The sequence below is a fragment of the Trifolium pratense genome, linkage group LG7 (genome assembly GCF_020283565.1).
Source record: "Trifolium pratense cultivar HEN17-A07 linkage group LG7, ARS_RC_1.1, whole genome shotgun sequence".
Taxonomy (NCBI): domain Eukaryota; kingdom Viridiplantae; phylum Streptophyta; class Magnoliopsida; order Fabales; family Fabaceae; genus Trifolium; species Trifolium pratense.
Window position 1 is genome coordinate 56,221,305 of NC_060065.1, and position 121,896 is coordinate 56,343,200.

Below are 121,896 nucleotides of genomic sequence, written 5' to 3' on the forward strand. Positions count from 1 at the left end.
TGAAGGAAGCTTTAGATGAAAATTAAGTCACTAACTCCATGTTTGTTAGCAATTGCCTCCCTGTTAAAAACAAACACAGACCTATTAAGCTAAGCGATGCAAATCATTTAAGCTCCATAACATTTTGACCTAATTAACAAACAATGAAGAACATTTAGGATTCAATGCATTCAGGGTATCACCTGTGCTAAAAAGGTGTCATCAGTTGCCAAGTAGATCAAGTAAGTAGGTATTTCTTCAGTCGAGTAAAAACACAATACACAAAATCCCTAAAGATCTGAGTGTTTGTTTAAAAGAGAAACAGAGAGAGAATGACGGTCAAAAACCCTAATTGAAAGAAAACTCGAACAACAAAACGTACAATCTAAAACCCTAAATAAATAAATAAATAAATAAAGAAGAGCAATTAAATTAGCGGATTGAAAATATAGAGGTGAGAATGACCTGAGATTTGTTCTTTGGAGCTATTGAGTTGCTCGCCGTATTCGTAGAGCTTCGCGATGTAATTGTAGAATCTTCGGAAGTGACCAGATTCGTAGAGCTGTTGAAATTTGTTCTTTGGACATGGTGTGTTGCAAGAAGAAAGTAGAGAGCGTAAGGGTCTGTTTGGTTCAAAATAGGGGGAGGGGAGGTGAGGTATTTTTATAGAGGGGAGGGGAGGGAAGGGGAGGGGAGGGAAATTTTTTAATTACATATGTGTTTGGTTCAAAAGAGGGGAGAGGAGGGGAAGTGAGGTATTTTAATTAAATATATGTTTGGTTCACAAGGGGAGGGGAGGTATTTTAAAATCAATTTACTTTTTTACCCTTAAAATCTTATAACACTCATTTTTAAAACTAATATTTCTTTATTATTACATCAAAACAAATAACACATACTTTTCAAAGAAAAAAAATATCACATACACAAAACTCACTATCACACCAAGAAATTCACTACATAGACATTAAAACCAAAACTTTGATTCAATAAAACACGGAAGAAAATATTCAAACATATATAAACATATATATAATAAGATCAATATATATAATAAGATCAATATACAAACAAGTGAAAACGTAATCTGCACTGTAGGATCATATATCTGCACTGTAGGATCAATATCAATATACATATATGTTCATAACGTTGTTCAAAAACAAACAAGTGAAAACGTTTATAATAAGAATTTGCAACACACGTATAAACATATATATAATAAGATCAATATACAAACAAGTGAAAACGTTGTTCAAAAACAAACAAGTGAAAACGTGATGAGCAGAGCAAGCAGTATAAAAACAACACGTATAAAAATATGTTCAATAGTTAGAAAAAACATACACCGGGTACTAGCAAGCAGAGGTAATGAGGATGAGCAAGCAGCCGTAATGATGATCAAATTGTGACATACAAGGAGTATAGGTAATACAGACAACAAAGACCTAATAATAAAAATGGTAATAAGGATAATATTGGAATTTTAAAATATATTGAGGATAATTTTGTCAGTTTAATAAACTTTGAAAAAGCTTCCCTCCCCTCACCTCCAAATCCCTCCGATTTGGGGGGAAGCAAAAATTGAGTTTAGGAGGGATTTTGCTTACCTCCCCTCCCCTCCTATCCCCTCCTAAAAATTGAACCAAACACAAAAAAATTAAAATATTACCTCCCCTCCCCTCACTTCCCCTCCAAAACTCCCGAACCAAACAGACCCTAAGAGAAGAGATGACCAGATTGATTCGGAAGCAGAGCGGACGATGTGAAATGGAGGCGAGAAGAGTACCCTTCAGAAGAAAAATTATAGGGTATTTTGGGATTGGCTCAATTAAAAAAAAAAATTAAAAATTATAGTGTTCAAAAACAATAACCCCATTTTTTTAATTTGTATAATTTTTATTTTACATAATATAAAGACTGATTTTATTTTTTATAATAATAATAATAATAATAATAATGTGATTTTATTTTATAGATAGATATTTTAATTTTCTGTATAACTCTAACTATATATTTTTTTTGAAACATGTATAACTCTAACTATTACTAATATTATATTATTATTTTTCTTTCAAAAATAAAATTAAATATTATAATATTATATTGAGAAAAAATCACACCAAAACTCGTGTATTATCTTTATATATAGTATAGATATAGGTAGTAAAAAAAAAGTATAGATATAGATATACTATTTAATAACTTATTTTTTTATAATATTATTAAATTGATTATTATTTCCAATATTGAAGGGGTAAAAATAAATTACTAATTAAATTTTTTAACAACACTTTACAAGCGTAGCCTTTTGTTCAAAAAAGAGCAACTTTTGAAAATTGTCCCCAAATATAGCATAGGGGACATTTATACGCTATTGCCAGTGTATATATCAGGTTACAAGTGAAAATCGACCCCTATTATATTTTAGGGAACACTTTTGTGACGTTGCAAACAAATCCACGGCAACAATCATAAACCGTAGCCTATATCCAGTTTTAGGCAACAATTTTCACTTGTTTCTTAAACAAGTGTTGCCAGAGGCTATAAATGCTGTAGTGTTTTTTTTTGGTACGTGAATTTTGTTAGTATTTATTCTTAGTTACAATATTACAAATTAAGTGTCGGCCTATTATTGTGCTGATTAACCAGTCAAAGCTGATAAATTTTGGCAACAAAGTTAAGCAATGATTTTTATGTTAAAGTGAAAATTATTTGAGAACCTTTGAAAGCAGCTATATAATATCTCAAGACCTTTCAAGATATTGAGAAAAATTACATTTAACATATATATGGTTGATACTTGGGTGTATACATCAACTTAACCCATATAAATAAAATGTTTAGGCTCAATTAAGTGGTTAATAAACTCATTCGGTTTTTGTAATCAAATCTTACAAGTTTGGTTCGGTATTCTTCAGTGGTGGAGTGTAGAGGTTGATGTCTCCTCGGGGTGTTTTAAAGTTTTTGAGGCTTTCTTGAACATGTGCATGAGTAGAAAAGATAGATTGAAGTAGTTGTTAATTTGACAAACTATTGTGTGAAATATCTGGAAATCTCAAAATTACGTCTTTTTTCAGAAGGGATATTTTATGTCGAGTGTTGGATCGGTAGGATGAAACTTTTATCTTAGAAAACCGCGAGTTCCCCTGTTCCTTTTACGAGTGAACTATGTAGTTAAGACAAGATTCTTAATTAATAGCTGCACATGCAACATTTAATACTACTGGCCTCGTTTGCTTTATTTGTTGAGCCATCAAAGGACTATTATGATCAGAATCTTTTGTTTGTGTCCCAAATTATAGAGATATGAAAACAAGTACATGAAAGAATGCTATGTAATTCTTTGTCCTCTCATGATTCCAGTTTGGTTTTGGTATGTGTCATTTTCAGTCAAATGCTAGTTCTTTTGATTTCTCTGTTTCTTTTCCTTCATCTCTTGTTACCATCTTGAGAGAGTGGGGAATTCATCATACAAGGAAAAGAATCAAGATACATTGTACCTTGAGATACAATGAGAACCCAAATAAGGAAATAGCATCTTGCTCACCTAAACTTATCTTCAAATCTTTTGTGTGGTAAATAACGAGATGATTTGATTTTGGTTAATTCAAATGGAAAAATTATAATTCTCAAAGTTAAAATTGAAAGTCAACTTCCTAGAAATGATCAAGAGATAAGTCAATATAGAGATTTAAATAAGCAACTTGTATTCTTTGCAACATATGTTTGATCTGACTCATTTTTTTTTATTTACAGTGAGATGAGAATCGAACCCAGGACCTATTATATTCTACCCAAACCCCTCACCACTAGATTATCCGACTCATTAATTATCGATATTTGAAAGGTTAAAAAAAAATACTACACTTTAAGAAGTGTCACATCGGTTCGGCTGCGAGATGACATGAATATATATTTATACAGTAGAGGCAATCCTCACCTTCTAAATCAGTTTTGTAGGTTGAGTTAGACTCAACTTTCAATTCTAAGATGTATCAAAGCATCTTCACGATTCGCTAGACCGTTTGCTATCAGGTTTCTGATCGGGTAATCCACAATTTATATCCGCGCCTCAAGCCCAATAGCGCTGAACGCGAAGAGGTGTGCTAAGAAGTCTTATATTGATTGATGACCTGAATATATGCCTATAAAGTAGAGTCAATCATCATCTTTTAAGTCGGTTTGGTAAGGTTGAGTTAGACATATATAACTCTCAATTTTAAAAGATACTATATAATAAAAGGCGTACAAAGGATATTCAAACTCGATATACGAAGAGTAAATGGAGATATAAGAAAGACTTGGTGGTTGATGTGGATGAATTAGAGAATGAAGTGATAAGAAGATTAGAAGTCCTATTCTTACATTTAGTAAAAACTATACTAACAATACTAATAACTAACATTGACCGTTTCAAAATAATAAATTATACAAAGGGATAAAGAAAATGTGAATAATTAATCTTTGTATAGTTAAGCGTGCAAGAGAGATATTTGTTGTTAATCGTAGTTCTACTATATTCGAAGAACTAATATCTACGATTAAGTGCAAAAGATGTTTGATGTATAGCAAAATATTAAATAAATTACCTCTATAGATTTACATGGATCTCCCGTTGTAGTAGGAGCACACAATTTGCCGCATATCTCAGCCGTTGATTACATATCGAACAGTTCAAACTTAATATAATAAAATTAAGTATAAAGCAATTTCAAATGTTAATCATTTATCAAACGATCCCAATCTATTATAGCAGGACACTATGAGAAATCCAAACCCATCAAATTCGTATATAGCTATCAACCGATTTACACTATGAGAACTAAAAAATATTACATTGTTTATAAAGTAAAATCGACAAGACTTCAATTACCCTACAAAAAAAGGGATATCCAAGAAAATACTAATGGTCCTTGTATAAGGCCCCACTGCCCTTATCCTACTTGGTCTTCCTTCTATTCATGGCAATCCTCATGAAGGGAAGGTTTCACACATACTCCAAATTGAAGAATCTCACACTCACTTTTATTACTTTCTTTCACTCCCATCAAAATGACATTCAAATTTTAATTTTTTTAGAACTTTAGGTGGCATCCTGATTTCTTGCCATTGTTAGCGCATATGCTTACGTGGGAAGGGAAGCCCTATGAAACTGAATGGCACCGTAGGCCATATGCATGCAGGTAAAGAGAGAAAAGTCAAACTTTTGATGTAGTAGTAATTGAAGATACTCTCTAAAGCCTTATCAATATAATACTAAAACTATAATGTGTATATTCACCACACAAAAAAAAAAAAAAATTAACTATAATGTTTATAGTTTTGAAATTGGCTTGTTAAAAAAAAAAGTTTTGAAATTGACGTATGAACCATTTTTACGACATTACATATATAAATTAACCTACTTATGTGTATTGTTTTTTCAAGTAGCCTAGTAATTAGAAGTTCTACCTATAAAGTTGATAAGTGAGATGATCGGGGTTCGAACTTCACCTTCTACATATATAATGCAATGTCTCTACCAATTGAGATCAGTTCACGGGCAAACACAACATTTAATAATTCTTAACGAGTTTTATGAAGAACAAATATTTTAATAAATAACAATCGTCCTTTCTGCAAAAGCACGAGTGACTGGAACTGGACCATCACTACAACAAATTAAGGCCTTTAATAGCGCTTTTATTAGCTTTTAATAGCGCTTTAAAGCGCTATTACTGATACCGCTATTATAAGTTCGGTGCCTACAATAGCGTTTTATAAGCGCTATCAAATGTCCACTTTTAATAGCGCTTCTTGCAAAAACCGCTATCGTATGTAAGTTGGCGCCATCTGCTAGGACTTTGGAAGCGAGTTTTAATAGCGTTTTATTCTAAAAGCGATATTATATGTCAGTTATTTAATAGCGCCCGTGTGTAAAGCGCTATTATAGTCCTTCCAGCAAACAACTTTTAATAGCGCCCGTGTGTAAAAGGGCTATTATAAGTCCTTTTTCAAATTAAAAAAAAAAAAATCATTTTTTGTCTAAATTTTGTAATATACTGTACTTTGATAACCAAAAAAAAAAAAACTAAACAAATTTTATTAATCAACAACACATAAAAAATAAGGGACGTGCACTACAACATAACTAAGTATGGGATATAAAATAATCCAACAACAAAATACAACTCAAAATTTCAAACTTAATCAATCCTTTGCTTATAGCATGTATGAATGACACCACTCAGTTTCTAAATCGTTGATCTTTAGTACAAGAGAAAAGCCTTAGTTTAGCTCATGTGATGCCTGAGTACTAATGCTTAGAGGCATATGCAATTACACATAATCAACAGAGTCACCTAAAATGTCTACAGATGAGTGCAACGTGGACCATTTCTTCCCATTTAACAAAGTCACTTTGTCATTAGATCTTTTTCGACTATTTGATTTAATCTTTCCTCTGGATGTAGAGCTTCTTAACCTGAAAGTTATTCATAGTATACAAGATACAAGAACGAATTTAAATTCAATGACTCCCTAGGGGTTACAATTGAAGAAAAATCATTGGCTCATAATGTGCTAAAGCACGAAATGTAAACAAATTTGACATACCTCTAGAAAATTGTCATTGAACTACCCATACAGAATTACGTCAAATGTCATTTGACCTTCACCACATCAAGCTAATTCTTTGAAAGCTATAAGACAAGCTTGTAACTCTTTAAAAAATTTACTGCCAAAGAACCAGAAAATCCATCACTTAGTGTTCAAACTTGAATGAAACATAACAAATAACACTAACAAGAAAATAAGCTACTCACAAGTCATGTCTTTGGGAGTAATATTGAGAAGTTTCACAATTAAAAAGAAGCATGATAAACTTTAATACCGGGAGACACCAACCAAAAATATAAGTTCTCAATGACCTTGCCAAGTGAATGCTCTAATAGGCTGACAAGAAAATCAAGAAGCCAGCTCAAAACCAGAAATATAGGAGAAATTGTCAAACTAGATAAACTACAAGCTTTATTATGATATCATTGCAATGACTTATTGGTTCGAATGAAGCACCTTCGACGGTGGCTGGGCATATCAGAACTGTTGCTGAGTAGATATTGATGTCATTTTGAATCCACAACCCTCAAATGCAGGGCTTAATCATAACAAGACTTTCAAATGTCTTGAAACAAAGACTACAATGAACATGAATGAGAACATGAAGTTATTACTATTATCATGAAATTACTTATGTGATATGAATATAACAGGTCCTATCGAAGCATTTGACAATTAAAGAAAAACTTGTGAGCGTTTAGGATGTGCCAAATATATTCAAGACATAAGATACAGCCCTCGGTCTCTGCTATAAGACAATACGTGAAAACTTTGATTGCTTTTGTATCTCTTGTTTATTGTTTTTCTCACAATGAACATGGTTATGTTCTGAGACTTATCTTAATTTACTAAAAACAAAACATCCAGCATAAGTGAGTGATACTTTGTTTCCATGACTAAAGAAGTCCAACATTAGAGAGCATACCTTGACTAAAGAGTTCTTTGAATATAATAATAACCCTGAAGTAAAAGACTAGCTATGTGGATATTAAAAGAGAAATCATCATTTCTAACACAAATTGAATCACTGATGTACATTAAAAAAAGGCTCAAAATACACAGGGTTATCTAAAGCCCCTGCATACATTTGGTCGAAAAGAAAACTTGAAATATAGGTAACATTCAGTATATAGTAACTTAAATAGATGAGTGGAGTAAAGAAAACTTGAAAGAGCAGGCATTCCAAAAACAAATCAGCAGATACTCACAATAGGATGGGCAAGTAGCTCTCTAAAATTGTAGTTGTAGATGTTTTCTCCCAGCAGGGCAGAAAGAGACAAGTGATGAAATGCCAAATCCTAACAGTTCACAAAAAAAGGTGCATTCAATAATATCATATATGCAGATATATAGAAAATATATCATAGACTACTATGAACTATCCTGTAACCTCTAAAGAGGAAGACCATTTGTTGCCCTAATTGAGAAAGGAATTGCCTTAGCTACAATATTTTCCTTAATTATGGGGAGTAATTAGTAAAGACAAAATGATTGTAGGATCTACAACTAATTGCAAATATAACAAAAAGGCTATATGAATATATATCATGTCATGCAAATCTACTATATCCATTGTTACCTTGTTTAATACAAGATTGAGGCAGTTCTTTGCTGCATCAACACTTATATTATTTGACAGAGATGTTCAAAATACACTCAACACAAAAGCAACTAATTAAATTGTTGGAAAATCACTCTATCAATGAATTACCTTCAATTCTACAAAGAGCAAAAAAAGATGGTGAATTAGAGCAAAAGGAGGAAGAAGAATAATATCCAATTTCAAGGAACAAAAAAAATACAGCTAGCTAGCTGTATTTTTCATTTCTTTACTACAATTATATAACCAACACACTTATTTTCAGATTATTCTTTATTAATAAACCAAATATTAAGATTAGTTACACAACATACCTTTGGCAAAATGAGTTGCAACCCTTCTATCTTGTTGATTTGCTTTCACAAGAGACACACCACACAAATCTACAAAACATTGTTAAAGCAAATGAACTTAAAATTAGAAAAAATATAAACATTGCGAGCGAGACTGTGAGGAGAGCTAAATAGAGATGAGAGTGATATTGTGTGAGACTATGAATGAATGAAAATGTGAGCATAATGGTGACGCAATTGCGGGTAGACGCGAGGCAGAAGATGTCATAAACTAAATAAATACTCTAGAAATAAATTAAGTGGTCATTCCATGGCATATAAGTTTTCCTTTTCAGCCGTTGATAAGTTGTAAGTAACCATTTCTAACATAACTAGGCACAAGAAAACAGTATCATACTTTCATAACATTTATAATAATAAAATCTAAAAGATACATGTTAACTAATCAGGGAAGTAGAAACAGCAGAATATCGTAAGCTATATTGCTCATAATTGAAACAAAAACACTTGATTATCATTCACATGTTAACTTGAGCATTGGTTTTAAGAGTGAGATTATCATTCACGTCACACTTGATTCTTGCAGTTACCCTTCCATATCAATCAATGTTCTCCAAATTAACACCAAATGCAAAAAAAAACATCACCATAGTTATGAATTCAATGTAATATTATACAGTATAATTAATAAAAACAACTTACTAAAGACGGAATGTCAAATTATGTTACACAGATACCTAGAGACGGGTTCTAACGAGACGTGATTCAATTGCGGTGAATGATGGAAAACGATGAAGAGTTTCTGGGTTCAATGACCTCTGGAACGATGGACGGTGGTGATTCTATGTTCAACGACCTCTGGAACCATGGACGGTGGTTTATGATGGGGAAGATGTTTTAGGGTTTCAACGAGTTCTGGTTTCAACAAGTCTTAAGATTTTGGGGTTTAGGATTTCAACGAGTTCGTGAGTATGGTTGAGTGACGAGGAAAGAGAAGAGTGAGGTTTTTTGGGTTCAATCGATTCAGGAGAGCGATGGAGAATGAGTGAAAAACGATGGAGGATTTCTAGTTTCAATTGATTGAGTAGTGAGAAATTCTGGATTCAATCGGCTAGATGAGAAGAAGAGGGTTCCTGGTTGTGGAAGAAATTTTGATTGAGTGATGAAAAGGGTTCTGGGTGAGGTTGAAGAAACTGAGTGAAGAAGGAGAAAAAGGTTCGCGAAAAATAAAAGAAGGTTATGGTTTGCCTAATTATTTTATTTAAACTAGAAAGACGTATAATAGCGTTTTCAAACAAAGCGCTAACATAGGGGTACAATTATAATAGCGTTTTAAAAGAAAGTGCTATTATAGACTCCGAATATTTTGGTTGATAACATATAACAACGCTTTTATGGAAAGCGCTTTTGTAAGGGTCACCTATAATAGCGCCCGACGAGAAACCGCTATTGTATGTATCCCTGTGCAATTTTTAATACCGTTTTTTCAAAAAGCGCTATTAAATAGGCGCTATTATAAAGCAAAATTGTAGTAGTGCATATATATGTTACATGATAATATGAATTATTCCTTTTAATTAAATAAATATAAATATTACCACTATTAATTATTAAATTTGAACCACGTGATTTTTCTCATTAAATATATTTTTGTTGCTTAAGTGGCGATAAGAAATGTCTTTAATAAAGCTTACTCGTCTCAAATCTTGAATTGACGTTTTTTTGCATTCTTTGTGTGTTGATGGTACATAATAATAGACAATAGAATATGCATGGGTACAAAAGCATGCATGATTGAGGCAGAAAAAAACGTGGTTTTTATTTTGGTCCACAGCTATTCATGATCATATTCATAGATGATAGATAGATCTTGAGTGTATATTTGGCTCAATTTTTTTGGATGAGCCCAAAATTTATTTCTAAAAGTGTGGATATAATTTTAACATGTAGATGCTATATTTACAAAAAAAAAAAAATGAATTTTGCCTCTAAAGTTGATGATTCTAACTTGAAGTTAAAATTTGAAATTTTTACCTCTTTTTTTATAAGGATTTATTATTTGTTTTTAATATTAAATATGTTCAACACACTTTTTACATGTTTATTTAAAAAAACAAAAAACTCACTTTTAAATGTAATAGGGTTATTCATGGTTTAGTTTGGGAAGAAAATTAAACTGAACTGTTGTTACAAGTTAAGAAAAATTAAACTGAACCATTAATAATTTTTGCCAAACCGAACTGTTATAGAGGTTCGATGTACCTATTATGTGGTTTTGAACTAAAACTATCTTTAAAAAAATAAAATCAAAATATACAATTTTCGGAACTAAAATGCTTTTTTGGAACCAAATTGTTATTACTAACCGATAATTAGGACGATTGAAAAAAATTTAAAAATCAAACAAATCGAATATTAGGAATACTTTTTGAAGTTCAGTTCGGATTTTTTTTACCAAACACATTTCAAATAAAAATTATTTTATATCTCATTTTAGCCGTAATCAAATTTATTTTGTTACGTAATGGACTTTGAAAAATTCTTTTTAGACCACTCAATATGCTATATGGTCCCTCAACATATTTTGAAAATTTAAAGAGCCTTAGAACATATTTGGGAGGCCTAAAGAGAATTTCTCGTGGGCTTTTAGCCTTATTAAAAAGCCCAATACCAGTACATAAGTTTGAAAATTTCTCATCCCACCCCTTGTTTTTTCATTTTTGCCCTTAGTCAAAAAATTTGGAACGTGTTTTCCAAATTTTTTTTGCCTTTAAAAACAACTTCGGAATGTGTTTTCCGAATTTTTTTCCAAATTTGAACTAAAAAAATTTGGAAAACACGTTCCGAATTTTTTGACCAAGAGCAAAAATAGAATTTCCAAGAGGTGGGTGAGAAAGTGGGTAGGTGCGATGAGAAATTTTCCATAAGTTTCACTTCACCACCTAGTTAAACAAGGAGAAAGTGGTGTATGTGGGATATTCAACAATCTTTTCCCCAAAAAATTAAGCATACAACTTAAATTATGGCGTTATAGTCTAATTCAAAATGTATGAGCTACCATATTATCCACAAACAAAGATCCTTAGCATGGAGTGATTGTTAGGATTAATTCATGTCACACATTCATTATAGATAAGACTCTAAAATACTTCATATCACACACCAATTATAATTGAAAGCTATTAAATAAATTCACACATAAGTGAAGGAATTGGGGTTCGATCTCCAATTCATAGCGTCCAATCTAACAATTTTGACATTTTTACCAATTGTGTTGAGCTAGGACGTGTCAACATTTAGCATATGTTTTTACTTAATATATCGGATATAATAGAACAATAGAGTACCCAATATCTTCTTGTTCAAAATTTAAACATAGTTCAAACATAATGTCAAAATTAATCAAAAGCTACTATGTATATATTAGAGTAAAACACACTGTAAATTGATGTAGTGCAATAGTTTGCTATTTCATTTCTCACTTGTTGTCAACACAAAATTAAAACTCACATAAAAGACTATTTCATCTACAATATAAATTAGCCACTTTCCCAAATGCGTCGAATTTGTGACTGCAGAAAAACCAAGCCCGTTCATCTCGCTGTGTCAAGATGACAATGGACAACAAGTTGTTGAACTCATTGAAAGTAGACACATCAAACTGCAACTGTTAGACAAATTCTCTATCTCCTGCCATATCGCTTTTGATAATAGCTTGCCCTTAGTGGCGTTGTGCAACGATCCTTCCATGGATTAACCGAAGGATCAGAACCAGAACTGCTTATACTATTATATCCATTCAGAAAGGTTGAACTTGTGTTATGAGACATACAATCGTCCATTGCGAGTCTCTTTGAATTCTGCGAAGTAGACCTATAACCTTTGAATTTAGCCTTAGTTGATTCTGTTAAATTCATGTAGCTAGGTAGATGAACATCTTTTTCTTCACCTGTTTCCGCCATAACAGTATTGGTGAATGGCATAGATGGAGATTCAGATGTACTTGAAGTTGATCTAAGGCTATCATCATTCATGTATTCGGAGCTTATTGTCGAAGATGATGGAGTTTGCTGACAGATTTTAAGAGCTGAAATCCTAGTTGTTACACCATTCCTTCTTGATTGAAAATTAGAAACAAGTTCTTCACTCTTCCTGCTTGATATTGGACTCTCCCATGGACATGGTTTGGTCGACATCCAGCGTTCTAACAAGCTATTTCCTAAGCTCTTGTTATTGTCAAGGTTGTGATGATGCTTGAGAAGAGTCATTGATTTTGTTGCGACTTTTGAGTTTGGACTAGCACTGATTCTTGACTGCTATAAGCAAGCAAGCACAAATATTGAAAGTAAACTAAATGAATTTGCTAATAACTTTAATTAACCATTAAAATCTTACCAATTAAACAAATTAATGTGTGTGTGTGTGTGTGCACGCACATATTAGATATTGTCAACTTCATTACCTGTGCGGATAGAGAGTATGCCATTGCTCTATCTCTCTTGATAGCTCCTTCTTGCCTCATTCTTAGCTTTGCTTTAATTTCATCCGCAGTTCCAGGAATTTCGCACCATCCTTGCTGATAATAAACAAAACATGCCGAAATTTGGTAATATGTTAGCATATATATATATATATCTTTGTAACTCGATATAACAATGCATTTAGAGATTGTTATGTAATTATTATGTTGAAGAAAATTATAGAGAACTTGATTATTATGATAGTACCTCTACAAGTTTGACAGAATCAGCTTGGTTGCGATGGTCGTCGATTAGCTGCTGCACTGCTTTGCCTTCTGGAGAGTTCCTAACATTCCTAGCCCTTACGTGTGCCTGAACCCTAACAAGAGCTTGCATGCACTTTAGAGTAACAGCTGCTTGTTTTCTCACTTGCCTGCCTCTAAATATAGCTTGCAGCCTCACCACTGCCCTCAATGCCCTCAAAGCTCTTCTTGCCTGCAAATGTAATGCTTGTTAAATAGAATAGAAAGAAGTAAGATCAATATAAAAACAAGCACAAGCTATGAAGCACGGACACAGACACGACATGAACCTTGTCACGTCAACAGCGATAATAAATGACATAAGTGTCGGTGTCGTGTCGGTGTCCCACACCTACGTGTGTCTGACACCGGGACACGCCTAATCTGAGGAGTGTCTGTGCTTCATAGAGCACAAGAGAGTGATCTAATCCTCTTAAAACAATGAGAAAAAGTGTGTGTAGTTTTTATGCTGAATGATAGACTTAGTCATTCACCCCCTCCCCAATAAAAAGAAAAGGGGGAAAAAATTTACATGTGTTAATGTGGACTAAAAATTTGAAAATTCAATTTCAATTTGATTGCAGCAAGCTGATTTCAAAATTCAAATCATGAAAACCAATCAATTCCATTATTTGAATCCTCAACTATTCTTAAAGTGATTTATGTTTGGATAGATTAAGCTAACATGTGAGTTAAGCAATATATTCAAGGCTAAAAATCAATTATAGAAACAAACACTACAAACCAAATTCTAGCTTCATGTCAGAAATTCTTCTTCTTCAAAAAAAAAAAAGCTTCATGTCAGAAACAATTCTAGAGTCAAAATCATTTATAGTACTAAAGAATATCCAAACATATCATATAAAAATCAATTCTACTAATCTAGAATCAGTTACTCCACCAAAAGTGGAACTAAACACACACTAATTTGGACTTAAAAGTTAAAACTCATAACACAAATCATAAAAATCTAAATAAGAAGTTACCAAGAAAGCTCGAAACACGGCCTGAATACGAATAGCAGCCCATTCCTGTCTGATGATGATGAAATCTTTAGGCGGAGCTCGAACAACAACAGCCAAAGCAGCAGCAGTAGCAGTCACTGAAGAATCATACACAGCAGCACCACTCTTGCTCATACAGGAGGTTGAAGAAGAAGAAGACCCTTCTGAAGTTGTCTTCCATAGCTTCCATTTTTTCTTAGTACTACTAATCTTGTTATCACCATTAAACTTCTTCTCCTACAAAAACATTAACAAATTAAACACTAAACAATAACAAAAATTGAATTTTTATTTTTTTTTTAAAATTGTTTAGTTACTTACTTGATCAATTGTTGATGAGGTTGAGGTTTTTTTATGAGGAAGAAGTGATTTAAACCATTTTCCAGAAGCACCCATTGGAGAAAAGAACCCTTTTTGCAGATCAAAATCAAATGAAGGTTCTTCTGCAAGTAGTAATCGATGATGAAATGAGAGAGAAAAAAGAGTTTTTTTTTTTGTTGGTTTGTGATGTTTTTGAAAATTTGAAATTGGGGTTGAGATAAAAGAAGCAAGAAAAGAGAGAGAGAGAGAGAGAGACAGAGAAGAAAAATTTGAAATTTGAAAAACTGTACAACGTTGGATTTGATTTATGCAAGAAAAAGACATTATGGGTGGCTACTGTAACGGTAACCAAATTAAGTCAACATCAAAACTTGGCTTTCTCTTTCTTTCAAGCTAGCTTCACCCACTCCGAGTTGACTCACTAATTGCATGTTTGGTTTTGGGTGGAAAAAATTGATTTTGCAAAATTAAATTTAGCTAAAACTGGATTGAGTGTAAATATGTTTAGATACATTTATAAAAAAAATGAGATGAATAATAAATTTAAGTATCAAACTTACGATTATATTCAAAAACTACAAATTTTTACTTCAAATTAGAATAAAGGGTAAATAGGGTTTTACCCTCCTGCAAAATAAGCTAATTTTGCATTACCCCCTGCAAAAAAAAATTTGGGATTACCTGCAATATGAAGATTCTCTCTTTTTACCCCCTGCTTGACAACTTGGCATAGAATCTTTATTTTTTATGAGGTGACATTTATTTCATTTTTATTTTTTTAATTTGCACATGTCATTTTTATTATTAAATAAATTAGTGACAAATATTTAAAAAATTCCACTTAATTAGTTTTTAAAAAAATAAAAAATATTGTGTCAAAAAAAATTATTAAAAATAAAATATGTTAATTCAAAAAGATATGTTAATCCATTGTTTCTAACGCAAAAAAAAAAAAAAAAAAAAAAAAACTCACAATCTTTTCCTGTAACATAACACAAATCTTTCTCCTTCTCATTCTTCTTCTCAAAACCCAAAATTATTTTTTCTCTAACACAAACTCAGAATCCCAGAATCCTTTTTCTCTAAAATAAAACCTAGAAATCCGCCGAATCACTCCGCCGAATTCGTCGAAACAAATGATTGATGAAGAACAAAGGCAGGAACTAGGAACCGGATTTCCCATAAAGGCAGAAACTGGGTTTTTGAATTTATGGGTTAGGGATTGAATTGATGGGATGAAGAATTGGGAAGAAGAATTATGTTTTTGGGTTAGGAAGAAATTGGGTTGTTGCAAAGGGATGAAGAATAGAAGAACAAAAGAAATTTATGATTATGTTTCTGGGTTTACCGAGATTGATTTTTGGAAGAAAAAAAATTGGGTTCTTTTTGGATTATTGTTCTTGGTGGTGTTGATGATTTTGTTGATGTTGTTGTTGTTCTTGGTGGTGTTGATGTTGTTGTTCTTGTTGAATGATGAAAGTTATCGTAGTAGGGATGAAGGGGAAATTAGAAAAGAATTTATTATTATTTTTTTAATTTTTAGTTTATTTAATAATAAAAATGACATGTGCAAATTAAAAAAAAATTAAATGCCACATATGCATGCCACCTCATAAAAAATAAAGATTCTATGCCAAGTTGTCAAACAGGGGTAAAAAGAGAGAATCTTAATATTGCAGGGGGTAATCCCATTTTTTTTTTTGCAGGGGGTAATGCAAAATTGGCTTATTTTGCAAGGGGTTAAAACCCTATTTACCCTAGAATAAATTTTGGGGGTGGATTGAGTAGCTAGATCAATTGGTTTGAGCTAAGGATTAATAAAACGAGAGGTTCAATATTGCAGTTAATCATTGCACACATGTTAATGCATGATTTTGATTATTAATATCTTTAGTTATTAAATATTAAAAATTATAAAAAGTTTATGTATACAAACAATGAATTGGTGTATGTAGGGTCTTGATCCCTTAAGCATGTGGTCAAATGTTCGATTTTTGGCTCATGCGTATAGAGAAATCGTGTCTGCTCCATAGGTTAACTTCGTATCAATATCATGGTAAAAAAAAAAATTATGTATTTTTAAAATATTCATCGAGATAAATCGAATAACATCTTCTATACTAACATTTGTTTTTATATATGAGAAAGAAAAAAGTATGATCAAAGGAAGTGAAGTGAATACTACACAAAGTCAAATTGTGACACTTATTTTAAAAATGAAGGGAGTAAGAAGAAATTGTGACGTTTTAGTTTTACTTTTCGTAGTCCCCGACATACATGTGTGTCCCATGATATTCTAAATTTACCCTACTTAATTAGAGTGCGAAAAGTGTCTGCATCCTAGAAAACGAGATGGTTAGTTTGGTTATTTCAAGGGATGATCGAGGAATTTCAGTAGTGCGAAAAAAGTAAAACACTTTTAATAATTGTATCGATTTGGACCCAACAAATTATAAAGCTCTTTAGAGAAGAGCCACATAGTAAGTTTTTTTTTTTTAATGTTTATTATGTATAGATTTCTTTTAGTAACACCTCAAAAATATTTAGTTACACTCAAATCTATTTAAAAACTAAGATTTGGCTAAGCAAATAGGAGAGTAAGAGAGTGAAGTGAATAAATAATTTGTTTTTTCTTTTTCATATGTGACTTTAATTAACAACACAAGAATGTATTATTGACCATTCCCCCCAAAAAAAAACTATTGGACAAGCAACTATGCAATGTAGGGGAAGGAAAAAGAATGCCTCAAAAGAAGCTAACTAAATAGTAAATACAACACAAATAATGGCCAAGAAATACCCAAAACTGAAAAATAAATATTGGGTTAATTTGTTCCTTTATGACCTTTATCTTCCTATAGTATGTACTAATAATATTTAGTCCAAATTTTGCATATGCACATGAATGCCTCATATATATATATAGCTAGAACATTGAACTAGATAGTTCCATGTTTTCTAGCCTATGTGACAAATGATTAACTTCTGGACTTGCCCTTAAAGAGGGAATTGTTGATTTGTCTTCAATTGTTACATTGTTGACTTTTGATGATGGATTGAGCTTTTCAAGTGCTTGATGTTTAAGGTTTGGTGGATACTCTCTTACATAACCAATCCTAGGACCAACTCCAGTTGTCCATTTGCTTGACGATGCTGCCTTGTTATTTTCTATGTTTTCAAAGTGATGCTCCTCATCCACAGGTTTATTAGGAGATGGAACAACATCATCATCAACTGGATGTTTCTGCATGAGACAAGTTGATCATGCTTGTTTACATTAAATTTTGAGGGCCAATTTGGTTTTTATTATTGAAAGTCTCACGTCGAAAAGAAAAGAGATAAGGTTTAAAAAGAGTGACACTCTTAATTCCACGGACTGAATTTTTAAGGATGAGTTATGTCTGATATACAAACTTAATAAATCTAGAGGGAAAAATACAATATTATTTACCTTTACGTTTGTCATATCCACATGATGTTCCTCCAAGAAGTGAATAAATTCCTTATAATTCTTCTCCGTTGGACGATAATGACCACTATAGGGCCATATAACCTGAATATAATGTAAATGAGATTAGTTCATCTTGCAAATGAAATAAAATGTGTTACAATTTCTTTCCTTCATCTTTCAATCATGATTTTAAATTGGGGCCGGAAACCACAATTGCGACCAAAATATAAAGGATTTTGAGGTCTCTGCAACAACATTGCAACTGCAATTTTGACCGCACAATATAAAAGTTTGCAGTGTAACCACGACCACAATTTAAAACCATGCTACCTAATAAAAAAAAGTGTATGGAACATGTAGCATACATGAAGTACTCCATTGTGTGCAACAATTCTTCCAGATGCAATGGTAGCAGCACCAGCTACAAAACTTGAGTGTTGAAATTTTCCTTTCTCCTTTTGTCCAACATACATAGCTCTTGATGAGCTAAGAACAAAAATCCACTTTGATCCCTCAGTTGTGTGGACAAGGTTTTTGCTTTGTTTATAAACAAGCTTGCCTCCTTCCACAATCACTTCATATGCTTCCCTTTCTATCTTCAAATTGTAAGCATCAAAGTTGAAGTTGTTAATACAACATAAATTTTTGTGACTTATTTGCAATGAAGTGAATGAAACAACTTACAGGTCCAAGGTACTTTATGCATTGTCTCTGCAATTTCTTTCTTGAACATATGTCAGTAATATCTACTCTTTTGCCATCTCCAATATCCAGCCTTTCATGTCACAAAAATACATTAAGGAATTACCAAATAGGGATAAAAATTTAAAAGTTCTATGGAATCTATACTAGCTCTTGTTCAGTTAATATTTACCAATAGAAAAATGGCTGAGAACTTTGGCACTGAAACCAGACATCATAATAGAAATGCAGGTTGTGTCCATACCGATGACGAGGATCAATCTGCAGAATATAAGAAAATCTTAGCCTAAGTTAGTTTCTTTTCTTGGATTCCAAGAAACCATTTGATAAGTCAAGATGTAGATTTATGAGCTTACAGCTTCAAGCCAATGTTTTCGAGCCAATCTTTGCCCCTTATCATCTTTCGACAATCCTCTTCCCATCTACCAACCAAAGAAAAAAGAGCATATTGATTTGCACTCAACAAAATTCCAAAAAGAAATTTATCAAAATTTAAAGACTAATATTGCCCCCAAAGATTCTTAGAATTTGGAACGAGTCTATAACTCAATCCTACAAAATAGTCTTATAGAGTGTGGTTATGTACCCCGCTTATAAACTCTTTTTCTAGCCTTATCTCGTCTAATATGGACTCGTAACACACTCTCATGTCTAGGACAGGATATTTGGACTGTACCCCGATAGTAGATGAACAACAGATTTTGGATAGGCTCTTATATCATTGAATTTGGATAAGGAATTAAGGATTAGGCCTAACTCAATACAGTAAGAGATGTCTCCCAATTATAAAGTGATTTTCGGACTTTATATCATCCAAATTGGAACACTTAAAAACTTTTAAATGAATGTGATTCAAAGAAGACAAATATGAGCTTAAACATTGAACCAAAGCACAGAAAAATATACCCTTTAGTCAAATTCAAATAGAGTTTATAGTTTCTAGCTTATAACATTAAAGGGTATATACCTTAGCAGCCATTGTCCTTGCTGTAGCCCAGTTAGAAATAGCTATTTCAGATTTATCAGAGTCAAAATGTGATATCAAGCACCTTTGAAAAGGAGAAGAATCCGAATCTTTCCACCTGGAGGGAGCAGTGAAGAAACTTACTTAGGAATGCATTTTGGAAAGTACACTAAAGCAGCACTAATCACTGAATTCTTATTAATCACTTATAAACTTGAGAATATTGAAGACTAACCAAAGTTCCTCACAAACAACTGCTAAATCGGCTAGATATCTTCTAATCCTGTAACTCTTGTAAACTTTCTGAAGCTTTGTCGCAGCTAAATCACGGTCAGAGTCAGCAAGTGCAGATGAAAACATTACTACTTCTGGTTTTTTTTGGTAACAAAACTGTGTGATTTTGTTTATCAAATATTTGCATGACAATGCCACTTTCCTTCTCTTCAAGACTATACACTCTTCTTCAATAGTAGTAGTAGTAGTAGTAGTAACATGATCACTTAACTGATCAGGCTTATAGAAAGTATTGAAATTGATGTCTTTGTTGAACTTCACTTCCTTGCTTATTGTTAACATTTCCATTAATTTCTACACAAGAAGTATAATAAGGAACACTTCATTTATATTTTCCATATCTAGCTAATAGTAGAAACTTGCAAAGTAAACATATAGAAACTCACATGGAAGTAGAAACTCAGCTTCTTTATAATTTTCATCTATACACATAAGTTTACTCTTTGGAATACTGCACAATTTTGGAAGAGATATTAGCATGAGAGACATGTAGATTGAAGAAAATTGAGATCTTTTGGAATTTTGCTAGCAAGGAATGGTTTTGGTTGAATATCAAACTATAAGGAGAATTACTTGTGTGACTAGCAAAAAGTCCCATAAATTGGGAATCAGATTTCCCACAGTTATAGCACCCTGCTGTAACTGATCTAGCCGTCCGATTTTTAATTGGCGGTTGAAATCGTTTTGTTTTATAAAACTGTATTTTAAATATGAATCGTCTGATCTCAAATCAATAGTCATGATCAATTACAACGTGAAACTGCGTCATGTATCGACAACGGTGAATCCGGGTCCCATAAATTGAGTTCTTTAGAATAGAATTAGATTATTAACTCAATGACCAAAGTTTTGCTAGAAAGGTTAATAGAATCTTTCTTGTGATATATAATATAAACATAAAAATAATTGCCAATCAATCAAAGTACCACCCCCTTTTTTTTGTTAAAACACCAAATGATCAGTGTAAACAGAATTAAAATAAGGAGTTTATTATTCGTAAGCTGTAGGTCAACTGACAGATGTTAAAATTGTCATGCCGAATATTTGTAGTGTTATCATTTCGAATCATGAATCTCTCACTTATGTTTATGTGAATTTCATGCAAAACTGGCTCAAAGTTAAGTTAAGGCCATAAAGGCCGTCTTAGGCCTAAAAAAATATAATATTTTTTTATAATAAAAATGCCACATATTCTATAATTTTCTAAAATAAAATTAACAATAGCATATCTAAAATTAATATTACCTCAACAAAGATTAGACTGATTGATTAATTTTTTTATCAATTTGAAAACTGATATTAAGCAAAATAGATTAACTAATTTAATAAATGATTTTTTATTCTAAAAATCTAAGAAATTAATACTTAAACTAAAATTTATAAATATTGATAAATTACTATTATAGGATTTAAAAGGTCTCATACTATTATAATATTGATAAATTGCCAACATAGTTGGGATGTCCACTTATAACTTGATATCTAGACGCTCTTAATTTATCTAAAAAAAACCTATTATAAAAATAAAATATATGGTCTCATAATAAAAATTGCCTTAGACTTCCATATGCATTGAATCGGCCATTGTTTCATACTTTTATGAAGTATTTAACTATTTATACCATTTTGTTTACTGACAAAAAAATGGTTTATTTTCTACAAAAAAAGAATAAAGAGTTTCTTTTCACACATCCAATTTCACTTCAAAAGTATACTTCTAGATATAAACACGACCAAAAATACACTTCTAAATATATGTGTGGTTTTTATTAGAAAATGTAGAGAGGGGGTAAAGAAGTTGATGCTTTCTCTCTAGGCCTCCCATGTATCTTTTATACCCCCTAAATATTCCAATTTTGCCCTTGCTAAAAACTTCGGTTCGCAGAAACCGAAGTTTTTTCTAGTTCAAATTCAGGGAAAATTCGGTTAATAGAAACCGATTTTTTTTTTCAAGGCAAAAAAAATTCGGTTCATAGCAACCGAAGTTTTTATTGAAGGGCAAAAAAGTAAAATCTAGGAGGGGAAAAAGAACCATGGGGGGCTAAAGAGAAAACTATAACCTTGATTATTAGTCCATAATACTTTTGGGCTTCTAGAATGGATAAAAGCAACGTTGAAAGGCCCAAAATAATTCATTTTGGTTTCAAGGTCATCAAAAGAAGGGTGCTAGTTTTTTTTTTTGTTTAGATTTTCTTTTGTCACCCTACTAGTTTCCTCGCGCGCTCTATATCTGTCTTATTTTATCATTTCGCTATTAAGTAACGATTGTTATAAAAATGAATTTTTTTTATAAATATTCGTCCGCTACTTAAGTAACGTACGTTATAAACGTATGATGTTTTTTTGGGTATCCATGGTGCGTGGCAAAGAAAAAAAAGATTTTTAGTACTATGTACATTACAAAATGAGCGTAGGGTGGCAAAAAAATTCAGTATTTTGATTATAATTTAGAATAAATAAGCTCTTATAAAATAATTAAATAAATGGGTTATTGAATTTACCTTTATATTATATATCCCTCAAGCTTAGTGGAAGAAAAGATTATTGAGGCAATTTATCAAAACAAGGAATCTAGCAGTGGCAGTTAATCCAATTTTTGTTCCTTCAATTGTTTAGCTGACACAAATTCTTGTATGAATGCTTCTTCACTTCGCTATGGCTATAATGTTTTTTTTTTTTTTGTTTAATGATGAATATATATATATATGGTATTGATAATTAATAAGTAGTAGTACTAGTAAAGGTATGACAGCATAGGACACTGGTAACTGCTTGTATAAAATAAACAAATGTCACAAATTAAGCACTTTGTACCAAATCACTTCTCAGGTAGTATATATTTATAATACTACAAAATTTGTGTTTGGCATATGGCATTATCAACAAATTTTTTATTTATCATTGTCTTTATTTTTAATTAATTTGTTCCAAGTTTTTATTAACTAATAATTAAGCTTACATTCACTAGGAATTTGTACAAAAAAAAAGTGAGAAATAGAATAATAAGTTGACCAAATTGGCTCTTGCTATTTAGTACTGGCCACCTACAAGTAACATCAATTAGTGACCCCATGCATGCTGGAATATTTGTGATTGTGATTAAGATTAATTAACCACAATGGCTTTTGTTTGTCAGATATAGCCATAGGTGACATCAACAGGTCACCCCCTGCATTCTGTAATATTTTTGTGTTAAACTATCTTAACACGCATGCACAAATCATTGGTTAGCATTGCTAATTAGTAGTAATTGATGTCACAAATTAAAATTACTATCTCTAGTTATTTGTCTTTTTTTCCTTAACCATGTGAATTTTAGAAGATTAAACTCTCGTAATATAGAGTTCGGTGGAGAGATAAGATAATTTTCATAAAAAAATTGTTTTAGTCAGAATTTGAACTTTCGCTCTCTTTGTCCTAAAATAAAGTATATTTTTCACCTCAGCTTAATCATTTTGTTTGATGCAAAGTCTTCTTTTTTTTTTAACAAACAAAGTAATTTTTTTTAAAATAGTCAAAATTGGTGATGAGTTATAGAGGAATAATTGGAACTATTATATCAAGTTTTTTGCTAACATTTTCGATTAGAAATGTATTTTGCAGCATTTGACTCTGGATTAACTATTAAGATTAGTATTTTTTTTTTCTTTCACTAAGTCTGTTAATTCTTTTAACGTTTAGCTCAAATCAAAATAGACGATCCCAGTAATAGAGTTCGGTCACAAAGTAAATAAAGTCTAGCTAAAAATCGTTTTCCACTAGAATGACTGAAATTAATAAATTAATTAATAGAGGTGGCCTAATTATTTTAGCTCTAATTTTAGTAAAAATTAATATAACTGAACTGCTCCAATTATTTTGATAAGTATTGTAAACATATTAGTGTTGCTGTTTGTATGTGAGGTTGTGTATCCAAGGACACCAAAGTTATTTTGTAATCAAAAAGAGTATATTCTTCATCATATCAAAGTTGTTTATTGTTTTGTTTGCAAATGGCCAATTTCATCCGAGTAAATAAATACTAAATAATAATGAGAAATATGACTTCGATGTATAATAAAAAGTTAAGGGTCCTTTTCTCTTCTGTTTCATTCTAAATTTTGAGATGTATTATCAATATTTCACATGACTTTTTGTTTTCGAAATAGTATTGTATAGAAAACAATAAAAAAATTATATGTTCTATACACAACACTTTGAAAAACGAAATAAATTAAAGGTCCAATGAAAACAAAATATAAAATAATTGTTTGCTTAAGGAGAAGCAACTATATATAAACCTAAGTGTTTTTTGAATGACAAAATTCAATCTCATTTTAAATGAATAAAAGAAGTGGAAAAATAGGAGTTCCACTTTCAGAAGGGTTTCTAATTTTCTATCATTGAAATAAAATATCGGATATAATTTCACATCTTAAAGTGAATAAGTGAAAGTGTCGGAGTTCAAACTTTAAACCCTGTAATAATATACAATGTCTCTAACAATTGAATTGAAGGAAAATATCGGATAGAATTTCATCTTTTAAAGTGAATAAGTGAGAGTATCGAAATTCAAACCTTAAACACTGTAATAATATACAATGTCTTTACCAACTGGTTATGGTCCCAGAGACTTAACAACAAAATTCTTAACAATAATAATGTGACATTGTGGGTCCACTTCAAAATGGTTATCTACGTCCTATAAAAATAGTTAAGGAGGTTCCCAGTTCCCACTCAAAGGTGAATTATAATTTTGGCTCACATTTTCTTTTTGACACAGGCTCACAAAATTATTAGGAGTTGGATAACTTGGTCTTTGTGGAGCATGAGTCAGATTTGATGAGGCTAGAACTTTTTCACACATCATCAAATCGACCAAATTGATAAATCCGAGCCGTTAGAACTTTTTTGTATAATTATAAGATTCTCTACTGCGTGAAATTACATGAAACAGTTACTACAATATACTTATGTGATTCAAATCCCTAGATCAACATTTTTTGGGAGAGTTTGGTTTTTAATTTCGACATGCTAACTAGTGAGAAAAATGATTTTTTTTTTTTGGTATTAAGAAAAATGAATTTTAGTTCACGAATGACATCTCCTTACTTTCTATATCATTTATTCCTTCTTTTCTTTTTCATTAAATTCAATCAAAGTGATTTAGCATGAATAAAATATCTAACCCATACACACATGCCAAACGCGTCCCTATTTTGACAAAGAAAACTCGTTTCGGTGATTTGTGGCTTTCTTTTTTTATCTTTTCTTTCTCCTATTTAAAGTAAGTGAGACGTGTGTTAGATTATTTCAATTGATCCTATGTTTCTGATAACAAATGAACAACAAAATCAATAAATCAAATGCGGAAAATAGAAACTAAAATTACCCACAGCCATTTGTTACAGTGTTGTGAAGCACGGTTCTTTGAGTCTTCTAAGCTCTTACTCTCTACTATATAAATGATGATGATGTATATTTTCTGAATATCGGAATGAGATCAAACTTAGGGACCAAAGACTACTTTATATAGACTTGATTCTACTATCAAGAATCCATAAGTGATTACCACCGGAATAATGACCATTAAAAAAAATTGAGACCCTTCAAATCATAACTCCTAAAACCTATGGATCATACTTAATGTGAATCTTTTTTACTAATAATTAAAATAAAACCGTTATGTTCTTGCAATATGTGATAAAGATATGCCACTCGCAGTTCCTACGAACAAAAAATACAAGCTTATTGTGGCACGTAAAGCTCAAAAACACAAGCTTTACCATCAAATGAACCACTCTATGCCACCTTTGGGACCATCAAGTGCACCTTTTGGATTCCCATATTCGAATAGTTCTCCAGCCAGGCTTCCTGATGCAAGAAATTGTCCATCATAGCTAAAAGCTAAACAAGATTCATAACTATAAATATGTACATATATGATATCATCTATTTTCAATCTCAGTCTTTAAATATAAGTTTTTATTAAAAAAATTCATAACTATAAATATAATTTTTTTTACTAAACTATAAATATCTTTTAAAATTATTATTATTAGATTAGATATATAGGAGTAATTTTTTAAGCTTGTTATTGTTACATTTATTCGTAACATAGGTGCACTTGCTTGATGTTTTGCCTATATGCCTATATATATACCCCCTGCTTACTCTCTATTAATATGAGTGATGGATGACATATTCATACTATTTTGACTAACCTAGCTATAACATCTCCGAGGTTGTTATTATTAGTTGTTCATATCATTTTTATTAATGCTGTGAATACATTTCTTACACATCTGAATTAGCCTAGAGTTTTTATTCTAGTACAAAAATGCCCACTTTCTGATTCCTTAAAAATGTCTGCACAAAAAAGAGAGAACTTAAATGGTAACTTAACTTATAGTGAACCTTTTATTCTACTAGCTACTATGTTTACTAACTAACCTCATATTTTCAATTAATTATAACTATATTTTTTTTTTGACAAAATTAATTATAACTATATTAGATAATTAAAAGTCATGCAAGAGATCTTGAAACTTTAAAGTTATAGAAATGTTAAATCTTTTAAAAAAGAGCTTTGTCACCACCTATTAGAAACATGGACAAGTTAATTAGTATTTTTCATTGTCAATATTTTTGTCGGTGTAAAAACAATATATATTTCAAAAAATAAGAAATGTGTTTTTTTATTATAAAATAAATAGGTATACTTTTATATATGTTTAAGTACTCTAATAATATATATTTAGCTACCGTAAATATAAAAGTTATTAGATATATTACAGTAAAAATATTTATGACTCGATTGATTGATTTTATTTATCTTTTCAATCTCTACAACAAGTATAAAGAACTATATTAGCGATAAGAATTGTTAAAACAAAACTATAAGATGAAATAGATGATATATTTCATTCAAAGAGTTTAATTGTTGTGCACTTTCAGTGTAAAATTATTTTACATATACATCTAATAATATGTTGCCACATTATTTAATGAATGTGACATGTCATGTGTTTTATAACATTTTATGACGTGTCAATATATTTTTGGATATGTTTTGGACTGGGCCTAAAGCCCAATTGCTGGGGAAATTCTCTTCTGGACCATCGAGCATGGGCGCATTTGTGGAGCAGCCCACGAAGACCAAGCTCAGGTCAACGTCACAATATCTACTCATATTCTAATAGAAGAGGAGAAACACCGGATGCAGTCGACTCTCTGATCGGGTAAGATCAAGATACATATGTGTAAAATAACTTTATCGTAATAGTGTATATAAATTAAATTCTTCTGTTGTTCATATTGAAAAAGACGTGATTAGTCGGTTTAATATATTCAATTATCGATGAAATTTGACTCTTTAAAACATCAACAAACTCAATTTTTCTAACTAATATTATTAATTTTATATTAATTTCAAACTTTTATTTTATTTTTCGTGTATATTTAGTCCCCTCAAGAATATGTCGCTTCATCGGTGCCTATAACTTAAGTGTTCCACATCAGTTACGAAATAGTCTAAATATTTGATTATAAGTGAGGATAATCCTTATGTTACAAGTCAATTTTATAAGTTTAAATTAAGTCAAATATAATCCTTATATTTGATTCTAAGACTGATATTTGAATGGTGTACTATACCTCTATTTTCTCCCATATGCTTGTGACTTTCAAAAAAAAGTTGTGGAAAACACTCCAAATAATGGACCATAATAAATTACCTACCAATGTACTAACATTTTTTTGGAAAGGAAATACCGATGTAACTAATCAGAGTATCATGCAACAGATTATCAAATTAGGGAAACCCAAAATAAATGCCATATAAAATGAATGGCCAAAATCTGATATTGGTAAAGAAAAGTTATCTGTTCCCCAACAACCAACTCATAGAAAAATTTGACCCTAGTAGTAGTAGTAGACTAGTAGTACAAGTAACATTTAATAATCCACCAATAACAACCTCATTAAATACAATATCAGAATTCAGAAGGTGATGCAATTTATTTGCTTTCCAATTCATAAAACTGACACTACTGTAGCTGTGTGCCATAACCATTGATTTTGATTTTGATTTCTTTCTTCTGTACTCCTATGGTAATGACATGTAGCTACAAGACAAACAAAGACTCTGCAATCTAGGTGTCAAAATTACTAGTATTTTATTTTAACATATACTATCAGATAATATAATTATATGGAGACTGAAAATGGGTGCTGTTATTCTGAACAAATAGAGAACCATATATAACAGCACCCTTTTAGATTGATTTGAGAGAGAGAGAGAGAGAGGTTAGTTTGGCTTGGCTTGTATTGAAAGGTAAGCAAGCAATATCCAACAGAACAGAAACAGACTAGTCTTAGGAGTTGTCAAATGAATAGGTGAAAACTTGTTCAACTTGTTCTTTCATTGTGTAACAAGAAACTACTACTAGTACTACTACTAAAATCACTTGTGTGTTTGTGAAGCAAAATCTCTCAGAGTCTCATCTTTTTGGGAATATATACTAAGTTTGTGATTTTCTTGTGATCAGTTATAGTAGCTTTTTCCCTCTCTTCTTATATATATACTCTACAATTCAGCAATAATCATCACTCACACCTTAGTGAAAAGAAGATTTTACATCATCATCATTTGATTCATCATTTGTGTGTGCTTAAAATGAAGGGAAGATTGTTCTGTTTTATGCTAGTTTTGCAATTACTGATTTGTGTCTCTATAGCTACAAGGTCATTTCCTCCAACTGTTGCAATGTCACATCCAGGTTAGTTAACTAGCACACTTTTTTTGTAGATTAGATTACTACTACTAATAGAAAACTTATCTCATGCAATTAATTACTATGTTTCTATTCTTCTCTTTTGAGCTTAGATCTTAACAATTTATATATGCTTCATTTATATATCAGGCCCAAAAGAAGCACCAGCACCAAACCAAACCATAGAGTCACAAAAGGTATATGCCTTAATTCTAACATTATGTAAATTTGGATGTGTTGTGTATTATATCATATCATAATATCATAATCCTAATAAACATATATAAACTTGTTTTTTGTTGAAGGGTAATGATGTGGTAACAGAAAGTATTAAGTCAGAGAAAATGAAAGAAGTGGTGTATGATGAAGATATAGAGATAAGCAGCAGTGAAATAGGTTCAAGTCCACCAAGCTGTGAGCACAAGTGTTATGGATGCAATCCATGTGAAGCCGTTCAAGTTCCAAGTATTACAAGCAAAAAGAAAAGTCATTTTGGACTTCAGTATGCAAATTATGAGCCTGAAAGCTGGAAATGCAAATGTGGTCCTTCCTTCTACAGTCCATGATGAATGATGATCATTCTACTTTAATATTATTAATTAATATTATTAATATCTTAAATGGAGCATACCTGAACTCATATTATATAGTTCATCTCTTAGGCTCATAATATATGTATTATGTCCCATTGTACAAATCTCAAAAGTGAAAGGATTTAATTATTATTAATTAATTTAGCCATTGTGTGATTTATGATTGCAATGTCAATGACAATATTGCTAATTGTTGGATGGTTTATAAACCCAGTTTTGTTGCCAACATAAAAAATAAATTAAGGATGAAGTTATAGCTTTATTAATTAAGATGTAACTAAGGATTAGCCATGAAACCTAATTGAAGATATATGGATGACAGAGAGATAAGAGGTTAAAAAAAGAAGTTGTCGGACTATAATGTTAAGGACTAATTTGTTACAATCAATAAAGATAAAGAACCGTATGAACTCAGTTGATAGAGACATTGATATATGCAGCAGTTATAGACTTATGGTTTGATACATGAATACTCCACTTATTCCCTTAAGATGAAATTTCAGTCACTCCACTTATTCACGTTAAGAGTGCAATTTCTCTATCATTCAACAAAAAAGAAGAAGATCATTCTCTATATTTACACTGAACTAAAACATAACCAATGTCATACATTTGAACATAGTCCTAGACATACACCAATTCATCCAAATATCACGAAAAACAATCAAATTGATGTTATCATGATGAAAAGTGAAAGCTGCTTGTGTCACTGTATACTAACATAATAAGGCCAGAACACTTGGTATCTAAAAGGATGTCTATTTTTTCCCTTGATTTTAACCAGCCACAACAGCATCGTCATCATCTTCTTCAAACTCCTCTTCTTCCTCATCGTCGTCATCATTGGTCTGCTCCTCGTCCTCATCTTCGTCATCAGTAACAATGAAGCCTCCTAGCGTCTCATCATCGTCGTCGTCGTCATCATCAACAGTTTCATCGCCACTAGTTGCTTTCTTTCTTTTAGAATTGTTACTAGCTTTGACATTACTATTAGATCCTCTTTTGTCTTTAGACCTTGTGGAGTATCTAGGTTTCTTACCTTTCCCCATCTTTGCAACAAGGTCCTTATCATCTTCACTATCACCAGTCCACTCGTCATCCTCGTTTTCTTTAAATACTTTCCGCTTTCCCCTAATTTTCCTCGTCTCATCAGAATCATCCTCATCCTCGCTTTCTTTGCTGGGCTCCTCGAGGAACCACTCCCAATTCTCCGCATTCCGAATCATGCCCTTTGGATACTGGTCAAACTCGTGTTTCATCAGAAGAAAACCAAACTCTGCATTTTCAAACCGAAAGTATCTCAAAAGTATTCAAAAAGCTATAACGGAGAATTCAATAACAAATTCGTGCATAAATGTTCAGGAAAAATAACCATCAAGTAAACAACAGTTAAACAGAATTGAATTATACTACCCTTGGAATTGTATATATTTATCACACAATACCGAAAGTTATATATTTAAATCGTGTACATTACAAAATCTTGCTCTGTTAGAGAACCGGCTTTGACATGAATTCAGCAAAATTGAACACTCATCAACTTGAAAATCTATCTCTCTCTCAATCTCAAGGAAGAAAAAAAAACTAGCTTTTCTGTGAGGTACAAAAGAAACCCAACTAGTAACCATTCCATTTCCATTTCTAACACCAGAAAATTTCATTACGTTTTACCTGTGTTCAAGTTCCAAAGACAAAACAGAAATGCTTATGCAGAATAATCCCATTTAGGTAGTATAATTGAGTTAATATTCCTTAACCGTAAGTTCAAGAAACCAGGAATGAAGCACCAAGAAACAACAAAATCGAAAGACAGACAGAACTTGATTCCATACATAATAATATTGGAACTTGTATTGAATATTTGAATTATACAGTCCTTAAAAGGCTACCAAGCTATCATAACTAAATGGACACACAAAAAACCCTTAAATCATAAACTATGGTACTTGTGATTGAATTTGAATTAAGCCCAGTTTGGATAAACAACTTAATTAAGCACTCATAGCATAAGCACTTACCATATAAGTGCTTACATTAAAGTTATTTCAATAACAAATGCCAAAAACGTCAAACCATTCTCATATAAACTATAACTCTATAAGCTACTCCCTCATGTCACTATTATTATAAGCAAATTTGACTTTTTTGGTATATTAAAAAAGTAAGCTATCCTGAAGAGCTTATTGAAATAAGCTGATAACAACTTAATGGAAATGTCATACACCTTTTCCATAAATTCTCTCAAACAATCTCACAAGTGTTTATATCAGTAAATAAACTCGAATAAATCAATCCAAAAAAAACCCTTAGAATTATACTATCCTTACAAGGCTACACTACACAGATTTGACAGATACCTAAAATCTGCAACTCATTATATACAAACTCTCAAAATCTACATGTTGAATAATGTACTACATCTACATTGCAAATTTTGCTAACACATTTAATTTTTCAAATAAAAAAAGCTGTCTTTTCCAACTATTGATTTTCTCAGAACAAAAAAACATCATCATCATCATCATCATCATCATCATTATCATGCAAAGCAAAGAAACAAAAATTGGTTGAATGAAAAAGATAATACCTTTAACAGGATCAAATTGTGAAACATCAATTTGGTCAAAATCAATCTCACATTCAGAATCTTGATTCTTACTGAAATTGAACCAAATGGGTGTTTTACCACCAGACAAGCAAAAACGATCTCCGAGTTCTAAATGACCCATATCGAATTTCCTGAAGAGATTAAGAGTTCCATCGTTGTTCTTCAAAACCCAAATGGGGTTTCTTCCGATGACTTGAAATGAAACCCTAGGAGACTCTGATTCAGACTCGTTGAGTTGGAATGAAACGTGACGACGAGAAACAGTGTGGTCATCGGTGTTGAAACCAAAACCTCGTCCAAACAAAAGTTTGTCGCTAGTTTGGAGAGGGAATTTGGAACCATCTTCGCCTTGGAACTCCATGGATGATGATTCTTCACAACAACCATCTTTTGATTTCGGTTTGGCGGTTCTAAATATTTTTATTTTTGGCTCTAAATTTTTAGTTTATCTTTAATTTATAATAATAATAAGTTCATTTTGAAAAGAAAAAAAAACCTGTTTTGGTAAACCTTTTTTATATTATTTTTAACTTACCATTTTTTACTTTTACTAAAAAAAAATTACATTTTTTATTTTAATGTTACTTTGTCATTTTATTTGAAAAAAAAAATTAAATATGAATCAAAATATATTTTTTGCATCATTTGATATATATATATATATAGGGAGTACTTCAAGTGAGAGCATGTCTTATAATGAGAGATGAGAGGGATAAATCATAACCCTTAGATCAATTCTTATCATGATCTCCAGTTTTTATAACCAGAGGTAATACTTTCTTCACCCCTCATCCCCTCAAGGGTTGTTGATTCTCTCGCCCGTGTTATCGTTGCGAACTTGCGATTTCTATTTTTTTTCTTTGATTTTGAAATTATGCTATTGTTCATGTGACATCTTGAAACTAATGACACGATCAGATCTTGTATCGTGTTGAAACCACTTTCCCAACTGAAAATAAAGTGGTAAAAATTGATAGCAATGTTTTGGACAAAGTTTTCTGCAAGTTGAAACTATTTGAAGCCATTTTCTTCAACAGAACTTTGTTTTTCTTCCATTTATTAGTGTTAATCCAATTGTATGAGAATTTTGACTTGGTGTCATTTAGCTTTGTTACTTATTAGATGCAAAAGTGGAAATTGGAAAGCATTCAAAAGGGCTGGGTTAATTAGATGCAGGGAGACTGATTTCCTTTTCCTTTTTTTCTTTCTTTATTTCGATGAGATTGGGAGTAAATCCTTATTTAACGATTTCCAAAAAATAATGGAAGAGATGGAACAAGAGTGGGAGAGGAGAAGATGTTTTGCTGCAAAAGGAATAGAGGGGAGTAATTAAATCTTAGCCATGTATTATCATCCAATGGATATTAATTATCCCTCTCATCTCTCATTATAAGACATGCTCTCACTTGAAGTACTCCCATATATATATATATATATATATATATATATATATATAGAGTCAGGATCCGTTGACACCAACTAGTTTGACACCAAATGTTACACCTCTCAATAACGTTTTAACCGATATAAATTTTATAAAATCCACCGTTTGATTGAAAGTTTACATCATATAGATCATTTGTGTAAAATTTCAAATAAATCCAAAATCATTTGATATGTTATTGAGATACATCAAAATTAACGATTTTTGTATTTTTTTAAATGTCGTTAATCTTTATGTGTCTCAATAGCATATCAAATGATTTTGGATTTGTCTGAAATTTTACACAAATGATCTATATGATGTAAACTTTCAATCCAACGGTGGATTTTATAAAATTTATATCGGTTAAAACGTTATTGAGAGGTGTAACATTTGGTGTCAAACTAGTTGGTGTCAACGGATCCTGACTTATATATATATATATATATATATATATATATATATATCAACCAATACAAATTTAATAAGGTAGAACGATTAATTTACCAACCAATACAAATTTAATACTAATAAGCTAGTTTATCTAATATAAATTATAAATTCATCTGTTATAAGTTAATTTATAAATTGCTATTTTTTATTTACCAAAACATGTGTCTTTCTTTATATATTCTCACCTCACCTCTCCTAAAATTATTTGAATTAACTTATTTTTGAGCTTATACGAAACGTATTATGCAAATAATAAGCTTTTATTTTATATATTATTATAAATTTTTAAGGTAGTTTATGAAAAAAATAACTTATAAAAATATAAATTTTGTTGGTAAAAATTTATAAATTAATATAAAAGCTTATTTTTTGCACAGGCTTTTCATAAGAAAAAAATAAGCTAAATCCAAACTTGTTAGGACAAGAACGAATTACGAGTTCAAACTAAAAATCATGAGACGTTCAAACTAGAAATGTGACAACCATGAGACGTACTTAAAAAAGCATATAGATATATCTTCGTCAAAATTTAATTATTAAAGTGTGTGAAAATTTGTTATTTTTTTTCTTTGAGTCGAAGATCGATCATACTACCCAAACTCCTTATGGATTTCATTTCATGTAATTTAAATCACTACTTACTACTATATATCTTCACATATTCTTAAAGATGATTATGTTCAAGACACTTTCATTAGCACATTTGAAGAAATAACAATTCGCATGAATGTTCCATTTATAAGTTATCAGATGATTCTGTATTATTGTCACTGAACAAACATAACCAATTTCATACATTGAACATAGTCCTGACATGCAACAATTCATCCAAATGTCAACCAAAACAATCAAATTGATATTATCATGATGAAAAGTGAAAACTACTTTTGTTACTATATATAAAATTCACAAGGTCACAGCACTTGGTAATAGTAGCTAGAAGGCTGTCTATTTCCCCCCTTGACTTTAACCCGCCACAGCATCATCTTCGAAATCCTCTTCCTCCTCATCTTCATCAGTACCATTGAACAAGAAGACAACAACAACATTAATCTAATCGGGGTGCAATATAATTTAATGCAGGCATACCAGTCAAACTATTGGGCTCAATTTCCAAATGTACCAAAGAAAAAAAGAACTGAAAAGGGGAAAATTTATAACACGTCCAATACATCTTTAGAACATGGGCTCCGAAGATGCATAGGACGTGTTAGAAGATTTTCCCCTTTTCAGTTCTCGTTTTCTTTTGTACATTTGAAAATTGAACCCAATAATTTGACTGGTATGCCTGCATTAAATTATATTGCCTTCCAATTAGATTAATGTTGTTGTTGTTTGCTTGCTCAATGGTACTGATGAAAATGCTATATCACATATGGATGAATCAACTTGTAACGGCTGGACATCTGCTTTTGAATATGAAACAGCGAGACTCCTAACCATGCTCAAAGCTACAAAAAGAGCTATCTCATGATAAATATCAATCATTCGAGTACAATTTATATTCAGGAAAGAGTGGACCAACCAAACAAAAAGATCAAGAATCGCTACCTGAACTCGTGGTTGCACTTCACTGACCACAATTAGAAACTGTGGTGCCAATCGAACTAATATTGCAAATCTAGGCAGTTCTAATAGACAAACATTTGAGGATGCAGAAAGACCGCAAACAGCCATTGATGGTCTTCATGAGGGAACTAAAGTTGATCTTGATGAGGGAACTAATAAAGTGTGGAAGCTTCTGATGTTGGATATAAACAGTCATCGGGTTGATGGAACAGATGAAGTAAGGGCAAATGGTAGGAAAATGAACAAAATATTTTCCGAGGATGAGCAGACTCGTTTACTGCATGGATGCATCTTGTTCAAGGACACAAATGTTTTCTCACTCAAAATGTCTCAGACCATCTTTCCAATTCTGCATTCATGTCCCTTGCTGCTCGATTTCCCCTAAAGATACACGCCACGACAAAAGTACAAGCATGATAGCCACTCCAGAGGAAATACTTGGGAACATAGTATGATGGAATTTGTTAATCCTGTGAATGGTGAAAGGCAAGAAAATTCATGTCATGGGGGTGTTGAGAAAGAATTAAATGCTTTATTTTCATCACATTGCTCCATTGTTACATCTCAATTGTCTGGAGATTTTTCAATTGATCAAAATCTTCAGAAGATAAGATCATTCTGAGACAGCAATGCAGAAGTAAAAGATCAGCTAAGCACAGCCGAGTACGATTTTTGCAACAGAACTTCTTTCAGTAAGCTTTTAGGAATGGCAAGTGCAACCCAGTTACATGAATATGGTCCTGTAGGAGTAGCTATGAGGCATGAAAACCTGGAAGAACTTGAAAAAATCAAACGTCTGATTCTGAAGCAAAACCATGATGCAGAGCAATGGCTATATTTTGAAAATGACCCCTGATTCTGAAGTTCCTGAAGTCGACCGTTATGAACCTGTGAGAATGTTAAAGCCTCATCAAGTGGTTCCTCAAAGAATAAAAATGAAAATAATATAAACTTGAGTTCTCCAAGAGTCTGAAAGCCAAACCTGCAATTGACCATTCTCACAGCATGCTATCCCAAGTCCCTCTTCAGCAACATAGTGATCACAAGCAGCACAAGGTTTTCCACATTTCAGGCCAAATTCAAGATCTAATGGAGAAATCACGGGAATCAGATTTTGGTGACCACAATTATGCCATGAGTAATGAAAACAGCAAGTTAGATTCTGCCAATGTAAAATTAAGGGGCAGGGATCATGGGAAAGAGACAAAAGGATAATTTACATAGTTACATTGGGATAGTTTAAGAATACAGGCACAAGCTAAGGCAGGGAAGAGAGAAAAGACAAAAAGCACAATGGATTCTTCAGCGAGCATGTCGTTCATGCCCCTTTGATTGCACAATGCAGTGAGACATGCAAACATCAATGAAATTGCTGATGCAATCAAAGGGGCATGAACAACATGCTTGCTGAATCTACACATTGATATACATGGGGCTATTGGTCTCGAGTGGCTGAGAGATGTTCCAGCAGTGTGTGACTATTAACATTGAACCATTATTATCTTTGTCTTCCACATTCAGGATCATGCCCTTTGGAAACTAGTCAAACCCATGTCTCATTTCAAGAAAACCAAACTCTGCATTTACAAAATAAACACTATCTTCAAAAGTATTCAAGAAGCTATCACTGATAATTCAAAAACAAACTAAGTAGTCACAAAAAATAAGCATCAAGTGAACAACTGTTAAACAGACTTCAAGTTATAATTGCATATATTTATCACAAACTAGAAAATTATATATTTTAAAATCATGTCATTACAAAAATGTAGCTCTTTTAGAATGCACTTTTGACATGTACTCAACAAAATTAAACAGTCATCAACTTCAAAATCTCTTTCTCTCTCTCTCTCTCTCAAGGATAAAGAACCCTAACCAGTATTTCATTTCCATTTCTAACACTTTTCCGTCCCTATTAACTTAGCTCAGTTGGTAAGGAGATCGCATTATATCCACAAGAGTCAGAGTTCGAACCTGAACACTCCACTTATTCACCTTTAAGCTGGAATTTTTAGCAACTAGACTACTGGACCAAAAAAAAAGAATACAACATTTTTCCTATGGAAATGCATCATAGACATGCATGCAATCATCAACTAAGACATTTTATTTTATTTTTCAAATAAAAAAGCTTGCTTTTCCAAGTATTGATCTTGTTACAGCAAAAAAAACATCATCATCACTTAGTAAAGTAACAAAATTGAAAAACAAAGCGAAAATTAGTGCGATGGAAAAAGAAACAATACCTTGTCAAAGTAAATCTTACTCTCAGAGACTGAACCAAATGAATGTTGTCTCCTCTTAGCACACAAAACGAACTTCCATGGAAGTGCTAGGTTATTATTTTATACTCCAATCGAAATCAAAAAATAGTTGCGAAGAAACGATGTAAATCATAGACGAAGAAAGTGTGCTTGAAACATCTTCGCCTCGATCTTCATGCGATTCTTCGCGAATATCTTTTGATTTCGGTTGCGGTGAAAGATAATAACCTATCACCGATACCTTTCTAAATGTTGTCTTTATACTCATCTTCTACTACTCTTCATGATTTTTTTATTAATTTATTTAAGTGTCATACTAAACGGTGCACCCGATACACTTGTTAAATAAAATATAAAGTTTTTTTTTGTGTACAAATAAAACATAAAGTTAATGTCGATAAAAATAACTTTTTATACTTTTAATGCACGAATTTCAAGACAAAATTTCCTTATTTATTTGCTTAACCGATGCATCGTGTGTACTATTTAACATTTTCTTTTATTTAATTATGTTTAATTATTTTCGAGAGCAAAAAATTAAATAAATTTTTCAAGAGTAAATAAAAAGAAGAAACTTGATCCGGCGGTGAAAATAAAAAAGAAGAAATTTGGCTATTTAAACTTTTCCCCTAAAACAATTTCAAAACAAACATTTCATTTAAAAATCAATTATATCAAAGTCAAAGATATAAATTAATCTGAGTGATAGGATAAATTGAACTCTTTAAATAGATAGTTAAAGTATATCCATGATTCCTATTTATTTGGGAGAGGAGAACTTTGAATGGATTTTTTGGAGACATTAGTCAATTTTATTTTATTTTTTACGAAATTAGTCGATGTTAAATGATAATAATCACCTTATGTATTCTACATTTTCTTCGTTAGAGATAAGTATGCGCTATTAGGCATTGGATGAGATAACGATTAAAAAAATTGAAAGTTTTGGATTCAAATTCGGACAAAAGAGGAAACTTGTACCTATAACATAGTTAGGGTTGGGAATAGGCCAGGCGGCATACAGGGGCCTTCGGCCTGGCCTATATAAGCCTGGCCTGGCCTGGCCTGGTTATTAAAAATGCCAGGCTTAGGCTTTGAAAACGGCCTGTTTACATAAATAGGCCAGACTTAGGCTTCTAAAAAGGCCTACGAAGCCTGATAGGCCGGCCTGTTTATAATAATTATTATTTATATAATATTATTATTTATATCTTATAAAAAAATATTATTTATATAAATATTATTAGCTTTTAATTATTGTGACTTTTCGTAATCGTATTTGTTATTTGATTAGTTTTTAATTATTGTGTTAATCATATTATTAGCTTTTTCTTAATGTTGTAGAAATTATAAAAATTTAAATGTGAACTTTTTAAGGCCTGTTTAGCCTATTTAAAAAAACTATATAGAGAAGTTTTAATGTAACACAGACTTTTAAACAGGCTACAAGGTCAGGCCAGACTTTTAAAAGGCTCAGGCCAGGCAAAAAAAATATCATTTGATAGGCCACAGGCCAGGCTTAGGCCTGAAAAAAAATCGTAGGCCAGGCTCAGGCCTGTCAAGGCCTGGCCTAGCCTGGCCTGTTCCCAACCCTAAACATAGTAACTCGATAGAAATAAGAGCTTTTTCTCACGTCATTCCACTTTCTTTAAATATATTTTAAAATTATTTGCTTGGAATAACCAAGTTATGAATTATTATTGTTAGTTGTTAATGAAAAGTAACTTTATATCATAATTAATTATTATGATCCTAAATCTTGTAATAATAACGGAAAAAAATTACAAAACCATCGATGCTTCTAAAATTATTTGGAAAATAGATAAGAAAAAAAATCCATCAAAAAGCGAAGAACATTTCCTTACTATCTCTAAAAGTGCACATCTTATCTAAATGTGACGAATAGATAACACTTCTTCGATTAAGATACTGAAAAAGATAAATGAATGACAATTTTGGAATAAATGATTTATAAAAGTATTAGAATCAAATTCAAAACATAATAGAAAGCCATTTAAAATGACTAATTTGAAAAAAAAATATATTAAAATGACTAATTTCCCTTAAAAGCAATTAAGTTTATTTATTTCAAGGAATAATATTTTTTGGTCATCTTTTGAAGGAATATATAGGCATGATCATTGGTCGGTTTCGGTTGGGTTCGGATTGAAAATCATCAAATTGATAAAAACCGCAAACATTTAATTTGGACTCAATTCTGACCGTCTATATATTCGGGTTGTTCGGGTGGCTGGTCGAACAAGTCGGTTATTACGGGTTAGATTGAAACTTCGCTTACATCTAAAATTCCTATATTATTCAAAAATTCACAATTTTCGAATAGTTCAATACTTCGTACACAATGCAATAAAAGATAGACGAACTAAATTTAAAAACAAAGAGGGATGAAATGCACTTAATTTGTTTCAAATATGTAAATCTAAAGATAATAAAAGATCAAGTAGAAGAGAAGTAGAAATTAAAATAAATATAGAATATATATTAGAATATCTTTCGCACCTCCTTCATCAACGTATTATAACTTATGAGCTTCGTAAAATATAACATTTCTCTCTTATATCAAATATGGATAAAAACAAGAAAGAGAAGATTATATGAGATTGAGAGGGAGAAAAGAAAAAAAAATTACATCTTAATGGTTCTTCGGTCGGCTTCGGACCTTTCGGTTATAGAGAGATAAATTTTAGAAACTCGCACTCGTTCGTATACAATCGTTCATGCCCGATTTTTCGCAATTATTGACCAGAAACCCAACTCATACCCAATCGAATGTTTTAACTTTTGTCGATTATATCGATTATGAGTTCATGGTCAGGAATATCTATATGAAAGTAATTAAAACAACAAATAAAAATAAAAAATGTCAAAACAAAAAACATAAAAATGTTTGGCATCTATTTTTCGGGTGCTATCTATATCTATAATTTATCCATCTTTGTTTATCGTGTCTATCGAATTCATAGGAACACAAACAACAAAGAAGAACATGAGCAGCTTCATAAACTGCAATCACTTTGTTCTTCACCGTTTTCCTATCATGGCAATGCGCTCTACCTTCAACTATCGCCACTTCTCTCTTCATATTTCAAACGCTTCTACTCAACCACAAGCCCAAGGTATATATATACTACTTTACTCTCTTCAAATTCAGCTCAATTCTGTACTCATACTTGTTTTCAGGGATTGAGACACCTCCACGTGTTGGATTTTTGGGTCTTGGAATCATGGGCACCCCAATGGCACAAAATCTCATCAAAGCTGGGTATGTATCTTAATTACTCCTAGATATAAGTTTGTTAGTAGTTGGTTATTATCATCCTGAAGGTTAAAACTCTTAGAGAGAGTTTGTTGCTCATTTAGTTTCTACAGGAATTAGTCTTCGTAGTTGTGTGGGAGGAAACTCAGTTTACATAAAAAAAAAAGTTAGTTATCATTGTTAGTCGTTATCTTCTTCTCATTTTCATAGACTTTTATGTATAAAAAATAGGATCCAATGTGTTGGAACAACTAGTAACAAAAGGAAATAACGAATAAAGCAAACAATGAACACACAAGAAGTTTGATAACGGAGTTTCCCAAGTGGTGGGTTAGTGTCCGACGGTAGAAGTCGTTACAGTTCGTTTCTATTAGCTAAGTGAATGAATTAGGGTTTGAGTGTTACGCGGTATTTATAATAATTCGGTCCAAATAATAACAACAATACCCTTGAACCATACCGCAGGGGCAAGCGCCTCGCCCCCCCCCCCCCCCAACATTGTATTCATTGTTATTCAATTGATCAAATTATCAATAATATTTGTTCACTACTATTCTATAATTTTCTCCATTTTTGAGTTATATTAAGAATTGAACCCATTTGGGGTTGGTCTAGTGGTGTTGGCTTGGGTCCTTGGAGTATGCTCCTCTCAAGGTCTCAGGTTCGATTCTCCCTAGTGCCAATTTCGGTGGGCTAAGTCCATACAGAGCAAAAAACTCTGGCTTTAAATGAGACCCCCGCAAGTGGGCGGTGGGATTGGTCCCCTCGGATTAGTCGGTCCTAATGCCGGATACCAAGTTTTCAAAAAATAAAGTTATATTAAGAATTGTAATATTGATGTCACACATTTCTGCTAAACTACTAGTTTCTAATGCTTTTTTCATATTTTGTCTTTATTTTTTTTTACATATTTAGGTGTTACTAGTTTCTAATTCAATTTTTATTCTTCAGTCTGACTTATGATTAACATGCCTTAAAAATTTCATACTTTTGTTGTCATTTTTTCTCTTATATATGTGCAAGATGTATACAAGTTCTTCATATCTTAATTAGTTCTCAAAATTTTCCTGTTGTAGAGTTGATTTGACTGTTTGGAATAGGACAAAGAGCAAGTGTGATCCTCTAATCAACTTGGGAGCTAAGTAAGTTCTTTATAATTCACATTTCCATTACTTACACTTTAAAATAACTTAACATTTTCAAAGACACGTAACATAAAGAGAAGATATGCTATGAATTTCAAATTGTGCGTTTGAAGACACGTAACATTTTGTTTCTGTAGATATAAACCATCTCCTGAGGAAGTAGCGACATCTTGCGATCTCACATTTGCTATGCTTGCTGATCCTCAAAGTGCGGTGTGTATATTTCTGTATAGTTTTTTTTTTTTTTTAAAGCTCATGTATAAGTTATGAGTTAGTTATATATGTTCTATTCCATATATCAGGTTGATGTTGCTCTTGGTAAACATGGAGCTGCAAATGGAATAGGTCCAGGAAAAGGGTGCTATATTTAATTCAAAGTATTCTCAATAGATTGCTACAATTTGACAGATAATAGAATTTGAAATGGATATTGATGTTTCCAATACAGCGATTCGCCCGTCTCCTGTTCTCTTTGTGCCCTTATCATCCGACTGATGAAACTTTTTGACTATAGTCTATCCATAGTTATCAACTCATGACGTGCATATATTTTCATCACATTACTAATGTCTGCAAGCCATATATCTATTCAATTGTTTACTTTTTTCAGTAATGAAATGATAGGAAGATATTGTGTTCCGGCTGTATGCTGTGATGTGCCTCCATAGTCTGTTAATAAGCTTAATACCTTATATATTTTCAGATATGTGGATGTATCAACTGTTGATGTGGACACTTCTAAATTGATTAATGGGCAGATAAAATCCACTGGAGCATTATTTTTGGAGGTATGGTTTTCTATACTTTCCCTATCTACTATTCCCTATGGAACATACAGGGTGAGATTTAGTTAGGACATGTATTATTCATTGCATGCTTAAGTTATATGATTAGACGAATATGTAAGCTGTAATGCCTTGTGAAGCGATTTCTGTCTACCTACAGGCTCCAGTTTCAGGTTCCAAAAAGCCAGCAGAAGATGGACAATTGATATTTCTTACAGCAGGTAAATTATCTTCAAGTACTTATAACTCTGTTAAATTTGGCATGTGAAAAGAGTTGGTGAAGGATTTTATTTTATAAGTAGAAAACTCAGCTAGGACGTGTCATGTAAGTTGCAGCACTGATTCCAATAGCTACGTATGTTTGAAATTTTAACTCACAAAGTCTTTGCAAATATAGGTTATACTGTCAAGAATTTCTTCTTATATAGATCCTGTTTTAATACATAACAGCGCAACATTTATTCAGACTTTAGTCATAATAGAGAATGGGGAACTTACAGAAACTGAGACGATGTATATTATATAATATTTCAGGGGACAAGAATCTTTATGATACGGTTGCTCCATTCTTGGACATCATGGGGAAAGTATGTATATCCAGTCCATTAACAAAAAATCTCCGATCTTTCTTTTAAAGCAAACAATTAATTCATATAATATGTATGCTTTATGCTTCAATGCAGTCTAGATTTTACCTTGGTGATGTTGGAAATGGAGCTGCGATGAAACTCGTTGTCAATATGATCATGGGCAGGTCCTTTAAAATTTGTCTCCTGCTTTTTTGCTTCCATTTGACCCTGCGTTTAACATTACTTATTTCTCTCTTTTCCATTGGTTTATAGTATGATGGCATCCTTTTCTGAAGGTTTACTTCTCAGTGAGAAAGTTGGGCTGGATCCAAAAGTACTAGTGGAGGTATTCAGTTATTCGTCAGTTCACAAAATAAAACCTATAGTGTCCGTGTCGGTGCTTCATAGGTCACGAGTATTGAAATAACCATTCTTTTATATTGGGCCCTTACGAAATGGAAATTTTGCAGGTAATTTCACAGGGTGCGATTAGTGCTCCGATGTACTCGATGAAAGGCCCATCCATGATACAGTCACATTATCCGACTGCATTTCCCTTAAAGCATCAGCAGAAGGCAAGTAAATTAACATTCCTTTTGATACTTGTTAGTAACTCTTAAAGTTCAGTATTAGTTTTGTACTCACACAACAGAATTAATGGTTACAGGATCTAAGACTTGCCCTGGGGTTAGCAGAGTCTGTTTCCCAACCTATTCCGATTGCAGCAGCTGCTAACGAGTTATATAAAGTTGCAAAATCACACGGCTATAGCGATGAGGACTTTTCAGCGGTCATTGAAGCATTAAAATCCAAATTTCAGCACTCAGAAAACCAATGAGGTTCTTATGAAGACATGTTCAAGTTGACTTGGAATCAAGTATAGAAAGGTTGCGACTTTGTGAGACTAGTCAATTTAAATGCAATTCCCAAAATGTAGAATATATATACAGTTTCAAGTGAGTAAAATTTTGGTAAAAAATTATTTTCAACAAATATTTTAAGTATAGATGGTCCCTATCTTAACCATTTTTTTTTCCTTGATTTGTTCTTTCATAACATACTTCTTACAAGCAACTTCAAGTAATACTTTTTTTTAATTATGGATGAATTTTTTTGTTACTGCAAGCGCATTTCAACTATATATGATCAGATTGATTTTTTATTACAGAAAAAGTCATTTTATTTTCGACGAGGGCCTTCTTTCACTAGTTGTGGCGGTCTGCTGAGAGATGGTGCATGAGATGGATCAAGAGTTACGCCCAAAAGCTTGACATTTGCGCAGTCTCGTTGTCATAGTTGTATATAACTATGGAATATTCGAAACAATACAAATGAAGAAGTTATTTAACTATCAAACATTCAAAATATGCTGAATGAATAAATTTATAAACTTACAAGTTGTATTCTCCAAAATTTATAAAAATAAATAAATTAATGTTATATTAATCGATCATAGTCTTTTACTTCAATGATACCACCAATCACCTCCTCATATTCTTTTACTTCAATGATACCACCAATCACCTCCTCATATTCTCTCTCCTTTCACTCTCATCTTTTCTTGTTGGAGATGGATGCATGTAGGAGAGGATCCTGCATATATATCTTTGTTAGATTTACAGCTGCAGTTAGACAGAGATAAAGTGTAGAAGTTACAACATATCTCATCCAAAGACAATATGATAAATGTGGTTAAAACTGATATCTAAACAATAGAGAAATAGTGATTTAATTTTACCTTACAAAAAATCACAACAATATATCTTTCAAGCCTTGTGTTGCACTCTTCCAAATTCCAGTTTGAACGTGTGAAAAGAATTTCTTGCATGGTTGTTTTGGGTCTAGTGTTTCTTTCTTATCACTGCATTGAACTAACCTTTCATTAGCAATGGATTGCAGTGTGAATTCCAACTCCAATTCCATTTGTTTAATGAAATCAAAATATTCTGTATCATATATTGGACACACTCCACACCCTCTTATCATACTACTCTCTCTCTTTTCCCAAGTATTTCCACTTTGAGCAAAGAATTCAAATGAAACCTTTGGATTATAATTGGCCATGAGTTCTTCCACGTTTTCCTTTTTGGGTTCACTGTTTTGCAGACAACACATTTCATCATACCATATAAAAACATGGTCGGAAAAAAACTCGGGGGAATGTATACTAGTCCATGTATCCATGTTCCCAAGAGCGACCCTTTCGCCATTACCAGTTTCCAGGTAACAGTCACATCCAATGAAGTTTTTATCGTCCGATGGGAGCTGACCAGCAATGACGCAGAAGATGAAACCAACAAACTTGGAATTTGGAGCGGAAGAGAAATCAACAGTCACTGAAGCCTGTGTTGTTCTGTGCATAAACCACTCTGGAACTTTACTTCCGGGGTAGATCACATCAACTGGACCATCAAGAAATTTGCTTCCTAATGTTGAGAGATTCTTATATACCAATTTCTTCATGTTTACTTGAGCATTTACTTCAATTGCCCTGAGTGAAAGTTCATCCAAGTTAACACAATTTTCAAATCGTGTATATAACTTATATGCTTGATGTTGTAGTAGATCAGCAGCATTCCAATTGAACATCACAGTCTCTAAAGATGAACAATTAGTGGCATAAAACTCTTTCAGTGATGGCGGAAGCTCTGGAAGATAATGAAGCCTCCTGCAGCCCTTTATGTCAAGTTTTTCCAGCTTAGAAAGATGCTTGATGCTTGCAGGAAATATCTCAATATCAGTTTCTTTTAGTAACAACTCACGCAATGATGATAGGAAGCTGATGTTGTCTGGAATTTCGAATAAGTTACGACATTCTTCCAGCTTTAACGTTTCTAAAGAAGCTAAACCACTAATTAGGATATGAAGATTTGATGCATCAAGTTGTGTGCAACCGTGAATGTAAAGAGCTCGAAGTGATCTCAGGTCGGTAATTTCATTTGGAAGGTTGATTAGGCTTTTGCAGAAATCAAGACTCAATGATTCGAGTTTTTTGAGACTACCAATTGATGAGGGCAATTCATTGATAGCTGTTGAAGTTAAAGTTAAGTCTTTCATATTCTCAGATGTCACTGAAAACTCCTTGAGTTTTGAGCAACCACCGAGGAATAGATCGCGAAGGGATCTTAAATGAGTATCACTTCGAAGACTGGTAAGTGCTTTGCAGTAAAATAGGTTCAGTCGCACTAGCTTGTTGAGACGTAAAATTGAAGGATGAACATTAAGCAAACTTTTGCAGCCATAGAGTTCTATTTCTTCAAGATTTGAGGCCTTTGAAAAATCAGGGAGCTCTAGCAGATATTTGGAATAACTGAGGTCCATTTTCTTTAAATGTTGAATATTCTGCAACAGATAAAAGAGAGATATCACACGAGTTAAAATCGTGTAAATACAGAATCACAAAAACTATATCTTATACATGGTATATATCAATACCTGGACTCCATCCCAAAGTTTTTCCACTCGGCTTGAAGTCAACTTTAGCTCAACAAGATTTTCTGCACAAAAAGACTGAGGCAGGGATTTCAAAGGATAACTAACCCATTGAAAAAGCAGTAGGTCATTTGGCAAAGATTCAAGACCCTGAGGAAGATACAGTATTTTCTCGTCGCCATAATGTTGGGTAAATTTAAGAAATTTTAACTGCTGCATCCTACCGAAGACTTGAGGACTTAACTGCAGCTCATCAAATTTCGAGACATTCAGAGTTATGCTTTTGACGGCTTTAGTTCCCTGGAAATATAATAACAAGATAAATTAATATACGATGTGAAATATTATTTAAATAACTGATTTGTAAGATATATTTGAGTACAATTATTAGTACTTATTTACCGTGTTATTTGTCAATACTTGATGAACATCATTAGGATCCCATAACCTGCTGCGTTTTCCAGGGTCTTCAATACATTCTTCTCGAACAATCTCCCAGCCCATTTCTTGTATCAAGTCATGCATCAGAACCATTGATTTTCCAGCGCCCTTGGCTTCAATTATAAGGGCTTTGTCTTTAAGGACTTTTAACCCAATAATTGTTGAGAAACCACAAGCATCAAGCAAAGCTATTATTTGTTGAACTTCATATCCTTTCAACAGACATGCAATATATAAAAATATGTTCTTCTCTTCTCGATCGAGTCTATCATAACTCAATCTCAATACATTTTGAATTTTTGCATGAGGCATCTTCTTAAGTTTCTGCAACTGACTTTCCCATTCTAGTTTGCTTTTATCATAAAGAAAAGAACCCAAAACTTTCAAAACTAATGGATTTCCATTAGCATAATGAATCACCCTTCTTGATAGCTCAATCCATTCCATGTCAAGACAACCATTTTTGAAGGCATTTGTGATGAAAAGTTTAATAGCATCATCAGACTCCAATGCCTTGGCCTCGTATATACAATTGACTCTTTTACCAAGCACTTGCTTATCTCTGGTTGTTACGATGATTCTGCTACCGGATCCAAACCAATCAAGTCCTCCAACTAAATTCTCTAGATGCTCTAAATCATTGATATCATCAAGAACAAGAAGAACTTTTTTACGAACCAACCTTCTTTTAACATAAGGTGGAACTCCATTAGGTGTACCGATATGTAGATGATTTTCATTTAGCAATATAGAGAGAATTTTATTCTTCAGATAAATCATTCCATGCTTCTCTGATTCTTCTGTAATATTTGCCATAAAGCAACATCCTTCATATTCAAAACAAAGACGGTTATACACTGCAGCTGCAAGAGTTGTCTTGCCAATACCGCCCATACCCCAAATGCCAACGACAAGAACATCTACAGTTGAATCTAGGCATAACAGTGACTCTAAATCTGCAATCCTTTGTTCAATTCCAACAAGATCTGTTAACTCACTTTGGTACATAACATTCAACTTGGATGACAAATATTTGACAATTTTTTCTATAAGCTCAACTTCATCCCTATACAACAAGAAAAAAAAAATGTTTATCATGTTTAGTGCAACCATCATTAATTTTAACATCTGGTCGAATGACATGAGTAACGTATTTTATCATACATCAAAAGGACAAATTTTTATTGTAAACCATTAATATTATGACCATCTTTAATTTTATCACTTGAATATGGAGTAGTTCGAATTAGACGAATGTACTTTTTTCTACAAGCTACTGAGTTTTTATTCTCATCGCTGAATGAAACAGATGTTACTTTGATCCCTAAGGTTGATAATCCTCCATCTATGAGAGATTACCGGCCTATTTCATTATGTAACGTGTTCTATAAAATTGTGGCAGCGAAAGTTCCGGCCAATCGAGATTACCAGAATATATGTTTATATGCGAGGACAATCATCAACTTACAAGCCGGTTTTGTAGGAATGAGTTAAACTCGACTCTCAATTCTAAGATGGTATCAGAGCCTCCTCCACGATCCGCTGGGATACTTGTTATCAGGTTTCTGATCAGGTTACCCACCATTCATATGTTTATAACTGAGGACAATCATCACCTTACAAGCCGGTTTCGTAGAGTTGAGTTAGGCCAAACTCCCAAATCTAAGAGTTTAGAAGGTCATTCTTTTGTTACTCACCAAACTACTAATGGCATAAAAGTTTGTAGACGGGCTCCCATAGTGTCTCACTTATATTATTATTATTATTATTATACTCTATCAGTCATAAATATAAGAGACAGATCACTCAACAAAATACATCAACTTTTGTTGACCCAACTCTGAAGGAGTACTAACTATTGTTTCCTATATTTTTCAGGCTACATAAAGGTATAGTTCAGAGTACAAATTGTTCATAGAGTCATTGACAAAATCCTTCCAACTCCACAGGTTATATGATATTAGAATTTAATATAGGGACTCATAAAGTCAGTAATTTATCTGGAGATTAGCCAGAAATTGCCTCTACCACACACATAAACGTTCAAAGTGAATGTGTTCATTGTCATGTGTGTGATGTGGGAAAAACAAGAATATGAGTTTCATACATACCTTCTTTGCATGATGGCAAGTTTCTGGTTGGGTTTTCAACATATTCTCCTTTAATGGATCTTCAGTTGACAATCTTGTACTGGTTTGGTTGTATGTTTGTTTGTTTTAGGAATGATGCTGGATATTTATTCTATGTGTGGTTTGGCTTCATTTCAGTCCTATGTTATGCAAGTGGATGAAGGTGAGGTGAGAATCTTTTGTTTATTATTTATAGCTCTAAAATGGTCTTTGAAAGTGTCTTTGGCAAAGACGGCAATAGTGCTATTCTTTGAAATGGATTCAAAGTGCCCAGAAAAGTTTAGTGCTTTCTTAAAGTTTAGTGCTCCGTGGATCCTATTTAGGCATAAAAAAAAGTGCACACCTTTAGAGCTGTTGTATCTTTAAACTTGTGCCCTACAATGATGCACAATCGGATCCGTATGAATATCGGATACGATACGTATATTAAAATTTTTGTGTAAATCAGGTATCGTGCACTGAATGAGCGGCTAACTCTTCTTATCAGAGATCGAACCTAGAACCTTGGTTAAGTTAGAAGAGATTCGCGTCATTTCATGTGTGAAGAAGTAGAGAATCGAACTTCGATCCCTCCAATGATGTCTCTAGTAGATATCATCAATTGAACTATACTTATGAGACTAACTATCACTATTAGCTTGTTTTAGGTTGAAATGTAATTTTTTTTTATAATATAAGTTGAAATATGTAATGAGTAGTATATATATAGCTTCTAAATTTAATAAATAATGGGTAAAAAATAGGCTAAATTGCAGTTTTGGTCCTCCACATTTCCTAATTGTGCGATTTTGGTCCTCGTAGTTTGAAACGAGCGATTTTGGTCCCCGCGTTTCATAATTGTGCAATTTTGGTCCCCCTAATTTCAAACGAGCGATTTTAGTCCCTCACACTTGCCCCCTTTTGCATTGATTGAGTCTGCAATTCTGAATTCCGATACCCAAAACCATGATTACCTTCATCCAACATGTTGGTGAGTCTTGCCTGTAACTGCTATGGATTCTCACACTCGTGGAATCTCTATGGTTGGTATTTGGTGATTCCGATGGTGGAATAGTAGTTCGCTATTGAGAAGACTTAGAGTCCATCAATGATACCACCGGTCACACGTCTAGTATGATTTTTGCATTGTTGAGGTATTATTCATACATCTTATAGTCATACACAATTGCTTATTGTTGAGGTACTTATTTTGATTTAAACCTCTCTTGTTCAAATAGGGTAGTTCATTCTTAGACTCATACACTCTAGTAAGAGATTAATTAGTTCACTCTCAGATTCTTCTCAATCTATTTTACAAGGATTTTATGGTATATAGTGTAGGATCATCTATCAGGGCCATAGAAGAGATGATTAAATTATTATTTTCGTTTATTAAATTTTCAGGATTTTATGGTATACAACGTAAGATCATCTATCAGTACTAGAATCAACAGTTTTTTTTTTGTCAAAATAGTTAACATGGACCAATAAATGCAAAAGGGGGCAAATGTGGAGGACCAAAATTGCTCATTTGAAACTAGGAGACCAAAATCAAACAATTAAGAAACGTAAGGGACCAAAATCGCTAGTTTAAAACTAGGGGGACCAAAATTGCACAATTAGAAAACGTGAGGGACCAAAACTGCAATTTAGCCTAAAAAAATATTAAACATGTGTAAGGGATAAAAGCAAGAGAGGTTAATTACCCAAATTTTGATGAATGAAATCCAGAAAGATTAGAAGCAATAGTCAAAGCAGATCTCCAATTTTGCACCTTAGCTAAGCTTACATTATTTATTTCATGTTTAGCAAATGAATCAGCATAAGTCCCTTTTTGGTGCCTTACATCCGTTGGATTAACATTATAGAAAACAGGGATGACAATTTGTTTATTTCTAGCCATACATTGAATAATTTTAACAAGCTCTTCCAAACACCACTTTGAAGAAGCATAGTCCTTGGAAAATATTATCAAAGAAATAAGTGATCCTTCAATGGCTTTAACAAGTGCTTGTGTTATTTCTTCTCCTCCTTCAAGTCTATCATCCACATAGGCATCAACTTGCTTTTGCCTCAATTCTTTTCTCAAATGGCCTAAAAAACCATGACGTATGTCTGTGCCTCTAAAGCTAATGAATACATCATATTTAATTTGAGGAACATGATGTGAAGATGATGAAGATGCCATTCAATATATATTTAGTATTACCAATATATCAAACTTCACTTGTATAGATTAATGGAATTTCATCAGCTAGGGGAATAATAATTAATGAATAAATGGTAACAAAATGCAAAAATGTATATGTATTATAAAAAAAAAGTGCTATGTATGTAGTTTGATGTAACGATTGGTTTAAGATTTACAAAAAATATATGAAATATGAGAATTGAAAAATAGAATAGGTGTTAAGTTTCTGAGAATTGAGATTGAGATGATCTTAAATTAAATGCAAGGTTTGGTTTTTTGGTAATAGATCTGTGTGTTTTCTGGAATAAATAGACCCAGTGACCCACCACCAAACAAGGTGTGGACTGGACTTAGTAGTATTACAAGTCTTCTCTCCTGTCATATCAATCCACGTGAGCTTCTACATTACTAATATTATGTACAGTATCTGTGATCAGATTTTTAGCTTATACTTGATTTATTATACTCCCTACGTCCCAGAAAAATAAAGTTTTTACAGTTATTAAGAAGAGTTAAATATAATAATTTGAAGTATGATTTTTTTTATTTTTTTTTAAATAAGTTTTATAGGAAGATGTAAATTTTTTTTTTATTGGTTATTGATTATGGAGAAAAGAAGAGAGAGTAAAATTTTTTTTAGTTTTTTACAGCTTATAAGTTTATAGACTAAAAAAGATATGTTTGGTGAACGTTTTTTAAAAAGAGTTTATAGTTTATTTTATTAGTTTATAGTTTGTTTTCGAACGCTATTTCAAGTAACTTATGAATTTATATCTTATCAATTTTATCCCAACTATCTTACTTAAATAAATAAAGGAAAATGCTAACTGGGGCACTGATTAAGGTAACTAAAGATAATAATATTATCTGAAAACTTGTGAAGTCAATATCTTAAAAGTTTAAATTTTTGTTTTTTCAATACAATTTATTTCTTTTCTTTCCCTTTTTAGTTCCTTAACTAATGCCCGGGGCGGATACTAATACTAGTTAGCATGACCCATAAATAAATAAAGATCATTTCTCTCCCGACTCCCCTCATTTTTTTTCTACCCCCTGAATTTTCGTTTTTGCTCTTGGGGGTACTGCGGTTTATACGAACCGAAGAAATTTGACATGCTGATAAACTTTGGTAACCACTTACCGAAATCTGGGACATTTTGGTTCGCAGGTACCGAAACAATTATTTCGGTAAACTTTTGCCGAAAATGACCTAATTTCAGCGACCCAATGAAATTTTCGATAACAACGTACCGAAATCTAGGACATTTCGGTTCGCAGGTACCGAACAAGCTGACGTTCGGTTTATGTGTACCGAAAATGCTAATGTTTGGTTCACAGTTACCGGAATGGTCTAATATTTGGCTTCGGTGAATATAAACCGAAGTTTTTTGGCAAAAATTTTTCAAATTTTTTTTCAAACCGCAAGGGGTAAAATGAGATTTTTGGGGGTATTGAGAGAGAAATGATCATAAATAAATATTGTTGCATGAAAAAGGCGAGGCCCAAGGTGTTAGATCCAAGTCCAATAAACCTGTGTTCCCCACGCTCTCCATCCGCACGTCTAAACAAACTCAACAAACAACGCATATTCAGATTTTGAGAGAGAAAAATCTCCTCCTATATATAATCTCTTCATTTCATTCTTTCGTAATCTCCCTCACACTCTCTCAACTCAACACTTTTCCTTCTCCCATTTTCTCTCCTCCCCAAAACCCTGCTCCCTTCATCATGTCCGATAACGCCGCCGATCTTCCTGCCGCCGCCGCCGGTAATTCCATTTCCACTTTCAATCTCTTTATCACGCCGAATCTCCATTTCTATCTTATCAATTATCATCACTTTTATTATTAAACCCTAGTAACTTTATGAACTACTAGTATTTATTTATCCGTTGATTCAAACCTAGAAACCTAGGTCTAAATTCTAGTGTTGATTTTTTTTTCTTCTTTCATGTAGCTCTTAGTGCTGAAGATCGTGCTGGTCTCGTTAATGCATTGAAAGTAAGTTTCTAACGAATTTCATGCTGAATTTATCTCTTAATAATCATAAACTTAATTAATTACAGTAGTTTATTTTTTCTTGATTTGTGATGGTGGTGAACCTGTTTCAAAATGTCAATCAGAATCAATTGCAAAACTGTATAGTGTTAATTTCGTGTTTCTTCTGTGGAATTATTTGTGTAATGTTTATTGCTTATGTAGGATAAGCTTCAGCTCTTGGCTGGGGATCATGTGGATGTCATGGAAACACTTTCACCCAATGTCAGGAAACGCATTGAGGTTCTCAAAGATTTGCAGGTTTGATCATCCAACGTTCCTTTTCGTGTTTTTATGTGCGGTGTGATTGTTGTAATTGTTTACTTTTTTCAGTGATACAGATAATAATCAGGGTTGTTTAGTTTTAACAAATTAATCTTGACTTTAATCTATTTATGCTAGTAGTATACTTATATCCTTCTGTTTGATAATGAGTAGCACCGACATTTCAGACCAAAAGTGTATCCGATGTCTGATCCAACATGTGTCGTGTCTGACAAGGAAACATGTGATTTCATTCTATTAATCTATTTTCTCAAATTATTGCTTATGTCAAAGTGTTAGTGCTAGTTTCAGTGTCATGTTCTCAAATTATTATCGGTGGCGAAGCGTTGGGGTTAGTGTTGTGTTCAGTTTCTATGTTGGTGCTTCATTGAGTAGACTTTATGTTAATTTATGTTGTGGGAAGTATACTCAGATCGTAGCTTTGTACTAGAAGTTTTCAATTTTACATTAGTGAGGGTAAGAAATGAAAAATTGATTTGGTTTTTCAACTTGCAGGACAAACATGACGAATTGGAGGCTAAGTTTTTAGAGGAGCGAGCTCAGTTGCAAGCTAAATACCAGAAGTTTTATGAACCACTTTACACAAAGGTGTGTGTGTTACTCATTGGTTATGATATAATATTAGTTTTTTAAAAGAATCACTTGCTGGTTCATAATGGTTTTAAAAAAAATTCTTCATTGATTTTTTATGGCTATAGAGGTATGAGATTGTCAATGGTGTTATTGACGTTGAAGGAGTTACAAATGAAGCTGCAGTGGGAGAAGAAAACAAAGCTGCTGAAGGTAAGTTATTTTAGTTTTGTTCAACAGTGTTGATTTTAGCCATGCATGTTCTCTTTTGATACTATTCTGTATTGTCCTTTAATTCAGAGAAAGGAGTGCCTAGCTTTTGGCTAATTGCGATGAAGACTAATGAAACACTGGCTGAAGAGGTAATACAATTTATGTATATCTATTGTATAGCTTTTATCTGTTAATGCTGCATATAGTTATACCTTTCCTTTTTCTGTGATAGATCACTGAACGTGATGAGGAGGCCCTCAAGTATCTCAAAGATATCAAGTGGTTTAAACTTGACAATCCTAAGGGTTTCAAGCTAGAGTTTTATTTTGATTCTAATCCTTATTTCCAAAATTCTGTGCTAACAAAAACATATCACCTGATTGAAGAAGATGACCCTATATTGGAGAAGTCAATAGGGTAAGCAATATCTTTTACTTTCTTAGGGTTTATATTCATATTTCTGTTCGCTGTATATGTTAAACTTTGTTTTGAACATTGTAGAACGGAAATTGAGTGGCATCCAGGAAAGTGTCTGACACAAAAGCTTCTGAAGAAGAAGCCAAAGAAAGGATCAAAAGATGCCAAACCGGTCATAAAAACAGAAAAATGTGAAAGTTTCTTCAACATTTTCGACCCTCCCGAAATTCCTGAGGATGATGAGGATATTGATGACGATTATGTATGCTCCTAATTTATATATATATATATATATATATATATATATATATATATATATATATATATATATATATATATATATATATATATATATACATTAAAAACTAGTAAACTGTTTTTTTTTTAATAGCAGAAGTAGTAAAATGTTTGTTATTGACCATTGCTTTTGTTGCTTGCATGGATAGGTTGAAGAGCTTCAGAATTTGATGGAACATGATTATGATATTGGGTAAGTCAACTAGTGAATACTTGAGTGATGATATATCTCATTCCTTTGATCTGAGTAGTAAAGCTTGTTGGTGAATTTACTCTGTTTTATTAGGAAAAGACTTCTGTTGTTCTATTCTATTATTTGTTTAATGGATTTGCATTTATTTATTTACTTTCCACTAAAGGTATTTGTTGAAAGGTTGTTAGACATGTTGAGTATGAAAGTGCTTATAGTGAATAGATTATTAATTCTAGTCACTGATGCTATAATTGCTATATTTTTCATGCTTGTGATATGATCAAGTAGAAAAGTTTTAGAAGAGCTTATATTAACTTAAGGAAGAAAATCTTGCCATTTATGAAATCTAGTGATGATAGATGTCATGAGAACTGAGAAGACAACAACTTGTGCTGTTACTTTTTTTTCTTCCTTTGAGATGTATTTATCTTGGTGTGCATTTGCAGTTCTACGATCCGAGACAAAATTATTCCTCATGCTGTGTCATGGTTTACGGGAGAAGCTGCACAGAGTGATTTTGAGGACGATGATGAAGATGAAGATGAGGATGAGGATGAGGATGAGGATGAAGATGAGGAGGACGAAGATGAGGATGACGATGAGGAGGACGAAGATGAAGGGAAGAGCAAGATCAAGGTGTGAATACAAATTTCATAGTTTGGTGATTATGTTATTTCGTATTAACTATCTTCTAAATTATGGGTAATTGGTATTATTAGTATATTGATATTGATGTTTTGTTTGTCTTAACTGCAGAGTGGTAGCAAGGCCCAACCTGGCAAAGATCAGGGAGCAGAGCATCCTCCTGATTGCAAGCAGCAGTAGTGTTTAGTTGTGTGCAGCAGTCCTCGATATATTTCGTGTTATTGGTATAATTAGTGTAGAGTCTCTCGGTTATTTTAGTCATAAGCTACAATTTTACATTATTATTGTCTAGTATTTTCTTCCTTTTCTTTTGTTAAATTTTTGGGTCTTTGCTTGACATTCTTGGGAATTCTTTGTGTTGCCCGTTGAAATTGATTTGATCTCGTTGTTTTGTCGGGTTTTAAAAGAAAGTGATGAATATGTGTCATTGTCAGTATCTATCGTTTATTATATTAATCTGTACAGATCTGCTTCCGTTATAGCACCCCAAATTTTGTAGCTACTTGTTTGTGTTTGATTCCGTAGTGTTTTATGATTTGTTTGATGATTTGGAATAAGGGGTTGAGTGTAGGACACCTTAGTTTGGCTTAGAAAGCACTTTAGAATGAGAAAAAAAAGAATATGTTTTTAGACTTTTCAGTTGAGTCGACTCACGAGTAGATGAACTGACTTATTTCAGGGCCGTAAGATGCTATGACAGTTTTGTGTGAAATTTTGGACTGAATTTATTTTTTAGTCATCCTAAAATCCATTCCAACTCTATGACTTAAGAAAATTTGACCTTGTACCCTCATTCTTGATCAAACCTAGTAAAACACTCAGAGTCTCAAACTGTAGCCTCCTAGAGTTGCCTCCGTCAAACATCCAAAGCTCATCAACAATTCATAGTTCTTGGCAAGTTTCAGGGATTCCAAGCAAAATTTTGCCAGAGCTATCAAATTTCACCTATAGGTAAGTTTTTATAGTCTCAATTTCATGGTTCTCAACTTAAGGTTTTGTCATTTTCATGATTTGTTATCTTTGATCTTTAATTCCTAGAATTTCACCCATTATCGTAGGAAATCAAAGGAATCAATTGACCTCTTTTACTGTGCAAATTTTTACTCGAGCTAAAATTAGGGGAGATATAGTTGCACGAGATTCATGAGTGTAGAATAAATGATCATGTTGTATTCACCCAAAATTCATCAAAGTCTTGTCACAAATGTTGTCTGTTTTAGTAATAATCTGTCAAATTGGAACATTGGAAATTGTAGGCATTAAAATATGCTTTAGAAACCATTTTTTGTTGCCAATTGCCATGAATGTACGATTTACATGTGCATTTCATGAATTATGTGCCATTCTTTGTATTATGTCTATTTGTGAATTTATGGAATAAGCCATAGTATGGTGTGATTGCTTATGAATTAGTTACTTTTACATGTTTTATGACGAAATGTGAGGACGCATGAAAACAATGTTTCAATTGAATGGGCAAATTCACGAACACCAGATTTTGTGGTGTGATTAAGTGATTGTGGAATTAATTGGGTAGTAGATTTATGTTTAAGAGTATCCACCAATAGATAAATGACCCAGAAAAATGACATCGTGTACCTTGCGATCGTGGTCTTTGAATGTAATATGACAATATAAGTGTGAAAGATGATGGTGTATGTTTGAGACTTTTGTGTTATGCCCACTTAATAGATATTGTGAAATGCATGCATGAATTGTTAAGTTGTGAACAAACTTGACCCATGTCGAGGATGGTACTCCTTATGGGGTGACCTAGGATGGCGAGGGGAGAAAAGTCCAGGCGAGGGCTTGATGACCTAATGTTGAGTGACCTTGGATGTTGGAGAGATCAAAATTGCAAAATTTTTAAATAGGAGAGTCAATTCTATAAAAATGGTAAAAATAAGGGGAGAAAAACTACAATTAGAGTCGCAAACTTGTTGTAATCGGTCCATGAAGGGAGAACTTGCTGCTTACTTGCTATATCCCCGCATTCTTGCATGACTTGTTATTCGAGCCTGCTTCACCCTTCCCCCTCTTCCCGTTCTACCGTCCAAAAGCCATTTGGAGTATAGCTAAGTGGCAAAGTCATCAAATCTGTCAAGAACGAACTAACATTAATAGGAGAAGCGTGACTAATTGCAGCCCCTGAACCCAACTCAGGAGGAATGCACGGTTCACTAGTGCTTCATGGGACAAGCGTTCTCAGTCCAATTAACTTTTATTTTATTAAACTAAACTACATCTATGTTTTGTAAGATTTTGTTATTCTACACGTTTGACTTTGAGTTGGTTAATTTTGATGGATTTATTTATTAATAATTAGTATTTGTTTTGTGATGCTTTTTTTTTTTTTTTTTGTCAAGTAGCTTGATGGCTAAAAATTTTACCTTAAAGGTGAATAAGTGGAGTATCTGAGGTTCGATCCTCGGCTCCTGCACATATAGTGCGATGTCCCTACCAACTGAGCTAAGCTCATGAGAACATTTAGTGATGCTCTTTGCCAATTATACAAACAAAAAAAAAAGTGATGCTTTTTACCTATGCAAGAAGTTTTTAGAAATCTATATTTTTATTCATAAAGAACTACATTATTAAACGATACTTATAAAATATTTTATTTTGAATCAGTCAAAAATAATATTTTATTTTGGATTTCACATTTTCCTATCATATATTCTTTCACTTCTTTTAATTTATATTTTTTAATTTCTTTTCATTTTGATCTGTCTCGTTCTACATGTCACACATGGCTTCTAGAAAATATTAAATATTGAGAATGAGACAATAAATGATAAAATAAGTTAACAAGTTTTCTGACTATGTTTAATAATGTTCACACAAAACAAATATTTTTCTCATCTATGATCAAATGTTGTATTTAAAACAAAACAAACTACTATTCTATAGCATCAATAAAACTACTTCAGATGCCAATAAAAAAACATTATCATGATTAATGTATCACTCTCCCATTTTTAGTTTCAATAGATTTTTGCTTTCTTCATACTCCAAGCACTCAATCTTGAAATCTTGACCGCAGAAGTTCCATTATTGAAAGCATATAACTTAGCCTTATCATGGATTGCTAATGTTGGATAAACTCTGGCTGTGATGCAAGCCCTTCCTTCTCCACCAAAACTCTCCACTACTGAATGATCAATCTGTTAATGAGAGAAATTCTCATTAATTAGTATAGCAAAAGGAAAAATAAACAAATACATATCATAGTATTAGTATACAAAATAAATTATGCATGTGGATATGCAATGTCGTTTGCATGTCGCATCTTCGAAACTTGCCTGCGACACGATTTCTTTTTAGCGGCGCAGCTTGCTGTCTGTTTACCTTTTCTTCATGTATAATTATTTAATATATAATATATAATATTTGTAATAAAAAATAGAAGAAATTATGCATGTGGATTTGCAAATGTTGACAAATGGGAATCGAGAATGGACCCTCTCAATTTTTTTCTCTCATTTTTCCTCAATTTTCACATCACAACCATCAATCAACTTTTCTTCATTTATTTTAAATATATATATATATATATATATATATATATATATATATATATATATATATATATTGTCCTCCATTTATAATCTAATGGTCCAAAAAACAACATTATTTCCTCAATTTATTTTTCAACTTGAGAGAATCCTCTTAAACCATCCACATCCATGTAAAGTTGGCATATTTTGGTGGGTCATATCATAGCAATTGATTCAAAGAAATCATTACACTAAGTTATTTATTTTTATTAACTTTTGATTTTTAGAGGAAATGAAGCTATTATAATTCAAAATTTGATCAGCAAATAAATAAAGTCTAATGAATAATTATTCCTGTCATTTTAATTAAATTATTTATTGTTCAAATGGTTTCACAAATAAATAAACTTAACATATCAAACTTACCAAAGTTCTTAGTGACAAATTTTCATGAAGAGGGTCAACATCCACAAAAGTCCCATATGTGGTCATATCATTATCCTTATTCAAAGATGACCTATCAAAGTATTAAAAAGATGTATATATAAGATTAAGATACATTAAGTTTGGTTAGAAAAATTGGTGCAGAAGATAGAAAATAAACCTGCTTTGGTCACTGCACATGAGAACCAAATTCTTATGTTGGTATTTGAATATTCTAAAAAACACTGCTGTGTACTCTTGCAAGCCTTGAGAAGCAAATACTAGCAGACCAAATGGTCCAACACCCCCTTTTTTGGATACACCCTTTTGACTACATAAAATTTGAGGATCTATCCAATGGTCCAATATTTCAGCCTTTCCAAAATCTTTCACTTCAAATGAAATTTCTACATCAGCCTGTTGAAAAATATATATAATTGATTAATATATGTGATGAAATCATGCATAGCGTAATTTATTCTTTAAGAAATATTGAAAAGAGTTCTGAGTATAACTCAGTTAGTAGGAACATTACATATAATATGTAGGATCAGAGTTCCGAATTCTATTTTTTTTCACTTATTCACTTTAAAATGATTGAATATAATCGCATTAACAAGTAAAAATTATTACCTGTACTGAATTAACACCAGTAATTGGAATCAATTCACCTCCCTTAATCACCTTGGTGGGCCAATTGACTGGATTTATACGTAGATTTTCAATTTCCTTAACTGGCCACTGTATTAATTGTTTTCCTGATTTATGTAGCCAGATAGTCCTTGGAATAGTCTGCAAAAATGCATTCAAAAGAAAGTTAACACACTATTTTTATTAAAATAAATAAATTGGATCAATGAGTACTAGTTATGTATTAAATTTAAACCATACTCCTATATCACAAGTCATTATCATCAATAAATTAATTTAACTCACTCTAACTTGAGTTGCTTAATTAAGGCCTTTACATATTTAAATTGAATTGAATTTTATTACTCTTAATGTAAAGATTTAATTTGGTTGTTATTGTTTTACAGTGAACTCTTTAAATATTTAACCAAGCCATATAATGCATGTTTAAAATATTATATGTAATGAATTTTGTTTAAATACTAGTTGGTTCAATGGTGATTGACGCTAAACTTGGTAGGAATGACCGCGATTCGATCCTCCGCAACTGCATTTGGGAGGGGACTGAAACCACTTGATGCCAGAATTTATTCACCGAGCAGGAAAAAACCATCATTTTTCTAAATTTATCTATCGAAAAAAAAAGCCATTTTTCTTCCTTTTAGAATTGACAAATTCGGAGAAATGTGACTTTTAAGAAAACGATGAAGGTAAAATGAAGTCAAAAAAATAATTAAAAAGTAGGACTAAAACTTACATGGATTCCAGACCATCCTTTCTTGATATCATCAGCAACACTTGAGGATTCATTAACCCAACCCAACAAGATCCTTCTATTCTTCCCATCATCAAAAAATGTTTTTGAGGCATAATATTTCCCATAATCATATCTCAATACAAATTTATTATCCACAAATCCATTTTCAGGAACAAATATATCCTTAGTAGTCTCATAAGTCCCAATCAAATAATGATCATGTTTTGTATCATCCAAACTGACCTTAAGCACATGTTTAACATCATCACCAATCATAGATGTATCAACACCAATTTTTAATGTATTTTTCTTATTCAATACTGGGAAAAAATCAGGACACTCCCACATTCCTGTTCCTTCAGCTGAATGTAAGGGATGTTTGGCTTCAACCCAATTAACAAAATTTTTACTTTTGTACATAATTGCCATTCCCTTAGTATTTATTTTGCTACCAATTAATACCCTCCAATACCCATCTTTTCCCAGCCAAGAAGTAGTTGGGTCCCTAAATGAACTTGAATTAATTTTGTTATTAATTGTAGGTTCCATCAATGGATTTTTTGGTGATTTTTTCCATTCCCTAAGTAATGGGTCAGATATATTTTTGGGTATGGCTATATTTTGTACTTGATGATTATTTGGATTAATTCCTGTGTATAAAATTGCTGGTTTGCCACCTGGCAATATTGTGGCTGATCCTGACCAACAACCTTTAATATCTGACGGTTGAGATGGATGGATTGCATGATCCAATGGTGTCCAATTCACAAGATCTTTTGATACTGAATGAGCCCACACAATGTTTCCCCAAACAGCACCTTCAGGGTTGTATTGGTAAAATAGATGATAAAATCCTCCATATCTCATTGGTCCTTCAAAAAATAAAAATACACTTTTAATATAAAAGGACATTATTAACTTTTTCAGCCATAAAGTGTAGAAAAAGACACAAAACAAACCATCAACTTTTGTAAATATATTAATCCATTTTCTATAAATATGCATGCTAGCTTGAATAGAAAACGACACAAAACAAACCATCTTGTAAATATATTAATCTATTTTCAATAAATATGCATGCTTGATTCAAAAATAAATTAAAAGTTACTTTTTAAATTGTAATTTTTTTTTGGGTGTATATAATAACCCTTTGATTTTTAGGGAAGGGTCACAATAATTCAGAGTTTGACTTGAAGATAAGTAAATTCCAGCTAATAATTGTTTCTACCAGGAATCGAACTCGGTTCACCCGAATGATTCGTCCTAAAGAGAGTTCATTAACCACTTAAGTTTAATATTTTAATTTTAACCAAAAACCAAAATGAACTTCTTAATCAAACACTCATTTTCTCTAATAAATTTTGTCCCTAATATAGAGAAATTGGATCTTAAAATTTGAACATTCCAAAACTAAATATATAGAGACCAAAAGAGGATCGAACTAACCATTGGGGTCTGCATGTTCCATTTCAGCATAACATGTCAAAGGACAAAAATAAGCAAAGTAAAAATTAGTTAAAGATAAATAATTAAAATATTAATTAGCACAACACAAGAGTATGAACGAAATAATTATAAAAACTTGTTTAATTATATATAAGATATAGATATTACCATTTATCCAATTCTTGTGAGGTTGAAAGTGATAAGCAGTTCTATAAGGTTGATGGTTTGAAGAATCTGAAGATGAACTTTGAAGAGTTCTATAAACATGGTGGGTGGCTTCAATGGGAATAATATAATTGCCATAAATGAGAGAGAAGAGAGCAACCAAGAAAATTGGACAAAAAGCCATTGTGGTTTAATTGAATGAGATGAGGTGTGTGAAGCTTTATGTTCTTCTATATCTATTTATAGATTCAAAATACCAACAATTTGGTTCAAAATTAATGTCTTCAATGTTGACTTTTCTATTTTAATAACCAAAAAAATATAAACACGCTTGACTAAAAAATGTAAATAATAATAATAATAATAGGATTAGCAATTGCATATTGTGTACCTAGTTTTCTTTTGTTTTTTTGAACTATAGACTATATGAGTTCCCATTTATTTATTTAAAATAATCTGCCGGCTGTTGTGGAATTCGCAAATGGAAAAGGACACAAGTCCAAGAAGTGATTAGTTTGCCAATTGATTAAGTGGGTGTTTTGGAAAAAATAATTATAAGCTAGTTAATAGCTGAAAAGTTAGCTGATAGCTGAAAAACTAACTAATTGAAATTAAAGTGTTTGTTAAACACCTCTAATTTTTTGAAACAAATTTATAAGCTCATATAATAAGCTATAAGCTAGCTTATTTGTGTTACCATACACACACTTAGTATACGACAACAAAAAATAATTTTGAATGAATTGATTTAATTTAAAAGTGAGTTAAATGTAAAATGGTTTATGTTTGAATGTATTTGTTTAAAATGGCTTCTTTGACGAAATTTTAAAGTGAGTTAAATAATAAATTTCAGTGTAACAATTACATTTAGATTCAAACACTATAATTTTTTGCGTAAATTAAGTATTCTCTACGCGCAGCTGTAAAAACTAATTTGTATGTATAAGTCAGATATATATTGAACTCAGAATCTTAATTAAGTTAGAAAAAATTCGCGTCATCTCTTCTAGATGCTCTTAGATTGAAAACTACAAATTTTAACTTTTAGAATCAATAAAACTAATTTTACTCAAATACAACCAAATATGTCAAATTAATTGTACACCTCTAAAATCAATTGTGACCACTCCAAACATGCATGGAACTAAATACTATATAGACTAACAGTTTTTCTAAATGAAAAATCAAAGATCTTGCGACAAAGAATCATCCACGAGGTTATGGTTATGTATGTTCTCAATTCTTACTTTGCCAGATTGATGTCAAAAAGTCAACTATATAGTTAACAGTTTTTAATTTGCTGTCTATATGGATTTTTCATAGAGTCAATAAAATACAATAATAATATAGTAGTATTATTTTTTCATTCAAGATGATTTTTCTACGGTTGTATGCAACTTGCTCACGTTTATATAATTTTAAAATTCAACTTTATATAAAATTGACCATTACGTATGATCATAAATCATATATCCAAATAAACAGTGTGAGTTTTCTTTTTCTTTTGAGACTTGTCACTTGAGTTAAATATTAAATATTGTAATGCAAATATCGTGTTTAGAAAAAAAGAGACCGACAAATCTAATATCCAAAAATTGAGTCAAAAATCTTGTGACAAATGACGTGGAGACAAGTGTGATTGGTTATGCATATGGTGTGCGGTTGCTGACTAAGAAACACAGGAAACAAGTGAAAGTAGTATGAACTATGAATCCATGGAAAAGGATTTAATTTTATCACAAGTATCTGACACACGCACGACTAATCTGCTTCGAGGTTAATTTTGACATTAAGTAAAAAAATATTTAATTATGTTAACACGATTATTGCATCAGACATCTGATTAGAAAGAAACAACCGAAATGTGCCCATGAGCTTAGCTCAATTGGTTGGGACATCAGCATTTTATATGCAGGAGCCAGGGTTCGAACCCTGGACACTCCACTTATCCATCTTTAAAGGTGGAATTTCAAGCCACTAGGCTACCTGACCAAAAAAAAAAAAAAAAGAAAGAAACAACCGAAATTATAAACAATTAATTTTATTGATATGTAATTTTGACCGTCCGATGTCATTTTAATGACTTGGATGTAATTATGTAAAATTGTGTGATCAGGATAATTATTATGTAAAATTGTGCAAGTTAATTTCTAGTTATTGATATGCTTCTTAGACATTTGTTTAAACTATGGTTAATTCTACACTATTGTCCAACACTCCAACTCATATATATACGTGTTGTTCTTATCTTTTTTTTTGGTACATTCGTGTTGTTCTTATCTAATCCCAATAGATATGAAGATTATCTGAGTCCACATTTTCAACTTCTTTTTGGTCCATATATATAAGATTTCGTTCTTCTAAGGTCAATTAATGCATATATATTTCCATATAAAGGAGATAGAGTTTTGAGATTTCTCGTGAGTATTGAACTCCAGCTAGCATATAACTTATATAGGAAGAGAATTTTATTTCATTTGAGACAAAGATGGGATGTCAAAAACGTAGAAGAGCTAGGATAGACAAATGGTCAGATTTAGTATGAATCGTACATGGACGGTAGTTGGAGTTGGTGGCTATTCTAGGGTTTCCTCAACCGAGATCCTGAGGAAGATGATCAAGCTTTCCCTTGCGAACAACTTGATGCACTATCTCTCTTCAAGCTTTTGTCTTGTTCGAACATCTGATTCACCTTACGGCGGACATTTCACTTTCAAGCTTAAAACCAACTTTTTTAAATTTATGATTAACTATACTTTTTGAAAGGGTTGGGTAGCCGGGTGTTTAGCAAAGTTTCTACTTTTATATGGCTAAAATAGACTTGTTTGAAATTTTTTACGAGCTTAATTATAACATTTTTCTTCAACTTGCAGTGTTTTTTTATGAAGTAGAGTTTGAGTTTATAATTTATTTATTTATTTTCTCTCAATTTAGTTTAATTTCTAGTTGACAAGTTAACAATGTTAATTTTCTAACCCAAAAAAATTGTAGAAGTAAAAAAAATTCACAAAAGGTAAGACAAAAAGAAAGTGAAACAGATAGACTTAGTGACCTACCCGACCATATATATATCATATAATAAGAATGGATGTATGAATTATGAAATCACCCCTAAAACTACTAATATTCTTGTAGAGATCATGGAATATGCTGCGTCGCATGCATAACGTGCAAAAACTGGAATTTCCCTCACATTGGAAGGAACTGATATCTGATGAGAGACTAAGAGCAATGGTGATATACCTACTTCAAAATTTGATATATAGCTGTATGTTTATTGGAATGTTAATTAAACAATACTTAGGTCTTTTTGATTTAAACAATACTTAGGTCTTTTGTCCTTTTTAATTTATAGCCCAATACTACTTAGCTGTATATTTAGTAGAAGACTATTGTGTACCTATTATCTATACCAATAATAAAGGGAAAACATCTCTTTTGGTGTAACCTTTTTTTGAAAATCCCAAAATACCCTTATCAATTTTTTTTTTTATTCACACTCTTCTTTACTAACTTCCAAAATCAACTCTCTTCTAATTTCCAAAACCAACTACTCTTCATTTCTTCTTCATCTTGATATTCATTCCTCTTTTCTTTTCTCAATTTTTTTTAAACATAAATATTTGTCAATCATTTTATATCACTTGAATCTAACATTTCAACATCGAATAATGTGTGTCACTTTCATTAATTCATAACTCTACTCTTCTAATTGTCTGTACATATTTCATTTTTATTCATTTTCTCATTGGTTTTTTCTTATTAGTTTATTCTTTTTCTTATTAGTTTTTCGGTTTTCATTATTGGGGTATACATATATTGAAATTTCTAAAAAAATTTGGACACAATTGAATTTTCAGTTATAAAACTTTATATATTGGTAATGTCATTCCAAATTTTTATCAAGAATAGGGGAGAAATATTGATGCTTTTGTTGCGTTTTATTTTTCAGGAATGGTGAAATATAAGAAAATATTTGGGTGTTGATATGGCTTGAATGAAAAGCTTTATACTGACGAGTGGGTCAACAATTTCTAATATGGGCAAGGAAGGACGGACACCAAATAAAGATTCTTATAATTTATACTCCTATATACCTTTCTTTCTTTTTTTTCTTTGAACGAATTGTTCTTAGTAGTGTATAGAATATCTTTTTTTTTTATATAAAGTTCTAAGAAATGAATCTATAATCTAATTTTTATTTTCATAAGACAATACTACTCTCAAGTTAGCAGAATAAAAAGTGTGGATGGACGGACACATGATATTCTGTCTGCATTTTCTATTATATCTCAGTTAATAGTGCAAGATAGTCCATCTAAAAAAATGTCCGCATTTTCACTTAATGATTTTTACATATAATTCAACGTTTCTATGTGATTTAATTTATTGTTTTATAAAACCCAACTATTAATAAAAAAAATAGATGTATAAAAAATTTAAAATAACTTTAACATAAGTTAGAAGAATAGAAAATACGGACCACACAAACGGGCACGGTGGCCACTAGTAATTTATAAAGTGATAAAAAAAATAATTAATTATATTAAAAAAGGGTTAAATTAACGGCCAACCTGCGAATCAGGCAATTTAATCCGTCTAACCCATGATTTTAACGGTTCAACCCACATGCACAAAAATATAAACGAACAAAAAAAAAGGGTCAGCCCGCAAAAATTGACCCGTATTCCCAGCTGGACATTATACTCCCTCTGTCTCAAAATAATTGTCACTTTAGGAATAAAATTTTATCTCAAAATAATTGTCATTCTCACTTTTCAATAATACTTTCTAATTGTACCCTAATAATTACTTATGCATTATTCTCAAGAAAGCAAACCTATAATTTATAGGGGTAATTTAGTAAAAATATTATTTCTTTTAACAACATCGTTACATTTCTTAATAAGTGTATAACAACCTTGAAGTTTTTTGAGATCGGGGAATATTAGCTAAATAAATATTGTTAGAATTTTAATATAGGGAACGTTAAATTTATTTTTTTGATAAAGTAAAAGTAGAATTTTTAATCGTAGAGAATCTAAGCTTGTTCAACAATAAAAAAAAGGAGAATGTTAACATGTGCATATATGACACATGTTAAGGTAGTAAAAATAGAAATTATGCCTTAAAATTTGTGCATTTTAACTTTTTAAGCATTAAATGTCTTATATTATTAAATGTTAAATTTCTATATTAAGATACCTTATCATCATGTGCCCTATATGCACATGTTAACAAGAACCATAAAAAAATTGTATAGAATCTAAATCTAAAAAATAGGATTATATAAAGGGTCTTGTTAACATGTGCCCTTAGAGCACATGTTAAGATATATCAAAATAGAAATTCATCATTTAATGATACAAGAAATTTAATGCTTCAAAAGTCAAAATGCACAAATTAGCATTTAATAATTTCTATTTTTGCTTCCTTAACATGTGCCTTAAGGGCACAAGTTAACATTCTCCTTATATAAATCTAAAAATATATAAAAAAAAACCGCAAACAAAGTTAAGGAATCTGTTTCTCACACTTGCTCGCTCGCCGTCTCTCTCACCAAAACCAAACAACGATCGATCACTGAACACATCACGGTTCAATCAAGTACTTTTCTATCCTTTTTTACACAATTAATGTCTAATTTAAATTCTCAATCTTTGTTATCTGTATTACGTTATGAGTTGTGTTCTCTGTATTTTTAATTCTCAATCTTTGTTCTCTGTATTAAGTTATGAGATTAGCATTGTTGTGTTCTTGCTTTGCATATATGTGGTTTGGCTGTGTCTTCAAGACAACATAATTTCTTACTTGCTTATTAAAAAAAAAACATAATTTCTTTCTTTCATTCTTATCTTCTATTTTTGTTGTGCAATTGTTGTATTGTATTGTCATGTTGTTTGCACTTAAACCTTTGTGTTCTCTGTCTCTATCTTTGAGCTAATACTTCTGCTTGTTCTGTTATCAATTTACTTTAGCCATTTATTTAAGAAAATAAAAATAGATTCTATTATATATAAATGTGGTTTTTGGAAGATATTATTATATGAATATAATATGTAGACTTTATGAAATATTTGTGTATGTATTATTAGGTCACGAAAGGTGTCTTTTACTAGTATAAGGAAGGTTGAGTTGTTCATAAGCAAGCATTGTGGTGTGCGGAAAATGAAAAGACAAAAGAAAAGTGAAACAGACAGACTCAGTGACTTACCCGACCACCTTCTTCTACATATAATTGAATTCATGATCACAAAATATGCCGTTCAAACTTGTGTTTTGTCTAAAAGATGGAAAAACCTTTGGAAAAGTCTCACTAATATCAAGTTGTTGTATCACTTTGATCGATACAATGGTGATATCTTGGTCAATAAGATTGTATCCCATATTCTATCTAGTCGTGACAACTTTGTTCCTCTTCATAGCATATCATATGTGAATGGATGTAGGATTTGGCATGATGTATTTCCCTTTAAAACTAATATTCTCGCAGAGATAATGGAATATGCTGCGTCGCATAATGTGCAACAACTAGAAATCGATACTCAAACAGACCACATAAGAAATCTTGAGTTGCCCCCTTCCATTTTTAATTGTGATTCTTTGACATCTCTTACTCTTTCCCTGAGGGATGTATATAAATCTAATACCAAAATGTTCCCAAAATCTTTCAACTTACCGGCATTGAAAACTTTAAAACTTGTGTGTTTCACTTTCTTTACTGGTGACAATGGCTATGCCGAGCCCTTTTCGACATGTAATATGTTGAGTAAGTTGGTCATTTATACTTGTAATTTACAAGATGATGCGCAAGGCCTTTGCATATCCAATTCTAAACTTTCTAATTTGGCCATAGGCACATCTAATTCTCATTCCAACATTCACAAACTCATACTTTCTACTCCAAAACTTACTTCTCTCACTATCGACGGCATTCCTCCTATTTTCCCAGCCCCTTCTACATGCAATTTAACTTTGTTCGAAGAACTCAAATTTGATTGTTTGGACGGGGATACTATGGGAGAAGATATCTTCATTAGTTGGTTGCATTTGCTTGCTAAAATCAAGATAATAACTCTCAGTTTCAAAATCCTTAAATTAATGGTTAATGTAAGTTACTTTAGTATCTTTTGTTGTCTTCATATTTTTTATGTATTTATTTGAATGTATAGCATTCACTCTAATTTAATTATATATATGCAGATTCTGAAAAATAATAGTTCAATGAGAGCTCAACTTCCTAGTTTTGTTAAATTGAAGTCATTGAAAGTGGAAGCTTACCCATGGAAATGTGACGAGAGAATAAGAGAAATGGTATCATTTCTACTTCAAAATTCTCCACCACCTGCCACCTTCCTATCAGTAAAAAAAGATAAAAATGTGACCAGATTAAAAGAATTTTCTCTTAATAATTATCACCATCAAAGATAGTACTACTTTTTCTTCCATCTTCTTCTACGTTTTCGCTGTTGTTGGGGTTAATTGCAATGTAAGTTCCATATTGCTTAGAGAAGTGAAGCAAGGGGAAGCTATATATAGAGATCTCAAATTCCTTGTTTCAATACACCAAGCAGTAGCACTTGTAAACACTTTATGTTTATATTTGTGTCTTTATTTTCTTCTCTTATGCTCTTGTTTTAGAGTATTGTGAGATGTAGTTCAAATATTTACTATGGACTTTGGAGAGTGTAGGTGTACCGGGGTCATGGGCTGATTAAAAGTGAAGTCTATGTGTTGTAACAATTTTCTTATAGTGTTTATTATCTGGTAGTCAGTTTTGACAACTATCGTGATTTTAGAGTTTCCACGTTATATTTTTGTGTTGTGATTGCATTCTTTTATTTTCTATATGCCTGTTTTACCCAGCATGCCCACCATCTCTTTTTCTTCTTCTTCATATTCTTTTTCTTCAATGTGAATTATGATGCCAACAACGGAGCTTCTTCTTCAACCATTGCGATATCATCACCATCGAAACCTTCGGTTCAGAACCCTAAACCGATCATCAAGGACATATTTTGATTGAATTGTTGGTATGATTATGAAATACTTATGTACTAACTATTTGCAGTATTGAAACAATTTAATTTGAGGTCTAAATAATTTGTTAATGTTTCAAATGAACCTAGGATAGGTTGTTGCTTGTTTCAAACAAACCTCTTTTGTTTGCTTCGCTCTCCTCCCTCAACTAAGGCCAGAAAAGATAAAGATTTCAGTTTGAATCTAAAGCCCTACTATGGGCTTGAAAGACATCTTTCTTGAATTACCTAACTTCATAGAAACTTAATTCATTCATGTTATTTGAAATTAAACTAATTAAAACAGAAAGTTACAATCAAAGAATCATAAGTAAGGGGCGATGTTCAATTATTTCTCCACAATAGAAAGTGTTCAATCAAAGAATCAGACTTGAAAAGTAACCAAAGTGACTAACGAAGGAAACAGTATTTTCAAAATATTATGAAAGTGTACTATCAATCTCATTCATTAAAACCAATCTTACTTCATTTCATTTATGATCAATCTTTTATTGAAGTATTTTATCAAACACAAAATAAGCATTGTACCATAAGGTACAACAACAAAATCAAAAAACCACAATACAAAAAAATTGCTTCAATTAGGCTAATCGATCATATCAGACTTTTAAAAAGTCAGATTAAATCCTAAAAAATAAACCTATGACGGACCACATACCATGATCAAGTCTTTGATTTTTTGACAGGTCAAATTTAAGCTTGATAAAGTCTACCTTGACCTATCATATTCCCAACCCTAATAGTAAGTTGTAACACTTCAAATCCCTAATATATAAATTTACATGCAATCTAAGACTAAATAAAAGAGGAGAAGAATAAGCCCGATGTGTTGGTGTTTCAATGTGAAGGTAAAAAGAAGAATTTTATGTTGTCTTTTTATATTTTGGGATTAAAATTTTTTTTAAAAGAAAAATATAGTATTGAATTTGGACTTGTGGGCTAAATTATAATTTATAAAGTGATAAAATAATGTAATTAATTATGATTTTTGCTTTTCAGACCCCCCTAAGTTACTCGTAGGCCCCATCGTCACCATTTTGCCCTTGTAAAGGATTTCGGCATTTACAATTCGAAATAGCAAACCTTCGTAATGTAAACTAGTGGGTCAGACAAGCGCTTTTCGTGTCTGCCTGTGTCTAACTTATGTCCAATTAAAAAATATAAGTCTAGTTATGGTGAATTTGTTAATAAAAAATTTTTGCTGCTAAAAAAAAAGTGTCTTATGTTATGATGAGTTTGTTAATAAAGATATAGATATAGATTCATGTATCCTCACTATATATAATATAGATATAGATATAGATTACGAAACCATAATTCATGTATCCACACCAAAACTCATAATTCATGTATCCTCACTATATATAATATAGATATAGATATAGATATAGATTACGAAACCATATGTTACAAATCACCCACACTACTAGAAAACTCGCCTTTAGCGACCGATTTAGAGACTGATTTTCATCAAAATCGGTCTCTAAATCCATTAGCGACCGAATTAGCGACCATCTAAAATCAGCATCAACGACCCTGGTCGCTGATCAGTTGTGACCAGATCAGCGACCGATTCTGTAGCGACCGTATTAGCGACCCATATAGGAGACCGAAATAGTGACCGAAATCAGAGACTGCTTAGAGACTGATTTTGCGACAACGGTTGCGACGAATTGTCCGACACTATAGCGACTGATTTAGTGACTGATTATAGCGACCGATGTAGTGACCGATTTTAAAATAACTTCTCTGCTCATTGCGACCGATTTAGCGACGCTGTGTGAAAAATTCGGTCTCTATTTCAGTCTCTAATGATTTTTTTGTTAATTATTATTATTATTATTGATTTACAATATCAGGAAAGCAATTTTTGGATTCGAATTTAATATCTGAAACTATTTCATACACACCAAACAATTAAAATGCACACAACAATATGAACATAATATAAATATCATAAATAAAAAATTATGATACATAAAAAGAATCTATCATTACATTAAATCCATACCTAGACTAACTTTGCATAATATTAAGCACTTTATGCCTAACTAATTTTTTTTGTGTGTCTATAGTCGGTATTACAAATAAATCTCCTATAAATATATGTATTGATCGTTCTAGAGGCTGTAATCCATATGCTCCATGATATACATTCTTGGTACAATGACCTGCACAAAAGTTAAGTCATTCAACAAGTTAATTTTTAATCAATAACAATACAAATTGGTTCCTACCCATTGCACTTGAATGCAAGAGAATGAACTTTTCTTATGATAAAGGGTAATAAAACCACCTTCATTATTGAATGGTACCTTCCTATCAAATGACTTTAGATCCCTTGAAAGTTGTTTGACTTTATTACTGCCTCTTATGAGCAAGAACTTTCCAATACAAAACAAATAAAAAAAATTATCACGCTAATTGCCTATGCAAACCAATATTAAGTGGAAGCTTAGGTTAACATATCTCCTGTAGCTTCTTTTTTTTAACAGCTCAATAGTATTATTAAATAGCTCTCAATGAATAATACTTTATTCTAATACAATAAAAATTTAAACAGTTTTCTGTTACCCTGTTTTTGTTCTTCACTTATCATATCATCATCTTTCTATTTTAGTAACTCAATACATAAGGAAAAAAACAATTTCTCCCAATTGCTAAGAGAAGAGATATAAAACTAATTAAATGACAGATAAAGCAAAAAAACTTTAATTTCACATACCGTTTGATGGTTCACGATATTACCTTTAGGAATTTTGGCAGCATCTTTAACAAGCTCCGTCCCAACACACGTCATGCCAGAAGATAGAATAAAGTAAACACATATTTTCAGAAAATTTGTAACTCCTTTCTGAATCTACAATAAACCAAAAGATAGAATAGAGTAAAAATAGTAACATATAAACTTGTAGCAAAGACAACACATGAACAAGAGTATGTAAAAATTAAATACCTCGAAGGGAGAGAAAGTCATAACAATTGTTTTATTACGCGCATTAGCATTACGTCCTCTAGACGCCATAGTCTTTATTTTGGCTTTAACGTGGAAATGAACCATTACTGATAAAACTCATCAAAGAAGACATCTATACCTGAGATGCCATATAAATGAAGAATTCTACACAGTACGTAATCATCTTTTATGTATGATAATGACCTGAGAAAACAACATAAGAATCTCTGAACTTGTGTAAAATCACCTATAACATGTTGGTATATTAATCATTGGAGGAAAACAAAAATCATTAGATTTCTAGAGTTGAAAAGTGCCAATTCTTTTTGGTTATAAGGCATCTGTGTCAAATCTTACATCTAAAGGGGAAGTACCTAGCGTGGCCTACCACAATTCAGTATCAGATTCAAGTGTATCCATCAGATTTCAAATCCGTTTTCTAGATCAACAAAATATTATTATACTTGGTTTCAGCAATTGAAGTGGAAAGTAGTGTCTTACTGATATCACAAAAGAGAGATTTGAACAAGAATTGAATATTTTACTACCAGAGAAGCAATGATAATTAGATTAGAAGAACTTAATAAGTCTTGTTTATGTAATTAGCATGAAGTTGAAAAAGCTAATTATACAGAATTCTTTAGCCACTTCCAATTAAATTTATTCCTCTTTTATTGGTATGCATTCAATTAATGCACAAACTCTAGCTATAAATTAAGGAATGACCATTGAGTAATACATGAGATTCTTTGAAAAAAGATAAGGAATGGTGAAAATGTATAAAGATTTTATTGTGTATATATTATTTATTATGTGTATATGATTTGCATATGTACTAATTACAAAACCGAATAATAGCACACCATTTGGACTGATAGCAGGCTGAAAGCAAACACAAAATACCAAAAAAAACAGATCAACTTCTAAATTGCAATGAATTTACAAACAATCACATAATGGAAAAATTCATGGAAATGGTGAATAGAAGTATGCAATAAATACCTTATGAAAGTGATGCATCAATAACTTGTGTTATTCAATATACCAAATGATTTAACTTATTCTTTTCTGCATCATTGAATCTAACACTGCTTTTTTTTTCTTCCATCCTTAATGCAGTTATGTGTATGAGAGTAACTGTTGGGGCAGGAGATTACAATCCAACTTAAAATCATTACCATCCAATCTCAAAGTATGGCCGGGATTACTATATGTTAATTCTTTATTGACTGATACATGCAAGTTTTTAGCATGATTGGTCTCTTTTGTAAAACATTCTTGACAGTACTCTTGAAAACAAGCACAAACCACTTGTACGTTTTGAAGGAATTAAGGAAAATTTAGGACAAAGTATATAATCCTAATCTTCCTTGGGAGAATGGATATTATAATGAGTCAAACACATTGCTTTTGGATGACTCCCTACAAGTAACTGCTAAATCCTGTAAATAAACTAACTCTTTCTTTATATTTATCATGCTTATTTTCAGCTATTATATATAGTGACATGTTCTAACTTATGTTTAATGTTTTCATTAATTGTTGCAGCCCTACAAATCAATTTTTCCTCATGCATTCAATTATGAAAATTAGAATCACAATTCATTAGATATGGTACAAAATGACTTTCATATTTCTAAAGTCATAAGGTTTTGTTTGATTTTGTTCCTTTTCTATTGGTCTTTTGTCTATTTAACACTATTTTGTATAGCTTTCTTTTAGCTTTTAGCTTGAATCTCATCTTTTAAATATAAGTAAACATAATTTATAGTAACATCAGCACTGGTATTTGGATATAATAGGTGAATGAGAGGTTATGGAAACGTGTTGGTAGTTAGTGGCTCAATGTATAATATTTGGATAGTTACTATCCAAATAAGCATCAATAAAGGGCACTACTGAGCGAACAAATCAGCACTAGTAGAAGACAACCAAAATACTTGAAAAGGTTAGATGTGATTCAAAAATCTCAAGGAAACAATCAGCAAGGAATCGAACCGGTCTAACAGACCAACCAAACATCACACCAGAAAAAAAAAATCAAACAAAATATACCTAAGAAAATCAAAGATTCAAAGATCTTCACAAACCACAAATTCTAAAAAATTCCCACAAACCCTAAAAAATAAAGAACATAAACAAAAAACCCAAAAAGAAAGATAAGAAATCATAGCAGAAGAAAATAAGAACGAGGGATTTGAGAGAGAAAGATAAAGGTACCGAGTCAATGCAGAAACGAAGAGAATGATTGAGCAGGGCGAACAACTTGAAGAATCAGCGAGAGATGCGTTCACAATTGAGAGTCGATAGGTTAGGAATTACGTGAGTTGAGAGAGATCGAGTGGAAAAGATCGTATTCAGAGATGTTCATTTGAGCTTAGGGTTTTATTTTCTTGTTCCCCTTTTAAATTTGAGTTCTTAAAATATATCAATGTTTGTTTCTAGTTCATATTGTTTTTTATTTTTGGTAAGGTTTGTAGTTCATATTGTTAATTGTTAATGTTTAATATCTAAAAATATATAAAAAAATACAGATAATTAGTATTTAAAAAAAAATAATTGTTTGCGTCGGATCGGCTGGTCGCTCATAATCGGTCTCCAATTCGGTCTCTATAATCACATAGCGACTGATTTAGCGACCGAATATTTTTTGACTTTTACACTCAAAATTTTGGTCTCTAATTCGGTCTCTACAGCGACCGAAACATTGGTCACTAATTATTGGTCTCTAATTCAGTCTCTATAATTACGTAGTGACCGATTTAGCGACTGAATATTTTTTGACTTTGATGCTCGAAATTTTGGTCTCTAATTCGGTCTCTATAGCGACCAAATTATTTCGGTCGCTAAATTGGTCTCTAAAACCGAATTTTCTAGTAGTGCCACTTCTGTTATCACACAACAACAAGATACTTCATCATCATCATCATCATCATCATCATCATCATCATCAGTTTCAATTTCTCCTCCTCCCAACTTGAAGTCACTATTTCGGAAGCTGTGAAACGAACTCAAGCGATTTGGAACCTACGAAACAAAATTAGGCGTTTTCATGAGTAATTCGGAACCTATGAAACGAAATTAGGCGTTTTCATGAGTAATTCGGAACCTACGAAACGAAATCAGGTGCTTTCGGAAGTTAGGATCCGAATATACTTAAATTAGGCGTTTTTGTGATTGAGATACTCTTTAAGTGATTCTTTCGTATTGTAATATGGACAACAATTCATATTGTAATCAAAATTTCAAAGCATGTGTGATAGGGATAGCTAACAAGTTTACTCGCTCTTTGGTCTTCGTTTGCATTCGAAGACAAAAAGTGTGATATGAAGATGTATTTTCGGTTCCTACAATAGGAAACAAAATTTAATTTGGATAGTAGAATCCAAACTAAAATTAGGGGCATTTTGAGATTTGTGGGGTTCTGAAAGTGATTAAGGGGGCCTAAAAAGCAATTTTCATTAATTATGTAAAAAAACGGGTTAAACATGCCAACATGCGAATCCGGTGATTTAATCCGCCAAACCCACGATTTTAACAGTTCAACTTCAATCTACATGAAGAAAAATATAAACGAACAAAAAAATAGTTTTAAGTCCACGCAGATGTTTGTCAAAAAAAAAAAGTCCACGCAGATGTCGGGCTAAACTGGTCAGCCCACAGACATTGACCTGAATTTCCAGTTGTACGGTATATTAGCTAAATAAATTTGGTTAGATTTTTTTTTGGTCAATAGTTAGAATTTTAATACAGGGAATGTTAATATATATATATATATATATATATATATATATATATATATATATATATATAAATAAAATAAGAGTAGATTTTTAATCGTGGAGAATCTAAATCCAAAAAATTGGATTATATAAGTAAAAAGAAAAAATTCACCCACCGACCCTATATAAATAAGGGTTATGCTTGTACAAAAAAAAAAATTATGCTAAACGGTACCTGGTGCACTGTTTAACATTTGCCTATAAATAAATCTAAAAAAAATAATAATAAACTGTTTACTTTACCCTACAAAAAAATTGGAATCTGTTTCTCACACTTGCTCGCTGCCGTCTCTCTCACCAAAACCAAACAACGATCGATCACTGAATACACCACGGTTCAATCAAGTACTTTTCTATCCTTTTTTACACAATTAATGTCAAATTTAAATTATCAATCTTTGTTATCTGTATTAAGTTATGAGATTAGCTCTGTTTTTTCCAGCAATATAAGATTACATTGTTGTGTTCTTGCTTTGCATATATGTGATTTGGTTGTGTCTTCAAGTCAACATATATAATTTCTTTCTTTCATTGTTATCTTTTATTTTTGTTGTGCAATTGTTGTATTGTATTGTCATGTTGTTTGAACTTAAAACTTTGTGTTCTCTGTCTCTATCTTTGAGCTAATACTGCTGCTTGCAATTGTTGTATTGTATTGTGATGTTGTTTGCACTTAAATCATGTAATTTTTGGAAGATATGATTATATTATATGGATATATACTAAGCAGTGACTTTATGAAACATTTGTGTATTTGTTAGGTCACCAAAGAATAGTGGTGCGGAAAATGAAAAGACAAAAGAAAAGCGAAATAGACAGACTCAGTGACTTACCGGATCATCTCCTTTTGCATATAATGCAATTTATGATTGCAAAACATTGTGTCCAGACTTGTGTTTTGTCTAAAAGATGGAAAAACCTTTGGAAATGTCTCACTAATATCAAGTTATTTGATCCATACAAGGGTGTTATCTACGATGAGTTTGTATCCCAGTTTCTATCTTGTCGTGACAACTCTGTTCCCCTTCATAGCATATCATATAAGAATGATGAAATTCTCCCTAAAACTACTAATATTCTTGTAGAGATCATGGAATATGCTGCGTCGCATAACGTGCAACAACTAGAAATTCAAACAGACCACATAAGAAATCTTGAGTTGCCCCCTTCCATTTTTAATTGCGATTCTTTGACATCTCTTACTCTTTTCTTGCGGGGTGTATCTAAATCCACTACCAAAATGTTTCCAAAATCTTTGAACTTGCCGGCATTGAAAACTTTAACACTTGTGCATTTCACTTTCTTTACTAGTGACAATGGCTATGCTGAGCCGTTTTCAACATGTAATATGTTGAACGAGTTGGTCATTTTTGATTGTAAATTACAAGATGATGCTCAAGGCGTCCTTTGCATATCGAATTCTAAACTTTCTATTTTGGCCATAGGTACTATGAATCGTCGTCATTCCAACATTCACAAAGTTATACTTTGTACTCCAAAACTTAAATCTCTCACTATGATGGGGATTCCTCCTATTTTCCCAGCCCCTTCTACATGCAGTTTAACAAATTTGTTGGAAGAACTAAATTTTGATTGTAGTTATGGGTCTATGGGAGAAGATATCTTGATTAGTTGGTTGCATTTGATTGCTAAAGTCAAGATAATGACTCTCAGTTACAAATTCCTTAAATTAATGGTTAATGTAAGTAAGTTATTTTAATTAGTATCTTTTGTCGTCTTCATATTTTTAATTTATGTATAGAATTCACTCTTCTAATTTAATTATATAATATATATGCAGATTCTGAAAAATAATAGTTCAATGAGAGCTCAACTTCCTAGTTTTGTTAAATTGAAGTCATTGAAAGTGGATGCTAATTACCCATGGAAATGTAATAAGAGAATAAGAGAAATGGTATCATATCTACTTCAAAATTCTCCACCACCTGCCACCTTTGATATCAGTAAGTATTTTTTCCATCTTCTTCTACGTTTTCGCCGTCGTCTGTCATCTCTTTTTTTTTTTTCTTCAAAATTGAATATGAGGGATAAAAATTCCTAAATTGTGAATGCAGTAAGCCTCCTGAACGGAATATATAAAGTGTACAAACAAACAACTGAGGCACACTAGTATACGTGAAAGAGAAGAAGAGATTTGTTACTGGTGATAATATAAAGGTGTATTTAACAAACATTATATGTTGAAATTTGAGGATGTTGTTTTTATAAGAAAGATACAATTTAACGCTTCTAAATATTCTGTTGTACATTTTAGTCTCATCAATTGAAATTAATTAGTGCTTCAGTTTTTTATAAGAGATGTCACATCTATTGTAATATGACAAAGATGTTAAATATGACTATGTCACATCAGTAGAGACATGAAACTGATGTGAAAAACACAATTTATTTTGAAAAAATAAAAATACGATATCACATCAGTGAAATAAATAAACCAATGTGAAAAGGTGTTATTACCATTTCACTTGTGTGTTCTCATCGATTCTGAAACCGTTGTAAAAACTCACTTTATCCATGTGAATCCCATCAGTTCACATCACTACGTTGATCGGTGCACATATTTATAGTTGGTATAATATGATCATGATGAATATTACGGCTATAGTAGCTACTAGCTAGCCATTCGTTTATTCAATATAACTAATTGCAAATTTTACAATCAAGACTTTGCATTATGTTGCCTAGCTACGGGGTACGGAATATCGGTACGCGGTACGATATTTTTAAAAAATTTAAGGTACGGGTATGTTAATATAAAATATTAGAAAAAATATTTTTAAGTGAATTATTTTCATCATGCTTTGAAGATTTAATTTTTTTTGGTCCACCGTCTCAACTATTTTCATAAAATATGAGAGACAATTGAAATATAATAAAAAATTATAATATTTTAAGAGATTTTTCAACGGTCAATATGTTTTTTCCGTATTCATCATCATAAATCAACCAAATAAAAATAGGTATGGAATCGGTGTGTACCATACGAGTACCATGGAGTATCCAATACTGGTATGTACCATGTACATAGTTTGCATGCTTGTTTGATCAAAAGCGTTATTTTCTCACTCAATCATCTCTATAATATTTTTTTTTTGTTACAAGGAGGGAAAGAAAAGGGAAAATAAACAACAAACAATTTATTCGGATGTAGAAAGTGGTAGGGTGCTTGCGGTGTTATTCTGGTAATTTCATAGGACGCATCCCAGAATCAGTAGGGTGATAAAATTAATTCTCATTTGTTATTTAGGGGACTTATTATATTTGGGTTTAGATTTTTTGGTACATTATTTGTGTTTAGACTTTATATATACTAGCTAGCTTGCAGAGAGGCACTCTCGTGCCCTTCTGTCCTTCTATTGCTCTAACGTGCGTAAATTATTAAATTATGAGTTGAGATCAGTTTCATTGGGTTATCCTTCTTTTCCTCCAGTCTATTGCTCAGATAGTGACATGTGGCAAAAAAATATTTCAATGGTCTAGATTAAAAAAATAGAACAAGGAAATTAACACGGAAACTTTTCTCTCTTCTTCCCTGCACATATCACTGTTCATCTTCCACAGGCGTAGCCACCACCATGCCAAAGCTCACCTCTGTAATAGCCACCACCATGCCAAAGCTCTGCAGCCACTGTGTCTAGATTCTTAGTCTCTTCTTTCTATCAAACTCACCACTTTGGATCTGCAATTTTTTTCAATTCTTTTGGATCTGCCTCTTTTCCCCAAATATTTTATAGCAATAATTTTCAAAGAAATCTTCAATGAAATACTAAATACGGCGGCGACGATTCAAAGAGACGGCAACAGAGATTCAAAGAAACGGCAACGAAGATTTGTTTCAAAAAGACGACAACTAGCTATAATTTCACGACTCCATTTAGTTGATTGTTACAGCCCTGAAGATGATGAGGCGAGAAGGAAGAGGAGGGGAGACCCAGCGCCGCTGCCGACCGCGCGCGGCTTCTCCCGCTGCTGTGTTGTTTCGCGGCCGTGTTCGGCAGGACGAAGATGATGAGGTGGAGACAACAAGTTGAATGGGTTTTATTTAATTTTAATCTGGACCATTGAAATATTTGATTGCCAAATGTCACGATCTGAGCAATAGACTGGAGGAAAAGGAGGATAACCCAATGGAGCTGATCTCAACTCGTAAATTATAAACAATGATTTATGTGTAAATTTATTGATGTACTCCGCTCGGTCTGATATATAAGAAATATTTTTTATTTTTGGGTAAATGATCATTTACCCCCTGCAAAATAAGCAAATTTTCGTTTACCCCCCTATGCAGATTTTTTTTTCTGTTTACCCCCTGCAAAATATAGATTCACTCATTTTGCCCCCCGTGTGTACAGCAGGACATGTGAATGTGCAAATCTGCTGACATAGCTTGTACACGTGGAAAAAATAATTAATATTTATTTTTTAAATTTCACATCAGATAATATATATTTTTTTTAAAAAAAAATTCCTACAAAATAATAAAACGGATTTTCTTTTTTTTTTCCCAAAAAAATCCTACAAATAAATTTTTTTTCCTACAAAATTTTTTAAAAAATTTCCTGCAAAAAAAATAAATTATTTTTTCCTACAAAGAATTTAAAAAAGTTTCCAACAAAAAAAATGAATTTTCTTATTTTGCTCCCAAAATAAAGTTTATTTTCAAAATAAAAATTTTAAAGATTTATTTTCAAATCTTTTTGAATAAAAAAAACATGATCTTTATTTTTTAAAAACAAAACATTATTTTTTTGTTAATCTCTTTGAATTAAAAAAATAGAAAAAGAAGTTTTATTCGCGTTTTCCTCTTATACCAAAATCATTTGCCCTAGAACTAGAAAAATAGAAGGAAGCAGAAGACAATAACAAAGTAGAAGATGATTCCGGTGATTGAAGAAGACGACGGCGAATATGATCACGACGGTGGAAGCAAACCGGCGAAGATTCTGTTTTTTTAAAATAAAAAAGATTTGAAAATAAATTTTTAAAATCTTTATTTTGAAAATAAACTTTATTTGGGAGAAAAATATGAAAATTCGTTTTTTTATTTTAGGAAAAAAATAATAATTTTGTACGAAAAAAAAACTATTTGTAGGAATTTTTTAAAATTTTGTAGTGAAAAAAAATTTATTTGTAGGATTTTCTTTTAATTTTTGAAAAAAAAATCGTTTTATTAATTTTGTAGGAAATTTTATTTTATGAAAAAAATATTATCTGACGTGGAATTTAAAAATAAATATAAATGTTTTTTTCCACGTGTACAAGCCACGTCAGCAAATTTGCACAATCACATGTCCTGCTACACACAGGGGACAAAATGAGTAAATCTATTTTTTGCAGGGGGTAAACAGAAAAAAAAATCTGCATAGGGGTAAATGAAAATTTGCTTATTTTGCGGGGGGTAAATGATCATTTACCCTTTATTTTTTAAATTTATTCTAGAATTGATGTATCTAAACAATAATATAGTCTAAATACATAAATTTTACAATGAATTTTAAAAATAAAATGTTTCTTATATATAAGATCGGAGGGAGTAATATCTAAGCATTATTATATTGATGGTCGATCAAAGCCTCATACTTATTTATGTTCTGGTGGAGGATATATAACATTAGCATACAAATTTGAATATTTTAATGATGTATAAGTAAAAAGAAAAAATTCACCCACCGACCCTATATAAATAAGGGTTATCGAGGTACCGTTTAACATTTGCCTATAAATAAATCTAAGAAAAATAATAATAAACTGTTTACTTTACCCTACAAAAAAATTGGAATCTGTTTCTCACACTTGCTCGCTGCCGTCTCTCTCACCAAAACCAAACAACGATCGATCACTGAATACACCACGGTTCAATCAAGTACTTTTCTATCCTTTTTTACACAATTAATGTCAAATTTAAATTATCAATCTTTGTTATCTGTATTAAGTTATGAGATTAGCTCTGTTTTTTCCAGCAATATAAGATTACATTGTTGTGTTCTTGCTTTGCATATATGTGGTTTGGTTTGGTTGTGTCTTCAAGTCAACATAATTTCTTTCTTTCATTGTTATCTTTTATTTTTGTTGTGCAATTGTTGTATTGTATTGTCATGTTCTTTGAACTTAAAACTTTGTGTTCTCTGTCTCTATCTTTGAGCTAATACTCCAACTTGCAATTGTTGTATTGTGATGTTATTTGCACTTAAATCATGTAATTTTTGGAAGATATGATTATATTATATGGATATATACTAAGCAGCGACTTTATGAAACATTTGTGTATTTGTTAGGTCACCAAAGAATAGTGGTGCGGAAAATGAAAAGACAAAAGAAAAGCGAAATAGACAGACTCAGTGACTTACCGGATCATCTCCTTTTGCATATAATGCAATTTATGATTGCAAAACATTGTGTCCAGACTTGTGTTTTGTCTAAAAGATGGAAAAACCTTTGGAAATGTCTCACTAATATCAAGTTATTTGATCCATACAATGGTGTTATCTTCGATGAGTTTGTATCCCAGTTTCTATCTTGTCGTGACAATTCTGTTCCCCTTCATAACATATCATATAAGAACAATGTACGTAGGAATTATGAAATTCCCCCTAAAACTACAAATATTCTTGTAGAGATCATGGAATATGCTGCGTCGCATAACGTGCAACAACTAGAAATTAAAGCTAAAACAGACCACATAAGAAATCTTGAGTTGCCCCCTTCCATTTTTAATTGCGATTCTTTGACATCTCTTACTCTTTTCTTGCGGGGTGTATCTAAATCCACTACCAAAATGTTTCCAAAATCTTTGAACTTGCCGGCATTGAAAACTTTAACACTTGTGCAATTCACTTTCTTTACTAGTAGTGACAATGGCTATGCTGAGCCGTTTTCAACATGTAATATGTTGAACAAGTTGGTCATTTTTGCTTGTAAATTACAAGATGATGCTCAAGGCCTTTGCATATCCAATTCTAAACTTTCTAATTTGGCCATAGGTACTATGAATCGTCGTTCCAACATTCACAAAGTTATACTTTGTACTCCAAAACTTAAATCTCTCACTATCATAGGGATTCCTCCTATTTTCCCAGCCCCTTCTACATGCAGTTTAACAAATTTGTTGGAAGAACTAAAATTTGATTGTATGTATGGGTCTACTATGGGAGAAGATATCTTGATTAGTTGGTTGCATTTGATTGCTAAAGTCAACATAATGACTCTCAGTTACAAAATCCTTAAATTAATGGTTAATGTAAGTAAGTTACTTTAATTAGTATCTTTTGTCGTCTTCATATATTTTTTATGTATTTATTTGAATGTATAGAATCCACTCTAATTTAATTACATAATATATATGCAGATTCTGAAAAATAATAGTTCAATGAGAGCTCAACTTCCTAGTTTTGTTAAATTGAAGTCATTGAAAGTGGAAGCTTACCCATGGAAATGTGACGACAGAATAAGAGAAATGGTATCATATCTACTTCAAAATTCTCCACCACCTGCCACCTTTGATATCGGTAAGTATTTTTTCCATCTTCTTCTCTTTTTTTTTTTTCAAAATTGAATATGAGGGATAAAAATTCCTAAATTATATATGAATGCAGTAAGCTACCTGAAAGGAATATAAAGTGTAGAAACAAACAACTGAGGCACACTAGCATACGTGAAAGAGAAGAAGAGATTTGTTACTGGTGATAAAGGTGTATTGCGCGGGAATAGATTCTCTCAAGTGTGATTTACACTTGAGAGAATAAAGTGTAATCTAACACCATCTAAATTCATTTTCTCTAAATTTTTATATTTTTCTATCTCTTGATCAATGGTAATAAACCACACTTTATTCTCTCAAGTGTAAATTACACTTGAGAGAATCCATTCCCGTATTGCGCTAACTTACATAGATTATAAACAGTGATTTATGTGTAAAGTTTATTGATGTAATATCTAAGCATTATTATATTCATGGTCCGATCAAAGAGTCATACTTATTTATGTTCTGGTGGAGGATATATAACATTAGCACACAAATTTGAATATTTTCAAATAGATACCTAATAAAATTGATGTACCCTTGGCCCATTTATCCCAAAAGGAAAATATGATGTGTTTTGTAGAAAAAGCAATGTGGAGGATACATAATGTAGTAGAAAACATGAGTTGCACTAAAGCTCCTTAGAAATCCTCCAATAAATAATGAAATTAAAAGTATAACCAAGGTATCAAAGAAAATAATGACAAGCGTATATCATCTTTCGCTTTGTAGTTACTGTAGTGAAATGTGAAGCTACCGTAATGAAATATGCTCTTGCGTTTGTTTTGTCTAATGGTTTTGAAAGAGTTATCTTCGAAGATGACTGTCAACAGGTTGTGAATGTTTTGTGTAATGATTATTTGTATGTGAATGAGCTTGACACTTTGCTCTCAACTTGTAGTTTCCTTTTCAATTCTAATGATAATTACAATATAGTTTATGTTATGAGACAAGTTAATATGGTCGCTCAGAATCTTGCTAGAGCATCTTTATTTTAGTCTAGTTCTAGTGTTTATCATTATTTTTCATCTAGTTGTATCTCTTCTATTATATTGAGTGAAATGCAATGAGTTCATTTTGCTTCAAAAAATAAAAATTGACAATCCAACAAAGTGGTATGGATCTTGGTCCTTTTAAACATATGGTTAGAGGTTCGATTTCTAGTTCGTGCATATTAAAAGAATTTATGGATCTGTATAAATGTTAAGTTTTCTGTCCTTATAAATATCTGGAATTTTGTTTTTTGTCTCTAAAAAAAATTTAGTAACTTTTGGTCCCTCAAATATTTTCTATCACAATTTTTTGTCCATACTTTTAATAAAACTCTTGCGTACTTTCTCATTTTTGAATGTTTTTTATATATATTAATTTTTTTACCGCAAGATGAATTATTTATGCATAAAAAAACTAAAAAATTCATTTTTTTTTAAAATTAAACTAAGAGCATTATAAGACATCATAGTAATTAGTAGACATTAGAGAGACATCTAGTAGCACTAATTCCATATCTCTTTGCTCATATTTAATATAAAAATGGGAGAAACTATACAAATAAAAAATCTATATCTAATTCATCCATTGTTAAAAAAAAAAAAATCAAACTTCTGCAAGAGAGATTCTTATAATGTTTTATTTGAACAAAAGATATTCTTATAGTGTACTTAATTTGGTTTTTCACCACCAATTGAATCTGGTTCGGGGGTCAGTTCTGGCATCAAGTGGTTCCAGCCCCCTCCCGATCGCAGTTGCGGGGGATAGAACCGCGGTTCTCCCTACCAAGTTCAGCGTCAATCACTACTGAACCAACTAACGATTGGTATTATAATGTACTTAATTGACTGAACAAAAAAAATATAAAATTTCGAACGATATACACGAGTTGACTGAAAAGTATGAACCAAAAATCATAAAGAGAAATATTTGAAGACCAAAACTTGCTGAAATTTTTTATAGCGACTAAAGATAAAATTTGAGATATTTACTGGGACCCAAAACATATTTATCCCTAAAAAATTATATAAAAGGTATATTTTATTATTTTGAATATTATTTTAAAAATATATTATTAAATAACTTGCTTTGTTAGATTTTTTAATATTCTAAAAAATAAAATAAAATGTAAGAATCTTTCAAAAAGGGTTTTTTTTTTCTTTTAAAAAGTGTCTTTTTTATTTGTCAAATAGTCTAGTGGCTAAAAATATATAATGCATTGTCTTTGTTAAATAAGCTAAGCTCTAAGGATGAAATTTGAAAGATTGTGTAATTATATTTATTTTCCAACTTTAAATTAAATGAAAAGAAAGGTTACTCAGATTTTTGTTTTTCATGGACAAAAGAGGGTAGCACCAAAAAATAAATTAGAAATCTCTCGAAAAAGTAGTAAAGGTATATTTGCCAGCAGAGCATTAGAAATAAAAGCCGAGGAAAATTCAAAATCGTAATTTTAGAAGGGATACATTGTTTTTCCTTATTTATAAAATACTTTCTCACATTTTAGGCATATATTATTAATAAAAAGTAGTAAAAGTTATCTGCCAGCATAGCATTAGAAATAAAAACCGGAGAAAATTCAAAATCATAATTTTAGAAAGGATACTTTGTTTATCCTTATTTCTAAAATACTTTCACACATTTTAAGCATATTAATAAAATTTGATAGAGTAATTAGCTTGCATAATTTGTTTATATATATTATTACTAAATTAACTTTGTGCATAAATTCATTTAATGTTGACTTTTCATATTTTAAAATAAATTAATAATATTAATTTTTTTTGTATAATAATAATATTAATTATTAATAAATACATTTATGGAAAAATAATAGATGTGTTAAAAAATTTGTAAAAAATATTGAATTTAGCGTCAATTTTTTTTATTTCAAAAAAGTCTTATAATTAGGGACAAATTATTTTCAAACAAAATGTTATTATTCTATAATAAAATCAAGAAAATTAAATGATATTAATCATAATTCTAAATACCCGTGTAATCAGATATTGGAAAATGAAACTTTGATATCAAATATCGTGTGTGTTGAGTTTCGTGTATAATTTGAAATACGTGTAAATTGTAAAAGCTGAAAAGGCAGAGAGAATATAAATCAACACATAAGTTATCATATAAAATATCTATATATTTCGTAAAAAAGTAAAATAAAATACTTATACTTAGATGTTCAAATACATTTCGGTATATATCGGATATACATAAGTACATTCGTTGAGGTGGACAGTTATGAAAGGTTCATAAATAATATTTTTTTTAATTTTTCTATATTAAATATTATCTTTGAAACTATCATAATTTGAGCAAATAAGATGTGTACGAGAATGTTTGCCCGGATATTATCATTTGAGCAAATTCTTACATATTCAAATAAAACATCTATATTTTGTTTATAGTAATTGATTATTTTTATTATTATTAAGAGAGTAATAATAACTAAAGAAAAACAATAATATTAAAAAAGGGAAATAGTCATTTTGGTCCCTCAATGTGTAACTCGCTGTCATTCTGATCCTTCACCGAAAAAAAACTACTAAATAGTCACTGAATCTGAATTTCGTTAGTCAGTTTAGTCCCTGCTGTTAAGTTTGGCCGTTAGCTCAACAAAAAAACTGACATGACATTTTTTTGGGCACACATCAGCTTGTTGAGTTGATACTAGGGACGGGGTAATAAACATTTTGGTCCCTGAATGTGCAACTCTCTGCCATTATGGTTCCTAACTCAAGAAAAAAAATACAAAGTAGTCTTTGACCCTACAATGCATTAGTCACTTTGATCCCTAACGTTAAAAATGGTCGTTAACTTTATAAAAAAGCTTATGTGACATTTTTTAGTGACACGTGGCACGTAGAGTTAACACATTTGTCTCGACGAATATTTTCAAAATATAAAATTTTCATAATTTCTTATAATAGATAATTAAAGTTATTAGTGATCAAAGTTATGCATTGACATGTGTACAGTGATAAAAAACGAAAAATAAAAAGGAACGGATGAAGTAGTGTATATATGATTTTTAGATCAATGAATATGTGCCAATGATTTTTTCTTTAAAAACTGGGTTTAAAATTATGGGATTTATTCATAAAGTATGAAGAAAATGAAGAAAAATGGGAAGAAGAAGATAAAGAAATGAAGAGAAAATAAAAATAATATCATTTTAGTCTCTGGTCACATCATGCATCTAGTTGTCACCAAAATGTGTTAAATCTACATACCACGTGTTCCTAAAAAATGTCCCTTCAGCTTTTTTATAAAGTTAGCAACAATTTTTAACGCAATGGACCAAAGTGATTAACGGATTGTAGAGTCAAAGACTATTTTGTATTTTTTCTTGAGTCGGGGACCATAATAACAGCGAGTTGCACATTCAGGGACCTAAATGGTAGTTTCCCTATCCCTCGTGCCAACTCAGCAAGCTGACGTGTGTCAAAAAAAATGTCACGCCAACTTTTTTATTAAGTTAACGGTCAAACTTAACAACAGAGACCAAACTGACTAACAAAATACAGATTCAGCGACTATTCAATGATTTTTCCTCAGTGGAGGACCAAAATGACAACGAATTGCACATCGAGAGACTAAAATGACTATTTCCCTATTAAAAATAAAGGTGGTAATTTGAAAAGAAAAGGCAAACATATGTTGAGAAAGAGTGAATTGTGAAAAGTTTGTCCGAATTTGTTTCGTTTCCAATTCCAAAATTCCAATTCCGTTTCTTGCGAACATCAAAAAATTCATATTCAAGCCTTCTTCTAGTTCAAGACAAACACACACACTAAGACACACACTGTCACCGCTTATGTTCTTGTTTTATATATATTAAACTTCATCACTCACCAGCTTCATCACCATCATCACCAAAACACAGTCCATGCTTGGTATTAATTCTTCTTCTTTTCCATTTTTTTTTCAATGCCCTTTCATTATTTTTATCTTTCTGTTTAGTTTTTAGCTCTTTTTATTCATTGTAATGGTAAAGTTTTCATTTTTATTCTCATCATCAACTTTATTTTTTTCAATGCTCTTTTCCATTTTTTTTCAATGCCAATTTCATTTTTTTATCTAACTGTTTAGTTCTTAGCTCTTTTTGTTCATTGCAATGGTAAAGTTTTCATTTTTATTCTCATCATCAACTTTATTGTTAGCTGTTATTTTACACTTTTCAATGTGATTTTAGCTTCTATATGATATTTTAGGACTAAGTATTAAGCTTTTGTTCATAAAGATATCAACTTTGTAGCCATAAAAATAAAAAAATAAAAAGATATCAACTTTGTAAGAAAAAAAATTATAAATGGGTTTTTGGCTTTGGGGTGAATTTTTCAGTCACTGAATGTTGGTTTTGAATTTTGATAATAATCATTGAATGATGGATATTGCTGTCACAATTTTCATTTTTTAATTATCTTATGTTATTATGTTTATGTCAAAGTAGAGATACATCTAAGTTTATGTTAAATTTCATTGTCAAAAAAAAAAGTTCATGTTAAATTTCAATTTTGCTTGTTGAGTGTTCAAGGGAAATTTTTTAGTTGTTACATTAATTTATTGATTTGTTTTATCAGATTATATTTAAGAGTAGCATTGTTAGTTTCGCAGGATTATATTGATTTTGAAGTTGGAGTATGGTGATTTTATGAGAACGCGAGCGGCGCCTTCAACAACAATATAATCAATTCAATTGAATGCTGAGATGGTGGTAAGGCAGAAAAGCGATTTTCCGGATTCTGGTCGTATCTTGAAGAGGTCAAAGCCACTAATGTCGGATTCGGCACTTCAAGATAAAGATACTAATGATGCGGTGGAAGGCAAGGACAAGTTTGAAGATATGCCTAATTGTGTCGTCCTTCATACTTTGTCGTTTATGGAAACGAAGGATGCTGTCCGGACTTGTGTTTTGTCGAAAAGGTGGAGAAATCTTTGGACAGGAATTCCATGCTTAAATTTCAACAGCAAGTCATTCTCCCGATTGGTTGATTTCAGGAGATTTGTTGTGTGTGTCCTTTCCCGTCGAGATTCATCTGCTGTCAAAGTTCTTAATTACTCCCGCACTGGAGTAGATTATGCTACCGATCAAAACCTATTTAATAAGGTTATTGATTACGTAACGTCACATGGCGTTGAAGAAATCCGAGTCAATCTTAGGGCAAAAGGCCGTGGCAGCCCGCCCGTTGACATCCCTTTGTCGTTATTTAATTGCGTATCCTTGAAAAAGCTTCAGTTAAAAGATTGTCATCCTTCGAAAGCCACTTGGATTTTACCTTTTGAACCGCCAAAACATTTGTTGCATTTGAAACAGTTTACTTTGGATCCCACTGCACCTGGTCATCCATATTCATTTGCCGGTTTAGCAAATATTTTTGGTTTCGCAACATTGACAACTTTGAATCTCTGCAGATTGACTCTGTCCTTTACAGGATATGAAACTCTGAATCCATTTGAAAACTGTCTCAATTTGAAGAATCTGTTATTGAGGGAAATTCGCTTTATGCTAGAACCGGTCCCTGAGGATTTCGTGATATCTGCTCCTCAACTCAATAACTTGACTCTAATGTGCTGCCGTTTTTTTAAATGTAACCTTGTTATTGCTGCACCAAAGCTTATCAGTTTCAACTACTTATATGCGGCTCCCGGTGCCATGTTTGAGTTTAATATTCCTTCTGTGCACAACTTTACCATCAATATCTGTGAACCACAAAACAAATTGGGAGCACCTCATCAGAAGCCGGGAGAAAAGACTAAACATGGTTTGATCAAGATGTTCCGGGAAGGTCCTGAAGCAGAACTATCCTTCTCTACAGCTGTGGTATGAAAAAAGATCGTGTTTTGAATTGTTTCTTGTGAAATGGTTTTTGGTTGGCTTAAAAGCTAAAATGTTCGTAACGAATTTTTTTTCTTTCTAGGTTTCCTGTGGGGCTGTCATCATGCCAAAGAAAAAATGTCCATCTTGCTGCAGATGCCAATGGAAGGCGCTGAACTTACGAGTCGGATCAACATACAAAGTCTTCGTTAACAAACTTGACCAGATAACTGCATATTTCCGCCATTGCTCTCAGCATGGAGAGTATGATGTTTTGTCTATTTAGAAGGTATTCATAGATTTTTGCATCCTTAAATATTCTTGTTTATCTCTTATTACATTAAAGATAAGTTTTTTTTTTTTAACTTATTTCGCGTGCAAACTAGATTCTTGACTTAGTAGTTAATCATATATATATATATCACTATGAAATAGAAATTGGTGTATAATAATTGATAATAATATTCAACATTTTGATGATTTTTATTGATTGATTGAAATTGAATGGAAACAATAATTCTCCTCTAAGTAATTCCCCTATGCTTCTTTCTACTATAACTGGTCCTAATTGCTCCCTCTTATTGTAACCTTATTATATATATCTTGACACAATTCCATTGTCTATTTCAAATACATTGATTTACTTCAAATACATTGTCGGTGATTATGATAAAAGTTGACAGTGGAAAAGCGCTTTACACCGATGATGTATTTGAAGTAAACCAGTTTGTTATTCAGTCCCTAATGATAGGATTAAGCCTTTTTCATTGTTCCTTTTAACTGTTTTTGTGCAAGTAAAGTACTCCTCTTGATTTATGATACATGATATTGTATATGTTATTTGTCTTGTTTAAAGTAAAAAAAAATTGAAAGAAAGGTGTTTTGTTGAAAATATTATTTTGTCGGGAAGTATGTACGTCGATTTTAGTCTCTATAAAATTATATCTTTGTTTTAAGTCCTTGCAAATATACCACCTTCTGCTTTTAGTCTGTTGGTCTTTGCAAAATCTTATCATATTAAAATTAGTTCATGTAATATTCTTTTTAGTCCTTATTTTGAGGGATTAAAATCAAATATTTCACATATTATAGCGAACAATTTTAATATGAATAAATTTTGCCGTAACAAAACAATGGCCAAAAAGAACAAAATGGTGTATTTGCAAGTACTACAAAAATAAATAAATTCGTAGAGACTAAATCCAAAACTCTTAATATTTGCACTGCAGGTACCATTTGCATATATTTTTAGCCTTTTCTTTATTATTTTAGTATTCATCTCATTTTCATTTGGTGTAGTTCTTTACAAGATTGGTTATATATTTCAATTATTTTTTTATTGTTCTTTACATTATCAACCTTTGATTGATTTTCTCTTTATTTTTTCCTTCTAGTTGAAGCATATTTTGGGGAGGAGATTCAGTTTATGCGTATGCTGTAGTTGAAGTTGAAGAAGGATGAGCTCTTGGTTATATTTTGCATGAGAAAGGATTTGGGTATTGCCTATATTTGGCAATTTATAGAGATTATAAACAATAAAATTTTATATTTTTATAAATTTTGGTATAACAATATTGGTTATTTTTTATGTAATTTATTTTCTTTGGCAAATGTTGCAAAAACTTATGGATTGAAAGTTTCATAACTATATCAATGGTATAATAATAAAATCGTACTATTTTACAAGATGTTATGTATTTCATTTATTTTCTTTGGCAAAGTGTTGCGAGAATTTTGATGCATATATGTGATGACTATGTTCAATTATATTTTACAATTTTATCACAATCTAAACATGCTTTATGTTACTGCTTTTAGAGCACTAGGATCTTCCTTGCCTTAAACATGTTTTTAAGTGTTCAATCGAGAATGTTTGGGTTTGTGTTTTCCTACAAATAAATAGGTTGTTACTGTGTTATATTTGATGTAATTCATACTTTAGGAAATTTTTTTTTCACAGTGATCATATTCAGTTTTTTCACATGAATTGACTTGAACAATGTGTTGTAGTATGTATTAGATAAAATTAGTTTGATAGTGACTTTGGACACCTCAAATTTTGGGTCCTAGACCGCGACACTCCTGACCTAATTAAGTTTCCGGAGCAGCCTTGGAGTAACTAAATATGTCAAAATTAATTTTATACTTCTAGAATCTATTCTAACTACTCTATCCGTGAAACCAAACATATACCGGTTGATTGTTAGAAGTGAGAAGCTCCCAACCCAATTTGCTAGAACCAACTGTGAAGTTGCTAATCACTTTATCAATGAAATTAATTAAGAAGACCAAGTGGCCAAGAATAATTGAGAAAAGAGTAAATCAAAATGTCGTGAATTACACTCTTGATAAGTTATTTTTACTGAAAAACAAATTTCATACATAAACGAATGCTACAACAAAGGCAATTGGCAAAGTTACCTGACAGGCCCGACCAAGTTCTACGACCACAAAGTTTTGTCAAATAATGAACAACCAATGTCTTATGTCTTCCTAATTTCTCTGACAAAGCAACAATAATCACCAGTTATGGTTATACCAACGAAGAATTAATGGGGTCAATGCTCCAACACTACAAGAGAGGGAGACGCTACACCAAGATTTGCTTTCCACCAAGCCCAACCACGACTTTGATACCACTTGTTGGGGGAGTCCAGGGGAGCTCGTGAGAAACAATAAAGTCAATGCTCCAGGACCACGAGAGAGGGAGACGTCACATCTCCACCCAAAACATTAAGGCATTAGATTAATGAGTCATCTCTTTTATAAATCTAACATTGTTCTCATAGTCGATGTGGAACTTATCGACTCACACTTGAAACTCAACACTAATAATCTCAAAAACAAGTGGGTATTCCAAACCGACACAAAGAGAAAACAAAACTACTCAGAAAAATTATCTAAGTAACTACAAAAACAAATTTTCAGCCGAAGGAGAACATTTGCCGAATACACGTTCGTCACCGGAACCAAAATCTTTCTTTCTCTCCGTGATGCTCTCTGTTTCTCAAGCTTTGTGTTTTCACGCAAAACAGTTGCACACAATTGCGATCCTTTGATTGCTACGGGCCTACGAACTCAACAAATTGCCAATTGCAATTCATTCACGTAGCCACACCTTGCAAACAAGCATCTCATAGCAACTAGGGATTTTATATCCTTTTTCTTATATATATATATATATAACCATATATAACCATCACACACACACGATGTGTGATACTGGGCCAAACCCACATCACACTAAAAAAAACTTCGATTTCTAGAAATCGATTTCTTTTTGCGTGCTAGATGGGTCAAAAAGAAACATGAATTGTCAAAATAAGCTAATTCATATAGTTATGATAACCAAACCCAATAAATTGTAGGACTTGAGCTCTAAAGTTTTTTTTTCTCTTTCAGATTTTTTGGTTTGGCCCAAAATAGCCAGCTACCCGTTTGGGCTAGCTCACATGGGTCACAACAGCAGTTGAATTCGCATAACAAAAAGAATAATATTCTAAAATCTTAATTAACAAAAATCGTCAAATATTTTTGATCGTTTAATTAAGAAAGAGCGGTAGTAAGAAAGATTGTGATAGATAGAAAGAAGATGAGTGTACCAACACAACACTGACATATAAATATTATTCGTGTCGACATGTTAATATTTGTGTCACATATAATGTTTATGTTTGTCTCCGTGATGTGTAAAAGAAAAGTTTGTCTTTGTGTTTTACAGCTAACATAGCAAATTTGTACTGTTTAACACATTTTTTGTTTTGTTTTCACAATATCTGGTTTACTGAACCGTCTAATCTGGTTCGGGGATCAGTTATGACATCAAGTAATTTCAACTTCTCCCAATTGCAGTTGAGGAAAATCAAACTGTAATCCACTCTACTAAGCCCCATCATCAATCATACTGGACCAATTGTTTAACACTTTAATTAAATTTCATGTAATGTAAATAAGCATGCAAATAAATGTCATAAATTCCAACCATTTCTTGTTAGCATAGTCAATAGTAACAATGATAACGAAATGAATGAATGATAGAAAAGAATTAGTACTACATAATGATGATAATGAGTAAAAAATAATTAATTCATGCAGGTTAATCAATGGATCAATCATGTTACTGTAAACTGTAAAAAGCATCGAGGGAATCATAATAAAGTGAACCTATAAGTCTATCTTTCAATATACCTATGAATCTATCTTCATACACAAATGATACTCTCTTTTTACATTATTTGATTTTTCTTCCCTTTTTTCTGTTTACTTTACAACAGAATGGAAAGAAAAGTGAGTGTGTATCACATACAAAAGTTTATTATGGCCAAAAATTTGAGTTAACTTAAAAGACAAAAAAAAATACAATAGAAAAAGAAATGATTTTTCGACACAAGAGCGCTCAGATGAATGACACAAATATCTTATAGCTTAATCAAGGTTTTGGGTTCGATCAGTGACTTGCGGCGTTAAAACTCTTGGGGAGAGTTTGTCACTCATTTGAGTCTCACAAAGTTCAAGAGATTAGTCTCTATCGTTGTACGCAAAGAATACTCGATTTAAAAAAAGACAATCTCTGGCGCTCAGATGAGAAGACACATATTTCTTATAACTTAACTAAAGTTCTGGATTCGATCTCTGGCTTACAACGTTAAAACTCTTACGAGGAAGTTTGCCGCTCATTTGAATCACACAAGATTCGAAGAGTTTGTCTCTGCAGTTACGTGCAGAGGATACCCGATTTATATAAAAAAATACAATTTTTCTGATGTTAAGAAAGAGAACAGAAGAAAAAGACAGAAACAGCAACGTCACACTTAAACCGTAGTGTTCCTCTTGCCTTTCTGGTTTCCACTATTGTTCTTTTAGACATACACAGTTTCATCAACAATCCCTCTTCTCATCTCTCTCTCTCTCTCTCTCTCTCTCTCTCTCTCTCTCTCTCTCTCTCAACTTTGAACAATTGGGTCTATATTTTTGTTCATACTATTATTATTAGTGTGGCCATCATCACTGATAGAGAAATCTCTCTCTCTCTCTCTCTCTCTCTCTCTCTCGCTCTCTACTTTATTTTCTTTCATTTTTGTTTTATATGGTGGAACAATGATTTCAAAGACTATTTCATGAGTTGTTTCAATTTTTCTTCTTTAATTTGTTCTGTTCATTCTCTGTGTTAAAGTCTACTACTTTTTTTCCTTTTCTGTTTTTGAGTAAGACATGTCTGCAAGATCCTAGAAAAAGCAAAACTTGTGTATCATAAGAAAGGAAAAAGAAAAACAGATCCATGGAACATGTTATTATTATTATTACAGTCTTAGGATTCAAAAGATTTCAAACTTAAAAGAAAACATGATCAAAGGTTTTATGTTTCAACAACCATTAGAAGAAGAAAACATGTCAAATTTGACTTCTGCATCTGGTGAAGCTAGTGCTAATTCTTCAGGAAACAGAAATGAAATTGGTACTAATTATCATCATCAACAATACTTAGCTCCATCGCAATCTACTCAAACTCATGATGAACCTCCTCCACCTAAGAAAAGGAGAAACCTTCCTGGCAACCCAGGTTTAATATCTTAATTTGTAGCATCTTTGTTTTTTACATTCTTAGTGCATATTTGAGTTTTACAGCGAGTTTGTCAAAATCACGTGATATTGTAACTTTGTTAAAGTTCTAAGCATATGTTTGGTATTAAGATGGATATGTCAGAATCACATCACGGTGACTTGTCTTGTCGTGGTTTTTGAAAAGCAACACTTAGCTTGTGTGAAATTACCGTGGATCACTGTGATTTTGGCTTAGCTATCATGATACCAAACATATGCTAAATTGTAATTTTTGTCAAAATTACCATGACACGTTATGACTCTGGCAAACTTTCTGTCGGTCCGAACATACACTTGGTGCATATTTGGATTGTAAGTAAGTTTGCCAAAAACGTACGTGCCACTGTGATCTTGGCGAAGTAGCGAAGACTATACTTTAGAACTTTAACAAAATTATGTATCGCGGTGATTTGGTCAAACTTGCCGTGATTTCAAATATACACTTAACATGTTTTGTTTATTTGAATTGGGATTCTTTTCCGGAAGTAGCTTATTTTTGTGTTTGATTATTCATTTTAGACCCAGAAGCTGAAGTTATAGCTTTATCACCAAAGACACTTATGGCAACAAACAGATTCATTTGTGAGATCTGTAACAAAGGATTTCAAAGAGATCAAAATCTTCAACTTCACAAAAGAGGACACAATTTACCATGGAAGTTGAAGCAAAGAGCAAGTAATGAGATAATAAGGAAGAAAGTTTATGTTTGTCCAGAACCAACTTGTGTGCACCATGACCCATCAAGAGCCTTAGGGGACCTAACTGGTATCAAGAAGCACTTTTGTAGAAAGCACGGTGAGAAGAAGTGGAAATGTGACAAGTGCTCTAAGAAGTATGCTGTTCAATCAGACTGGAAAGCTCACTCCAAAACCTGTGGCACAAGAGAATACAAATGTGACTGTGGAACCCTCTTCTCAAGGTAGTATAAATATTAACAACTAATAACCTAAACTAAACCATTTAAAAAACAATCAATTATAAACAAAAACAACTAATTAGAGACTTTTTTATTTTCTGAAAAGATAATGTTTTTTCTAAAATAACGGTCCTAAAATGATCATTAGCATTATTACTTTGACTACTCATTTTTCAAATATATATATTTGAATTTGAAGTAGAATTTACCACAACATTCTTTATTTAGTTCATACTATATATATTGAACATGCAATTTTACATGTTGTCCCGTAGTTAAAGAAGATTTAATTGTCCGATTAAGTTCGAATGGTCTAAATCAGATAGTCAGGTCAAATCTTCTCTAACTGCAGGACTACAGGCAATGCATATTCGAGAGTTCAATACTACACATTAATTTTATATACATTGATCTAGCTGTAGATACCAAGCTAGCTAAAATAACACACACCCTTGAAATAAAGTGGAAATTTTTGTCTTCTTGGCATAGAAAATGGAAATTTTTTAACATAGACTTTCTGTCTTCTAGTACTCATAAGGAGAGAGAATGAATATTTCTTGACTGTTAAAACAATTTTAGTAACATTGTTTACTTTTGTTTTCTTTTGTGTATTTGTTTATATATATATGATTTTCAGGAGGGACAGTTTCATAACTCACAGAGCCTTCTGTGATGCATTAGCAGAAGAAAGTTCAAAAGCTATAATCCCTCCTCCTTCTCCAATTCCTCAACCAAATTCTCACAACATGATCAATCTTCAAACTCAAGATTTCTCATTGAAGAAAGAGCATCAAAATTTCAGCTTTTTAAGACAAGAACAAGAAATTCAAATACCCTCTTGGCTTTATCAATCTAGCAACATTGATATTTCTTCTTCAAACTATTCAAGATTGGATCAAAATCAAATTCAAAGTCTTGATGAAAACCCTAACCCTAGAAATGGTCCCACATTTCCATCCTACCACCAACCATCTGAAATTTCACCTCAGATGTCAGCTACAGCATTGTTACAGAAAGCAGCTCAGATGGGTTCAACCAGCTCATCACAACAACAATCCATGATCATGATAAGTGGGACCCACAAACATTGTCACGTGTCTGTTGATGACAATAATTTGTCCTCATGTGAAGACCAAATCATAAACAATTTTTCTTCTTCTGGGTTTGATGGAACTTCTTTTGAGAATACTTATGCTAAGAATATTCTTAATTCAAATCATCATGATCATCGTAATGATGGCGGTGTCGGTGCCGGAGGAAATGATGGATTTACAAGAGATTTCTTGGGTCTTAGACCACTTTCTGATAGTGAAATTCTCAACATTGCTGGTATGGGAAATTGCATGAACTCTTCGAATTCCCATCGTGAACAAAACCAATCCCTAAAACCATGGCAAGGTAATTAGTTTGGTGTATATACTTCATTTTTGGATCATGAAAAAAATGAAGTTTTTTTTGTCTTTTTAAATTAAACTTTATCTTATCTTTATTTTAAATTTAGCCTTTTTGTTTATGATATATTGTCAATCTTCCCAAAGGGAAGGAACTTTTATTGGAATCCCAATATTTTTCATTTCTTATGTATATGTATGTATGCATGACCTTAAATTTCTTATATATATATAGATTAAATATGAGAAACATAGCTAGTTGGTAATTAAAGACAATTATACTATTATATTCATTCATCACATACTCCCTCTAATCTTGATTATGGAACAAGGATAACTTAAGAAATATAATTACTTTTTTTATTATACTAAAAAGTTAATAATAGCCTATGTTTCTCTTATTGTAATTTGTTTGTTCATCTTATAAATTTATTACTTGTTTTTAGGTCAAATACATCTAAGGATCTTTTAAGTTTCATATTTGTAACAATTAGGTTCTTTTAAGTATTTTAGGTAAAAAAATAGGTCTTTGTTTCTAATTTGTTGCACTTTTACACTTCCAATTATCTTCCGTTACAAAAATTTGTTTGTTTGTTACCTTTCTAGTTAATATTCTCCAACATGTGTGTTTTTTTCATCAAAATACCCACCATGGTGGAAGTCAATATTAACGGCCACAGTGCAACAAGGTAACATAGGTTAACTGGAAGGGTAACGACACAATAAGTTAGAAATATAAGGACATATTTGTTACATAAAAACTTAAAATATAACTCTTACAAACGGGAAACTTAAAGGATACATGAATGCATTTAACCTTATTTTTATTATTGTAATGAGAGTGAACACATCTATTAGTTCTAGTACAACTGGTAATACTGATTTGTGTGTGAAAATTTTAGTGGTATTTGTCACTTCGTTTACAGAAGAAAAAAAAAGTGAAGACATATTATTATATATTTTGTTGAACGTAAATTTGTGTTAACAATAGTGGAAATTTCATTGTTAAAGAGAAATATTTTTATTGATAATGAAAAAATTATTCAATGTTTTGAGAATATAAAAGTAGAGACCAATTTATGATGTATATTTATGCTTCAAATTGATTTTTTTTGAATTCTCAGATTTGATCTCGGATCTCCACACTTCTCTATTTGTGTGTATTTCATTACGCGTTAGCAAAAGAAAAACCAAAATCTATATGTCCACAAAAATTATAGGGATAATTAATTCAAAATCAAATGTTTTTGGTAATTAAAATCATGTTAATACACCAATCGTTAGTTGGTTCAGTGGTGATTGGTGCTAAACTTGGTTGGGAGGACCACGGTTCGATCCCCGCAACTACGATCAGGAGGGGGTTGGAACCACTTGATGTCAGAACTGACTCCGAAGCAGATTAAACTAGTGGTGAAAACCAAATAAATAAATAAATAAAATCATGTTGATACAATTTTTGGTGGGAAAATTTTTTGTCCAGATTTTTTTAATCTTACGACTGAGCTCTAGATTATCGGAACTCTCTTTTCTTGAAAAATTTTTCTTGAAAATCAGAAGGTTAATGCTAAAATCGTGCGGATACATAGCAATGTTGGGTGCTCTTTGGATCGAACTATTATGTTTTATGAAGTGTGTAATAGCCATATTAAGGCACTCCTTGTTAGTTGATACTATGGAGATTATGACTCCTCGTTTTGTCTTTTTATTGGCAATGACACCTGTCAAATATTTTTTATTTATTTTTATAATGTGGATAAAAATGAAATAGGAATCTATGACAATATCAGAGTTGGGTTGGGCTACTGACTCAACTTTCATCTTTGTAGTATTTCTTAATTTTTTTATAAAATATACAATAATTCCCCCCATATTTGGAATTGAGTGCTTTTTTTAATAATAAATAATTGGGATTTGGCTTAATACTAGTATTATTTTCTGACAATATAGTTTGTCTTTTTGTAATTTTATTGGCATTGGAATCAAGTTGTAGGTCATATTGCGATAGGAGAATAACATGATCGGTCCATATCATGCTTTCTTTGTCTCTTTTTTTTTGGTAGTTTCATCATGCAGCTTTACAGAGTCAAAGAAAATAGTAGACCCGTAGTCGAAATGTGACAAATACTACATAAAACTAACTCGTGTATACAATTGCAAAATTTTGGTTCCATCCACATTATCAAATCATTCATTCTTCTAGTCTAGCTTAACATGAAGAAGATTCGGTATTATTTGACAAATAGTTTACTTTGGCTTAAACACTTGAAGATCCTATTATAATCTTAAAATTGGGTCTTAAAAATTTATATATATGAACCTGTACATAAAAATTCAAAAGTAAGCTCTCACACTCTCTCAATATCTCATCCTTCCACACTTACAATTGTCTCCTCTACACCCACGCCTCACCTCCTACTATACCTCCCACCCTAGAGAGAACATCTCGGCAACCGTGCACCATTTTTCTCCGTCAAGTCAAACAAACGCTCATACCTCTCAATCTCAAACAAAGGATGGACTCCCAACCAGGGATCAATCCAAAAGAAAGTCTATGAACCATCACCCACATGTCTCACCACACTCTCGCTGAACCATCACCGACGTGTCACTATATTATTGGTCTTCTTATTAAAATAATGGGTCGACAAATGTCACGTCAGCATTCCGATAAAATAATTAACGGCATGGACTGATTTTGATAATGGAAAAAAATTTAGATTTTTTTTCACCATAAAAATATGTAATGATTATTCTTGATTATATAAAGCATAATATATGGTCTAAAAACATATTTAACCCAAGCACTTTGGAGTCATTCAAAATTTAAAATTTGTAGACAAAACTAAGTTTAGAATTTCAAATGTGATTAAAATATCTACAAATTAAATATAACTAAATTTAATTAAAAGTTATAGAGATATACTGTAAAATTTTTAAATAATAAAATTTCAATTTTTGTTCAGTCTCAGAAATAAATATTTTTTTATACGTGTCAGAAATCGAACATAGGACCAACTAATTAAATGAATTTCTATAACAACTTGTGCTGTTTGCATAAGTGATGGTGGCTCTGCAAGTGCACAGAATCGCAATCAAGTAATAAAGTGATAAGTTATCGTTCTCCACATGGATTGTGCCAAAATTACTAGCTTTGCTTAAGAATTTAGATAGTTTTGCGTTCGCTTTGTTGTTTAGAGATAGTTGTGCAGGTAAAAGTAAATTGCAGAAAAATAAATAAATGATTATAATAATAAAATGGTTCGTGTGTGTCCACGCGGGGTGGTTAAGTGTTTTCGAATCCCTCCCTTACTCTTGCTTGGTGGTTAATTTCCCTTGTTCCCCTCTATCAAGATTAGTCTTATAAAATAGGTTCGGAAGCACTCGTTCCCTATTTCTATTACAAACTGGTTAGAACCTAGTTTAGGTTGTCTTACTCTGCTTATTTATCATTGCCCCAGTTGGTTCCACTTTTTCGTTTAGACTTAGGTATCCTTACCCTTAAGGCTCAATGGCGTCGCAAGCTGTCACGTGTGCCTAAACCAGTCATAACTCTAACTTCAGGTAGGATTTATCGTTCTTGACTTAGCTTTCTAATCATACACTAAGACCTCAGATACTGAATTTAATGGTCTCATATTGAATCTTAGCGCACCGTCCTTCGTTCGGGATAATTAGTTTCGTTTCCTATCCGATATCCACTAATTTCCTTAGAGTTTATTCTAATGTGATCAGTATTAAAATAAAGAATAAAAACCGGACAATAAAAGAGTTTCAATAGGAACAATTGAATTAAAACCCAAATTATACAAAACCAAGCATTCATAAGGGAGTTCATCGACTCCACCTAACCTAGGAAAAATAAATTACAAAGAAAAAAAAGAAAAGAACTTTATTGGCCTTGGGGTTCCTTGGCCCTCCTTGCCTCCTCCTTAGAGTTCCCCTAACTCACTATTATGGAGTGATACCTGAATGTTTCTGAATGAATAATAGTGGAGAAGAAAGACTCTATTTATAGTTTTTCAACTAGGTTTGAGCTTTTTCTGCGCGTCCATCGCATCCATCGTGGCCACGATGGCGTGTAATTTTGCCTCATTGTGGCCACGATGGATCTTATCGTGGTACGATGGAAGATCTTCTCCAGATTTTCTGCTTTCTTCAACCTCATTTCATCGTGCCACGATGACAAGTCATCGTGGTACGATGGGAAAGATTTTGTTGCAGATTTTCTTCAATTTAAACCACATTCTCATCGCGTCACGCTGGATCTCATCGTAGGTACGATGGATTGCGCTGTTTATTACGTTTTTTCCCTTTTTTGCTGCTTTTTCCACTTTTCTTGCTTTTGAGCCAAGTAACTTCACTTTTCCATGTATTTGCTTGCTTTTGGGCTTCAGTTGCTATTAAAACTACCCTAAATTACTACTAAAAACATCTGATAATTGACGGTCATCAATAAGCTCAAAAATAAACTAATCCATACGACCCTAAATTTATAATTGTCACTTATTAATGATCACAAAATTTTCTATCTTTCATGACTGTTTGACAAATTAAAATTATAATATTATAATATTAACAGATATAAAAAAATTATAATAATAACCACTTAGAATTTGAAATAGAAATATTTATTATTATTATTATTATTATTATTATTATTATTATACTACCGATCATTAGTTGGTTTAGTGATGATTGACGCTATTTGGTATGGAGGGTCACGGTTCAATCCCCCGCAACTACGATCAGGAGGGGTTGAAACCACTTGATGCCATAATTGACCCCCGAATCAGATAAAACTGGTGGTGAAAGTCAAATAATAATAATAATAATAATAATAATAATAATAATAATACTAAGGTACCGTTTAGCCTAACTTTGTTTCCTTTTTTTTTTTCCTTAGAAGTAACAAGTTAGGCCAAACAACAATTTTTAAAAGTTATAGTAATAAAAAAATAGCTTCTATATTTTAAGAAAAATTATAATATATTATTAAACATATCTTTTATCTCTATTATAATAAAAAAAATTAAAAAAAACTTTTAAATTTTTTTTATTTAAAAAAAAATAAGGTTTACCAAACAACTTTAATTTTAGTTTTAAAATTATTACTTATAACTTTATGGTTAAAATAATTTCTACACCTAAAAAAAATTGTTCAACGGGTACCCAATACTACTACTAATAACCATAACCTAGGGATGAAATAAAAATAGAGGGAACAATAAAAGGATTGGAATAAGTAATCTGATGATTAGAAATTTCACAGTTAAAGGAAATAAGTAAGATGACTCAAGTTTAAATCCCGGTCCCTTACATATATAATGCAATATTCCTATCAACTGAGTTAAACTCATGTGAATAAAAACATAAGTTTTAAGTAAAAAAATATCATATTTAAAATTTCGAAGCATTGAAGCATTATTTTCAAAATTATATTACTATTTTTATTTCTTTAACCATTGTTTCGGACAACTATTTAACATTTTCCAATTAAGTTAACTCATATTATTATCAAGTATATTCATAATAATACAATAAGGAAGAACATGAAATAAATTCCCTCGATAAAGCAGGAAAACCACTTTTCCGATCAGCATAGCTCAATTGACGAAGATATTGTAAACTATTGCAGGGTTGATGTTCGAACTCTAATACTTTCATTTATTCATCTTTAAAAGGTGAAATATTAACCACTAAACTAATTAATCTAAAAAAAGCACGAACACCACTATTTACTTGTCGCCCGATAAAATAACGGGTAGTCTTATGTCAAAAAAAAAAACCGGTAGTCTAGTGACTTTTCTAATAAAGTAATAATAACTTTGACTTTAACTTGAATTTTTTATTTTTTTTTTGTTTTTTTTTTATCATTAATGAATATAAAATTTTAAATAATAGTATATTTTTCTGAGTTGGTGCGAATGTGAATGGTACTCCGACTGAAGAAGACCAACTCCGGTGCTTCCACACCACCGGCGATGGCGAAGAAACGAAGTTCCAAAGCTACCCTTTTCTTGATCTTCATCTCTTTCATAGCTCTCTGTGCCATTGTTCCTGTTTTCGCTCCACTTCCTTCTATTCCATTTCCATCTCGCCATCGTCATCATCATCATGCCCATCATTCTCATCACAAAAAAGTACCTTCCTTTACTCTTTTCTCCCCACTGTTTATCGTTTTAACTTTCTGGGTATTTTCAATTTGCTCTCTTTTTCATAATTTGAACTCTCTGTTTGTGAAATGCTAAGCAAAATTTACCTTCTTGGTCAACTGAAATAACTTAATCAGAAAAATAAAAGTAAGATTTTGTAATAACTTTTAGGAGAATTCACTATTCAGCATGGAGTGATTGTAGTTGCTATGGCTCTGTTTGCTAACTTATAGCAGATGAGCTTGTTTGATGTTTTACAACTTAGCTTCATAGTGAATAAGGTAGCTTTTAGCTTATAGCGAATAAGGTAGTTGATTGAATTTGTAGTGTTTGGTAAAGTTAGCTGTTGAACTATCTTATATTATATGTATGAAATGACATAAAAAATATATGTTTAATTAATATTTATTTTTTTCAAGTAAGATTGTAGGGGTAAAATTAGAAAGAAAAATGATAAGCTATAAGCTCATAAGCTACTTGAAAAAGCGTTTGAAAAATAAGCTATAAGCTCTTTTTGAAAAACATTTACCAAACAAGTATTTTTTGGTCATATGAGCTTATAAGCTATAAGCTCAAAATTTGGCCTTACCAAACCTGAGACTGCTAGTGAAAATGTGTTTAGCTTTTAGCTGTTCTTTTTATTGAAATTGGAATTAAAAAAGGTGTCGTATAAAAATTATTTTCCATTTTGAGATAAATTGATCTATAGTTTGTTTGATGTTTTACAACTTAGCTTCATTGTGATTGTTTTAATCAGGTTGATAGGAAGTTTGAGATTGCTAATGATATGTTTTGGAAAGATGGTGAACCTTTTCGGATCATCGGCGGTGACTTGCATTATTTTCGAGTGCATCCGGAGGTACATGTCTTGCTAACATCTCTTAATTTAGAAGGATGAATGTTTAAAACTGTTCATTTGTAATCAATGAAAATAGTTTTGGTTCTTTTGTGTATTTTATGCTCTCCAACATTTTGAAGTGATGGAGCACAAGTGAAATGCTAAAGGGGAAATATTATTGTATATCTAGTTTATCTAGGAAAAAACTAATAGACATAACAAGATTTGGTTTTTTTTTTTAAAAGAACTTTTATTTGTTAATTAGTAAGGTGATGCAAGTCTGTTAATTTGCTAGTCAATAGAAGTCAATATACTTCGGATGTGTTTGGCAAACCGGAAAATCACGGCAAAAAGCCATGGTGGAACAAAAGCTGTGTTTTGTAGAGTTTGCCAATTGTGCGTTCAGCTCCACATCAACATACTTCGCATGTGTTTGGTAAACCGGAAAATCACGGTAAAAAGCCACGGTGGGACAAAAGCTATGCTTTGTAAAGTTTGCCAATCGTGTGTTCAGATCCACATGCTATTTTTCTACATCAAGCTTTCACTAGAAATGGTGGAAAAGTTGCAATCAGTATAGGCATCATAGATCTTTCGCCCGAATAATGTTGACTTTATTGGGCATGGAAGAATGTTTTTAGAAATTTTGGTTGCATTCAAATCTGTTCTATGTTCTGTCTTTAGATTTAAGACATAATAACTGTAGTGTTAAAGCAGAAGCAGAACAAGAAAGTGGAGTTAGCGGTCATTGCATCTGCGCCTTTTCTAATCTTTCTATCTTTCTTATCATAAGGTTAAAAAAAATTAACGAAAGAAGTCTGCCCCGTTATTCTTTGAGACACCATAAGCAATTTATTTTAAATGCCTTCATATGGTGATACCATTTTCCTTCTAATATGCAGTATTGGGAAGATAGACTGTTAAAAGCCAAGGCATTGGGCTTGAACACAATTCAGACATATATTCCTTGGAATCTGCATGAACCAACACCAGGAAAGCTTGTTTTTGAGGGTATTGCAAATCTTGAATCATTCCTCAACCTTTGTCACAAACTTGATCTCATTGTCATGGTTCGAGCTGGACCATACATATGTGCAGGTTAGCTTTGCCACAACTTATATACCTAAATAATGATCAAGAATTCAATATGATGACAGTTACAGTGATTCATTTCAGAGTGGGACTGGGGAGGTTTACCAAGTTGGTTATTTTCTATGAGTCCATCCCCCAAACCGAGATCATCTGATCCCACTTTTCTTCAACTGGTATGTCTTCCTTATAATGTCTTATGATAACATTAATCTACCTACAACCAACTTATTATAGTTTGGTATTTAAGGTTGAAAGATGGTGGGACAACCTGCTTCCAAAATTTGTACCTCTCCTATTTGACAATGGAGGGCCTATAATAATGGTTCAGGTATGTTGTTTTTTAGTGGGATTGAATAATTCTATTTTCCTGAATGACATTATTATAGTAGATGTATGCGAAACATAAAATATGTTAATTTATGTTTTGATTAGAAGTTTGTTTACTTATGTCTGAAGTTAGAGGGATTTGGTGGAAATTGATTAGTCATTCTGCATAATTAATATGATATGTGTTAGAGGCAAATCACTATTACCTATTACTAATAATCTGGGTCATTTACTAGTATATTGTATGTAAAACTAGACTGGTACAAGTCTGGCCCATTAAGACTGCTAACATCACAAGACTCTAAAAACAGCAATAGTCCTAGTATTTTAATTTTAACAATTTCCATTCTATTTCTTTTTCCAAAACTTAAATTGTGTATCATTTGTTTCCATTTAGTAAAAGGTAGTTTCTCTAAATACAAATATATTCCCCCATTACATGAGTTCCTAAATGCTGGAGAGTTTCTGTATCGGCTAGGATATAAAATTTCTGTACTTGGATATTTTTAAGATTTATGTAGTTCTTCTCTTTTGAATTTTAACCATTTATCGTATGAAAGGAAATATAGATTGACGCATATGACATTGATTGACACAGATTGAAAATGAGTATGGTTCTTATGGATCTGACAAAGCATATCTCCGTCACCTGATCACACTAGCTAGAGGTCATCTTGGGCATGACACTATTTTGTATGTGCTTTTATGTTTTTGTAGCCTATCTCTCATTGTTCTTGAACTGATGTATTCTTCTGTAGTATGATGTAGAATTGTAGATCTTATAATAGAAGACGGTAATTGACATGGCCCACTCCCCTCTTACCTGCATGCACAATTTTATAGTGGCCTTCTCAAAGCTCTGAGATTGTCAAAATCCCACATCAGCTAGATATATGGCTACGGTGTGTGTTAAATCTCATATTTGCTAGATAAACGGCCAAAGTTCTCCTTATAAAGACTTGGGCAATCCTCCACCCCAAGCTACCTTTTGAGGTTGAGTTATGATAGTTATCGCCTATTCTAACATGATATTAGAGCCTGTCCTGATCCCAATATTGGGTCACTCATAAAGGCGTTTGAACACTCGTATACCAAATGCCTTAAGTTTTGCGTGAAGGTGTTTGAACACTCATAGTTGTGGTTTGTTACTTGGCCCATTGGATCAGTCGCCCTGATTTTGGGGTCCCTCAATTCTCAACAAGAGAGATAAATCAGATAATGTTCAATGGTAGCATTTTGTTAAGAATAAGGTATTCAAATTTTTAATGGGCTATGAAGCACGGACATGATACGGCATGGGTAGGTTGGTTTGAAACTGAAACACAAAATTGAATTTCAACATTTCAGTTTCTACTTTAATGTACTAGTATATGCCCAAAAAACTTAAATTTAAGCTGATAATGAGAAATGCAATATCTAGGGTAGTCATAGGAAGATCTCCTTTCTTATTATTCTTGTGTTTTTTTGTTGGTAGATACACTACAGATGGAGGGTCCAGGGAAAATCTTGAGAAAGGAACTATTCGCGGGGATACTGTGTATTCAGGTGAAATTCCAATATTATAAGTGGTCATACAAAGATCTATCTTCTCTTATCCTTTTCCTTCTCTCCCCCTCTTTCCAAACATTAATCGTTTGGTTCTCTATTATCTCATTTTGTTACATTTTTGGGGACGCAAGAATAAGTGAATTGACCTATTTTGACTGTAACTATAAATTTCTGCATCAGCATTGCGAACCATTTGCTTTGACCATATTTGATCGTTAATTCTCTTTCTCTAGCTGTTGACTTTACCACTGGTGATGCTCCTTGGCCTATATTCAAGTTACAGAAGGAGTTCAATACCCCAGGAAAATCACCACCTTTGTCAACGTAAGTTTATTCCTATGGACTATTGTTTATGTTTATCATTTTAAATACTAAGAGTTGTTGTCTTATCAGCGAATTTTACACTGGGTGGCTTACACACTGGGGAGAGAAAAATGCTAAGACTGATGCTGATTTCACAGCAGCTGCTCTTGAAGAAATTTTGAGAAAAAATGGTTCTGCAGTCCTATATGTCTGTCACAACCTATAACTTTGTACTGTTTGAAAACCACATTATGATTGATCCTTTTGAATTTTGTCTTCTAATTTTCAGATGGCACATGGTGGTTCAAACTTTGGATTTTATAATGGAGCAAACACTGGTACAGACGAGGCTGACTATCAGCCCGATCTCACTTCATACGATTATGTTAGGAATTTTTTAACTCATGGTTACATCTTCTATTGTAAATTGTGGAATGCACATCACAAACTGGACTATCTCATATGCAGGATGCTCCGATCAGGGAAGATGGTGATGTTGACAATTCAAAATTCAAAGGTATGGCTTGTGTTTTTATCTTATTTTCAAGTTATCAAACTTTATTTTTCAGTTTGTTGGTTATATTTTTTATACGTTTCCCTTTTTCTTGTGAGTACTTGCATATCCCTTCCCCAAAATATGTTTTAATGATAAGCAAACAATAGTTAGTCATCTATTAAGAAAGGTATTTTAACTTTTGGCCCAAGCAAAATCTATAGTAAGAGTTACTACTTAGTAATCATTCTCTACTCCCTTGATTGTTACGTCAGACTAGGGCCCAACAAGACATTGAACAACACTAGTACATAGTTCAACTTTAGTTGCAAATTTATATAGGATACCAGCACCGTGATTACACAAAAATAGAAAATGTTATGCACATGTGTTGTGGACCGGTTATTACACCAGGAGGAAGAGGGTAGTACAGACAGTTAGATGAGAGTTGCGATCGAAAATGTTTACATGTTTGGAGTCGTTCACAACAAACTGATTTTTCAGTTCTAGAAGGGGAGCATTCCCATAGTAGATTCTCTAACGCCTCTGAGTAATAAAGCATTTTGTTCTCTTTCTTTTTATCTTACAAATTATTTAGCTCAGGACCTGTCAGCATGAGCATAGGATGAATCTGGAACCTGTAGAAGCTGCATATGTAATGTCTTGAGAAAAAAGATAATGTTATCACAAATACACAGAATTTTAGTTACTTTCAGTTGAGGGGCTTAATTGTGGTTCTAAATCCTTCTGTTAAGATCACAGTTATTAGGCCACCGACATTTGTCCTTGTTAGAAGTATGGTTACATTAGTCCTTATAAGTTAAAATTTGGACTTTTGTCTTTCTCAGCCCCAAAAGCTAGCTTATAGGGTGAGAGTTGCCCCCCCACTTATAACCATTGTTCAAGCCATATCACTATCCAATCTAAGTCTCAAGTCTCAACACTCGCTCACGCTTGGTCCTGGACATTTGGGCTTGAAGTTTGCAGGACTGAACAACTGCAGAATGTAGAGTAGGTCGCCGAAATCTTATAAGGACTAATTCAGTCATACCTCTAGTCGATGTGGAATCTCAACAACTTCCAACAATTTTGAACTTATTGAATTTATGGTCTGTAATTCCACAACAACTTCCAACAATTTTGAACTAATTGAATTGATGGTCTATAATGTTTAATACTAATCACTTTGTACTGCCATAAAAAATGATAAGTTCAGTTGTAAGTTAGTCACCTCAGAATATCTTTCCAATGACCCAATGATTTACAAGCAAAAGTTTAACTTCGTGTTTATATTCGTTTCAGCAATTCGGAGGGTTATAGCCCGATATAGCTCTGTACCTCTTCCATCTGTTCCCCCTGACAATGAAAAGACATCATATGGACCAATCCACTTACAAAGACAGTCTTCGTTATTTGATATGTTTGATTTCACCAATTCTTCCAAAGCTTTTGAATCAGAAAATCCAATGTCAATGGAGAATGTGGGCCAGGTATGTTATTTCTGTTCATGCTGATGCAAATTCCCTAACTGGTATATTATTGAAGTTTGATGCCTGTGTGTTCCTCAGTTTTTTGGTTTCTTATTGTATGTCACTGAATACAAAGCAAGGAGTGGCAGAAGAATTTTGTCCATACCAAAGGTGCTATTTGAATACTTTCATTAATTCTCATTACGTTTTAGCTGTTTTCATCATGTTATCCAATAAAGTTTACTCAATGTCTTATCTATCTCGAAGAATATAGCTTCTCTAAATATTAGAATTGTTAATATGCAGGTGCACGACAGAGCTCAAGTATTTATCTCATGTTCTTCTGAAGGAAGGGGTGCAACACCAATTTATGTTGGTACTGTGGAAAGATGGTTGAATAAAAAACTCAGCTTCCCTGAATTTCAATGCCATTCTAACATCAACTTATATATTTTGGTATGTGCATAATTTTTTTGATGTATTTCTTATTTCTTTTTGCAAGAATAAAAATACTTTGGAGGGTTGAGTTGAACACTTGAGTTGCATATGCCCAGGTATAAAGCAAGTTTTGATTTTTTTTCTGCATTTATTTCATGGGATTTTGAATGTTTTCTATTTTCCCCACCTTATGTAGGTTGAGAACATGGGTCGTGTAAATTACGGGCCTTTCATTTTCGATAGGAAGGTAAAAAGTCTTGAATATGAATTATATGATGATGCTTCTCTAAAAGTTTGATTGTGATTGGTTGGTCTTTTTTGCAACTTCTATAGGGTATTCTGTCTTCTGTTTATCTGGATGGGAATAAAGTACAAGGATGGAAAATGTTCCCTATTCCTTTGCACAATCTAAATGAAGCGCCAAATTACAATCCCATCGTGCAGGCTGCATATTCTGCATTCAGTGAAAAATCAACCTTCAGGAAAAGGTTGATGAATAAGTCTGGTATGTGCCAAAATACATATTGAACGAAAAACACGATACCTTTTCCTATCACCGCTCTTTTAGTGTATCTTGTGTCACACTCAATCATCACTTCATTGGATTTTATATTGATGATGTCAATCTATGATTAAAGTGTTTCTTTCTTTTGCAGAAAATGCTTCAAAAGAACCTGCCTTTTATTCTGGACACTTCTTAATTGATAAATCAAGTCGGGTCAAGGATACGTTTTTGTCATTCAAAAATTGGGGGAAAGGCATTGTGTTTGTTAATGACTTCAATCTAGGAAGATATTGGCCGGTAAAATTTAATATTCTGTTATCTATCTATGTGAATTTTTCTTTCAAATATTAATTTATGGTTCTTTTATAGTTAAAAGGACCACAGTGCAACCTCTACGTTCCTGCACCAGTCCTTAAGCAAGGAGATAATTTTGTGGTATGATTTTGGCAATTGCTATTATTTATGTATCTATCTCTAGCATTTATTACTGTATATATAATGTGAATTTATCTATCTTAAGTCATCATCGGTTAACAGAAGTGTTGCTTTAAGTGTGATTACACCCTTGTCAACCAATGTACAGGTAATACTCGAGTTGGAATCTCCCGACCCCAAACTTGTGGTGCACACAGTTGATGAGCCAGACTTCACATGTGGCGTAAATGGGATGAACGCCCATCAGTTGTAATATCATGTCATAAAAATGTGACTGACCTTTGAAAACATACAGAGAGAAGCCGGAGGGTTAGAATTTATCTGTATGGCTATTGTTACAAACCCGCATACAATCATTGATTGTTGTTGTGCTTATAAGGTAACATGCGAAGCAAAATTTGATGACATGTTGATTCAGTGGTTTCTGAAAATACGGTGTTACCTATATTTAGTGTGTCTCGATATTAGTATTTTCACCGTAACACCCTGATGTAAGTGTAAAGCCATGTTGTGGAACTTTAATTCGACTTCGACGTGCATTTGATTGCAAGCCAAAGTGGATCCAAACAAGCTGTTAAATATTGACAACTTTCTATACCAGTAGTTAATAGTTATGTTGTATCATTTCATTCATTCTCCATACAATTCAGTTGAGTTTCATCATTTCTCTCACTCTCTTCATATGATGGTATAGAGCTCATGACAGACCTCCCAGATTTCAGTTTTTTTCCTCTCCAAGAAATGTCTAGAAACAATCGTAAAAGGTTTAAGCAAAGGATCCAACATGAGTTACCCTTCTATTCCTGCAATGTATGATGTATCTTTCTCTTCCAACAACCATTCTTGTGTCACAAACTAAACCATTGAATGGAATGATTTCTTAATGGAAGTATTCTAATGCCTGATTGGTATAATCCTAGTTTGATGTATAGAAAAAGTGTAACAATCTAGTTCATATATGGCAAAAAAATGCATTCTTTTAAAAGGTATTTACTTCATTTCGGAGTATTATGCGAAGTTCAGGCTTCTTCGTTAGTAATTCGATAATAGTAGAACAACCAAGGATTGTACTCTGAAGTGTTTATGTATTCGAATCAGGAGAGTGCAAATGAACCAACAAATAACATGAGATGTACTCGTAATAGGTTTTTTTGTGGATTATGTGTCTGTTAGGTTCCACGTTGATAAGCATTGGACACATGTTCAAATGGTCAAATGCATTTTTGATAAGCATTGGATTATGTGTCTCCCCATTTTTGAATTTCTTAGCCAAAAATTGGGCTTGAAAAGCACAAATTTTCTTCCCATTTTACAACGTCCGCGACTTAAGTTGCGGAAGGGTAAAATGGGAAAAGCGTAGGGCGCGCAAGTAACCGGTAGGGTGGGAAAAGAATTCTCTTTCCATTTTTCTTATACAAGCTCGATAAATTGGGCTTAAAAAAATTGGATTACCCCCTGTAATGTTAGCGAGTTTTGGTTTATCCCTGACTGACCATGTCACGTCATCATTTTTGTGGAATCTTAGGTCAACATTTTCCATGAGGGAATAAACTAGAGAATCTTTGCATTACAAGGGTGTTAAAAAAAATAAAATGTGCAGGGGTAAACCAAAACCTATTTACCCAAATACTTTTTAGCAACAATTACAAGGTGAACATAGGGGCGGATCCAGACACAAATAATCGGTGGGGCTAAAAAAATTAATTACTATTAAAAAAATTTCTAAAACAACATGTATATCTAAAAAAAATAACAACAACAAATCAACAAACGTGAAAATTAATTACTAAGAAAATGACTATGACTGTTAAATCATGCACATAAACTTCTTTTTTTTTACTGTAAAATGACAAGATGGTATATATACCCAAACTCCTCACCACTAAACTAAAACTATGAGTCGGTTATCCATTAATACTTTTCTACTGGATGATATATATACCTACTTTACTACCCGCCAAAATGGTATTAATCGTTTCCGCCTAAATTTTGGAAGTAGAAAAGAAATTTGAAAAAGAAAAGGTGCACTTCAAAACCTACGTAAGCATCCCCAAACTTCATTTCTTTCTTTCTTTCTTTCTTTCTTGCACAGTTGATTTTGTTATTCATCCTGTGATTAGTTCATTTCTTGAATATGTTGTGTGATTCAATCTTCACTCTATACATTTCTGCATTGCTTTTCTTTCAAGATTCCAATTCCAGACTTTCATTCTTTGTTCATGATTTTGATTCTCACTTTTCACTTTTATTCTTTCTTGCAAGGATATGTAGAATTTGAATTTTGAAGTACCAGTGGCAAGTTTTATCCTCTGTTTTGATTACAAATTAGATGTATTAGGTTAACAGATTGATCAATTTACTAATTGCCGAAACTGATTTTTATGTTTCTTGTTCAAAGAATTGCGTTGCTTTCGATTCTAGGTTGAACTGAAAGTTGTTAATTGGTTCTTTTTTTCATATATTGCAGAAATTGTTATAGTTGAATTGAAACTGATCTAGCTTCTAGCTAGAGGAATTGCAAGACAACGGCGCGCGCGAAAGGGGCTTCAACAGATTTCTACAGTTAAGAACACAGGCAAGGCATTTTCTACCTTAATTGCATTACCATTTTGAGATTTTCCATTATTGTATTAGAAATTTATAAAACATCAAAACTAACTAGGTATAGTTTTTTAATTGAAATTGGCTCCTCAATTTATAGAATATGGGAAGTTTATTCTCATAATTGTATCAATAGTTTGTACAACAATTCTTTTGTGACAAATGTTCATTAAGCGATTAATTTATTCGAACCGTTAGGAGTCTCACATCGAGTATTTTCAAAGTGTCAATGTGGCACTTAAGCCTCCCACCTATTGGAAGTCCTAACATGAACATTTGCTACTTTACCTGAAAATATAAAATGCTGGTGTCATTGATACAAAAATGAGAGAGAGAGAGAGAGAGAGAGAGAGAGAGAGAGAGAGAGAGAGAGAGAGATGTTGTGGTAGAAAGAGATAGATAAAATGAAGAATTGAATGAGTGTTAATTAAGAATTATGAGGTGTTAAAATATGATGGTTGCTATTATTTTGTTTGTTCAAAAGACAAAACAGAATTAATTTAGTACTGTAGTTATCTTAATTAGTTTTGGAGTTTGACTAAGACTTTCAAAACTGCATTAGATTACATCAACAAACGACCAATTCCTATAATTCATCATCATGCTAATCTCCCTTTTCCCCATCAAAAAAACACATGTTGTATGCTTCAAAAAACATGTATGTATCATGAAGAAACAAATATAATTTAGAGATTGAGAAATTATAAAAAAAAAAGAAGAAAAAGAGATTGTCTAGTACTACTACATAATATATAGTTTTTTTTGTACTACTACATAGTATTGTCTAAAACTAAAAAAATATGTACTATAATATAGTTTTGAACAATTTTTTAAAAATAATTTTAGTTTTTTCTTTACTAAATAAAAAAATTAGTTAATTTTAATGTATATCATAAAATGTGATTCTTGATTCTTCTATAGGATCCTAAAATAGTGTAAAGTTGAACTGAATCTGTTAAGATATGTGTTACCTATCTGTCTCTCTATCTCTCTCCTATGAATCATTATTTCTGATTAATATATTAATTTTATTTTTTGTAATTTTGTAAAACCAAATTGAAATATAGGCAGTGATAATAGAAGAGCCAGAAAAAGGCACCAGAAAAGTTGCAGGGTGCATAGGAAACGGAGACGCACACAAAATTGATCATTATATAATTTAGGTTTTGTTTTTCCATGAAGCATGAACAATAATAATAACAACAACAACAACATCGTCTCGAGGAACGGAAACGGAACAACTCAAGCTTGTGCCGCTTGTAAATACCAACGTCGGAAGTGTGGTCCAACTTGTATTCTTGCACCTTATTTTCCTCACGATCGTCAAAAACAATTTTTAAACGCTCATAAATTATTTGGTGTTGGTAAAATCACAAACATGATTAAGAATGTTCCGCCTGAACTTCGAGATGTAACTATGGGAACAATCATGTATCAATCTGATATGCGGGCCATTGATCCGGTTGGTGGTTGTTATAGAGCTCTTCAACAGCTTCAATCTCAATGTGAATTTTTCCAAGCTGAGCTTGATTTAACTCGTCAACATATTGCCATTTGTCGAGCATCGTCACAATCACAACAACTTGCTGCTAATTCTAATCATCATCATCATCATTATAATGATATGATCATGAATAATAATGGTAATGATGTTAATGATGCTGCTGCTGCTATGAATATTTTAAATCAGTTTAATCAGCAGCATTTTGTTGAAGAACAAATGAATATTAATATGCTGCCTCAACCGCAACAACTGCAACCGCAATATGTTGATGATGTCGATCTTAACCCTAATTATGTTCCTTTACAACAAGAGGATCTTAATACATGGGTGAATTCTATACCGTTGTCGCCGTTAACGTTGAATGACAACAAAAAGGAGATGGAAGAGGAGGAAGGAGAAAATGAAGAGATTGTTGGTGATGATAAAGAAAGTGATCAGAAACCTGTTTTTGATCTAATCAATGAAATGAATTCTTTGGATACCGGAAGTAATAATATTGATCCAGGGCACCAGGTTTGTTAATTATTTGTATATTATCATTAATTTTTCTGTCTGTGATCTAGTTTAATTGTTTTTTCTTCCCAAATTTATTTCTTTGGATGATTTAACATCACTTGATCCTATAATGCATTGCATGGTATTTTAATATATTGAATATGTACATGATTGTGTATTACTGCATGAAGCTAGGTTTTGTTTGTTACAAATCTTTACTTAGCTTCATTTATATCTTAGGGCTTATTGAGATTTTTTGGCTTAATTACAGGAGTTAGATCATTATTATAAAAATATCTTTTTTTTTTATGTTATTATGATTTTAGTACTTAATTATGTTATGTTTGGATATTAAGTGATGAACGGAATCTAACATAATGTTTATGAGCAGATCCATGTCACACCTTTCCAATCAATTTCTGTGATACTTCTTAATTTACAATTAATTGTCTTTAATGTCATCCAAATAATAGAATGTTACATAATTCATTTGAAATTGTCCATTTCCATAAATAAAACCATCAACAAACTCTAGTTTTAGGATTCTGTACCGGTGCTAATATCCTCTCAAACACAGATTAAACCAACTCTAGTTTTTCATTAATTTTAACATTTTCTGATATGATATTTTACTAAATATGCAGTGATGATGATGATGATGATGATGATGATGAATTGATGACGATGATGAAGATGAAGTGGTCTTGTGAATAAGATAGGCAAGGCAGTAATAAAAGAAGATGCAGATGACTGCATTGATTGGAAAGGTGTAGCAGCTTTGTTTACTCTTTCAAATTAGCTTAGATTGCAGAAATTTCTTGCTCATTTTTCTAGTTGTTAGACATAGAGTATTGACACTAGATTGTGTCCAAATTTTAGACAAGTAGCTTCTTTTTTTTTGTAAAACATAGATTTCAGAAATTTTCTTGCTCTTTCCTATTATTGCCTCTACGATATTGATCGGAGTTTTTAGCGGCTACAACAATTTTTATCCCGATTTCTTCTTCTCTATTCAAATAATACTATCTCCAGCCATCTAGTATACATAAATTTATTCACCATACTATCACATAACACCAAAGCAAATAGTACTTGAGAAGTTCATATTCAATATGGGATCGATCAAAATATACCTAATGACACTCCAAGATGCAATGACTCTATAGGGCGGTCGGATTTAAATATAGTATGTATTTTCTGCAGCAGCTATAGAGAATCCAAATTTTGTAACAGAAACTTGTCGTCCCGCAGAAATACAACATATATATAATCAAATGTACACAAATTACAGAACATCAGAAATAAAATAGGGGTTTATTCAGAGACATTATAGAAGCACATACTATCAACTTAACTTGTAGGACTACTAACAGCAGAGGAAATTAGGTGAAGCTTGATATTCTCAAGCTGCAACTCCAACTGCAAATTCTTCTTCCTCTCATTTTCCACTTCTATCCTTAACTTAGAAATCTCCTGCACCATTTTCTCCTCACTGTCATCCACATGAATCTCTTCTCCATTTCCACCAATTAGATTCATCAGAAACTTCACTTGTCCCAGCTCTTGTTCCAAGCTTTCTTTCAACACATTTAGAGTTCCCAACGTAGCTTCGCGGTTCTTCACCAAACCACCAACATTCTCATGATCAACCACATCAGCATTGGGGTTTGTTTCCTCTATCACAGTTCCTGATGATGCAACAATATCATCCTCTTTGATCACCTTTTCTTCTTCGAACCGAACTTGTTTCACAACTTCATCATCTCTGCTTATATCCTTTGGGAATACTGGCTCAAGTTTCAATCCATCTTCATTGAAATTCCAACCACTAATTCTTCTTTGTTTCACCATGGAGTCCTCATCATCATCATCATCACCATCATCATTACACTTTGAATCTGGATCCATAATTTTGATCTCTTTATACCTTTTCTCAACACTAGGCAATCCATTCAACACATTCTTCACCAAAAACTCTGGCCCTTTACAGTTCTTAAAGAAAGGATGTTTAAGCAACTTCTCAGAAGAGGGTCTTTTTGTAGGATCTTGATTCAAACAAGATGCAACCATATCCTTAAAAGCCTTAGAAAACTTATTACTACCACCACCATGACCCTTATGACTATATTTATCAAAATCAGAAAACCTAAACCTCTTGGTAATGTTAAGCATCATAGACTTAGAAGGAGGAAGATGAGAAAGTGGTGGTCTTCCATGTGCTAATTCCAAAGCAGTTATCCCAAAAGACCAAATATCAGCTTTGAAACTGTAACCATTATGAGAATGAATAACTTCAGGAGCCATCCAATAAGGTGTTCCAGCAAAATCAGTAAATATATGAGAAGAAGAAGAATTAGAAGATGAAGATGAATAAGAAGAACATGCTCCTACAGAGTTGTTTGATTCATAAATGGAAGCAGATACACCAAAATCAGCAAGTTTCACTAATCCATTTGAATCAACAAGAATGTTACCAGATTTGATATCTCTATGAAGATGACCTTGTCCATGAAGGTAAGAAAGAGCATTGAGAGTGTCTTTGAGAATAACAGCTATGGATTGTTCTGTTAAGCCGTTTTGGAAAGAGTGAGAGATTATGGATTGTAATGAACCTCCTGCCATGAAAGGCATAACCACCCAAAGACGGCGGTCGACAGTGAAGGAACAGTGAGCTTTGAGGATGTTAGGGTGAGAAAGAAGTGATAATGTCTTTGCTTCACGTCGAACATCATCAAGATCAGGGCGCGAACGGTCTAAGTTTATGGATTTTATAGCCACTGGTGTGGAGTTTATGGGGATGCAGATTGCTTTGTAGACGATTGCGCTGTTACCGGCGCCAATCTCGTCGAGGATCTTGTAGGAAGATGAGTCTAAGGGATATTGCACCCTTTCTGCTAAGTTGGTTGCCATGGAAATATTGGAAGTTAAGATATAAGAGTGTGTAAGAGGTTATTGGTTGTTAGAAAATTTATAAGAAGAATGAATTGCTTGGATTGGTGATGAATGGATGGAGATATTAATTGATAAAAAAGTGGTAGATTAAATTTGAGCGGTTTTCTCGTGAAAAGTTGATGAAAAAAAGAAGAAAGTATCATAAACCAGAGGTGATTTATTTCTCATTGATCTATAAGTGGCTGTGAAACCATGCATGTGAATCATAAAAATGATGTATAACTATAGTTATTAATTAATTAATAAATACTTTTTATTTATTTGTAGATTTTTAGGGGTAAGTGACATGAATTTTTATTGGGAATTCGGGATTTAGATTTGTTGCACTAAGCAATTCACGCGGTAACCACATCAATAGTTGTTGGATCCAAATCGATTGAATTCAGCTTTAAATTCGATATTTGTGTGTGAATGTGCGGATTTACTCGCAAATCCAAATCTCCATAATTTATGAAAATGTTTTTAGTCAAAAAAATGTTTTTGGTCTCTTTTGGTTGTTTTCTTAGAGACTTTGGAGGTATTTACAAACTCAAATAAATTAACACATTTT

General features: G+C 32.1%; 18 protein-coding genes and 2 long non-coding RNA genes across 39 annotated transcripts in view; 10 read left to right on the forward strand and 10 right to left on the reverse strand.

The window, feature by feature from the left end:
- Nucleotides 1-593, reverse strand: part of LOC123894119 — a 1,978-nt gene extending 1,385 nt beyond the window's left edge. Inside the window, exons 1-3 of one of the 2 annotated variants that reach the window (XR_006803624.1) lie at nt 445-593; nt 183-277; nt 1-60 (exon numbers count right to left, since the gene is read on the reverse strand). The exon at nt 1-60 is cut by the window's left edge and continues 56 nt beyond it. This is a non-coding gene — a long non-coding RNA (uncharacterized LOC123894119). The remainder of the gene's footprint in view (nt 61-182; nt 278-444) is intronic. The other variant, XR_006803625.1, reaches the window with a different exon arrangement.
- Nucleotides 594-6,131: 5,538 nt separating this feature from the next.
- Nucleotides 6,132-8,709, reverse strand: LOC123894120. Of its 3 annotated transcripts, XR_006803628.1 has the most exons (7): nt 8,494-8,709; nt 8,159-8,298; nt 7,788-7,877; nt 7,036-7,157; nt 6,786-6,915; nt 6,577-6,697; nt 6,132-6,445 (listed from the first exon to the last, which is right to left on the reverse strand). It is a non-coding gene; the product is annotated as an uncharacterized LOC123894120 (long non-coding RNA). The 3 variants fall into 3 exon arrangements; XR_006803627.1 differs by lacking the exon at nt 8,159-8,298; XR_006803626.1 differs by having other exon boundaries at nt 7,788-8,298.
- Nucleotides 8,710-11,889: 3,180 nt separating this feature from the next.
- Nucleotides 11,890-14,849, reverse strand: LOC123894121 (protein IQ-DOMAIN 6-like). Of its 2 annotated transcripts, none has more exons than XM_045944015.1 (5): nt 14,560-14,849; nt 14,221-14,475; nt 13,200-13,427; nt 12,935-13,048; nt 11,890-12,785 (listed from the first exon to the last, which is right to left on the reverse strand). In XM_045944015.1, exons 1-5 carry the CDS (start codon nt 14,632-14,634, stop codon nt 12,156-12,158), a joined length of 1,302 nt encoding a protein of 433 aa, XP_045799971.1. In that variant the 5' UTR covers nt 14,635-14,849; the 3' UTR covers nt 11,890-12,155. The 2 variants fall into 2 exon arrangements, with proteins under 2 accessions (XP_045799971.1, XP_045799970.1); XM_045944014.1 differs by having other exon boundaries at nt 11,890-12,788; nt 14,560-14,831.
- A 2,321-nt stretch (nt 14,850-17,170) lies between these two features.
- On the reverse strand, nt 17,171-22,790 carry LOC123894122 (IQ domain-containing protein IQM5-like). Its single transcript, XM_045944016.1, has 10 exons — nt 22,472-22,790; nt 20,357-20,421; nt 19,912-20,264; nt 19,680-19,794; nt 19,069-19,134; nt 18,885-18,973; nt 18,695-18,785; nt 18,376-18,606; nt 18,011-18,112; nt 17,171-17,803 (listed from the first exon to the last, which is right to left on the reverse strand). The coding sequence occupies exons 2-10, from the start codon at nt 20,390-20,392 to the stop codon at nt 17,486-17,488; spliced, it is 1,401 nt and encodes a 466-aa protein (XP_045799972.1). The 5' UTR covers nt 20,393-20,421; nt 22,472-22,790; the 3' UTR covers nt 17,171-17,485.
- Nucleotides 22,791-27,919: 5,129 nt separating this feature from the next.
- Nucleotides 27,920-29,472, forward strand: LOC123894123 (EPIDERMAL PATTERNING FACTOR-like protein 6). Its single transcript, XM_045944017.1, has 3 exons — nt 27,920-28,729; nt 28,874-28,920; nt 29,029-29,472. Exons 1-3 carry the CDS (start codon nt 28,627-28,629, stop codon nt 29,287-29,289), a joined length of 411 nt encoding a protein of 136 aa, XP_045799973.1. The 5' UTR covers nt 27,920-28,626; the 3' UTR covers nt 29,290-29,472.
- Nucleotides 29,473-29,797: 325 nt separating this feature from the next.
- Nucleotides 29,798-32,352, reverse strand: LOC123894124 (VID27-like protein). The gene is made up of 2 exons (XM_045944018.1): nt 31,904-32,352; nt 29,798-30,592 (listed from the first exon to the last, which is right to left on the reverse strand). The coding sequence occupies exons 1-2, from the start codon at nt 32,283-32,285 to the stop codon at nt 30,093-30,095; spliced, it is 882 nt and encodes a 293-aa protein (XP_045799974.1). The 5' UTR covers nt 32,286-32,352; the 3' UTR covers nt 29,798-30,092.
- Nucleotides 32,353-34,518: 2,166 nt separating this feature from the next.
- Nucleotides 34,519-37,859, reverse strand: LOC123894125. 4 transcript variants are annotated; one of them, XR_006803630.1, is made up of 5 exons: nt 37,616-37,859; nt 36,799-36,946; nt 36,352-36,455; nt 35,352-36,257; nt 34,519-35,251 (listed from the first exon to the last, which is right to left on the reverse strand). XR_006803630.1 is itself a non-coding variant. In XM_045944019.1 (5 exons), exons 2-4 carry the CDS (start codon nt 36,788-36,790, stop codon nt 36,015-36,017), a joined length of 540 nt encoding a protein of 179 aa, XP_045799975.1. In that variant the 5' UTR covers nt 36,791-36,946; nt 37,616-37,859; the 3' UTR covers nt 34,519-35,251; nt 35,352-36,014. The 4 variants fall into 4 exon arrangements, 2 of the variants coding, with proteins under 2 accessions (XP_045799975.1, XP_045799976.1); XR_006803629.1 differs by having other exon boundaries at nt 36,590-36,946; XM_045944019.1 differs by having other exon boundaries at nt 36,598-36,946.
- A 2,704-nt stretch (nt 37,860-40,563) lies between these two features.
- On the forward strand, nt 40,564-44,402 carry LOC123894128 (glyoxylate/succinic semialdehyde reductase 2, chloroplastic). The gene is made up of 12 exons (XM_045944026.1): nt 40,564-40,770; nt 40,835-40,916; nt 41,987-42,052; nt 42,193-42,268; nt 42,358-42,413; nt 42,759-42,843; nt 43,001-43,061; nt 43,375-43,427; nt 43,524-43,594; nt 43,683-43,755; nt 43,880-43,984; nt 44,077-44,402. Exons 1-12 carry the CDS (start codon nt 40,641-40,643, stop codon nt 44,245-44,247), a joined length of 1,029 nt encoding a protein of 342 aa, XP_045799982.1. The 5' UTR covers nt 40,564-40,640; the 3' UTR covers nt 44,248-44,402.
- Nucleotides 44,403-44,651: 249 nt separating this feature from the next.
- Nucleotides 44,652-51,913, reverse strand: LOC123894127 (disease resistance-like protein DSC1). Of its 9 annotated transcripts, none has more exons than XR_006803632.1 (6): nt 51,097-51,913; nt 47,244-48,348; nt 46,845-47,141; nt 45,148-46,751; nt 44,934-45,002; nt 44,652-44,894 (listed from the first exon to the last, which is right to left on the reverse strand). XR_006803632.1 is itself a non-coding variant. In XM_045944021.1 (5 exons), the coding sequence occupies exons 1-4, from the start codon at nt 51,576-51,578 to the stop codon at nt 45,159-45,161; spliced, it is 3,477 nt and encodes a 1,158-aa protein (XP_045799977.1). In that variant the 5' UTR covers nt 51,579-51,913; the 3' UTR covers nt 44,652-45,002; nt 45,148-45,158. The 9 variants fall into 9 exon arrangements, 4 of the variants coding, with proteins under 4 accessions (XP_045799977.1, XP_045799978.1, XP_045799980.1 ...); XR_006803631.1 differs by having other exon boundaries at nt 44,934-45,031; XR_006803633.1 differs by having other exon boundaries at nt 46,950-47,141; nt 51,097-51,862.
- A 1,264-nt stretch (nt 51,914-53,177) lies between these two features.
- Nucleotides 53,178-56,739, forward strand: LOC123894129 (nucleosome assembly protein 1;1-like). Its single transcript, XM_045944027.1, has 11 exons — nt 53,178-53,349; nt 53,538-53,581; nt 53,783-53,878; nt 54,398-54,490; nt 54,601-54,685; nt 54,773-54,834; nt 54,918-55,102; nt 55,187-55,364; nt 55,549-55,592; nt 56,039-56,228; nt 56,349-56,739. The coding sequence occupies exons 1-11, from the start codon at nt 53,310-53,312 to the stop codon at nt 56,415-56,417; spliced, it is 1,086 nt and encodes a 361-aa protein (XP_045799983.1). The 5' UTR covers nt 53,178-53,309; the 3' UTR covers nt 56,418-56,739.
- A 2,290-nt stretch (nt 56,740-59,029) lies between these two features.
- Nucleotides 59,030-63,363, reverse strand: LOC123894130 (beta-fructofuranosidase, cell wall isozyme). Its single transcript, XM_045944028.1, has 7 exons — nt 63,159-63,363; nt 62,991-62,999; nt 61,545-62,416; nt 60,791-60,949; nt 60,339-60,574; nt 60,161-60,251; nt 59,030-59,401 (listed from the first exon to the last, which is right to left on the reverse strand). Exons 1-7 carry the CDS (start codon nt 63,337-63,339, stop codon nt 59,222-59,224), a joined length of 1,728 nt encoding a protein of 575 aa, XP_045799984.1. The 5' UTR covers nt 63,340-63,363; the 3' UTR covers nt 59,030-59,221.
- A 5,960-nt stretch (nt 63,364-69,323) lies between these two features.
- Nucleotides 69,324-71,177, forward strand: LOC123896681 (F-box/LRR-repeat protein At3g26922-like). Its single transcript, XM_045947043.1, has 3 exons — nt 69,324-70,265; nt 70,359-70,469; nt 71,022-71,177. The coding sequence occupies exons 1-3, from the start codon at nt 69,324-69,326 to the stop codon at nt 71,175-71,177; spliced, it is 1,209 nt and encodes a 402-aa protein (XP_045802999.1).
- Nucleotides 71,178-73,137: 1,960 nt separating this feature from the next.
- Nucleotides 73,138-77,023, reverse strand: LOC123894131. 5 transcript variants are annotated; one of them, XR_006803638.1, is made up of 4 exons: nt 74,151-77,023; nt 73,943-74,054; nt 73,491-73,578; nt 73,138-73,365 (listed from the first exon to the last, which is right to left on the reverse strand). XR_006803638.1 is itself a non-coding variant. In XM_045944030.1 (4 exons), the coding sequence occupies exons 1-4, from the start codon at nt 74,253-74,255 to the stop codon at nt 73,315-73,317; spliced, it is 360 nt and encodes a 119-aa protein (XP_045799986.1). In that variant the 5' UTR covers nt 74,256-77,022; the 3' UTR covers nt 73,138-73,314. The 5 variants fall into 5 exon arrangements, 2 of the variants coding, with proteins under 2 accessions (XP_045799986.1, XP_045799985.1); XR_006803637.1 differs by having other exon boundaries at nt 73,510-73,578; nt 74,151-77,022; XM_045944030.1 differs by having other exon boundaries at nt 73,510-73,578; nt 73,920-74,054; nt 74,151-77,022.
- Nucleotides 77,024-78,170: 1,147 nt separating this feature from the next.
- On the forward strand, nt 78,171-80,269 carry LOC123894132 (F-box protein At4g09920-like). The gene is made up of 4 exons (XM_045944031.1): nt 78,171-78,277; nt 78,694-79,634; nt 79,734-79,896; nt 80,008-80,269. Exons 2-4 carry the CDS (start codon nt 78,720-78,722, stop codon nt 80,061-80,063), a joined length of 1,134 nt encoding a protein of 377 aa, XP_045799987.1. The 5' UTR covers nt 78,171-78,277; nt 78,694-78,719; the 3' UTR covers nt 80,064-80,269.
- A 3,478-nt stretch (nt 80,270-83,747) lies between these two features.
- Nucleotides 83,748-86,470, forward strand: LOC123896682 (F-box/LRR-repeat protein At3g26922-like). The gene is made up of 4 exons (XM_045947044.1): nt 83,748-83,816; nt 84,229-85,190; nt 85,299-85,458; nt 86,205-86,470. The coding sequence occupies exons 2-4, from the start codon at nt 84,255-84,257 to the stop codon at nt 86,468-86,470; spliced, it is 1,362 nt and encodes a 453-aa protein (XP_045803000.1). The 5' UTR covers nt 83,748-83,816; nt 84,229-84,254.
- A 4,709-nt stretch (nt 86,471-91,179) lies between these two features.
- LOC123896683 (putative FBD-associated F-box protein At5g56440) lies at nt 91,180-92,572 on the forward strand. Its single transcript, XM_045947045.1, has 2 exons — nt 91,180-92,292; nt 92,390-92,572. The coding sequence occupies exons 1-2, from the start codon at nt 91,180-91,182 to the stop codon at nt 92,570-92,572; spliced, it is 1,296 nt and encodes a 431-aa protein (XP_045803001.1).
- A 4,493-nt stretch (nt 92,573-97,065) lies between these two features.
- LOC123894133 (protein indeterminate-domain 11-like) lies at nt 97,066-100,420 on the forward strand. The gene is made up of 3 exons (XM_045944032.1): nt 97,066-97,846; nt 98,407-98,806; nt 99,441-100,420. Exons 1-3 carry the CDS (start codon nt 97,630-97,632, stop codon nt 100,207-100,209), a joined length of 1,386 nt encoding a protein of 461 aa, XP_045799988.1. The 5' UTR covers nt 97,066-97,629; the 3' UTR covers nt 100,210-100,420.
- Nucleotides 100,421-106,074: 5,654 nt separating this feature from the next.
- On the forward strand, nt 106,075-114,423 carry LOC123894134 (beta-galactosidase 17). Its single transcript, XM_045944033.1, has 19 exons — nt 106,075-106,334; nt 107,104-107,205; nt 108,087-108,282; nt 108,361-108,449; nt 108,524-108,604; nt 109,202-109,296; nt 110,078-110,148; nt 110,385-110,475; nt 110,545-110,662; nt 110,744-110,839; nt 110,923-110,971; nt 112,250-112,437; nt 112,516-112,587; nt 112,723-112,872; nt 113,051-113,101; nt 113,188-113,359; nt 113,511-113,656; nt 113,729-113,794; nt 113,943-114,423. Exons 1-19 carry the CDS (start codon nt 106,125-106,127, stop codon nt 114,045-114,047), a joined length of 2,148 nt encoding a protein of 715 aa, XP_045799989.1. The 5' UTR covers nt 106,075-106,124; the 3' UTR covers nt 114,048-114,423.
- Nucleotides 114,424-117,466: 3,043 nt separating this feature from the next.
- On the forward strand, nt 117,467-119,334 carry LOC123894136 (LOB domain-containing protein 7-like). The gene is made up of 2 exons (XM_045944035.1): nt 117,467-118,412; nt 119,039-119,334. The coding sequence occupies exons 1-2, from the start codon at nt 117,579-117,581 to the stop codon at nt 119,039-119,041; spliced, it is 837 nt and encodes a 278-aa protein (XP_045799991.1). The 5' UTR covers nt 117,467-117,578; the 3' UTR covers nt 119,042-119,334.
- Nucleotides 119,335-119,643: 309 nt separating this feature from the next.
- LOC123894135 (serine/threonine-protein kinase BLUS1) lies at nt 119,644-121,379 on the reverse strand. The gene has a single exon (XM_045944034.1). It carries the CDS (start codon nt 121,302-121,304, stop codon nt 119,745-119,747), a length of 1,560 nt encoding a protein of 519 aa, XP_045799990.1. The 5' UTR covers nt 121,305-121,379; the 3' UTR covers nt 119,644-119,744.
- Nucleotides 121,380-121,896: the final 517 nt, after the last annotated feature.

Bases quoted from the DNA above. Each gene is read 5' to 3' on its own strand.
- LOC123894121 (XM_045944014.1), bottom strand. From the start codon at position 14,634: ATGGGTGCTTCTGGAAAATGGTTTAAATCACTTCTTCCTCATAAAAAA. The intron at 13,428-14,220 runs GTAACTTCTTAT...TTACATTTGCAG, and splicing joins CCGTGTTTCGAGCTTTCTTG to GCAAGAAGAGCTTTGAGGGC. The intron at 12,789-12,934 runs GTAATGAAGTTG...GCTTGCTTATAG, and splicing joins CATACTCTCTATCCGCACAG to CAGTCAAGAATCAGTGCTAG.
- LOC123894122 (XM_045944016.1), bottom strand. From the start codon at position 20,392: ATGAAAATTATAAAGAAGCTGAGTTTCTACTTCCAT. The intron at 20,265-20,356 runs GTGAGTTTCTAT...CTTCTTGTGTAG, and splicing joins AGCTGAGTTTCTACTTCCAT to AAATTAATGGAAATGTTAAC. The intron at 19,135-19,679 runs GTATATACCCTT...TTTGGTTGGTAG, and splicing joins CAAGGACAATGGCTGCTAAG to ATGGGAAGAGGATTGTCGAA.
- LOC123894123 (XM_045944017.1), top strand. From the start codon at position 28,627: ATGAAGGGAAGATTGTTCTGTTTTATGCTAGTTTTGCAATTACTGATT. The intron at 28,730-28,873 runs GTTAGTTAACTA...TTTATATATCAG, and splicing joins TGTTGCAATGTCACATCCAG to GCCCAAAAGAAGCACCAGCA. The intron at 28,921-29,028 runs GTATATGCCTTA...TTTTTGTTGAAG, and splicing joins AAACCATAGAGTCACAAAAG to GGTAATGATGTGGTAACAGA.
- LOC123894124 (XM_045944018.1), bottom strand. From the start codon at position 32,285: ATGGAGTTCCAAGGCGAAGATGGTTCCAAATTCCCTCTCCAAACTAGC. The intron at 30,593-31,903 runs GTATTATCTTTT...TTGAAAATGCAG, and splicing joins ACAATTTGATCCTGTTAAAG to AGTTTGGTTTTCTTCTGATG.
- LOC123894125 (XM_045944019.1), bottom strand. From the start codon at position 36,790: ATGTGTAGATTCAGCAAGCATGTTGTTCATGCCCCTTTGATTGCATCA. The intron at 36,456-36,597 runs GTAACTATGTAA...TTTCTCCATTAG, and splicing joins TATTCTTAAACTATCCCAAT to ATCTTGAATTTGGCCTGAAA. The intron at 36,258-36,351 runs GTTTGGCTTTCA...ACATTCTCACAG, and splicing joins GTGAGAATGGTCAATTGCAG to GTTCATAACGGTCGACTTCA.
- LOC123894128 (XM_045944026.1), top strand. From the start codon at position 40,641: ATGAGCAGCTTCATAAACTGCAATCACTTTGTTCTTCACCGTTTTCCT. The intron at 40,917-41,986 runs GTATGTATCTTA...TTCCTGTTGTAG, and splicing joins CAAAATCTCATCAAAGCTGG to AGTTGATTTGACTGTTTGGA. The intron at 42,269-42,357 runs GTGTGTATATTT...TCCATATATCAG, and splicing joins TTGCTGATCCTCAAAGTGCG to GTTGATGTTGCTCTTGGTAA.
- LOC123894127 (XM_045944021.1), bottom strand. From the start codon at position 51,578: ATGGCATCTTCATCATCTTCACATCATGTTCCTCAAATTAAATATGAT. The intron at 48,349-51,096 runs GTAATTAACCTC...CTTGTTGTATAG, and splicing joins TTTCATTCATCAAAATTTGG to GGATGAAGTTGAGCTTATAG. The intron at 47,142-47,243 runs GTAAATAAGTAC...TTATATTTCCAG, and splicing joins AAGTATTGACAAATAACACG to GGAACTAAAGCCGTCAAAAG.
- LOC123894129 (XM_045944027.1), top strand. From the start codon at position 53,310: ATGTCCGATAACGCCGCCGATCTTCCTGCCGCCGCCGCCG. The intron at 53,879-54,397 runs GTTTGATCATCC...TTCAACTTGCAG, and splicing joins AGGTTCTCAAAGATTTGCAG to GACAAACATGACGAATTGGA. The intron at 55,365-55,548 runs GTATGCTCCTAA...TTGCATGGATAG, and splicing joins AGGATATTGATGACGATTAT to GTTGAAGAGCTTCAGAATTT.
- LOC123894130 (XM_045944028.1), bottom strand. From the start codon at position 63,339: ATGGCTTTTTGTCCAATTTTCTTGGTTGCTCTCTTCTCTCTCATTTAT. The intron at 60,950-61,544 runs GTAAGTTTTAGT...GCATTTTTGCAG, and splicing joins AAGGATGGTCTGGAATCCAT to ACTATTCCAAGGACTATCTG. The intron at 59,402-60,160 runs GTAAGTTTGATA...TCTCATTAACAG, and splicing joins ATTTGTCACTAAGAACTTTG to ATTGATCATTCAGTAGTGGA.
- LOC123896681 (XM_045947043.1), top strand. From the start codon at position 69,324: ATGAAAAGACAAAAGAAAAGTGAAACAGACAGACTCAGTGACTTACCC. The intron at 70,266-70,358 runs GTAAGTTACTTT...ATATATATGCAG, and splicing joins TCCTTAAATTAATGGTTAAT to ATTCTGAAAAATAATAGTTC. The intron at 70,470-71,021 runs GTATCATTTCTA...TGTTTTACCCAG, and splicing joins ACGAGAGAATAAGAGAAATG to CATGCCCACCATCTCTTTTT.
- LOC123894131 (XM_045944029.1), bottom strand. From the start codon at position 74,255: ATGGTTCATTTCCACGTTAAAGCCAAAATAAAGACTATGGCGTCTAGA. The intron at 74,055-74,150 runs GTATTTAATTTT...GGTTTATTGTAG, and splicing joins TGACTTTCTCTCCCTTCGAG to ATTCAGAAAGGAGTTACAAA. The intron at 73,366-73,942 runs GTAATATCGTGA...ACTTTTGTGCAG, and splicing joins TGCTGCCAAAATTCCTAAAG to GTCATTGTACCAAGAATGTA.
- LOC123894132 (XM_045944031.1), top strand. From the start codon at position 78,720: ATGAAAAGACAAAAGAAAAGCGAAATAGACAGACTCAGTGACTTACCG. The intron at 79,635-79,733 runs GTAAGTAAGTTA...ATATATATGCAG, and splicing joins TCCTTAAATTAATGGTTAAT to ATTCTGAAAAATAATAGTTC. The intron at 79,897-80,007 runs GTAAGTATTTTT...TTGTGAATGCAG, and splicing joins ACCTGCCACCTTTGATATCA to TAAGCCTCCTGAACGGAATA.
- LOC123896682 (XM_045947044.1), top strand. From the start codon at position 84,255: ATGAAAAGACAAAAGAAAAGCGAAATAGACAGACTCAGTGACTTACCG. The intron at 85,191-85,298 runs GTAAGTAAGTTA...ATATATATGCAG, and splicing joins TCCTTAAATTAATGGTTAAT to ATTCTGAAAAATAATAGTTC. The intron at 85,459-86,204 runs GTAAGTATTTTT...TTCGCTTTGTAG, and splicing joins ACCTGCCACCTTTGATATCG to TTACTGTAGTGAAATGTGAA.
- LOC123896683 (XM_045947045.1), top strand. From the start codon at position 91,180: ATGGTGGTAAGGCAGAAAAGCGATTTTCCGGATTCTGGTCGTATCTTG. The intron at 92,293-92,389 runs GTATGAAAAAAG...TTTTCTTTCTAG, and splicing joins TATCCTTCTCTACAGCTGTG to GTTTCCTGTGGGGCTGTCAT.
- LOC123894133 (XM_045944032.1), top strand. From the start codon at position 97,630: ATGATCAAAGGTTTTATGTTTCAACAACCATTAGAAGAAGAAAACATG. The intron at 97,847-98,406 runs GTTTAATATCTT...TATTCATTTTAG, and splicing joins AAACCTTCCTGGCAACCCAG to ACCCAGAAGCTGAAGTTATA. The intron at 98,807-99,440 runs GTAGTATAAATA...TATGATTTTCAG, and splicing joins TGTGGAACCCTCTTCTCAAG to GAGGGACAGTTTCATAACTC.
- LOC123894134 (XM_045944033.1), top strand. From the start codon at position 106,125: ATGGTACTCCGACTGAAGAAGACCAACTCCGGTGCTTCCACACCACCG. The intron at 107,206-108,086 runs GTACATGTCTTG...TCTAATATGCAG, and splicing joins ATTTTCGAGTGCATCCGGAG to TATTGGGAAGATAGACTGTT. The intron at 110,972-112,249 runs GTATGGCTTGTG...TATTCGTTTCAG, and splicing joins TGACAATTCAAAATTCAAAG to CAATTCGGAGGGTTATAGCC.
- LOC123894136 (XM_045944035.1), top strand. From the start codon at position 117,579: ATGAACAATAATAATAACAACAACAACAACATCGTCTCGAGGAACGGA.
- LOC123894135 (XM_045944034.1), bottom strand. From the start codon at position 121,304: ATGGCAACCAACTTAGCAGAAAGGGTGCAATATCCCTTAGACTCATCT.